The 144,179-nt window shown below is 49.8% G+C and overlaps 1 protein-coding gene and 1 non-coding gene across 2 annotated transcripts; both read right to left on the minus strand.

Annotated features, from left to right (window-relative positions):
* Positions 1-3,698: 3,698 nt before the first annotated feature.
* KIF26A (kinesin family member 26A) lies at positions 3,699-114,826 on the minus strand. Its single transcript, XM_038745980.1, has 17 exons — positions 114,785-114,826; positions 112,878-113,096; positions 78,105-78,284; positions 77,831-78,067; positions 63,198-63,358; positions 46,016-46,199; positions 27,523-27,738; positions 25,687-25,780; positions 24,947-25,209; positions 24,597-24,780; positions 23,700-23,859; positions 22,435-22,597; positions 17,563-20,335; positions 9,850-10,046; positions 9,386-9,406; positions 7,606-7,756; positions 3,699-5,049 (listed from the first exon to the last, which is right to left on the minus strand). Exons 1-17 carry the CDS (start codon positions 114,824-114,826, stop codon positions 4,886-4,888), a joined length of 5,409 nt encoding a protein of 1,802 aa, XP_038601908.1. The 3' UTR covers positions 3,699-4,885.
* Positions 56,200-56,336, minus strand: LOC119934265. The gene has a single exon (XR_005452894.1). It is a non-coding gene; the product is annotated as a small nucleolar RNA SNORA7 (small nucleolar RNA).
* Positions 114,827-144,179: the final 29,353 nt, after the last annotated feature.

Genomic DNA, 144,179 nt, shown 5'->3' on the forward strand with positions numbered 1-144,179 from the left:
CAAAACCCTACTGAGAGCTCACCTCCTCCAGGAGGCCTTCCCAGACTGAGCCCCCTCCTTCCTCTCCCCCTTCTCCCCCTCCCTGTCCTCCCTGCCTTACCTCCTTCCCTTCCCCACAGCACCTGTATATACGTATATATGTTTGTACATATTTATTACTCTATTTATTTATTTATTTATTTTACTTGTACATATTTATTCTATTTATTTTATTTGGTTTATATGTTTTGTTTTGTTCTCTGTCTCCCCCTTCTAGACTGTGAGCCCGCTGTTGGGTAGGGACCATCTCTATATGTTGCAAACGTGTACTTCCCAAGCGCTTAGTACAGTGCTCTGCACACAGTAAGCGCTCAATAAATGTGATTGAATGAATGACCCCACCTCTCTCCTCCCTCATCTCCAAACTCCTTGAGCAAGTTGTCTACACCAGCTGTCCCAACTTCTTTTCCTCCCATTCTCTCTTTGACCCCTTCCAATATGACTTCTGACCCCTTCACCCCACAGAAACCTTCATGCTGAATCCAATGGCCCCTACACTATCCTAATCCTCCTCGACCTCTCAGCTGCCTTCGACACTGTCAACCACCCCCTTCTCCTGGAAAAATTATCCAACCTCAGGTTCACTGGTATAGTCCTCTCCTGGCTCTCCTCCTATCTCTGCAGTCACTCATTCTCAGTGTCTTTCACGGCCTCCTCCTCTGCTTCCCACCCTCTAACTTTGGGAGTCCTTCAAGGCTCAGTTCTGGGGTCCCCTTCTATTCTCCATCTACACCCACTCCTTTGGAGAATTCATTCTCTCCTACGTCTTCAACTACCACTTCTATGTGGATGATTCCTTTATATACATCTCCAGCCCTGATATCTCATCTCTGCAGCCTCACGATTCTTCCTGCCTTCAGGACAACTCTACTTGGATGTCCTGCCAACATCTCAAATTTAACATGTCCAAAACAGAATTCCTCATCTTCCCACCCAGACCCTGTCCTCCTCATAACTTTTCTGTCAGTACAGATACCTTGCCCCCTCCTACCTTACCTCCCTGATTTCCTTGCCACCCTTGGACTTGCACCTTTTATTCATCCCTCCCTCAGTCCCACAGCACTTATGTACATATTTTTAATTTATTTATATTAATGACTATCTTCCCCTCTAAATTGCAAGCTCACTGTGGACAGGGAATGTGCCAACGAATTCTGTCATATTGTACTCTCCCAAGTGCTTAATAGTGCTCTGCACACAGTAAGTGCTCAATAAATATGATTGATTGATTGATTGCATAAAGATCTGGCCCTGCCACAAATGCCGCAAAGTCAACTTCTATTGATTGGTTGATTGATTGATTCTCACCATTGCTCCACTACCTGCCACAGTTAACAGCAACTGACATGAAGGAAAAAATCTCCAGTGGCTACCAATCTGCACATCAAGCAGAAACTCCTCACCCTGGGCTTCAAGGCTCTCCATCACCTCGCCCCCTCCTACCTCACCTCCCTTCTCTCCTTCTACAGCCCACCCCGCACCCTCCGCTCCTCTGCCGCTAATCTCCTCACCGTGCCTCGTTCTCGCCTGTCCCGCCATCGACCCCCGGTCCACGTCATCCCCCGGGCCTGGAATGCCCTCCCTCTGCCCATCCGCCAAGCTAGCTCTCTTCCTCCCTTCAAGGCCCTACTGAGAGCTCACCTACTCCAGGAGGCCTTCCCAGACTGAGCCCCTTCCTTCCTCTTCCCCTCGTCCCCCTCTCCATCCCCCCACATCTTACCTCCTTCCCTTCCCCACAGCACCTGTCTATATGTATATATGTTTGTACATATTTGTTACTCTATTTATTTTACTTGTACATATCTATTCTATTTATTTTATTTTGTTAGTATGTTTGGTTTTGTTCTCTGTCTCCCCCTTTTAGACTGTGAGCCCACTGTTGGGTAGGGACTGTCTCTATATGTTGCCAACTTGTACTTCCCAAGTGCTTAGTACAGTGCTCTGCACAAGTAAGCGCTCAATAAATATGATTGATGATGATGATGATGATGAATTACAAACTATAAGGTCCTGAAGTACAATGAAACTCCCGGAATCAGAGCAAATGATTCATCCCAACACACTACTTCTGGGCAGGATACATGAAGGATATGGATAACAGAAGGAGCCCCAAACGGCTGCTCTACGGTGTGCTGAAATAAAGGAATCATCAAAAGGGTGGATAGAAGAAATGCTAGAAAGACATAGGGGTGAAAAACAGAAGTGGCAGCTGGGAGACAGCAGCAGTGGCATCTGGGAGACAGCAGCAGCAGAAGACAGATCAGCCTGGTGTGCAGCAATCAGCAACGGGGTAGCTTTCTGGGAAAAGAGGCTTTGGGAAATCGTGATACTAAGAGGCACCATGTGAAACAGTTGTAACGGGGCAGCAACGGATCAGCTCTATAGCGCATAGTGCAGAAGGGACTGTCAGCCATACACTGGTTTCTCCATCTGGAGAGAAGCAGCGTGGCTCAGTAGGAAAGAGCACAGGTTTTGGAGTCAGAAGTCATGGGTTCATAACCCAGCTCCGCCAGTTGTCAGCTGTGTGACTTTGGGCAAGTCACTTAACTTCTCTGGGCCTCAGTTCCCTCATCTGTAAAATGGAGATTAAGACTGTGAGCCCCACGAGGGACAACCTGATCACCTTGTAACCACCCCAGCGCTTAGAACAGTGCTTTGAACATAGTAAGTGCTTAATAAATGCCATTATTATTATCTGGACTATAAGCTCATTGTGGACAGAGAATGTGCCTACCAATTCTATTGCATTGTACTCTCCCAGGGGCTCAGTAACTGCCACTTTTCTGCTGTGCAAACTTGGGCAAGTCATTTAACTTCTCTGGGCCTCAGTTACCTCATCTGTAAAATGTGGGTTAATACTGTGAGTCCCATGTGAGATAGGGACTCTGTCCAACCTGATTAGCTTGTGCTTAGAACAATGCTTGGCACATAATAAGTTCTTAACAAAGACTATTATTATTATTATTATTAAGTGCTCAATAAATACCATTGATTAATTGATTGCTCAACCAGACTCTGATACACTGATAAAATCTCACCATCAGCAATGCATTCATACACACATACAATCATGCACAAATGCGCTTAGTACAGTGCTCTGCACACAATAAGCACTCAATAAATACAATTAAATGAATGAATGAATATACACACATTCATATACACATGCATTCACCAGATTGGTGGGGATGAGGGCATACTTGGTCCAGTCTAGCCCACCAAGGTTCAGGCTAACTATCACCCTGGTCCATTCTGTTTCTGCCTTCCCTCTCCACCAGCCCTGGGGTCCAGAATACTGTGGCCCCAGCTCAGATGAAGCATACCAATAAAAGAAACACAATGAAGGGGAGCCAATGGGTTCAAAAAAGCCTGATCTGGAGGAGTTGGAGGTATGGGAGCCATGTTGGACAAGGTCATTGGGTGGAGAGATCTCACCTCTGGCCCGTTATCCATTCCGCTGACATCCTCGGCCACCCGACCAGACTGTAGCCCACCTCACCAACATGGTACTCTGGAGGCCTCTTTCTCCTCCTCTTCCTCCTCCTCCTCATCCCCCTGCCCCACTGAGCCACAGGAGAACAACGGCTAACAATAGATGAATCTTTTATTCACAGGTAAAACCTGGAGCAAGCCTTTATAATACACATTTATACAAAGGTTTCAGAAAAACCATATAAAGCGAGACGATCAGAAAATATGATTTGGTATATGCTTGTCCATCTCCTACTCAATGTCACAGAAGGATCTGTTTGGCAACAATGTATCAGCGGGGAGACTCTGCTAGGCTGCCCCCACCTTCAAAAAACACAACTCATGCAGCATGTCCAAGTGGAATCCTGAGGGTTTGTCTTCCTTAGAAAAACTGCAAAGAGACTGACTATTTCATCTGCAAAATTTTTAATGCAAATCCCGCCATGGCTGTGAAAACCTTAGAAAAATATGCAAGTCACGAAACGTTTGCAAAATTCTCTTCTCTCCTTTCCCCCTCCCGCAGCCCCTGTCTTTGCTCAGTGATTTTGGTACAAAATTTGAACATTGATTCTCGCAGCTGAAGGAGGTTCAGGACTAGACATCTGAAATACCAGGGGTGTGGGGAGTGAGAGTCCCTAAACCAAGGAGGAGAACAGTTTGTAGCCATCTCTATCAAAACCCAGAAAAGCAATCTTTATTTTGGTCTGGAAAAGGAAGAATATAAAAAAGCAGGCGGAACAGCAATCGGACTGAAAGTTCATAAAACACCTTCTCAGTAGATAAAATGTCCATAAAAATATCTCCACTCCTAACCAAAGACAACAGTTGTAATACAGTTTTAGTTCTGCTACATAAAACAGCTTCCTTATGAAACAAGAAGGCAAGTTCAGGTATGAAAACATAATTTAGTTATTGCTCTCGCTACAATGTTTTTACATATAGTCATAAATACACTATACAGTAGAAAATAGTTCGTAGGAATACATTTGACGGTCTGCTGGCTTTAATTCTAGCACCAAATACAAAAGGAAAATTTTTTAAAATCGAATGACTCTTAAAAGGCACTTTGATTGTGGCTGCTTCAATGTCCCCATCTGTTCTCAGATTCCCGGTGTCCTTCTGTCCGATGTAGCTCACCCATCCCCGTCCCCAACCCGCTGCTCAGTCCACTGGTCACCCACGTCCATTGAGAAACATTCCGACCTCCCGGTCCTCCAACGCCTCCCTCCTGCCCCATCGTTCCCAACTCATTTCTCTCCCAACTTCACGTCCAGCCTTCCCCTCTTGCACCTCCTCCTCCTCTTCCTCCTCTTCACAGAAACACCGGGGCTATGGAGCATTCCGCCCCTTCCCGTGTCCCGCATCCCAACCATCCTCAGACTTCCACCTCCTGGGCATCCACCATACCAATGTCAAAGCACGTGACGATCATGACGTGGGACTTGCACAAGTTCACGCACTGCTCCAGCTCCTCCGTCACGAGCTCCAGCGCCTCCAGATACTCTTGAGACTCCTTATCCAGGTCGGGGTCCACCTCGACTGAGAAGAATGCCAGGACAAGAGTTAATTATTAGTAAAAATAGTTAATAATAATTATTGTGGCATCTGGTAAGCACTTACTATGTGCCAAGCACAAGGTAATCAGGTCAGACACAGTCCTGTCCCACATGGGACTCCCATTTTTAATCCCCATTTTATAATAATAATGATAATGATGGCTTTTATTAAGCACTTACTATGTGCAAAGCACTGTTCTAAGAGCTGGGGTAGATACAAGATAATCAAGTTGTCCCACGTGGGGCTCACAGACTTAATCCCCATTTTCCAGATGAGGTAACTGAGGCATAGAGAAGTGAAGTGACTTGCGCAAAGTCACACAGCTGACAAGTGGTGGAGCTGGGATTTGAACCCACGACCTCTGACTCCAAAGCCTGGGCTCTTTCCACTGAGCCACGCTGCTTCTCAATAATAATGGCATTTATTAAGCGCTTACTATGTGCAAAGCACTGTTCTAAGCACTGGGGTGGTTGCAAGGTGATCAGGTTGTCCCATGGGGGGCTCATAGTCTTAATCCCCATTTTACAGATGAGGTAACTGAGGCATAGAGAAGTAAAGTGACTTGCCCAAAGTCACACAGCTGACAAGTGGTGGAGCTGGGATTTGAACCCACGACCTCTGACTCCAAAGCCTGGGCTCTTTCCACTGAGCCACGCTGCTTCTCAATAATAATGGCATTTATTAAGCGCTTACTATGTGCAAAGCAATGTTCTAAGCGCTGGGGAGGTTGCAAGGTGATCAGGTTGTCCCACGGGGGGCTCACAGTCTTAATCCCCATTTTACAGGTGAGGTAACTGAGGCACAGAGAAGTGAAGTGACTTGCCCAAAGTCACACAGCTGACAATTGGTGGAGCCGGGATTTGAACCCATGACCTCTGACTCCAAAGCCCGTGCTTTTTCCATTGAGCCACGAGGCACAGAGAATTCAAACGACTTGCCCAAGGTCACACAGCAAACATGTGGTAGAGCCGGGATTATAACCCACATCCTCTGACTTCCAGGCCCACTCTCTTTCCACTAGGCCACACTGCTTACCTGGAAAGGAGTTAAAAATGATAATAAAATCATAATAATAATAATTGTGCTATTTGTTAAGTGTTAACGAAGTGCCAAGCACCGTACTAAGTGCTCAAGTAGATGAAACATTATCAGTTCAAATACAGTCCCTGTCCCACACAGGGCTCACAGCCTAAGTAGGAGGGAGAACAGGTATTGAATCTCCATTTTACAGATGAGGGAAATGAGGCACAGAAAAGTTAAAAGGCTTGCCCAGTGTCACACAGCCAATAAGTGGCAGAACCGGGATTAGAATCCAGATCCTCTGGCTCACAGGCCTGTGCTCTTTCCAAGCACTTAATGCAACGTTCTGCTCGTAAGAGGTGCTCAATACTACTGATGGCTGGGTGGATTGATTGAGAAGGAGGTATTTGGATAATCGTCCACCTCTCCCACTGGCAAAAACCCCTGGGGGAGGGAGGGCAGTGCACGTGACCCCAGGACCTTCCAAGCTTTGTATTGTGGGGTGCTCCCAATTTCCATGGTGAATGCAGAGGCCCAGACTAGAACCTGTACCCTAGTTTTGGCCCCATGGCTTTGAAAGAATTGGGGTTCTTAGCGGAGGCTTCGGCCTCATTCCCAACCCCTGGGTGGGCCCACCCAGGGGTTGGGAGGCTAGGTCCTGATTCTGGGCCTTAACACCCCTCCCAGGACTACCCACCCCTTGATTCTTGCAGAAGAGGAGTTCGTGGTAAAGTGTGCCTGCTACTACCAGAAATACAGCCCGCGTAGTTTTGCGGGGTCTTTTGGCTTCTCCCCTGGCAGGAATGGAGCCTACCCAGTGGAGATATCTCAGTCCCTTTCCCATTCCCTTCAAGGCCCTACTGAGAGCTCACCTCCTCCAGGAGGCCTTCCCAGACTGAGCCCCCTCCTTCGTCTCCCCCTCCTCCCCCTCCCCATCCCTCCCGCCTTACCTCCTTCCCCTCCCCACAGCACCTGTATATATGTATATGTTTGTATGAATTTATTACTCTATTTATTTATTTTATTTGTGCATATTTATTCTATTTATTTTATTCTGTTAATATGTTTTGTTTTGTTCTCTGTCTCCCCCTTCTAGACTGTGAGCCCACTGTTGGGTAGGGACCGTCTCTATATGTTGCCAACTTGTACTTCCCAAGCGTTTAGTACAGTGCTTTGCACACAGTAAGCACTCAATAAATACGATTGATTGAATGAATGAATGAATTCTCCAATTTTGAGACTTTCCCACTCACACACTCTGGCCGCGAGGGTGGGGAGAGTTAGGGAGCAGCTTCCGGGCCAGGGAGGAGGTGGCCAGGGGCTCCTGGCTAATCTGATAGCTAGGGCTGCATCCTTCTTGGAGTGGGTTCCCATTGTCCTCCACATCCCAACCGATGATAGAATGGGAACGGGTGGGAGACTCCTTTCCAGGCCCCAGCCCTGCCTCCATCTGAGGGAAGTGGAAACAGGCCAGGCCAGAATTGGCAAGGGGCAGGGCAGGGAGTCAAAGACACTCACACTCCTTCTTCCACTTGTTGGGGTTGATCATCAGCCGGCCCTTGGTCTCCTCAAGTTCCTCCTTGAGGATGTCATGCTTGGCTTTCACTTCCCGGATCTTCTGCTGCCGCCTCTCCAGCAATTTCAGCTTTGTGTTGAAGTACAGCAGGCCCTGAGGAATGGCACAAAGGATGGCTTTAGAGGCCCGGGTCCACGACTAAACCAGGCGGCCCAACTGAAGTTGCTCTTCCCCTCATCCCTGTCATTCTGTTGGACTGCAGAGCTCCGGCTGACGTGGCCCTAGCGCGCTTGGTCCTCATGACCTGTTGGAAAACAAGTCATCCCAGGCGGAGGGAAATCTTTCCAGAGGTTGGCTCAAGGAATGGGAAGCCACTATTTCCTCGATCAGCAGAGAAAACCGCTCTAGCCCATGGGCTCGGGACCCAAAAAGAAATCAGGCAGAGGACCTATGTTCTACTCTATCTCTCCTTCCTCTTCTCTTCGTGTTTCCGGGTGGACCTTGGGGCTGGGATGGAGGGTGGGGGAATATATATATATATATATATATATATATATGTATGTATATGTGTGTGTGTGTGTGTGTGTGTGTGTGTGTGTGTGTGTGTGTGTGTTGTGGGGTGGGGGTAGATAGACAACCCTGACACTTAACCCAGGAAGGAGGGAAGTGGAAGAAGGAGCTGGGAGGAGGGGAACAGGGGTGCAAATTGGGGGATAGACTATTTCCTGGGGCTAGTGGGTTTCATAAAGCCCTAGCACACCTGTGTTCTTGACCTTGAAGGAAGGTTAAGGGTCAACTGTATTCAGCAACTTATCATGGGGAGATTTTTTTGGGCTATGACCCCCCCCCCCCCCCCACACACACACACACATTAGATTGTGTTATTGAGACTTTTTCCTCTTGGCTGGGTCATCACAACACTGTTAAGAAATATTTGGACAGTGTTAACAGCCATTGGAAAACGTTTAGTACATATTTAATATTCTTTTTATTTTGTTAATGATGTGCATATAGCTTTAATTCTATTTGTTCTGACGATTTTGACACCTGTCTACATGTTTTGTTTTGTTGTCTGTCTCCCCCTTCTAGACTGTGAGCCCGTTGTTGGGTAGGGACCGTCTCTATATGTTGCTGACTTGTACCTCTCAAGCGCTTAGTACAGTGCTCTGCACACAGTAAGCGCTCAATAAATACGAATTAATTAATTAATTAATTAATTAGACTCAGAGATCTCTCTGGATCCTGCTTGCCATGCTCCCTGCCAGGGCTCCTACCAACGACGTATACCAAGCAGGGCAGACTGCCCTCTGGCTCCCTGTGAGCAGGGACGCTGGACTGAGCCGACCATATCACAGCCAATCAATCAATCGTATTTATTGAGCACTTACTGTGTGCAGAGCACTGTACTAAGCGCTTGGGAAGTACAAGTTGGCAACATATAGAGACAGTCTCTACCCAACAGTGAGCTCACAGTCTAAAAGGGGGAGACAGAGAACAAAACCAAACATACTAACAAAATAAAATAGAATAGATATGTACAAGTAAAATAAATAAATAAATAAATAGAGTAATAGCCAGTGGGGTGAGGTGAGGTCGCTGCTCCTGGGAAGACCTGTGGGTATTTCTTGCCACCTCTCTTGACCAGTTGGGGCCTTGGGACCATCCTTGTCCCTGACCTCACCTCAACTCTCTTCCCATCTGCAACATTTCCCCTGGACCTTAACTCCTGCCAACAATCTACAAACCACCCCCAACCAGGAAAGGGAGGGGATGCAGGCTTACCTTCTCAACATCCTGGAAGGGCTAGAGGATAGGGAAAGGGACAGGGGATGCTCCATTAGAAGAAGGCACAGTCTTCATCCAAACAGAAGGGGGCTAGACCATTTCCCCCCACCCCCAACTCTGCACCACTAATGAAATCCTTGCCGGAATACCCGAGCCCATAACATCAAGAGTTATGGATCCTCCGCAGGGGAGAAATGACATAAAGTTGGACAGAGCTGGCCAGCATGGTGCTGTCCGTTCATAATGGACACATTGACATTCTCCGCTCCCGCCATCCGTCACGCTCAACCCGATTAATTGTGGACACTAATTATTTTCCTTCTCTCAGCTAAGGGCACTCCCCGACATAGGCGATTGTAAAATTAATAATAACAGTGCTTTAATTGCAATCGATTTCCCAAGAACCCACAGGGCCGGAGGGTGGAGTCAGGCAAATGGTCTGAAATTGTTGTCAAACAGACTCTGACCTCAGGCTCGTCCTGTCTGTGCCGTTGTAAGCGTTCCACGTCATCAATCTCATAGACCTTGATCTCAAATGGCTCTTTCAGAGTCCCTGGCAGAGGGGGTAGATCCACCCACTGGCCGGTGAGGCTCGGTTTCCTCCCCAAAGTGGCCGCATCGGGTAAGGGGGCGGGGATCAGCCTCCTCCTCTGGAGACCTTGAACGACACAATCAGAGTTTCACGTTACTTCATCCTGCTCATCTTGGAGCACATGCTTTAGTGTGGTATTTGCTAAGCGCTCTAGCCCTACGGCACTTATGTACGTATCTGTTTACTCTATGATTTCCCTTACCCATAATTTATTTTAATGCCTTTCTCCTCCTTTAGACTGTAAGCTCTGCGAAGGTATCTACCAACACCATTGTATTGTACTTTCCCAAGGGCCTAGTACAGTGCTCTTCACGCAACATAAGTGCTCAGTCTTGGAGTACATGCCTTTAGTGTGGTATTTTTTAAGCACTCCAGCCCTACAGCAATTATCTACATAACCGTTTCTACAATTTCCCCTACCCATAATTTATTTTAATGTCTGTCCCTCTGTGAAGACTGTAAGTTCGTCAAGGGCAAGGATCGCATCTACCAACTCCACCAAACTGTACTTTCCCAAGAGCTTAGTACACTGCTCGACACACAATAAGTGGTCAGTAAATACCAGGGATTGAAGATGTGCCAAGCACTGTGCTATATAGGGTCTGGGTTAGGTACAGTCATATCAGACACAGTCCCTTCCTCACTCTTTTTTAAGGTATTTATTAAATACTGACTATGTGCCAGGCACTGTAATAAGGACTGGGGTAAATACAAGATTATTTGGTTAGACATAGTCTTTATCCCTCACAGGGCTCACTGGCTTAATCCCCATTATTCAGATGAGGTAACTGAGGCCCGGAGAAGTGAAATGACTTGTCCAAGGTCACACAGCAGACAAGTGGTGGAGTCAGGATTAGAACCCAGTTCCTCTGACTCCCTCTGGCTCTTTTCACAAAGCCATGCAGCTTCTCCCAAAGGGCTCACAGACGAAGGGGGAGGGACAGCAGGTATAGAATCCCTAATTAATCAAGCAATGGTACTTACTGAATGTTTACTTTGTGCAGAGCATCGTACTAAGCACTTGAGAAACTAGAATACACCGGAATCAGTAAGTATGATCCTGGCCCACAAGTTTTCAATCTTCAGGAGCATACTCATTTGATAGAGGAGAAAGCTGAGACAGAGAGAACGTGAGAACCATTATGGTCTAGTGGGTAGAGAAGGGACCTGGGAATCAGGAGCACCTGGAGAGTTGTCTGCTTTGTGACCTTGGGCAAGTCATTCACTTCTCTGTGCCTCAGTTCCTTCATCTGTAAAATTGGGATTAAGACTGTGAGCCCCACGTGGGACAACTTGATTCCCTTGTAACCCCCCAGCACTTAGAACAGTGCTTTGTACATAGTAAGCACTTAAAAAATACCATCATTATTATTATTAGCTTGGGTCTACCCTGGTGCTTAGTATGGTGCTTGGCACAGAATAAGCACTTAACACTAGACTGTAAGCTCATCTCTAGACTGTAAGCCCATTACGGGCAGGGAGCGTATCTACTAGTTCTCTTGCATTGTACTCTCCCAAGCACTTAGAACGGTCCTCTGCACAGAGTAAACATTCAATAAATACCATTGCTTGGTGGAATGATTGAATTCATTGAATGATTAATTGATTGGCAAATACCTTTAAAAAAAAGTGATTTGCCCAAAGTCACTCAGTGGTGGAGCCGGGATTAGAAACCAGGTCTCTCGACTCTCAGTCCCTTCCATGCTCTTTCCACCAAGCCACACTGGGTCCTTTCTCACAGCCATGGCCCGTTCTTGGTATTCTGTCTGAGAAGCAGCATGGCTTAGTGGAAGGAGCACGGGCTTGGGAGTCAGAGGTCATGGGTTCTAATCCCGACTCTGCCGCTTCTCAGCTGTGTGACCTTGGGCAGGTCACTTAACTTCTCTGTGCCTCAGTCACCTCATCTGCAACATGGGGATGAAGACTGTGAGCCCCACATGGGACAACTTGATTACCTTGTATCTACCCCAGTGCTTAGAACAGTGCTTGGCACATAGTAAGAGCTTAACAAATACCAACATTATTATTATTATCATTATAATTATAATTATTATTATTCTGAATACAGAGGGCTGGGTTGGAGGCTGAATCTGTTTCTCTTGCCTGGCTAATGTTGTGGAAAGCGTCACACACCACAGGAAGCTTACCGAATCTGAGTTGATAATGATGACCCTCATGAAGAAGACCTGCAGGCCCGATCTTAACATGCCTCAGAAAATTTAATATATGCGTCCTGAATCCTTAAGGTGATGAAATTCTCTGAAGGCAGAGATGGCTTTAATGACTCAAAGCAGAGCCAGAGTGACCTTCCCTGATGAGATCCCTGTCTTGCCGGAGGACTCATTGGGGCCATCTGGTCCTAGCCCATCTCCAGCTCCGCTATTCTGGAAATGTGCTCCATGTCCCCACTTGCATTCCTGAGTTCAGGGTCATGGGGGAGCTTCCCTCACTGCCTTCCTGACTCTTTCCCGGCATGAAGGTCCAGGACCAGCCCAGCCACCAAAGAGTATGCAGGAGACACTGAGTCACCTCTACACCGTAAACTCCTTTTTTATGGTATTTTTTAAGCACTTGCTATGTACCACGCACTGTACTAAGCACAAGGGAATCAGGATGGACACAGTCCATGTCCCATATGAGTCTCATAGTCTTAATCCTGGTTTTACAGATGAGGTAACTGAGGCACAGAGAAGTGAACTGACTTGCCCAAAGTCACCCAGCAAATAAGTGACTGAGGCAGGGTTCAAATTCAAGTCCTTTTGACTCCAAGGCCCATGCTCTATCCACTAGGCCATGCTGCTTCTTTAACTCTTGCTGGGTAGAGAATGTATTTGCCAATTCTATTGCATTGTACTCTCCCAAGCGCTTACTACAGTGCTCTGCACATAGTAAGTGCTCAATACATACCACTGATTGATTGATTAATGAATTGATTCACCACCCCCTGGGTCAGCCCAAGCCAGAGAAGAAGAATGGCTTAGTGGAAAGAGCACAGGCCTGAGAGTCAGAGGACATGTGTTCTAATTCTGGCTCCGCCACTTGTCCGCTGTGTGACCTTGGGCAGGACACTTCACTTCTCTGTGCCTCAGTTCCTTCATCTGGAAAATGGGGATTTAGACTGTGAGCTCCCAGTGGGACAGCCTGATTACTTTGTATCTACTTAGAACAGTGCTTAGAACATTGCTTGGCACATAGTAAGCGCTTAACAAATTTGACCATCATCATCATCATCATCATCATCATCATCATCAGGACTCTGTCTCTGACAAGGTCACCAGGGTGCTTAGAGGAAACGTGTCCTGGTTGATCTCCCAGATGCCCACCCTCTCGACTAAGGATGGACCACCCAAAGCCCCAAACTCTACTCTTTCCAACCCAAGAATATTCCCTCTAGCAGCCTATTATGGATCTCTCAAACCTCTTGCAAACCTATAGTTTCAAGGCACCTTCCAAGGTTGAAGAGCTACGAGGATGGTCTTGAAACCTTGAGTCTATGGTAGAGTGTATGTGATGTGTCCCACCACTTCAGGGCGGGCCAAACCGTGGTGGACACTCACGGCTAACTTCATTCCTTGTTTCCTGCAGTGACGACTCACATCAATCCCAGTGCTACATAGACTGTGAGCCCCACAATAATAATAATGGCATTTGTTAAGCGCTTACTATGTGCCAAGCACCGTTCTAAGCACTGGGGTAGATACAAGGTAATCAGGCTGCCCTACATGGGGCTCGCAGTCTTAATCCCCATTTTACAGATGAGATAACTGAGGCACAGAGAAGTGAAGTGGCTTGCCCAAGGTCACACAGCAGACAAGTGGAAGAGCCAGGATTAGAACCCCTGTCCTCTAACTTCCAAGCCCGTGATCTTTCCACTAAGCCATGCTATGTGGGGCAGGGACTGTGTTAGACCTAATTAACTTGTACCTATTCCAGCATTTGACACACAGTAAGGGCTTAACAAATACCATCATCATTATTATTATTATAGTAAGTGCTTAACAAGTACCATAGAACAAACACTTAATGAGTCTGTTTATTGTTATATTGGACTCTCCCAAGCACTTAGTACAGTGCTCTGCACACAATAAGAGCTCAATAAATTCAATTGAATGAATGAATGAATATCATCCCTAAGCATCCGATCTCCCAACTAATGGACTCCAGGCTGACTGTGTAAACTGAGCTGCTTCATTGGCTTATTCCCTGACTTTCCTTCCCCCTCTTCCTCTCCGGCCATCCCAGGAGCGAGCAGGCTCCCTAGCCATAACTTCCTCTTAGCAAAGGTTAACAGATCCCATCTCCTCTCTCCAACCATCCTAGACCTCCAGGAGAGAGGATGTCCCCTGGAGAGATTGTGATTCTACCTAGAGGCAGAGGATGACTTCAATCATCACCATCAATGGCATTTAATGAGTGCTCACTGTGTGCAGAGCACTGTACTAAGAGCTTGGAGGAGCACAATACATCAGAATTGGTAGACTCTCCCTCTTCTAGACTGTGTCTCCCCCTTCTAGACTGTGAGCCCGTTGTTGGGTACGGACCGTCTCTATATGTTGCCGACTTGTACTTCCCAAGTGCTTAGTACAGTGCTCTGCACACAGTAAGTGCTCAATAGATATGATTGAATGAATGAATGAACACATTCCCTGCTCACAACAAACTTACAATCTAGACGGGTAGAAAGCCCCGTGACTATTGGGTTTGGAAAGCACTGACTTCTGACAGTCGAGACGATTGACTGATGGGTTGATGTGGGCTTCTGGCCACTGGGGAAAACCATTTTGGTGGCTAACCCTGGGCTTGGGATTGCGTGGTGGGGACCCCAACGTTGGGCCACCACTTCCTTGGGAAGAAAACACCTACAGTTTCTCTCTCTGGGAACCCACTACCATCAACTAGAATCATCGCATCTTCAAAGTCATCATCAAGCCGTGCTCCCCCTTGATAGACATCCCAGGAAAACCCAATCTCAAGATCCAGGAGAAAAGCTTCACTTCCTTGCCCCAGCTTCAACTTGAGGCAGAGGATGGGTCCTCTTGGATGTGTTTAAATACTCAGTGGGAAAAACTTGGATTCTCCCTGAAATGAGCTACTATGTCACTCTAAAAACAAAATACTTTGAGCACATTTGGTCTCTCTACCTGGGCCACAATTTAATAAAAAATGCAGTGAGGTTCCATTTCCTATACTCTTGCAAGAACACACTTTGTGCCTGCCAGGGTAGTTGAGAGCATGATTAAAGAAAGACATAATTCAGCGATAAGGGACTATCAGTGGGATGGGTTAAGTGCTTACTAGGTAGCAAACACTGTACTAAGCGCTTAGTACAGTGCTCTGGACACAGTAAGCGCTCAATAAATATGATTGATTGATTGATTGGTTACTAAGGGCTGGGGTAGATAAAAGATAATCAGGCCCGGCACAGTCCCTTTTCCACATCGAAGGAGGCAGGAGAACAAGTACTTCATCTTTATTTTACAGATGAGGGAATAATAATAATAATGGTATTTGTTAAGCGCTTACTATGTGCAAAGCACTGTTTTAAGTGCTGGGGAGGTTACAAGGTGATCAGGTTGTCCCACAAGGGGCTCATAGTTTTAATTCCCATTTTACAGGTGAAATAACTGAGGCACAGAGAAGTTAAGTGACTTGCCCGAAGTCACACAGCTGACAGTTGGTGGAGCCGGGATTTGAACCCATGACCTCTGACTCCAAAGCCCACACTCTTTCCACTGAGCCAAGCTGCTTCTCTGTAGGTTGGACATAGTCCCTGTCCCAGGTGAGACTCACAGTCTAAGTGGGAGGGCTGAGGGTGTGTAGACAGGGGCGTGGATGCAAGAAGGTTTGTTCCATCTGCCAAATTTGGGGCCCCGGGGCTTCGAGAAGCAGTGTGGCTCAGTGGAAAGAGCACGACGGGCTTGGGGGTCAGAGGTCATAGGTTCTAATCCCGGCTCCAGCACTTGTCAGCTGTGTGACTTTGGGCAAGTCACTTCACTTCCCGGTGCCTCAGTTACCTCATCTGTAAAATGGGGATTAAGACTGTGAGCCCCACGTGGGACAACCTGATCACCTTGTATCCTCCCCAGTGCTTAGAACAGTGCTTGGCACATAGTAAGCGCTTAACAAATGCCATCATCATCATTATTATCCCTTCTAGACTGTGAGCTCGTTGTTGGGTAGGGACCGTCTCTATATGTTGCTGACTTGTACTTCCCAAGCGCTTAGTACAGTGCTCTGCACACAGTAAGCACTCAATAAATACGATTGAATGAATGAATGAATGAATTTGCAGGGAAGCAGGAGATGGTATGTTTTGCTTTCCCTCCCACTTGTTTGTGATTTATTACCAGACTTAGTAATGCAGAGTGACCTGATGGAAAGAGCATGGGCCTTTGAGTCCTGGGGTCCACATTCGAATCCTGTCTCTGCCATTTGTCTGCTGTGTGGCCTTGGGCAAGCTGTGAGCCCCATATGGGACATGGACCGTATCTAACCTGATTAACTTGTATCTATTCCAATGCTTAACACAGAGCCTAGCACACAATAAAAGCTTAATAAATGATATAAAAAAATTCAGAAGATATTGAAATAATAATAATAATGGCATTTGTTAAGCGCTTACTATGTGCAAAGCACTTTTCTAAGTGCTGGGGAGGATACAAGGTGAAATGTCATCAGGCTCTCTCCCATCCACCACAGACTCCAGTGGTCACAACTGCTTCTCCTCCCCAGTCTCACACAGTTTCTGATATCCCTTTTCCCACAGTTTTGCCTTTGCTCCAGAAAGAGCAAGAAGCACTGTGCAAAGCATTTGCGAGAGTACAATAGCATTTGTGAGAGTACAATAGTGCCTAGAGCTTGAGTCTGCCTAGAGTCAGAAGGACCTGGGTTCTAATTCCAGCTCCGCCACTTGTCTATTACGTGACCTTCGGCATGTCACTTCTCTGACCCTCAGTTACCTCATCTGGAAAATGGGGATTAAGACTGAGAGCCCTTTGCTTGTATCCAGTGCATAGAATAGTACCAAGCACTTGGAGAAGCAGCGTGGCTCAGTGGAAAGAGCCCGGGCTTTGGAGTCAGATGTCATGAGTTCAAAGCCCGGCTCCGCCAATTGTCAGCTGTGTGACTCTGGGCAAGTCACTTCACTTCTCTGGGCCTCAGTTACCTCATCTATAAAATGGGGATAAAGACTGTGAGCCTCCCGTGGGACATTCTTATCACCTTGTAACCTCCCCAGTGCTTAGAACAGTGCTTTGCACAGAGTAAGCGCTTAATAAAATGCCATCATTACTATAATACCACTTTACAAATACCACGAGTGTTGTTATTATTATGATTGTTACTATTATTCGTGAGCTTACAGTCTAGAGGGATTCCACAAATACCTCAAAAACCCATATACTACAGTGCTAAGCACTTAGTACAGTGCTCTGCACACAGTAAGTGCTCAATAAATATGATTGAATGAATATAGGACTCGGAACTGTTTCTGGAGGGGAAAGGGAGCAGTGGAAGGGCAGGGGGGCATGGGATAGGTCAGCAGAGAGGGGGATAGGGGTGACGAGGGGAGGTGGGCTGGTACCTGTGGACCTCTTCTTAGGTGACTTGAGGCTGCGGACCCGTCCGGTGGAGGACAGGCTGCTCTCGCTCATGGAGTCATGGGCGGAAGAGGCGCTACCAGTGGTCTCGCTGTCCCGGATCATGCTCTCATAGCCACTACTGCCGCCGCTGTGATAGAAGAGCGCGGTCCTGCCCATGGCCGGGGGCAGCTCGCCGCTCAGCACGCTGCTGTTGTCACTGCCGTGCCCGCTGCTGTGGCGCTGCGGCCGGCGGGGCGCCGTGATCTTGCTGTAGGGCGAGGGCAGGGTGAGCTCACTCCTCCCGCCGGTACCTGAGGCCAGTTCGTTCACGCGGCTGTGGGCCGCCCTCAGGGCCTGCCTGGTGCCCATCACGGTGCCCCGGCCCGGCTTGCCACCACAGCCCTTCCCGCCCGGAGGCGCCCCGGGGCTCTTGCCCCCCGATGGCACTGGAGGCTTGGCCGCGGGTCCGAGGGTCCTGGCCCCACCGGTGGGAAGGCTACGGCTCTTGCCGCCGGCAGACGGTAACTTCGGGCCGGGCCGGGCCTGAGCAGGTCGGCCAGGGGCCGGGGGTGGCGGTGGTGGTGGGGCCGGCGGGGTGGGGGGCACTCCTAGCCGGGGCACAGACCGTCCGGCTCTCCCACCCCCATTGGCCCGGCCCCCGAGGGACAACAGGCTATCACAGCGTTCCAGGGCCGGGGTGGAGCCCCCGCCACGTGGTGGGAGGGCAGACTCACTCCGGCCCGTCCGCCCCTTCAAACTCGAAGTGGCCCTTGGGCCCTTGAGGTCACTGGCCCCAGCCCGGGGTCGCACATCAACCTCTTCCTCCACCCAGGGGCTGGGGGGCATCGACCGGGGGAGGTCAGCTCCCCCAGCCTTAGGCTCCAGGCTGGACTTGCGGACAGGTGGGGCTGGGGGTCCGGTCCCGCCGGGTCGCGGGAGGATGCTGGCCTTCTGGCGGCCGTTCTTCTTGGCCCCGGACCCCCGTGGGCTGCCGGCGGCTGAAGTGGCATCTACCTCTGTTCCGGATCCCCAGACCGGGCAGGTTCCCCGGTCCTGGAGAGGCCTGGCCCTCTGTCCATGTTGGAGGCTGGCCCCCAACCCCGCTGACCCCAGGTCCCCCACGGCGGCCCGGCCTGACATCTCACAGCCATCCACGACCCTCTGCGGCCCAGCAGAGACCAGCGGGAAGCAGGCCATCCGGCGGGTGCCACCCCCGCCTTCCCCCCGTGCCCTGAGGCCAGCTCCTGTGCCATCCCCAGAGTCATCCGCCCGAGCCAGCCACGGGTCCCCAAATGGGCCATCGGGGGAGGGGGGAGCCCTGCGCGGGAGGCTGCGGTGGAGGCTCCCACTGTGCGGGGGCCCACACACGATTCTCCCTGGGGTCCGCACGGGGGAAGATAGGGTTCTGGGCCCCTCTGCACCCAACTCGAGGGTGCACAGGCCGTGGTCATCTGTGGGAGAGCATTCCAGGGTCAGGGGACTGCCGGGCGGTCCCTGTGTGAGAGGCCCCTCGAGTGGGGGGCAGCCTGAGGACACCCAAGCCTCCCCCATGCCCCCCGGGCCGAGGCTGACGTCACTCAGCCAGGAGCTGATGGAGGAACGTCGGCTACTCCCGACCCCAACGGAGACCTCGATGCCCAGACTGGTCCCAGCGGTGGCCAGGGCAGCCTGCGCTGTGTAGGCGTCAAACTCGTCGTTGATACTGCTGATGATGCTGACCGGCCTGGAGCCCGAGGCCAGGGCCTGCAGGGAGCAGTCGCTGCTGAAGCTGATGAGGCTGGTGGGCCGGCGGCTGGACGCCAGACCTCGGATGGATAACTCCTCCACCAGGGTGAACACTAGCTCGTCCTCGCCATTCAGCTCCACCGGCTGCTGCAGCGTCACTGTGGTGGTCAAAATGTCCCGGTCCAGGCTCGTCCCACGCGGGCTACAGATGTCGACGGCCCCGGCCACAGGTGGCTCTCCTCCTGGTCCTCCCTCCTGCTGACCAAGAGGCTGCTGACTCATGCCCACAGGTGGGGTCCGGACCGGCCCACCACCACTGCCGTCGGCCTCCGGGGACGTGTCCTCGGGCAAGCCCGCTTCCCTCTGCGGAGGGGGCGGGGGGCCCGGGCCAGGCAGGGGTCCCCGCCCGCAGGACACTCTGTCCTTCACCCCTAGTTCCAGAACGATCAGACCCCCAGTCACCCCATTTTCCCCTGCCCCCTCCGGGCCGGCATCCACCTTCTTCCACTCTCCTTTGGACGGCGCCGACTCTGGGCCCCCACAGGTCCGGGGGGTGGCAGGGTGGGATCCGGGCCCCTTTTTGGGAGATGCTGTCCCGGCCCTCCTCCCGGCAGCCAGAGGAGAGGGTACGGACGTCTCTCCAGGCCCGGCGAACGCCGCCGGCTCCTCGCTGCCGTCGATGCACTCCAACCTCTCCTGCAGCTCGGCGAACGTGTTGCACTTGAAGTGGTCCCGGTCGGAGCGTGGCGGAGGCAGGGGGTCCCGGCTCCTCTTCCGGTTGAGCGAGGGGATGATGGGCACAAAGTCTGGAGGGCCCTCGTTGTCCGTGAGCTCGCGGTCGGACAGGGCCGCCCCACCGGGCCCCACGTAGATGACGGTGTCGCAGGATTGCTCGCTGCTGGAAGAGTAGTCTGGGTCGCCGGACAGGGTCAGCGCTGGGAGGCCGGGGTCCAGGGTCACCGCCCGAGTGTGGAAGGGCCTGAGGTGTGGGGGCCGGCGGACACGGCCTTCCTCACAGGAACTCTCCCCGCCCGAAGAGCTGGACGCCGACTGGAGAGACAAAAGCCAGGAGTTCTGGGGGGGGGGGGGTTTTGACCCAACCCAACTATGGGACAGGTTGCCCAAAGGGGCTTCCATCTGTCACCCTGCTGGGGGAATCCCCTCATCCACCCTGCTGCTGCTGACCTAGGCCCCTCAGAGAGGGCTCCTCTCCTATCCGCTGACTTCCAGCCTCATTTCTGCCACTAGCTTCTGGCTTCTCTCCTGCCCACTGTTTTTTGTATTTTTCTATGATATTCATTGATGATGATGATGATAATGGTATTTATTAAGCGCTTACTATGTTCCAAGCACTGTTCTAAGCGCTGGGGTAGATACAAGGTAATCATATTGTCCCACATGGGGCTCACAGTCTTAATCACCATTTTACAGATGAGGTAAGTGAGGCACAGAGAAGTTAAGTGACTTGCCCAAAGTCACACAGCAGACAAGTGGCAGAGGCGGGATTAGAACCCATGACATTTGACTCCCAAGCCTGGGCTCTTTCCACTGAACCATGCTGCTTCTCCTAAATTCTCCTAAAGTAAATTTGTTAAGCATTTACTGTGTGCCAGGCACTGTACTAAACGCTGGGGTAGACACAAGTTAATCAGGTTGGACACAGCCTTCATCCCATAAGGGACTCACAGTCTTCAAACCCAGCATGGCCCTAGTGGAAAGACTCCCTACAGGCCTGGGAGTCAGAAGATCTGGGTTCGAATCCCAGCTCTGCCACCTATCTGCTGGGTGACTTCGGGCAAGTCACTTCACCTCTCTGTGCCTCAGTTTCCTCATTTGTAAAATGAGGATTAAGACTGTGAGGACTGTGTTCAACTTGATTAGCTATACCTACCCCAGCTCTTAGTACAGTGTCTGGCATATAGTAAGCTCTTAACAAGTACCACAATTATCATCATTATTATTATTATTATCATTATTATTATTTTCACCTCTCTCCTGTCTACTGGCTTCTACCTCTCTGCTGAAAACTGGCTTCATTCCTGCTATTGACTTCTGGTTACTCTCCTGCTCACTAATTTCTGCCACTGGTTTCTACCCTCATTTTCTATCCATTTGCTTCCCCCTCTAACCTGATCACTGCCTTCCAGCCTCATTTCCTTCACTGGCTCCTGGCTTTTCTCCTGCTCATTGGCTTCCAGTCTCTTGTCCACAGCCTTCCAGCCTCTCTCCCATCCACAGCCTTCTAGCCTCTCTCTTAACCACCGCCTTCCAGCCTCAATGTCTTCCAGCCTCTCTTCCATCTCATTCCTGCCATGGCCACCCTCTGTTCCCTCTACAACCCAACTCTCTGGAGCCCTGCACTCCGCCCAGAAGAACCTTCTCTTCCTCTCAGTCTAACCCTCTGAACTCACCCATTCCCTGCCCATTGCTGATCCCCAGATGCCAGGACTGCCTCTCATCTCAAATCTACCAGACCACCTTCCTTCCTTAAAGCCCACCTCCTCCAGGATGTCTCCCTTCATTAAATTTCACCACCCTGGATCACATCATCCCAACATCCTCCTAAAACAATGACATTCTTATTGATCTATCTACCTTACTTATTCATTCCCCTATCCATTTTGCTTTCTTCTTACTATTTTAGTGGTATCCTTGTTCTTCTTCCTGCTCCTCCTATTGATAAATAATGTCCATCTGACTCCTTCCGTGTTAGATTGTAAACTCTTGGAGGGTATTTTTTTCCCTTTTATTTAAATCTCCCAAGCAACCAGCACAGATCTGCAGACAGTAGGCTTTTCAATACAGCAGTTCTGCACAAAGTAAGTGCTTAATGTGATTGAATAAATAATGCAGGGCCCTGCACCAATTAGTTGCTCAGTAAAATGCTCTGTATACAGGAGGCACCCAGTACAGTGTTATGCACATAGAAGGTACCCAATACAGTGCTACGCACGTACAAGCCAACCAGTAAATCACTTTGCATACAGAGAGCACTTAGGGCAGTGCTCTGCACACGGAAGGTGTCCAGCATAGTGTGAAACCTTTGGGGATGGGGAGATCCTCTGGTCCACACCAGCATCCTGGAACTGGCTCGTGATCATGTTCCCCACAGCCCCGAGACTCTAGGACCCCAACCCCGACACACCGACCTTGGATTTCTTCTTCCTGAGCCGGTGGATGCGCGAGGCGAGCTGTGCGGTGGTGAGGGTCTCGGCATAGAGGGCGGGGGAGTCAGAGAGGTGAGCGATCATGGTGGTCCGGCAGTTGATGTTTCCCAGAGACTCTCGCAGCAGCATCGTCAGCTTGTTGTCCCTGCGGGGGTGGCGGCAGCAGGAGCTGAGACCCTTCCTCAACACCTGCCCTTCCCTCGAACTCCCGGAGCCAACCCTTCAAGATCCTACCCCCAGGAGAGCCTGGGTTCCTCGAACGACCCCCGAGAGTTGAAGCCCTGACCCCACATCCTCTCGCCCCCCAGGTGCCCGGCTCCTGTGCCACCAGCCCAGGCACATCGGCGCGTGGTGGGGTAAATGGGTATGGTAGCGTGCTGTGGCGAGGAGCACAATCCCACACATAATTGCTTATCCACAATTACATGAAAAAACCCAACACATACCAGTACATATTTACTATTCTATTTATTTTGTTAATGATGTGCATCTAGCTTTATTTCTATTTACCGTGATGACACCTGTCCACATGTTTTGTTTTGTTGTCTGTCTCTCCCTTCCCCCTTCTAGACTGTGAGGCCGTTGTAGGGTAGGGACCGTTTCTATATGTTGCCAACTTGTACTTCCCAAGAGCTTAGTACAGTGCTCTGCACACAGTAAATGCTCAATAAATATGATTGAATGAATGAAAGTACACGGACACACGGGAACCCCCACAAACACATACACACCCTCTTCAACGGCAACCCACCCCACAATTTTTCAGCCAAGCAGAGGTCATGTTAATGTGGTGAGGCTCTGCTAAGACCTGACACCAGTAACTCTTGGGCTGGGGCCCTAGCCTGTAATAATAATAATCATAGCAATGATGGGACTTGTTAAGCGCTTACTTATGCCAAACATCGTTCTAAGCACTGGGGTAGATACAAGGTATTCAGGTTGGACACAGTCTCTGTCCCACATGGGGCTCACAGTCTTAATCTCCATTTTACAGATGAAGTAACTGAGGCCCAGAGATCATGCAGCAGATCTGTGGCAGAGTCGGGATTAGAACCTACGTCCTCTGACCCCCAGATCTATGCTCTTTCCACTAAGTCATGTTGTAGTAGTAATAGTATTCATTGTATGCTGAGCATGGTACTAAGCACCAGGAAAGAATACACCAGTGGAAATTAGACATGGTCCCTGGACCTTCTGAGCCAGGCTTCTGGCCGATTAACCAGGCAAGAGATAGCAATATCGCTTACTTGTATGGCACGTGTTTGGCCCCGACGATCAAGGCCAAGATGACGTTGCCCAGAGCGGACAGAGACAGGCACAGGGAGCCTCCAGGGTCTCGACTCTTGCTCAGCACTTTCTCACAGCTGCCCAGGTCGATGAGATGCAAGCGGCTGCGGCCCCCAGACACTGGAACCGAAAACACGGTCAAGAGCTAGCTCGCAAGCGCACGGTGGGGGTCAAAGATGCCACTATGAAGGAGCGCTGACAACCAAGTCAAAGGGCCTAAATATAGCAACAGGATATGATTGGAGCAGAATTCACCAGTGAGGCCTGCAGGGCAAACATGGCAAATCCCTGGCCGACGGGGAGAGGGACACCACAGGAGCTAGAGTGGGGATGCTTCAAGGAAGTCACAAGGAAGCACTTCTTTGCCCAGCTGTGGGTGAGCATATACACTCTGTACAGAAAGCAGTGCAACCAGAAATGCCAACAGAGTCTATTCAAATAGACAGAGGGATGAACAGTCCATGCTGGGTCCCAGGAAGGGGAGACATGGATGGAAAGGGGAGAGCTAGGGATATTGTGGGACCATGCTGGGTCACCAGAGGAGGAGAGTCAGGGTTGGAGAAGGGAGAGTTAGGGGTGTTGGTTGGCCCGTGCTGGGTCACTGGAGGGAGAGTTAGGGATGGAAAGGGAGAGTTATGGATGTGGGATGGTCCATGCTGGGTAATTGGAGGGAGATTTGGGGATGGAGAGGGGAATGTTACGGGTGTCAGATGGTGTATGAGGGTGGGTGTCCAAGAAAGCCACTAACAAAGTTTCTCCAAGCCCTCTCTGGTGTCCCTGTTGGAGACGGAGCCCTGGACTGGATGGGCCATGGGGATGATCCAGGAGGGGCCCCGCTCCCCCTACTATGCCCTTACTTCCTCCTTTGCTGTTTTTCTCCATGCGGTACTGATAGACGTGGAGGGTGAAGAGCATGTGAGAGTTCCTCCTGTCCTCCTCATCACAGTCCGGCCGGCTGGTGCTCCGGGCGGCCAGTGCAGCATCCAGGAACAGAGCAGCCTTCTCAGCCGTCGGGGCCCGGAGCTCACTTTGGTTTTGGAGCTGAAGTGAACGAGATGGCAAGGGTCATGTTTCAGGGGAGGGTGGTCCAGGGGGAGTGCTAATTATGGACCAGCAGGCTGGCTCCTTCAGGGCTCAGCCCCTGGGGTCCTGGGGCCATCAGACCCCCCACCCCCACGCCCGGGGTAGGGGAGGGGTGAGCATGTACCTGTGTCCCGCAAACGGGGTCCTCTCGGAGGTAGACCCCCGGGCACTGGCCGTCCTGCAGACTGCCACTGGCGACGTCCGCCAGCAAGTCCTTGAGGGTTTCGTCTTTGCCACTGATCTCCACGGCGGAGACGCGGATGGAGAAACGGGCCCCAGTCTTCTCCTTGCGCTCATGGGTCAGTTTGAAGAGCCAGGAGATGGCACAGGGCACTATACCCAGGGTCTGGGTAGAGGCGTCTCTCCCGAACATGGTGTAGGATTTACCTGTGGGGGCAAGGTCAGGGCTGGCAGTGGTCCTGGAGGGGTTAGGTGCTGCTGCCCTAGGGGTGCTGGGGGTATCCTCGAGCGAATGCCATCATAATGCAATCCAGGAAATCTCCAGCCAACCCTAGCTCATCCCCAACCCTGCACAGCCTTTCAACTCTTCCGTTCCAGCCCCCCAGCACCTCACCCCCCATAAGCCCCCTGAAATAGCCCTTCTGTGTTCCGTGATCCAACCCAAGGCTCCAGGACCACCCGTCATCCATGAGAGCGGTGAATCAAGGAGAATGTCTCCTTTTAGCTGCCCACTGTGGGTTTATCGTGCTGGGAGCCAGGGGCTTGGAATCCACCAGTCAATCAATAAATAGTAGTTATTGAATGCTTTCTATGTGCAGAGCGCTGTATTAAGCATGTGGGAAGAGTACAATAGAGAAATCCTGCCCCAATCAGACAACGCCTCGATACACCCTGGGAGCTCACCGAGCTTGACCTGGCCGAAGCAGAAGATGCAGCCGTCTGCCCCGTTCACGACAGATTGGATGACTTCGGCCACGGTCCCCGAGCACACCTCGGCCTGAAAGAGAGAAGTGGGATGTTCAGCTCTGCAACACTCTCTGGCTGGGGATCAGATGGGAAATCCAAGACCAGAGGAAGAACCCTGCAAGGCTTCTCATCCTCTTCATCACCAGGATTGACCAAGCATCTACCCAGTGCTGAGCACTGTACTGAACGCCTGTGTGTGCAGAGCATCAGTCAATCAAATGTATTCATTTAGCACAGACTGTGTACAAACCTCATCATCATCATCATCATCATCAATTGTATTTATTGAGCGCTTACTAAGCACCTGGGAGAGCATAATACAACAGAGTGGGTTGGCACGTTCCCTGGCCACAATGAGTTTACAGTCAAGAGGGGAAGACAAAGCATAGCAGTGGGTCCACTGAACTGTACTACACACTTCTAGACTGTGAGCACATTATGGGCAGGGATTTTCTCTCTTTGTTGCTGAATTGTACTTTCCAAGCACTTAGTACAGTGCTCTGAACACAGTAAGCGCTCAATAAATACATTTGAATGAATGTATGCCCACCACATGCAGAGTATTGAATTGCCCACTTGAAGAAGCTTGTCATGTCTGAGAGCCAAGCCCACACTGGATGCCGTTGGCATCACTGTTTTAATGAGTTTTAAGAGTGGCTCACATAAACTGGTCCCAGGAGTCCTAGTCTCTATCAGGAAAATTGCTTCTCAATCACCATCAGGCAAATATTCCCTTAAGAGCCCAGCATCAGCCCAGACCCTGCAAGGTGGACTGGTCCTCATGGGCAGAGCTCAGCCTCTTCCCTCAAGGGCCTTGCAGACCTCTAGGGAGGCAGTTGGAATAATAGTAATAATAATTATTATGGTATCTGTTGAGTGCTTACTATGAGCCAGGCACTGTACTAAGTGCTGACACAGTCTCTGTCCCACATGGGACTCACTGTCTCATTCCCCGTTTTACAGATGCGGCAACTGAGGCACAGAGAAGTGAAGTGACTTGCCCAAGGTCACACAGCAGACAAGGAGCCGGAATTACAACCATGACCTTCAGACTTCCAGGCCTATGGTCCATCCACTATGCCATGCTGCTCTGAGCTTGGAAAGGACCTGGGTGATTCCCTGGAACAGCCCTCACTGAGGACTTGAAGAACTGATATGTTAAAAAGCTTCTATTTCAGTCTCATTTCCCAGCTGAACAATGAGGGCAGACCATTGTGGGGGGGTCTCCTTCCAAAGCGTTCCTAGGGGTCTCCTAGGCCTCCCCAAAATTAACAAAGCTTCTAATGCCTGCCTGGTGTCCTATATGTACATCACCAGTCTTAATAGTAAGAGTGCCATAGTGCCTTGGGGGTCTCTTAAGCCAGTCCTATGACTTCCTGCCTCTCTACTTGCATGCAGGCCCTGGAGAAGTAGGCTTTCCAGGTCCGCTGACTTCCTGGGGCCTGACCAAAGAAGTACCTGAAAGGTTAAAGAACCAACCAACCAGTGATAATCCCTTGAGTCTATTTATCACCTGTTATTTAGCCAAAGTATTTCCCATTCATTACCTCAATCTGTCCTCACACCATCCTTAAGAGTCAGGAAAAGGCGGAGATTATTCTGCCCATTTTACAGATAGTGACCCCAAGCCCAGAAGGGCTAAATGTGACTCATTTGCCATGTTTTACCTCACACAGCCAGCCAATGGCAAAACAAGGTCTCAAAGCCAGGCCTCTTGGAGCCCAGCCCAGGTGGTGCCATTTTCCAGAGCTCAGAGGAGGGAGGCAGCAGTACCTGAGATGCATCCTGAGGAAACACAGCATCGAAGGCAAACATCTTTGGGACGGCAGTGGTGGCCGCGGTCCTCCGGGGTCCGGCTCCGGACGGCCCATTGGCCGCTGGCTCGGAGAGGGTGATCTGCTTCCGCCGAGGATCCACCTTCAGGAATGACATGGACTCGGACGAGTTGGCCGCTCCTTCAGAAGGGCAGATCCTCACCATCACCTTTACCTGGAAGAAATCCAGCTCAAAGTGGCATCACTGCTGGTGGCACCAGCCCCAGACCTCCCCGCCACCCTGGCTGATGGGATAATGATAATAATAATAATAATAATAATAATAATAATAATAATAATAGCATTTGTTACGTGCTCACTATGTGCAAAGCACTGTTCTAAGCACTGGGGGGATACAGGGTGATCAGGTTGTCCCACGTGGGGCTCACAGTCTTAATCCCCATTTTACAGATGAGGGAACTGAGGCACAGAGAAATTAAATGACTTGACCAAAGTCACACAGCTGACAATTGGTCAACGCCGGGATTTGAACCCACAGCCTCTGACTCCAAATCCCATGCCCTTTCCACTGAACCATGCTGCTCTCCGCCATGCACAAGCCCTGGGTTTCAGGAAGTGGGTGGGGAGAGGCATGAGGGTAGTAAGCCTCTGAACTGCCCTTGGGAGCAACAACCAAGAATTGGGCCCCCGGAATGGTGAAGAACTCTTTGTTTTTTGTTTTCATGATATTTGTTAAGTGCTTACTATGTGCCAGGCACTGCAGTAAGCACTGAGGTTGATATAAGCAAATCATGTTGGATACAGTCCCTGTCCCATGTGGGGCTCACAGTCCTAATCCCCATGTTACAGATGAGGTAACTGAGGCATAGAGAAGTGAAATGACTTGTCCATGAGTGTTCCAGCACGGGCTGTTCAACCATGGGTCCCTTCTCTAACTTTTTGCTCCTGTCCCTAGATTTCCCCTGACTACCTGTTTAAAAAGCAGCCTGGCTGTGACTGGGAACAGTCTGCCAAAGGGGGTAAGATTTAAAACCCAAAAACCCTCTTCCATCTGAACGTGGGTCTGCCTGTTGTTTTTAGCTGTCCCCACCTTTCAGAATCTGACCTCCCCTGACACCCACAAATTGGTACCAGGAGTTGAAGAAGCCAAATGCTACTGAGACACTCCCCTTTCCACACCTTCCCAAACACACCTGCTGATTGGAAAGCCCCATGGTGTAGCGAGAAACAGCATGACATAGTGGATACAGCACGAACCTGGGAGTCAAAAGGTCATGGGTTCTAATCCCAGCTCCGCTACTTGTCTAGTGTGTGACCTTGGGCAATTCACTCAACTTCTCTGGGCCTCAGTTATCTGAAAGTTTGAGACTGTGAGCTTCACTTGGGACAGGGTTTGTGTCCAACCGATTCGCTTGTATCCATCCTAGTGAATAGTGCAGTGCCTGGCACATAGTAAGCACTTATTACCATTATTATTATCATTATTATTATTATTATTATCCTCCACCGGCTCAGGCCAGCTGACGTATTTCAAAACCTCTCTTTAATATTCCTCTGAGGGCTCAGAATAGACACTGGTCTAAGGAGAGATGGAGCAGGCTGCCTGCTTTATCTATCAATCAATCAATCAATCATATTTATTGAGCACTTACTGTGTGCAGAGCACTGTACTAAGCACTTGGGAAGTACAAGTTGGCAACACACAGAGACGGTCCCTACCCAACAGTGGGCTCACAGTCTAGAAGGGGGAGACAGAGAACCAAACAAAACATATTAACAAAATAAAATAAATAGAATAGATATGTACAAGTAAAATAAATAAATAAATAGCACTTGCTTGTTAAGCACTTGCTATGTGCCAAACATTATTCTAAGTGCTGGGGTTAATCAGATTGTCCCACGTGGGGCTCAGTCTTAATCCCCATTTTCCACACGAGGCACAGAGAAGTTCAGTGACTTGCCCCAAGTCCCACAGCTGACAAGGGCAGAGGCAGGATTAGAACCCACAACCTCTGACTCTCAAGCCCATGCTCTTCCCACTAAGCCACACTGCTTCTCTTGGCCTGAAGGAGACAGGAGACAGTGAAGAAGTGAGAATAGGGACAGCATACGGCTTTGGCCTAGTTCATCTCTGAGACCCAAACAGAAGCTGATCCCATTGTGCCCTCTCCGATTACTTAAAACCATTGTTGAATAGGAGATTCAGAGTGGCTTAAAGGTGAAGGTGGTAGGTGTGTATGTATGAGTGAATACGGAATAAGGTGCTTTAAAGGAACCTCGCAATGGCGTTCGGGATCGGTGCTTATGGGCAAATCCCAACTACGGCAAACCCAAGGCCGACTATATGGGCCAGCCAAAAATTCCACTTTTTTGCTAGTATTTTGCGCTCCAGCACAGTGGAGCTCCCTGCTGCTGCCACCACCCAACCCCTTCTGTACCCAGCAGTCTTCACTCCCTGGGCCAGAGAGTCATATGATCAATCAATCAATCAATCAACGGCATTTATTGAGTGCTTACTGTGTGCCGAACACTCTACTAAGCAGTTGAGAGCATTCAATACAATAGACCTAGTAGACACATTCCCTGCCCATAAGCTCCGGAAGTCTGGAGGGAGAAACAGGCATTAAAATAAATTACGGATTTCTACATAAGTGCTGTGGGGCTGAGGGAGGAGAGAATATCAAGTTCTTAAAGGATATAGATCTAAGTGCATAGGGGCCCCAGGGTGGATTAGAGTGGGATGTGGGGAGGGCAGATAGCAGCAGAAGGGGCTTTGAGGGGGTTTGGAGGCAGAGACGGGGAAGAGGCTTGGAGAAGGTCTGAGGCGCTTCCCCACCCACACATCTATCCATCCTCCTTCTCTGCTGCAGCCTGCCCTACCCCAATCCAGCTTGGGTCCAGCTCCAAGCACAGACCCTGATTTGGAGCACAGAGGAGCTGGAAAGCAAAGGGTAACAGTGCAGAAGGAGCCAACATGGGGAGAGGGATGTAAAAAGAAAGGAAAGCCAGAACACTGAAAAAGGGAAGGAGGGGGAGCCCACTAGGAGCTTAAGTGTGTAACTAATATCTATTATTATTATTATTATTATTATTATCATTATGTGGTTGGGGGGGTGGAGGTTGAGGATAAGGGTGTGCTTGGCACCTCAACAGTGCTCTGCACATGGTAAAGAATTAATACTGCACTCCACACACATTAGGTCAATCAATCAATCAACCAATCGTATTTATTTAGTACTTACTGTGTGCACAGCACTGTACTAAGCGTTTGGGATAGTACAACGTAGCAGAGTTGGTAGATTCATTCCCTGCCCCTAACAAGCTTACTCACTAAATACTACTGATTGATTGATTGACTGATTGGGGAGAAGGTGGCAAGGCATGCACAACTTGTGGAAAGACATGTAGAGGATGGGTCAGGCTAAGTTTAGAGAGCAATACAAACAAAAATCACTCAATCATATTTATTGAGCGCTTACTATGTGCAGTGCACTGTACTAAGCTCTTGGGAGAACACAATACAACTGAGTTAGAAGACACATTCCTTGCCCACAATGAGCTTACAGTCTAGAGGTTGACTACAAAATTTCTAGACTGTGAGCCCGCGGTGGCGTAGGGACCATCTCTATATGTTGCCAACTTGTACTTCCCAAGTGCTTAGTACAGTGCTCTGCACACAGTAAGCGCTCAATAAATATTGAATATTAAATGAATGAATGAATGAATTCTGAGACTCCTTGAGGAGCAGAATTGGCTCTCTGACAAATAACTGGAAAAAACTAGTGGCCTTATAACAGCTCTTGCTGATCTCAAAGTCTTAAATAAGAGGACTGGAGCTTAGTTCATGGCTTGGCAGTCATTCATATTTATTGAGCACTTACTGTGAGTACAGCACTTACTGTGAGTAGAGCACTCTACTAAGCACTTGGGAGAGTACAATATAACCATATAACAGACACATTCCCTGCCTACAACGAGCTTAAGTGCTTAACTAATAATAATAATAATAATGGCATTTATTAAGCACTTACTATGTACAAAGCACTGTTCTAAGTGCTGATCAGGTTGTCCCACAGGGAGCTCACAGTTTTAATCCTCATTTTCCAGATGAGGTAACTGAGGCACAGAGAAGTAAAGTGACTTGCCCAAAGTCACACAGCAGACAAGTGGCAGACCCGGGATTTGAACCCATGACCTCTGACTCCAAAGCCCGTGCTCTTTCCACTGAGCCATGCTGCTTCTCTAATATAATATCTATATTATTATTATTATTATGCGGTGGTGGGGTGGGGGCTGGGGATGAGGGTGTGCTTGGCATCTCAACAGCCTCATGCAGAGCTGGAACTGAAGGGAATGAGAAATTTATTTTAGTTGGCAAAGACACTTCCTGCGCTTCTAATGTTCCTGTCTGTCCATCTCCCTCATGCCAGGTGGTCCCAGCCTTCTCCCCTCACCCTAGACATCAGCCGCCTCAGCCACCACCCCCACCCCCACGTCCTGGCCTCTGGCCCACAGAAAGGCGGCTGGGGAAGTGCGCGCTGGAGGAAATAAATGAACATTTCCTTTCCCATTCTATGGTCCCCGTGGGGACGGGCAGGGGGACACAAAACAATTTCCTGGCTTCCTCATTTTTCATTCCTTGGTGAGGGGAGGTCAGAGGAGGAAAGTGGCGGGAGGGGGCCAGTTGGGCAGCCCCTGCAGCACGGCTTCCTGAATAACCAGAGGGGCAGCTCAGGCCGATACCCCGACCCCGTCTAAAGCCTCTCCTCTGAGGGGAAACACAAGGTTCTCCCGCACAAACACTGGTTGTCCACATCTATTCACCGACTTCCTCTCAGTTAGCCTATTCTTCTCCCCTCTTGCTCCATCCAACATTTGATTATTCACGCTGATGGGGTGATGCGGCTAAGTTCAGGTAAGTGAAACCCCAGGTTAATACAAAACCCCCAGTTCAGCCTCTGGCTTCAACTTATGTACATATCTGTAATTGATTTATTTTTATCAATGTCTGTCTCCCCATCTTTAGACTGTAAGCTCGTTGTGGGCAGGGAATGTGTCTATTTATTGTTGTATGGTATGCTCCCAAGAGCTTAGTACAGTACTCTGCACATAGTTTGCACTCAGCAAATATGACTGAATAAATGCACCTTTTTCCCCACCTAGCCACCCTCCAGCCCAAAGAACCTTAAAGGGGGCAGTTTGTGGTTTCCATAGCTTCAGGTCACCAGCTTCAAGGTGACCCCTAGAATGGGCCCCAGAAGAAGGTGGGGGTCCAGAGGTGGTCGGGGAGAGTTGGTGGATAGGGGATCCAAGGGAGGGACACAGGTGGGATCTCCGGAGAGAGTTGGAGGCTGACTGCACTGAGCCACAGATCCTAGCCAGGATAATGCAAACTAACCAATCAGAGTGGTCTTCTCGCTCCCACCCAGACACACCTCCTCCCTCTCTCCACCCCACGGACCCCCAGCCTTGCCAATGCTGATCTTTCCAGAGACCCATTCGGGCTGCTGTCCAGGGTCAGCAATGTTTGTGAGAGGAAATCCTGTGGAGCTCAGGACTGCAGAAGGGAATGAAAAGATAACTACATCCTGGCAGAGAGACACAGAGAAAGGAACTAGCCAAGAGAGGCAGACCCAAGAGTCCGAGGGCTGGAAAGAATCAGCCATGGTCCCCAGGAGAAAAGAGCAGTGAAAGGGGCAGCTTTGCCACAGGGGCCTTATTTGATCTTTCTTCCCATGGGGAATCAATCGATCAATCAATAGTCACACTGAAATCAAACAAGGACCTAAGAGAAACCAGGCTGTGGTAGTAAAAGGGACATCAGCCCTTGAGGGATGTATTTGCCTTCCTCGTACCCCATCCTTGGAAGTACTCAGACCCACCTGGTCTAGGATTCTGTCTCTGACAGGGGCACCAGGACACTTGGAGGAAGCATGGGCAAGTTGTCCTCCTGAACCCACGCCCTCATGTTTAGAGATTGGACCATCCAACACCCTTAATTCTCCCCTCTCCATCCCTGACTCTCCTTCCAGTGACCCAGCATGGACCATCCAACACCCCCAACTCTCCCCCCTCCAACCATGACTCTCCCTCCAGTAATCCAACATGGACCACCCAACACCCCCAACTCTCCCCACTCCGTCTTTGACTCTCTCCAGTGACCCAGCATGCACCATTCAACATCCTTAATGTTCACCTCTCCAAACCTGACTCTCCTTCCAATGACTCAGGATGGACCATCCAGCACCCCCAACTCTCCCCCCTCCAACCATGACTCTCCTTCCAATGACTCAGGATGGACCATCCAGCACCCCCAACTCTCCCTCCTCCAACCATGACTCTCCCTCCAGTAGTCCAACATGGACCACCCAACACCCCCAACTCTCCCCACTCCATCCTTGACTCTCTCTCCAGTGACCCAGCATGCACCATTCAACATCCTTAATGTTCACCTCTCCAACCCTGACTCTCCTTCCAATGACTCAGGATGGACCATCCAGCACCCCCAACTCTCCCTCCTCCAACCATGACTCTCCTTCCAATGACTCAGGATGGACCATCCAGCACACGCAACTCTCCCTCCTCCAACCATGACTCTCCTTCCAATGACTCAGGATGGACCATCCAGCACCCCCAACTCTCCCTCCTCCAACCATGACTCTCCATCCAGTAGTCCAACATGGACCACCCAACACCCCCAACTCTCCCCACTCCATCCTTGACTCTCTCTCCAGTGACCCAGCATGCACCATTCAACATCCTTAATGTTCACCTCTCCAACCCTGACTCTCCTTCCAATGACTCAGGATGGACCATCCAGCACCCCAGACTCTGTGCGAAAGGATTCCCTGAGCTCCTGATCCAGCAGGGAGGAAGAACAATTTCCTTGGGTTGGTTGAATCTCAGGTCTGCTTCCCTCACCACTGGGCTGCAGCAGAGAACAGCAGTTCCCCAGCACCAGAGCAATGCAGGCCTCTGCCAGTGAGCAACACTGATTGGTTACCCCCCGTCCAATGTTGCCAGGGATGGGGACAGGAGGATCAGCAAGGGTCCAAGATCCCAGAGTGACACCAGTGGCCCTCTACTTGCCACCCCAAAGGCAGTGGGATGGACCCTGAACAGCCCGCCCCTCTCCCCTCCCTGAATTCAAAGCATCTGCACCTCCTCGGAGGAGGCAGATCATATGGCCTGGTCAGGCCTTCCCTGACTAAGCCTTTCTTTCCTCTTCTCCCACTCCCTTCTATGTCGCCCTGACTTGCTCCCTTTATTCATACCCCTTCCCAGCCCCACATCACTTATCTGTAATTTTATTTATTTTTATTAAGTTCTGTCTTCCCCTCCAGACTGCAAGCTCACTGTGGGCAGGGAATGTATCTGTTATATTGTTATGGTGTACTCTCCCAAGTGTTTAGTTCAGTGCTATGCACACTATGAGTGCTTAGGAAATATGATTGAGTTATGGGCTGACTGACTGGCTTGCTAGGTGTGGTGGTGATAGGGGAGACTACCAGGGCTATTCATGAGATGCTTGGCCAACGGAGCCAGGGCTTTAAGCAGAGCAGGAGGAGGATAGGCAGAGGGTCTGAATTTCTATCAGCTCCAGAAGGGAAAATGTGGTCACAGGTCAAGCCCCCAAATCCTGCTGTTTTCACCTTCTTCCAGAGCCCCGGGGTCCCGGCAGCACGGGGTCACCTGGCCAGGGACGGGTGGAAACTCACGCTGAGGACATGACAAGACCCATGAAAACCCACTTGGTCTGGCAGTGAGAAGCTCCTATCCAGTCTTCCACCCCTCACTGCCAAATTCCCCCTTTCCACTTCCCCTGGACATCTCCCCATTTTGCAGGGTGGGCTCTCAATGTCCCAACTTGGCCACAAAGTGAACAAGCTCAGAGCCAGCCTGCTGCCTGGATGGAACTGCAAGTGAGTAGCCTAAGACCATGATCGGATTACTTCCCGTGGTGGGAGCTCCTTCCATACCGCCCACAACACTTCCCCTGTCCTCACTCGGCACATGGCCAACAAGCCACACTGCCACACAAGCCGAAGGCCCCATCTCCCTCTGGAAGTGGCCCAAGCCCTTTTTTTTTCATTTTTTATAGTATTAGTTAAGTGCTTATATGTCAAACACTGTTTCAAACACTGGAGTAGATAAGAAGCATAGATAGTGCTCAGATACAGCTCTGTAGACAGAGTAGAGAGAACACAGGCCTGAGAGTCAGAAAGATGTGACGCTAATCCTGGCCCTGCCACTTATCTCCTGTTTAAATTTGGGCAAGTCACTTCACTTCTCTAGGCCTCAGTTACCTCATCTGTAAAATGAGGATTAAGAATGTGAGTCCTATGTGGGACTGGGACTGTGTCCAACCCGATTATCTTGTATCTATCCCAGTGCTTAGAACAGTGCCTGGCATACAGTAAGCATTTAACAAGTACCACAATTATTGGACAGTCCCTGTCCTGCACAGGGCTCACAGGGTGTCCACAATGAGGGAACTGAGGTACAGAGAAGTTAAGTGACTTGCCCAAAGTCACACAGCTGACAAGTGGCAGAGCCGGGATTTGAATCCATGACCTCTGACTCCAAAGCCCGTGCTCTTTCCACTGATCCACGCTGCTTAATGATGTGTATATAGCTATAATTCTATTTGTTCTGACGGTTTTGACACCTGTCTACTTGTTTTGTTTTGTTGTCTGTCTCCCCCTTCTAGATCGCGAGCCCTTTGTTGGGTAGGGACTGTCTCTATCTGTTGCCGAATTGTATTTCCCAAGCACTTAGTACAGCGCTCTGCACACAGTAAGCACTCAATAAATACAACTGAATGAATGAATGAGAGAGAACAAGAGAACAAAGGCACTAAGAAGTGAAGTGACTTCACAAGGTCACACAGCAGACAAGCGACAGAGCGACTAGGTCCTCTCACTCCCGGGTTCACCCTCTATCCACTAGGACAGGCTGCTTCACAGCTTGTTTTGGGCAGGGAATGTGTTTGTCTGTTGCTGTATTGTACTCTCCCAAGTGCTTAATACAGTGCTCTGCACACAATAAGCGCTCAATAAATATGATTGAATGAATGAATTGGGACCGCATCCTTCCTAAACAGGCCTTGGTTTGGGAGGAAGCAGTTCTCCATTCTCAGGAGCAGTCACCAAACAATTACATTTTAAAATGCAACACGGGAGGGAGACAGTGTGGCCTTTCTGGGTCATTTCCAGCCATCACTAAAATGTGAACCGAGACCCTGCTGGCCGGCAGCCTCTGGGCAATGAAAAGTTCTTCCCAGGGAGGAAGGGTTTCCAAGGCTCCAGTGGCTAGGAACCTGAAAGTTTTACAATATGATGGGATGAAATTCGTCTTTGTAGATTTTCTCTGATTTTCCATTATCTGTAAAGTGGGGATTAAGACTGTGAGCCCCATGTGGGACAGAGACGGTGTCCAACCTGATTAGCTTGTATCTACCCTAGCGCTTAGAAGAGTGCCTGGCACACAGTAAGCACTTAACAAATACCATAATTATTATTATTCTTATATTAGACCATAAGCTCATTATGAGCAGGGAACAAGTCTGCTAATTTGGTTGTATTGTAATAATAATAATAATGGATTTGTTAAGTTCTTATTTTGTACCAGGCACTGTACTAAGCACTACGGTGGATATAAGCAAATTGGGTTGGACACAGTCCCTGTCCTACGTGGGGCTCACAGCCTCAATCCCCATTTTACAGATGAGGTTACTGAGGCCCAGAGAAGTGAAGTGAGTTGCCCAAGGTCACAAAGCAGACAAGTGGTGGAGCCGGGATTAGAACCCACATCCTTCTGACTTCCAGGCCAGTCTATCTGCTCTGTCAGGCAGCTTCTCCAAATGCTTAATATAGCGCTCTGCACTCAGCAAGCTCTCAAAAAATGCCATTTTTTGATGGACTGGTTATGACCCATCAGGCAAGCCCTGACCGCCACAAGCAAACCACAAACACAGTGCAGATTTTAGTGTGGCCTAGAGAAGCAGCGGGGTCTACTGGCTAGAGCACAGGCCTGGGAATCAGAAGGACCCGGATTCTATCCCCAACTCTGCCACTTTTTTTTCTTTGATGGCATTTATTAAGCGCTTACTATGTGCAAAGCACTATTCTAAGCACTGGGGAGGTTACAAGGTGATCAGGTTGTACCACAGGGGGCTCACAGTCTTAATCCACATTTTACAGAGGAGGGAACTGAGGCACAGAGAAGTTAAGTGACTTGCCCAAAGTCACACAGCTGACAATTGGCGGAGCCAAGAGTTGAACCCATGACCTCTGACTCCAAAGTCCGTGCTCTTTCAATTGAGCCACGCTGCTTCTTGTCTGCTGTGTGAACTTGGGCAAGTCACTTCACTTCCCTGGACCTCAGTTACCTCATTTGTAAAATGGGGATTAAGACTGTGAGCCCCACGTGGGACAGGGACTGTGTCCAACCTTATTAGCTTGTATCTTCCCCAGCACTTAGTATGGTGCCTGGCACATAGTAAGCACTTAAATGCCACAGGGGACATATAAAATGTGGAAGTAAAAGTTTCAACAAATATGTACTCAAACACACATACACTCACCCACACAGGAACTCAGGTATAGCCCCATGTGAACATCTTCATACACCTCTAAATACAAGCCCATGATCTTAACTCTAAGTGAGCTAGGTGCTAAATGGGTGAGAAGTGCCTGTGTGTTAGCAGCTGAGAATGTCACAGTATAAGTGGCAGGGAGGAGGAAGTGCTTTTAAAAGAGTAAGCAAATTGATTTCAACAAGTTGGAGTGGGAGATGGGTTAGGGAAGAAGTGTATCATGGCAAGCTCCATGGAGGAGGTGGGATGTAAGCCCACTGTTGGGTAGGGACCGTCTCGATATGTTGCCAATTTGTACTTCCCAAGCACTTAGTACAGTGCTCTGCACACAGTAAGCGGTCAATAAATATGATTGAATGAACTGAATGAATGCACAATAATAATAATTATTATGGTACTTCTTAAGCACTTCCTATGTGCTAAGCACTGTAGTAACCACTGGGATAGATATCTGATAATCAGGTTGGACAATGATTTTGTCCCACATGGGGCTCATGTTCTTACACTTGGATCTTCAAAGCCTTACTGAGAGCTCACCTCCTCCAGGAGGCCTTCCCAGACTGAGCCCCCTCCTTTCTCTCCCCCTCTTCCCCCTCCCCATCCCCCCTGCCTTACCTCCTTCGCCCCCCCCACAGCACCTTTATATATGTATATATGTTTGTACATATTTATTACTCTATTTATTTATTTTATTTGTACATATTTATTCTATTTATTTTATTTTGTTAATATGTTTTTTTTTTTGTCTGTCTCCCCCTTCTAGACTGTGAGCCCGCTGTTGGGTAGGGACCGTCTCTATATGTTGCCAACTTGTACTTCCCAAGCGCTTAGTACAGTGCTCTGCACACAGAAAGCACTCAATAAATACGATTGAATGAATGAATAAATGAATATGTGCCCTATGGACATTTGATATTCGTCCCAACCCCACAGCTCTTAGGAACATAGTTGTAATTTATATATTAGAAATTACTTCTTCATATCCGTCTCCCCCTTTAGACTGTAAGCTCATTATGGGAAGGGAATGCATCTACTCATTCTGTTGCGTTGTACGCTCCCAAGTGCTTAGGACAGTGCTCTGCACATAGCGAGTGCTCGACGAATGCCACTGATTGATTGATAAGTGGAAGTAGGATTGCACCCCCATTTTACAGATGTGAAAACTGAGGCATGGAGTAGTTAAGTGACTCTCCCAAAGTCACACAGCAGACAAGCGGCAGAGCAGGGGATAGAACCCAGGTCCAACGACTCCCAGATCCATATTCGTTCCTCGAGAACACAGTATTTTCCTCCCCCTTCTAGACTGTGAGCCCGTTGTTAGGTAGGGACCGTCTCTATATGTTGCCGACTTGTTCTTCCCAAGTGTTTAGTACAGTGCTCTGCACACAGTAAGTGCTCAATAAATATGCTTGAATGAATGAATGAATATAATCATGCATCACACAGGCACATACTCACAAATGTGATTGCCTAAGTGCTCACAATAACCCTCTTCCACCTGCAAGCACGTGAAAAAGCACACCCACATTCACAACCATGAATGCACACACACACACATAAGTACATACACCCACCCGCTTAGGTACATATTCACCCCTCCAGGCACTCATCTGTAACACACACACACACACACACGTGTAAAAGCCTTTCCCCGAGGCTGGTTTGCTGGTTCAAATTCTCCCTAAGTGCTTCACTTCAATTGTTTCCTATAGGAGGATTTTGTCATTATAGCTGGAAAAATTGACAGGATCTTTGGAACAGACAAGCACTTAAAGTTGTTCCGGCAAGCGCTGCCATATTATAAAGAGAGCCCTGAATAGACCCCCAGAAAAAAATATTTTGCATAAAAAAGGTTTCCAATCGCACAGCGGAGTACTCGGGGAAAAGAAAAAAAAAAGAAAAAAGAAATTAGAATGCTATTCAGCAACCCCAGTGAAAGGGATGTCTTCTTTAATACCACAATATGATAAATTATCTTAAGTAGCACATTAATGTCAGAAATTGAGCATAATCTAACTTCTTTTCAGTGACAATATTAAATGGCTTTCAGACATCATTCCTACTATTCTGACATTAAATTTAATAACACCCAAGGAGACCAGGGAAAAAAAGATTCTGTTAAAAGAATCACACTCCACTGGCTCATTGCCTTTTAAGAGACATTCACCTAAATGGTTTGAACTCTGGTGTTTTCAACACACAGAAAGAGAAGGTCTATAATTTGTCACGTGATGATCGTGGAGAACGGGAAATTTCTTTCAATGCACAGTCTGGCGATGCAGGCTGTTTTGTGTCTAAGTGAGGAAAGTGATTGAAAATCATATTAAGATACCGGGCAAGATGAAAGTCTCCTCTTATAACTTTTCCTAGAATTTTCCCAACCAATATGTACATTTTTCCCTTCCAGCATATCTCCCCAGGATAACCTTCCCAGATTCCCCCCACACCCCTGATTCCAGTGCCTCCCAGTACATGGGCCTGGGAATCAGAGGACCTGGGTTCTGATTCTGGCTCCACCACCTGTCTTCTGTGACCTGTCACTTAACTTCTCCGTGCCGCAGTTCCTTCATCTGCAAAATAGGTATTCAATATCTGTTCTCCCTCCTACTTAGACCGTGAGCCCCTCGTGGGACCTGATGATCTTGTATCTACCCCGGAGCTTAATACAGTGCTTGGCACAAAGTGAGCATTTAACAATTATTTAATAAGCATCAAATAATTATCTAATACTATTAATAGTGTTGATAATTAACAATTAGTTATTATTATTAAATAGCAATGATAATCGTTATTGTTATTCAAGTTATCATTGCTATTCTTATTGTTATTAAGCCCTCAGCAGCCACCCCAGGACTGCATAACCATGATAAGTAAGCACTTAACAAATACCATCATCATGATTATTATTATTATCATAACGGTGGTATCAAGGGTCTCCTTATACATTCCGGTTTAGGGTTGCAGTGCGTCCCTCTTTACACTCATAACGATCCTCCACCCTTCTTGAGTGGTGTCGTCATAAATAACGTTGCCTCGGCAGCATCAAAACCATCTTCTGATCTCCTGGAGGTGGGGGTGTGACCTTCAGTGCCGTGAACACTCTAGCTCTGAGTCCATCTTAAATCATCATTCTTAGGGGCAACACGGAGACAGAGCTGTAAATTCAAGTCTCGAAGCGCGCGTAGTCACTCCGCGGGCCGGAGAGCACCCAGCTCGGCAATGTAAATTCTCAATGATAAATTGCCATCCTCTTTCCAGGGAGTTGACAGCCACGAAATAAATCCACATCTAGTCAACCTCAATGCTCCTCTCCCCAAAGACCATGAAGGACACCTGCTTCTCCGACCGTCCAGTCTCCCGACCTTCCGGTTTGACCTGGGCACATGGGTCAATCCCCTGCACCTATCCGTCTTTGCTGCCCGTGGGGCTGAGTGCGGTAAGTTAACATCCCAAACCTGCTACATCCCCACACACTTCACGTACCCAGACGATGCTAACCGCCGACCATTCTCGATTCCCCCCGCTCACGGAATTCATAATCCAAGTCCACCAATAATCCCCAAATCTCATGGCTGTCCCTAATTTCCACCTCCTCACTGACCTCTCTTACCCTCTCTGCTAACAAAGAGCAAATGTAAATATTCCCCGCCGCCTTCACCCTCAACTCTCGCTCACCCTCCAATGGCAGTGCCAAAATGAAGTGAGACGCATAGCATAGCAGGAAAGAGGAGGAGGATAAGAAACAGGTCTGAGTAATCTACAGTGAAAATAATCAGACCCTGAATAACCACAAGTTGGCTGCAGATGGTTTTTAAAGCCTCTTGACTGACATGTTTTTAACTCTTGGCTGAAGACTCTCACGGAATTACACTACATGAGCTTCCCAAAGAGTCATGTTCCCCAGGAAAGTATCTCTGGTTTATGGAATTTAATGCTGTTTTCACCGTCTGTTTTTTTTTTAAATGTAGATCGCGCATGACCTGATGGAAAAAGTGTAACGGAAAAATGTATCCAGAGGGGCAAAAGATGACTGATCAAGGGCCCCTCACTCCCTTCATGCCTTGAGAAATGATGAAAGAATGGTCAGTGATGGGGGTGGGGGGGGGGGAGGGAATCCTTTTTTTATGGTATTTGTTAAGTGCTTACTATGTGCCAGTCAGTGTTCTAAGCACTGGGGTAGAGACAAGCTAATTCATTCATTCAATTGTATTTATTGAGCGCTTACTGTGTGCAGAGCACTGTACTAAGCACTTGGGAAGTACAGGTTGGCAACATATAGAGACAAGCTAATTCATTCATTCAATCATATTTATTGAGCACTTACTGTTTGCAGAGCACTGTACTAAGCGCTTGGGAAGTACACGTTGGCAACATATAGAGACGGCCCCTAGCCAACAGTGGGCTCACAGTCTACAAGCTAATCAGGTTGGACACAGTCCATGTCCTACATGGGGGCTCCCAGTCAATCACCATTTTACAGATGAGGTAACTGAGGCAGAGAGAAAATAAGTGACTTGCCCGAGGTCACCTAGCAGACAAGTTAGCAGAGCAGGGATTAGAACTCAGGTCCTTCTGACTCCCAGGCGCAGGCTCTATCCACTAGGCCACACTGCTTCTCAGTCCTCAGAAGCTGCGTGGACCTTTTCACTATTCTATTCCCTCTAGACTGGAAACCCCTTTTGAGCAGGGTACATGTCTACCAATTCCTTTGTATTGTACTCTCCCAAGCACTTACTACAGTGCTCTACCTCCTGTGAACACTCAATAAATACCAAAACGAATCAATAAGACCACTGATTGATTGATATTTAGCTATCAATCTCCTGGGTCAGCTCCACAGTCCATCTAGCCCAGGACTTTGCCTCCCATGGGGGCACCAGGATGTACTGGTGACCTTCCTGGACACCCACCCTCTCATGCTCAAGGATGGGCTATCCAATCAGTTGATCGATAGAACTGACTGAGCACCTACTATGCGCAGAAAACTCTACTAAGCCCCATTCAACACCTCTAACGCTCCTCTCTCCATCCGTGACTTTCCCTCCAGCAACCCAGCACAGATCGGTTGTCTACTTATCTGACTTGCTCCCTTCATTCATTTCCCCCTCCCAGCCCCACAGCACTTATGCCTATACCTGCAATTTACTCATTTATATTAATGTCTGTCTCCCCCTCTAGACTGTAAGCTCATTGTGGACAGGGAATGTGTCTGTTCATTGTTATATTGCACTCTCCCAAGCCCTTAGTACAGTGCCCTACACACAGTAAGTACTGAATAAATACAACTGCCTGACTGGCTAGCTAAGCCCCTCCATTTCCAACTGGTCAACTTCCTTTGGGGATAGATTCCATGTGCTCACCCCATCACTGGGGGAAGATGTGCTTCCCCATGGCTTTGAGGTCTCCCTGCACTCTCCAAACTCACACATCAAACGAATTCAGAGTCCAGTCCCGAAGAAAGTTCGGAGCCAACAAGATCACATAGAGGGAGCCGCGTGAGTTAGGAATCCGAACGAGATTTTTCTGGTCATCTCCATCTGGCAGCAGGCCGTGAAACATGGAGCCTTTGATGTGCCCGTCAAACGCCAAATGGTTTCCACGTTCCTCCTTGGCGATGCCTCTCAGATCTGAGGAAGAAGGCTGGGTTCCGCAGAGAGCTCAGGCTGGGAGCCACATCCTCAGGGATGAGAAACGCCCGGGAAAACTACACGAACGTGGATGTGGGGCCCCAGCATTGGCACCCAGCCAACCGCAGGATGGGCACACGGCTGACTCAGGACCTTCAGAGAGGCGGGCTGGGGGGCCAGCCACGGGTGCAGATGTTGCTGGAGGGATTCCAAATCCCGAGCCAGGCCTCTGAGTGCTGGCCATGGTCCAGCCTGGTCTGCACATGGATCACCTGGGTCATCGCTGCCTGGAGTCGGTCAGTGGATTGTATTTATTGAACACTTACTGGGTAAAGAGCAGAGCACTAAGCACTTAAGAGAGTACAGAACAACAGAGTTGGTAAACACGTTCCCTGTCCACAAGGTCTAGAGCTGGAGGACGCACTGGGAAGAGGGGATCGAGGGACGAGGGATGCGTTTATGGCACGGCATCCCGCTGGACTTCCCCGTCCACCCGTCTGTCTGCCGGCCAGCCCTGACAGGCAAACGAGTCCCTTTCTGTTCTTCTGGCAGATTCCAGCATGAAATGACTTGCTCATCCTGACCACAAATCCAGAGCAGGTGGAGGGAGTGACCTCTCGGATTACTCAAACACATGAGCACCATCCACACGCTGGTTCTTCTCTGGAGAGCACCAAACAGCGCTTCTAACAAAGACCGCTTTTCTCCCACTGTAAGAGGGGTAGATTTCACTCCCCACATCACCACAGCCATCGGACATATTTCTACACTGTGAAGTCGTTGTGGGCAGGGAATATGTCTGCCAACTGTGTTGCATTCTACTCTTCCAAGCACTTAATACAGTACTCTGCACATAGTAAGCACTCAATAAACACCATTCATTCATTCATTCATTCAATCATATTTATTGAGCGCTTACTGTGTGCAGAACACTGGACTAAGCACTTGGGAAGTACATGTCGGCAACATATAGAGCCGATCCCTACCCAACAACAGGCTCACAGTTTAGAAGGGGGAGAGAGACAACATAACAAAACATGTAGACAGGTGTCAAAATCGTCAGAACAAATGGAATTAAAGCTATTTGCACAACATTAACAAAACCACTGATTAGTTGATTGCTTGATTATTAATCACCTACTGCATATAGAATACTCTATTGCTTAGAACAGTGCTTCACACATAGTAAATGCTTAACAAATGCCATCATCATTATTATTATTATTACTGGCTGTCTACCGTGTGCAGAGCATTGTACTGGACACCTATTGTGTGCACAGCACTATACTGGGTGCCTACTGGGTGCAAAGTACTGTACTGAGCACCTATTATCAACAGACTACTGGACTGAGGGTCTGCTGTGTGCCAAGTACTGTACTGGAAGCCTACAACGTGCAGAGCATTGTCCTGAGCACCTACTAGAGAAGCAGTGTGGCTCAGTAGAAAGAGCACGGGTTTGGGAGTCAGAGGTCATGGGTTCTAATCCCGGCCCACCCACGTCTGTTGTGTGACCTTGGGCAAGTCACCTAACTTCTCTGAGCCTCAGTTACCTCATCTGTAAAATGGGGATTAAGACTGTGAGCCCCACGTGGGACAACGTGATCACCTTGTATCCTCCCCAGAGCTTAGAATAGTGCTTCACATGTAGTAAGCACTTAACAAATGCCATCATCATCATTATTATTACTACTGGCAGAACAGGGTACTGGGTGCCTGCTGTGTGCAGGGAATGTGCCTACCAACTGAGTACTGAGTATGCTGTACTGAGTGCTTACTGGGTGCAAATCCCTGCTATGGGCTTGTAGGAGAATTCAAGTAACAAGTAGAGGACATTGTTCCTCCCCTGGGGGGTCTTACAATTTAATAGGGGAGACAGGCAGACACCACTTTTTTCCATATTTTGTATCCCATCCATATCGTACGCATACAGTCCGTAGCACCGAGATGATGGAAAATGAGTAAATAAATGGAAAAATCAGCCAATATACATCCGCGTGTTAAGATGGCTGTTGCGATGATTCTGGGGAGCTGGCACTCGGGCTTCCAAATCCTTCTGTCAAGAAGTGAGGGCAGTGGGGTAGGGGAAGACCGATCCCTCCCCTCCCACCCTGCTGTTTCCCTCTTCCCGCTGCCCTCCCATGCCCCTCTGTGTCCCGAGTGGGCCACTGAACCTGGGAGCTGGCCAGCCATACGCCCACCCGGCCTGGCCCCTGGTCTGGCCTCAGGGCCTACGTGGCAGCCGAGTCCACCCCCACGCCCCACGATACCTTTCCGATGCCCGGTGTGTCCTTCATCTTGGATACGGCCCTGAGCAGGCAGGGCGGAGCTGGAGGCGGGCAGAGCTGCAGGACACCACTGAAATTGGTGCCGTAGGCTGAGCTCTCCTGGGTTGGGGCCAGGGGTGGGGGGTACTTTTTCCGCTTCGAGGAAAGGTTGAGCTTCTGGGCCGCTCTGTGGGAATGAAGGTGGAGAGAGAGGACCCAGTTATGGAGGGTGGAGGAAAGTGATCCACCTCTGGAGCCGCTTGCCTCACAAACCCAACTGCTTCCCAGAATACAGTGCCGTAAGGGCCCCCCATCAAGTGCCACAGAGTGGGCGGGACAGGACAGGCTGCAGTGGTCAGGTGAGACCTCCACTTCTCCCCCGGCACAGCTTCCGGTTACATAGGAGAAGCACATGATCACTTCAGGATTTGGGGGTCACCAAAGGCATCAAAATGGCTTCTTACCAACCCCCAAATCAATCAGTAATCAATCGATCATATTTATTGAATGCTTCCTGCTTGGGAGAATACAACAGAGTTGGTAGAAATGTTCCCTGCCCACAGCGAACTTACAGTCTAGAGAGGGAGACAGACATTAACACAAACAAACAAATTATGGATATGTACATAGGTGCTGTGGGGCTGAAGGAGTCATAAAAAAAGGGAACAAATCCAAGTGCAAAGATCTGGTGGTGCTCAAAGTCAGCCCTTCCCCCTCATTCCTTCTTTTCTCTCCCTATCTCTCTCTTCCTCCCTCTTCCACCCCCACACCCAGTTTATTTCAACCTCAGTAAAAGCCCTTGAAGCGGAACAGCCCCCTCGAATTCTAGGACCCGAGCCAGGAACGGGACCCTCCCCTCTATTTCCAATCAAACCTCCCAGGTTGCACTTGTAGCTTGGACAGACAGCCCCCCGACCAGCGCTGAGCACAGCCCTGTCCGCCCTTAATAGAGGTTGTCCTTTATGGGACCCCGGGGATGCCTTCTCTCATCGCGTGGTGTCATAGCGGAGAATAAAACTAATGGATGGCGCGTTTAAGAGCACTCCGAGAGAGCGGAGGTGGGGGCCGGTCCCAGCGTGGGCCGCCACGCTGTTGGCAATCAGGTGGTGCCTAGTGCGGAGGGGCCACGGCAGGATTAGCAGTATTGCCTAGTGGGTAGAAAAGGGCCAGGGTGTCAGAAGGTCATGGGTTCTAATCCCAGCTCCACCACTTGTCTGCTGTGTGACCTTGGGCAAGTCACTTCACTTCTCCGTGCCTCGGTTACCTCATCTGTAAAATGGGGATTGAGACTGTGAGCCCCATGTGGGACAGGGACTGTGTTCAACCTGATTTATCTGTATGACCCCAGTGCCTAGCATAGAGAAAGCACTTAACGAATATCACAATTATTATTATTGCTATTATTATTATTACCACCCACCACACTACTGGGGTGCTCCCAGGACTTATGAGCATACCTGTAATTTATTTATTCATGTCTGTCTTCTGTGTAGACTGTAAACTAATTGTGGACAAGGAATGTGTCTTACATTGTTATATTGTATTCTCCCAAGCGTATAGTACCATGCTCTGCACACATTAAGTATTCAGTAAATATGACTGGATGACTGACTAATTCATTCATTCATTCAATCATATTTAATGAGCACTTACTGTGTGCAGAGCACTGTACTAAGCGCTTGGGAAGTACAAGTTGACTAATCTCAGAGCCCCAGAAGAAAATGAGGTCTGGGGGCAGAGGGCAGAGAAAGCCGCCAAGCCACACCACTCCCCCACTCCTCCTACTCCAAGACACCATCCCTGATTGCCAAGAGGCATTCCAATCCCATGTATGACCGTTCACTCTAGACTGTAAGCTTGCTGCAGGCAGCGAACTCATCTACCAACTCTGTTGTAATGTACTCTTCCAAGCATTTAGTACAGTGCGCTATACACAGTAAGCGCTAAAAAAATACCACTGATAGATTGATTCATCTTTTGGTTCTGTTTTTGCACACCGGCCCTTAGTAATTCTATCCATTGTGGGTTTGGCTCTGGATGCCTTCTCCCATTAGGCCATAAGCTCCTTAAAGACTTGGACTGCTTCTCTTATGCCTGTCCTATGCTCCCCAAGGACAATGCTCTACCCGCAATGGCACCCAAAACTCCTTCAATTCAGGGGTTGCACTAAGAAAAATTTGTCCTGTAGTAGCCACCATGTCCAACACTGCTCCCAACACATAGACACAGCTTTCTCTTCTGGCGCCTTGGTGCCCTGTAACCAGGCAGGCTCGTGCTGTTGAAAGAAATTCTCTCCTTCTACTGGAACCTTCTATATCTGGCAGAACTGAGTGGGCAGTGCTCCGTGCCTGAGAGATGCCCAGTTCAGAGCTCCCCCAAAGCCAGTTCCCCAACCTTCCAGGGAGCCTCCTGTCCTCCTCTGGCACTGTGCCCCCTCCCTCCCCACTTTAGCATCTCTATTTATTTTTACAGGGAGCTGCAGCGAGCCCAAAATCCTCTGGGCGCTTATCTCAGAGCTGAAAATTTTCCCTAGGTGGAGGATAGGGAGGGGGTACAGCTCACCCTTTCCATTGTTCAGGACTTTCCCAAAGGAACCCATCCTATGGGAGGGGAGGGAGAGAGGGGCCCTGTCAGTGATGACGGGAGGGCAGCAGACCCCACCCCAACCAACTCCTCAGGAAACAAACAGCCATCAGCAAATGTCATGTCTTCACGATGCTCCCAGGGCCAGTGCTTTGCACATAGTAAGCGCTTAATAAATGTCATTATTATTATCCCCAGGCCCCGTGGGCATCCCACAGTAGGGAGCAACCCAGGGCCATCTCTGGACTCTGTAGGCAACCCGCTGGTAGGAGTGGCCTGGGGTCATCCCCGGCCCCTGTGGGAATCCCGCAGAGGGGAGGAGACAAGGGCCATCTCCTGGCACCTTGGGCATCCCACAGGTAGGAGCAAACCAAGGCCATCCTTGGGCCCCGTGGGTATACCACAGGGAGGAGTGGTCCTGGGCCATCCAAGTGCCCGTGGGCATCCCACAGTGGGGAGCAGCCCAGGGCCATCTTTAGGCACCATGGGGCATCCTACAGTGGGAAGCAGCCCAGGGCCTTCTCCAGGAGGCCTTCCCTGACCAAGCCCTCCTTTGCTCTTCTCCCACTCCCTTTTGTGTCACCCTGACTTGCTCATTCATCCCCCCTACCAGTCACACAGCACTTATGTCCATACCTGTAATTTATTTCTTTACATTAATGCTTACCACCCCCTTTAGACTGTAAGCTTGTTGTGGGCAGGAAATGTGTCTGTTTATTGTTGTATTGTACTCACCCAAGCTCTCAGTACAGTGCTCTGCACACAGTAAGCATTCAATAAATATCATTGACTGACTGACTGAGAGGAAAGGCTCTGCCTTGCCCCCTTCTCCTCACAGACTTGTATTTATTAAGCACTTACTACGATCCAAGCACTTTTCTAAGCACTGGAGTAGATACAATATAACCGTGTTGGACACAGTCCCTGTCCCACATAGGGCTCACAATCTTAATCTCCGTTTACAGACGAGGTAACAGGTTCAGAGAAGTGAAGTGACTTGCTCAAAGTCTACAGTAGACAAGTGACAGACCAGATATTAGAACTTGGGCAAGTCACTTCACTTCTCTGGGCCTCAGTTACCTCATCTGTAAAATGGGAATTAAGACTGTGAACCCCATGGGGGGACTGTGTCCAACCCAATTTGCTTGTACTCACCTGAGCACTTAGTACGGTGTCTGGCACATAGTAAGCACTTAACTAATACTGTTATTAATATTAATAGTATTATTATTATTAAGCACTTTGATACTCAGCCCAGCCCCACGGTACTTGTGTAAAAATCCTTATATTCTACTATTTTAATATCTGTCTCCCCTTGCAGACTGCAAATTCCTAGTGGGCAGGGGAACATGACTTCCAACATTTTTGAATTGTACTTTCCCAAGCACTTAATACAGTGTTCTGCACACAGTAAGTTCTCAATTAACACCATTGATTGATCTTCTTCTGACGCTCACCTCACTGTCAATGTCAGTCAATCATATTTATTGAGTGCTTACTGTGTGCAGAGCACTCTCCTAAGTGCTTGGTAGAATACAGTGTAACAGTAAACAGACATATTTCCTGCCCACAAGGAGCTTAGAGTGTAGGGGGGAAGTAGGCGATTAATATAAATAACTAAATTGGAGATATGTACACAGGTGCTGTGGGGCTGGGAGGGAGTGATGAATAAAGGGAGCAAGTCGGGGCGATGCCGAACGGAGTGAGAAGAAGAAAGGAGGGCTTAGTCAGGGAAGGCCTCTTGGAGGAGACATGCCTTCAATATGGCTTTGAAGCAGGGGAGAGTAATTGTCTGTTGCATATGAGGAGGGAGGGATATTTCAGGTCAGAGGCAAGACATTGGCGAGAGGTTGGCAACGAAACAGATGATATCAAGATACAGTGAGGAGGCTAGCATTAGAGTAGCGAAGTGTGCAGGCTGGGTTGTAGTAGGAGACTACTGAGGTGAGGTAGGAGGGGGCCAAAGTGATTGAGTGGTGAATAATAATAATAATAATAATAATGACATTTATTAAGCGCTTACTATGTGCATTGCATTGTTCTAAGTGCTGGGGAGGTAACAAGGTGATCAGGTTGTCCCACGGGGGCTCACAGTCTTAATCCCCATTTTACAGATGAGGTAACTGAGGCACAGAGAATCAATCAATCAATCAATCAATTGCATTTATTGAGCGCTTACTGTGTGCAGAGCACTGTACTAAGCGCTTAAGAGAAGTTAAGTGGCTTGCCCAAAGTCACACAGCTGACAACTGGCAGAGCCGGGATTTGAACCCATGACCTCTGACTCCAAAGCCCGGGCTCTTTCCACTGAGCCACAGGCAAAGTCATCCATGGTTTGGCTGTTTAGCCCACCTGTGACATCCCAATAGATCAGCCCCATGGTCCACTCAGTCCAGGATTCTGCTTTCGGTTAGACCCTTGAAGAAACTGTGTGCTGGTTTCCTTCCCAGACACCCACCCTCATAGTTCAGGGTGGACCAGCCAACCACCCTGACTCTCCCCCTCCAGTGACACCACATGGAGGCCTGTCCATGGTTCCACGACCCTCTGGAAACTGCTAGTGTTTTGGGCTTGACAGATTCCTGCGGGTACAGCTTTCTCGTGCTTATCCCCTGCTTGGGGAAGAAGGTCGTGGGTTCAAATCCTGGCTCTGCCACTTGTCAGCTCTGTGACTTTGGGCAGTCTCTTCACTGGGCCTCAGTTCCCTCATCTGTAAAATGGGGATTAAGACTGTGAGCCCCCCGTGGGACAACCTGATCACCTTGTAACCTCCCCGGCACTTAGAACAGTGCTTCGCACATAGTAAGCACTTAATAAATGCCATCCAAAAAAAAGTGTTTCCTTGGTTTTGATTTTAACTTGCCATCTTTCTGCTATAGCGGGTGCCTTTCACACTGGTGGGGTGAGGTTTGGAAAAACAATTCCATGTTCACCCTGGGCACCCCCTTCATGGATCTATAAACTCCAATTTTGCTTCCTTTCTCAGGCCATCTTTCCTGACTTCAGAGTCCTAGTCCTTTCAGTCCATACTTTTACATCTCTCTGATCATCTTGATTTCCCTCTACTGTCCCATATCTGCCCAATAATAGAAAGAATCAGTACCTGTTAAATGCTTACTATGTTCCAGGCACTGTGCTAAGCACTGGGGTAGAAACAATACAATCAGAGCAATCCCAGTCCTACAATGGGCAATGTAGCTCATGGTCTAAGGTGAAGGGAGAATAGCAATTAAATTTCCATTTTACAGATGAGGAAACTACAACACATGGAGGTTAAGAGACTTTCCTAAGGTCACACAACAGCCGAATTCATTCATTCATTCATTCAATTATTCATTTATTGAGCACTAACTATTCATTCAATCATATTTATTGAGCATTTACTGTGTGCAGAGCACTGTACTAAGCACTTGGAAAGTACAATTTAGCAACAGAGACAATTCCTGCCCACACCAGGCTTAAAGTCTAGAAGGGGGGAAGCAGACATCAAAACAACTAAACAGGCAAATGGAACAGTTGGGATTAGAACCCAGGTCTTCTGACACCCAGGCCTGTGTACTCTTCACTGGACCATTCTTATTAATTCAATCTTATTTATTGAGCGCTTACTGTATGCAGAGCATCTCCATTGATTCATTTGTAACTCAAATAAACCAAACAGAATCACATCTTCCTAAATATACAGTATCCGGGCAACTAAACTCTCTTCCTCATGGACTCATCTTCGAGTTCTACGAACAGTTATTCCCCGGCCCCTCACAGGGCTAAAGGAAATTAAGCAACAGGTCCTATAGGCCTCAGATCGTATGTCCAAAAGGCAATTCAATCTACAATACTCAGTCTCTGCTTAGAATTTCCTCCCTGGTTAGTTTGTTTTCATAGGATTCTGGAGGGTCAGAGGGGAGAAATCTGAGGAGAAGCAGAATCAGCAATAATGTCTGAGTAATGGAGGAACTCTTTTTTCTTTTTATGGTATTCCTTTTTCTTTTACGGTATTTGTTAAGCGTCTACGATATATTCTAGACTCTGATCCCGTTTCTAGACTGTGAGCCTGTTGTTGGGTAGGAACTGTCTCTATATGTTGCTGACTTGTACTTCCCAAGCGCTTAGTACAGTGTTCTGCACACAGTAAGCACTCAATAAATATGAATGAATGAATGAATATATCAGGCATTGCTCTAAGCACTGGGATAGATATAAGTTAATCAAGTCGCACTCAGTCCCTGTCCCGCATGGGGATCGTAGTCTAATTCTGACGTCAACTTTTGAACTCTTAAAGCTTTTTTTTTGGATGGTATTTGTTAAGTGCTTTTTATATGCCATGCACTGTTCTAAACACTGGAGTAGATACAAAATAATGGTCAAATTCATTGTTCTGCACAGAATATACCCAATGTGGCACTCTGAACACAGTAGGTGCTCATTATAGTATTACCCATGCAGTAAATGCCTCATACAATGTCCTGCACTCGGGAGGCACATGGTACGGTGCTCTGTTTGCAGTAGACACCTAGTAATAATAATAATAATAACAATTTTGGTATTTGTTAAGCATTTACTATGTGCCAAGCACTGTTCTAAGAGCTGGGTAGACACAAGGTAAACAAGGTGTCACACATGGAGCTCACAGTCTTAATCTCCATTTTCCAGATGAGGTAACTGAGGCACAGAGAAGTTAAGTGACTTGCCCAAAGTCACACAGCTGACAAGTGGAAGAGCCGGAATTAGAATCCACAACCTCTGACTCCCAAGCCCATGCCCTTTCCACCGAGCCATGCTGCTGTTTGTATGCTGTGGTATCCAATACAGTGGAATTGGTGATAATGATGATGATGATACTAATAGAAAATGATGTCATGCCCCCATAGCAGCAATAATTTCCATAAGATCAATAATTTCAGCTACTAGAAATCCAGGAGAAGGAGAAACCAACAGACTCAGGCTCCCAAGCTTTTAAACGCAAAGCTCACTTACCAATTCCTTCAGAGGAAACTATTTTGCCCTTCCCCTCCCCTCACCCCCACCTCCAAAAACAGCTCTGTGTTCTTGAAAAGTGTAATTTCACAGGCAGTTAAGATTTAATGGATAAAGGTGTTTAATTATGTTAAAGAGATATATAACAAGGAGCCTTCCAATCTGCTGGGTCAATGATCTGCAAACACAACATTTCCTAATTGGGCTTTGTAATAGATCTAATAGACCAGAACCACTCTTCTACCTCAGGATCCTCTGGGTCCCCCCAGACACCCTATGTGTACAGGCGTGCATGCACACACAAACAAACACACTGTACTCCAAAGATCCTATCAGAGTCAGCCCACTGACCCAAATCATTCTGGGAGGGGAGGGAGAGGCTGGGTAATTTTCTTGGGTTTCACAAATTCCTAGTCCAGACTGCATTTATCACTGAGTGGTTGGAAAATTCTCCCTTACAACAGATTCCCTGGTATAGAAAGGCTTAAGCATTTAGAGTCAAGATAAACTGGAGGACTCCACAGTACACCATTTCTCATCAAAATTACAAAAGCCTGGATTGGTTTAATGCCCTGCATTTTATTATAGTCTAAACATTATATTTCTGCATTTTTCAAAGACGCTAATGGAGGAATTCCATCTCAACCTCCCACTCCTTCAACAAGAAGCTTTCAATGACCCAGCCATATTGTGGTTGTTGTCTTTTGCTGTCTAGTCGTGTCTGACCCATAGCGATGCCGTGGGCACATCTCTCCCAGAATGCCCCACCTCTATCTGCAATCGTTCTGGTAGTGTGACCATAGTTTTATTGGTAAAAATAAGGAAGTGGTTTGCCATTGCCTCTTTCCATGCAGTAAACGAGTCTCTGCCCTCGACTCTCTCCCATGCTGCTGCTGCCCAGCACAGATGAGTTTTGACTTGCAGCAGATTGCCTGCCACTTACTAGACACTGCCCAAGCTAGGAATGGAATGGACAGCCCTCTGCTTGACTCTCCCTCCTGTAGCCAAGACTGGTAGAGTACTGGAAACTCTCCCGGTGTGACCCTGAGAAGGCTAGCCATATTGTCAGAAAGTACTAATTACAGCTAGCTCCTCCCCAACACACTCCAGCGGGGATCTGCAAATGGGACACCAGGACCTCCTGGTTAGGGACAGACCTCCTAACACCCTTAACTCTCCCCTCTCCATTCCTGACTCTCCCTCCAGTGACCCAGCACGGACCACCCAACACCCCTAACTTTCCTTTCTCCATCCCTGATTTTCCCTCCAGTGGCCTGGCACGGAGAGCTTTTCCTCTGGTTTTATGGGGTGGGTGCATCTGTGATCCACCATGAGGAACTGCCTGTGTTTGTAGACCCTTAGAGGGTGGGGCCTGTCTTCCTTGGGAGCTAATTCAATCCAGGAGGGAGTGCAGGAAATGCCATTTCATGTCACGGCTGCTGCTTTAGATTACCACTGGGGTTGGGGAGGGAGTGGGGGTGGGAGAGTTTGGGGCAGGGGAGGGGGGTGGGGCAGGACTAGAATTCACATTTTGCAACTTTGGCTTTTCAGTTTGGGTTTCAGACATGGAGAGAAGAACGACATGCATTTTTCCAGTACTTTTCCTCTCCCGAGTGGTTTCCCATCAAAATATCTCACTCTGCCTGCCTAGCTTTTCTGGAAGACAGGGAGAAGCAGGTTTTGGTGAAGGTAAAGGTATTCATTGAGCACCCATTCGGTGCAATGCACTGCACTAAGCGCTTGGAAAAGTATAATAGAAGTACAAAACACGTTCCCTGTCCACAAAGAGCTTACCCATTAATGGAATGGGGAAGACAAAAATATTTACAAATAGTGGAATCAGAATAATTAAATGTACAGTTGATTTTGTATATAGACATATACAAAATCTATATGCATATCTATATACATATATTAGCCACACAAGTGCTGAGAAAGGATAGCAAGGAATATATAAGTGCTAATGTTTCCCTCAGTAGACTATAAGCTTGATGAGGGCAGGGCTCTTGTCCAACAATTCCATTGTACTCTCCCAAGAGCTTAGTACAGTTCATTCATTCATTCATTCATTCAATCAATCGTATTTATTGAGCACTTACTGTGTGCAGAGCACTGTACTAAGTGCTTGGAAAGTACAATTCGACAACAGAGATAGTCCCTACCCAACAACGGGCTCACAGTCTAGAAGGGGGAGGCAGACAACAATGTAACAACGTAAATGCTCACTAGAACTATGACTGTAGTCCCTCTAGACTGTAAACTCACTGTGGGTAGGGAACACATATATCATCTCTGCTGCATCGTACTCTCCCAAGAGCTTAGCATAGTGCTCTGCACACAGTAAGTACTCAATAAATACCATTGATTGGTTGATCCTCAGGATGAGCAACTGTAGGACACCCTTATTTTGCCTTATGCTGTCGAGTCATTTCCAACCAATAGAGACTCCGTGGACTCATCTGTCCCAGAATGCCCCACCTCCATCTGCAATCGTTCTGGTAGTGTATCCATTGAGTTTTCTTGGTAAAAATATAGAATTGGCATACCATTGCCTCCTTCTGCGCTTTAAACTTGAGTTTCCATCCTCAACTCTCTCCTATGCCACTGCTGCCCAGTACAGGTGAGTTTTGAATTGTAGCAGATTGCTTTCCACTCGCTAGCCACCGCCCAAGCTAGGAATGGAATCAGTATGCCTCTACTTAACTCTCCCTCCCATAGCCGAGACTGGTAGAGTACTGGAAACTCTCCAGGTGCCATCCAGGAAATTATACTTCTCCCCGGGGAAGGGTGCCGGTCTCTGTTCTAAGCAGAAATTCCCCCTAATATGAAGACTTTTCCCCAAAACTGTCCACAGAAGACTGACTGTAGGTGAACCAAGTGGCCGGAAAGAGGGAGAGGACAGGATTCTGTGAGTCCACAAGGCCAGACACAAGTCATTCTGCAGTAACTGGCCGTGACTGGCTCTTCTCTCTCCCAGCCTGCCTCCTGATACAGCATGGGGGCTGAATTTAAAACCACATTCCTGAGAGGCAGAGGGTCCCAAGCAAAGAGGAGGAGACATGGAAAGAATGCTTCCCTTGGAGGTGAAGAGCAGAGCAGGTCTCCACGTGGCAGAGGAGGAGGTGGTTAGGGACAGACGGTCCAACACCCCTAAATCTACCCTCTCCATCCTTGACTCTCCCCCCCGGTGACCCTGAAGGGAACATCCAACACCCCTAACTCTCCCCTCTCCATCCCTGACTCTCCCTTCAGTGACCCAGCATGGACTGTACATCCCATGGGTCTATCTAAACCCATCTTGAGCCTCTAACAGACCTGATGTCTCTCTGCACTGCCTGGGATCTTTACCAAGGAGATGTCATTATGTGGGAGGCTTAACATAATAGACGTCACTCAGCACCCGATCCTCTATCTGGAGAGATCTCTCAACCCAGACAGTCCAGGTGACTAAAACCAGTGAGGCCCTGAGAAACTGGCTATTCCTCTCCCCCAAGAGGTGCCATAAAAGGAGGCCACGCGACCAGCTGTTGGGACCGTCTCCTGGCATTCCCAGCCTGGGGGCAGAGGGCATGATGATCTCAGGGGTCTTTCAGGGGCTTGGAATCAAACACCAGAAACTGCCAATGGGAGTTGGCAACGGAGAACAGCAGCCTGGCGTGAGCCAAAAACGGAGTTTGAGAAACGTGCCAATGGCCTGAGGGAGAAGAGAGTTGTTTCCAAGAGAACTTGGCCCACCCGAGTAACATTCAATATGTGTGCCTCCGTGCAGACACACGAGTGTGCGTGTGACACACATGTGGAAGTTCACTGAATTCCAGGCAGGCCAAGGAGCACGGTTTAATAGACTTTAACAAAGGAGAGGGGCCGCCTGCTGCCAAGGCGATCTCTGTAGTGGAATATATTCTCTCCTGGAATTTGCATCACTGTCACCCCGCACTCCTGATTTTAGGTTGATGCTTTTAACACTCGTTTCTATGGTTACTTTCCAAGGTCAGACCACATTAGCTCTGAGAGACAAAAGGCAGCCGCACGGTGTCCTGTGTGGTATTAAATCATTTATGAAACTCAAGACGCTGCCGAGGAAAAGCCCCCAGCCTCCCTTCCTTACGGCGACCTCTGCTCGGCCCCTCCTCCTGCCAGAATTTGAAAAGGCAGAAACCCAGCGGGGCCTTGGCGGAAGCACGGGCTCTCTGCCAATTGGCCAGACCCGGGGCTGGAAGCAGCCCGGGCTTTCCAAGCTCTGGATGCCCTCCTCCCCGCACCACACCACACCCCACCCCCTCCCAGCCAGGAGGAAGCCCCTTCCAAAACAGGAAGTGGATTAAGTGAGTCACCGGTACCACCCGATGTCGCTCCCGACCCGACCCCGGTATACCAACCACCACCAAAAAGAGGTCCGGGGGGCACCCGCCAGGCTCTGGTAGCCGGCGGGCAAGCTCACAGCTGGGCGGGGGCGCATTGGCGCTAATCGAGGCCTGTGATGCGCGGAGCGGAAAACTCTCCCGTCATTTAGCGGTCCTGCTAATGCCACCCAGCTTGGCTGCTCTTTCATTAGCTCATTCCACAGTTCCAATGCCCTGAGCGAATGCTTAGGCACAACCCAATCAAGGCGAGCAGCTGATAAGGTGCTCTGCTCTTCCTGCCCCCGATAAGAGGTCCGCTCTGACTGGAACCCTAATTTATGGTCCATCTAATGGCCAAATGCTTATCGGTGGTCATCAGGTGTCTGTAATAGGAGAGTGACCTGCCGTTTATATGTGCCATTACTGCTCATTAGTGGTAATTGCATTCCATAAGCCCCAACTCTCATTCACTCAGATATTAAAAATATGATTCACTGCCCAGATCCGCCCCGTCCTCCATCGTTATCAGACAGCCGATTTAGAGCCACAACTCACAAAGGCCAGTAAAAATCGCGGGATCCCAGGCCTGGGTGGGTCATCGGGAGGTCATCCTGTCCGGCCCCCTGCCTGTATAGCGTACTGCAGCCAATTCATCCGGAAGGATGGCAGTCTCCTCTGCATCAGCCTCCAGAAAAAGAGGTAGCCCTAACCTCTCTTGGCCTCAAGCCATTTCCCCTAAGGAAGACTATCTGGCTTAAACTGGCTCTCCAACCCACCAGCACAGCTCTCTGAGCCCCTAGCCCCTGCCTTCCCATGATGGCATTCCTGTTCAACCATATCTGTGGATTTTATGGACGCTGGGGTATTGGAGGGAAGGGAAAGTCATAGAAATGGGCTAATCTGGCTGAAACGACCTCAGCCTACTGCTAATTTCGTGGACAGGGAATGGGTCTGTTTGTTGTTATATTGTACTCTCCCAAGAGCTTGGTACACTAAATGCGATTGAATGAATGAATGAATGAATGAATGGGGTGTCAACCTCATCTCCCCCTCCCCTGTAAGACGTCAAGGGGCCCCCTGACAAGACCTCCCTAGTTCTCCCACCAGCAGTCCTCAGAGCCCCACTGCCCAGGGCCACTCAGTAAAGACTCCCAGCATGCTAGATAATAATAATAATAATAATAATAATGGCATTTATTAAGCACTTACTATGTGCAAAGCACTGTTCTAAGCACTGGGGAGGTTACAAGGTGATCAGGTTGTCCCACAGGGGGCTCACAGTCTTCATCCCCATTTTACAGATGAGGGAACTGAGGCCCAGAGAGGTGAAGTGACTTGCCCAAAGTCACACAGCTGACAATTGGCGGAGCAGGGATTTGAACCCATGAACTCTGACTCCAAAGCCCGGGCTCTTTCCACTGAGCCAAGCTGCTACTAGCAACGCCTCAGTTCAGTTGAAGAATAAAGAATACCCAAAGCTCTGCTAAGCAGACCCCAGGGAAGGGAGCCAGCCCCTAGAGAGCCTCTCAGGACCCCACAGGCCTGGGAGAGTCAAGGGGTGAGGTCACTGGACGAGGCCCTCCAACCTCACTCACCCATCAGAGCCCGGGACTGCAATACAAAGCCAGACAACGAGGCAGAGATACAGCACATTGGACCCAAACAACAGGGGAAGCTGAGAGGCCCTGACTCTTCACTAACCCAACCAGAGACTCTGCCTCACCATATTTACTATTCTATTTATTTTGTTAATGATGTGCATTTAGCTTTAATTCTATTTGTTCTGACGACTTGACACCTGTCCACATGTTTTGTTTTGTTGTCTGTCTCCCTCTTGTAGACTGCGAGCCCGTTGTTGGGTAGGGACCATCCTATATGTAGCCGACTTGTACTTCCCAAGCGCTCAGTACAGTTCTCTGCACACAGTAAGTGCTCAATAAATACAATTGAATGAATGAATGAATGAAAGAATGAATCCAAGAGACTATCGTGCCCTGCCTCCCACCACCCTGATGGGAAGGACAAAAATATCCACTAGTATGAAAACCTCGGGAAAACAGGTGCTGCTTGTAGCGGGTCGTGTGACTTTAGCTGTGCCCTGGACCCTGAGTTATGAGGAGCTTGAAATTGTGCTCCTTTAGCCATAACACCCTGTTGATTATATGCTTATTTTGTGTATTTGTCAGTACTGTGTTTTTTGATTTCATCATTCCTGATGTGTCTGTCTCCAGTTCCTTCTCTTCACTCATACTCTTAGATTGTGAGCCTCCCGAGAAACAGGGACCATGTCTAATTCCCCCCTGTGTATTATCTCCCAGCACTCAGTACAGTGCTCTACACACATTAAGTGCTTAATAAATACCATTACTATGATAATATATAACTACTCTGCCCAGAATTTCAGCCCCACATTTCCCTGTCTCTCCCCACTGAGCAGTCCACCTCTTCTCCTACTACGGAAGCTATTTTGACATCACTGTCTAGTATTCATTCATTCAATCGTATTTATTGAGCGCATACTGTGTGCAGAGCACTGTACTAAGCGCTTAGGAAATACAAGTCGGCAACATATAGAGACAGTCCCTACCCAACAATGGGCTCACAGTCTACTGAAACCCCCAACAGGAAGTGAGTGAGGAGGTCCATGGGAAAAGCTACCTTACAGGGGCCAAGCAGGTCAGTCCTGATGCCAACAAACTACGGTCAATCACTCACCCATTGGGCTGGCTCCCTTCCCTGGGGTTTGCTTAGCAGAGCTTTGGGTATTCTTTTTTCTTCGGCTGAACTGAGGCGTTGCTAGTAGGGGTCCTCCCAACAGCTAGCTCTCTGGGAGTCTTTAATGAGTGTTCAATCACTCAGCCTCTCTGCGCCCCTGAATGGAGTTGAGTTTTTTTCATGGTATTTGTTTATAATGGTATTTATTCAGCTCATACAGTGTGTCACCCACTCTTCTAAGTCTTGGGGTAGGTACTGTTGTAAGTGCAGGCATAGATACAAGTTAATCAGGATGGACATAGTCCCTGTCCCTCATGAGAAGCAGCGTGGCTCAGTGGAAAGAGCACGGGCTTTGGAGTCAGACGTCATGGGTTCAAATCCCGCCTCCACCAACTGTCAGCTGTGTGACTTTGGGCAAGTCACTTAACTTCTCTGGGCCTCAGTTACCTCATCTGCAAAATGGGGATTAAGTGTGAGCCCCCCCATGGGACAACCTGATCACCTTGTAACCTCCCCAGCGCTTAGAATCGTGCTTTGCACATAGTAAGCGCTTAACAAATACCATTATTATTATTATTATTATTATGAGACGCACAGTCTAAGCAGGAGAAAGACCAGGTATTAAATCCCCATTTTGCAGATGAGAAAAGTAAGGTACAGAGGAGTGAAGTGACTTTCCCAATGTCACAGAGCACACACGTGGTGGAGCCAGGTTTAGAAACCAGGTCCTCTGGCTCCCAAGCCCATGCTCTTCCCACTAGGTCATAGTGCTTCTCCTGAATGGGATCAGGAGAACCCCTGTGAGCATCTCAGATTCCAGGCCCTACCAATGTCCACAAAACAGGATCACTGATAACTACCCCCTCTCCCTTGTAACCTCCGGAAGTGAACACGCCCTCTCTAGGGGAATTATCAGATTCCCGCAGCGCATGGAGCCTCCAGGCCAGACAACACCATCCTTCCGATGACTCCCGGCAGATGGTTTATAATAAGAGATGCCCATAATTACAATCTCTACTCGAGACATCTTTCCTGAGCCGAGGCCAGGGTAAGGCCTTGCCAAGTGTTGGAGAAGAGAGCACCCAGCCAGTCAGTCTCTTACCCAGTGGTTTTGCCACATGTAGGTGGATTCTGACCCGGGCACTCAAAGCTGGGGGCTGAGGGCACTGGGCTCTGGATTGTCCTCATTAGCCTCCGTTTTTTTGTGTTGTCTGGTTGTTTATTTTTTTAGCATTTGTTAGTGACGCAGCATGGCTTAGTGGATAGAACACAGGCCTGGGAGTCTGAAGGACCTGGGTTCTAATCCAAGCTCCACCACATGTCTGCATTGTGACCTTAGGAAAGCCACTTCACTTCTCTGGGCCACAGTTACCTCATCTGTAAAATGGGGATTAAGAGTGTGAGTCCAATGTGGGACAGGAACTGTTGCCCAACCTGATGAACCCATGCTTACCCCAGTGTTTAGATCAGTGCTTGGCACAAAGTACTTAACAAGTACCATAATTAGCACTTTCTATGTGCCAGACACTGTACTAAGCAACGGGGTAGATACAAGCTAATTAGGTGAGATGAGATAACTGAGGACAGAGAAGTGAAGCGACTTGCCCAAGGTGACACAGCAGACAAGTGGTGGAGCCAGGACTAGAACCTCTACTGGATGAAGGGATTCAGCTCAGATAGTCGATCAATTAATCAATCAATCAATCAATCCGCAGCATCTCTAGGGATAGTCATTCCCCTGCCCTCCCAGCTGCCTTCCCACTGGGTGCTCTAGGGCTCAGGGTTCTTTGGGAAGCTCCACCAGTGGAATGTGTCTGCTATATTGTTATTCCCTCGATCGTATTTATTGATTGTTTACTGTGTACAAAGCATCGTACAAAGTGCTTGGGAGAGTACAATATAACAACAAACAGACACATTCCTACCCACAGCGAGCTCATAGTCCAAAGGGGAGACAGACATTAATGTAAATAAATACATACATAAATAAATTACAGGTATATACGGATATATATGTAATATAATAATAATAATGATGGTACTTGTTAAGCGCTTACTATGTGCAAAGCACTGTTCTAAGCGCCAGGGAGGTTATGTATTGTACTACATTGTGTTGTGTTGTGCTATATTGTGTTAATGTAAAAAGCAGTTACTACAGTACTCTGCACAAAATAAGCCTAAATAAGCGTGGCTTAGTGGAAAGAGCACGGGCTTGGGAGTCAGAGGTCATGGGTTCCAATCCCGGCTCCGCCACTGGACAGCTGTGTGACTTTGGGCAAGTTGTTTAACTTCCCTGTGCCTCAGTTCCCTCACCTGTAAAATGGGGATTAAGATTGTGAGCCCCATGTGGGACAACCTGATCACCTTGTATCTACCCCAGCGCTTAGAACAGTGCTTGGCACATAGTAAGAGCTTAACAAATACTAACATTATTATTATTATACAATTGACTGACTGGCTGACTGAGATGGTTGTCCTGAAGCTCCCCCACACATGAGCTGGCTCTCCCTAGCTCTGGCTGTCCCTAGCTCCCCACAAACCACAGCACAGTCGAGGGGCCTCCTCCGTACCTGATGAAGAACGAGGCCGCGGCCGAGGCCCCCGGGGACGAGGGCACCATCAGGGCCTGCGAGTTCAAGGCAGCGCAGGATCCATTGTGGTCGCAGGGGCGCGGTCCAGAGGGCGCTTGGCCCTGGGGACCATTTCGGTCCCTCTCCGCTGAAGCATCGGCCTAGGAGGAGAACAAAGCATCCGTCAGCCTGCCACGCATGCTCCACATGGACACGACCCTCGTGGACAAGGCCCCACGTGGACACAGACCTACACACACTCCAGAGATGGACCCACACGAGCTCCAGACACAACCCCAAATGGATGCAGACCCACACATGCTATAGACACATATAAATATATGTCTGTATATATAACTGAGGACAGAGAAGTGAAGCGACTTGCCTAAGGTGACACAGCAGACAAGTGGTGGAGTCAAGACTAGAACCTCTACTGGAAGAAAGAAATATATATACATATATATATTTCTTTCTTCCATATATATACATATATATATATATATATATATATATATATATATATTTCTTTCTTCCAGTAGAGGTTCTAGTCTTGGCTCCACCACTTGTCTGCTGTGTCACCTTAGGCAGATATATATATATATATATTTATATATTTATTTCTTCCAGATATATATATATATATATATACCCATATATATATACATATATATATATATATATATCTTAAGAGCATGAGCCCTATATATATATATATATATATATATATATATATATATATATATATATATATAATCCTGCCTCCACCACCTGTGTGACTTTGGTCAAGTCACTTCACTTCTCTGGGCCTCAGTTCCCTCATCTGTAAAATGGGGATTAAAAACTGTTAGCCCCACATGGGGCAACCTGATCACCTTGTATCCCCCCAGCGCTTAGAACAATGCTTCACACATAGTAAGCACTTAATAAATGCCATTATTATTATTATTATTATTATTATATATACATGCTATAAGAAGCAGCATGGTGTAGTGGATAGAGCATGGCCCTGGGAGTCAGAAGGTCATGGGTTCTAATCCTGACCCAGCCACTTGTCTGCCATGTGACCTTGGGCAAGTCACTTCATGTCTCTGTGCCTCAGTTCCCCCATCTATAAAATGGGGATTAATAATAATAATGATGATGGTATTTGCTAAGCACTTACTATGTGCCAAGCACTGTTCTAAGCACTGGGGTAGACACAGGGTAATCAGGTCATCCCACGTGGGGCTCACACTTTTAATTCCCATTTTACAGATGAGGTCACTGAGGCACAGAGAAGTTAAGTGACTTGCCAAGGTCACACAGCAGACATGTGGCAGAGGCGGGATTAGAACCCACATCCTCTGACACCCAAGCCCATGCTCTTTACACCAAGCCACACTGCTTCTCTGTGAGCCCTATGTGGGACAGGGACTGTGTCCCACCTGATTATCTTGTTTCTACCCCAGTGCTTAGAAGAGTGCCTGGCACCTAGTAAGCGCTTAACAAATACCATTATAATAATAATAATTATTATTATTATAGACATGGACACACAGGGACACAAGGACTTACATGGACACAGACCCACATATGCTCCAGACCTGCACCCACATGGACACTGACCCATATATTCTCCTGACACAGACCCAGACATGCTCCAGACACAGGCCCATATGGACACAGACCCACACCCTCTCCAGACCCGGACACACATGGACACGGACCCAGACATGTTCCAGACCTGGACCCACAAGAATATGGACAGCGTGGCTAAGTGGAAAGAGCACGGGCTTAGGAGTCAGAGGTCATGGGTTCTAATCCTGGCTCCACCACTTATCGGCTGTGTGATTTGGGGTAAGTCACTTCACTTCTCTGTGCCTCAGTTACCTCATCTGTAAAATGGGGATTAAGATTGTGAGCCCAAAGTGGGACAACCTGATCACCTTGTGTCCCCCCAGTGCTTGGAACTGTGCTTTGCACATAGTAAGCGCTTAACAAATACCATTATCATTATTATTATTATTATTATGGACATACATCTTCCAGCACAGTCCCACACATACTTCAGACACTGGTTCACTTGGGCACAGACCTAAACCTGCTCTAGACACACACACACACACACACACACACATTCATTCAATAATATTTATTGAGCATTTACTGTGTGCAAAACACCGTACTAAGCACTTGTGAGAGCAATAATAACTATAATAATTATGGTACTTGTTAAGCGCTTACTTTGTGCCAAGCACTGTTCTAAGCACTGGGGTAGATACAAGGTAATTAGGTTGTCCCATGTGGGGGCTCACGGTCTTATTCCCCATTTTACAGATGAGGTAACTGAGGCATAGAGAAGTGAAGCAGCTTGCCCAAGGTCACACAGCAGACAAGGGGCGGCGCCGGGATTATATACCCACGTTCACTGATTCCTCTTTCCACTCAGCCATACAGCTTCTCTCTCTCATACACACAAACACACAAACACACACACACACACACACACTCACACCACCCCACCTAGAATCAAAAAAACGTTCAGGCCTCACCCCCACCTCCCAGCATCAAGGCAATGACACCATCAGGGCCCATAGGTCGGGAAGTTGTGGCTGGTTTGGCTGGCACCAGGGTAACAGGCTACAAGAAGCAGGATTGTTAAGAGCTCTGGAACAGGCTATGAAGAACTGGGGACCCCTATGAGCAGCCCCCCGGTTTCCAGAGCTGTGCCAATGCTGGTGCTCACTGACATTCAGCCATCTCTGGCACTTCTGGATATGTCAAAGCCCATGTTCCATTCAACTGCAGAACAGGAAGGACTCAATTCAAATTTCATACTGATGTCGTCTCCCCCTCTAGTCTGTAATCTCATTATGAGAAGGGAACCGATCTGCTAATTATGTTGCTTTGTACTCTCCCAAGCGCTTAGGACAGTGATCTGCACATAGTCAGAGCTCAATAAGTACCACTGATTGATTGACTGAACTAGTCATTCATTCATTCAATCGTATTTATTGAGCGCTTACTGTGTGCACAGCACTGTACTAAGCACTTAGGAAGTACAGGTTGGCAACATATAGAGAGAGTCCTTACCCAACAGTGGGCTCACAGTCTATAAGGGGGAGAAAGAGAACAAAACAAAACATATTAACAAAATAAAATAAATAGAATATGTTCAAGTAAAATAAATAAATAAAGAGTAATAAATACGTACAAACATATATACATACGTACAGGTGTTGTGGGGAAGGGAAGGAGGTAAGGCGGGGGGGATGGAGGGGGGACGAGGGGGAGAGGATGGAGGGGGCTCAGTCTGGGAAGGTCTCCTGGAGGAGGAAAGCTCTTAGTAGGGCCTTGAAGGGAGGAAGAGAGCTAGCTTGGCGGATGTGGGGACGGAGGGCATTCCAGGCCAGGGGGATGACGTGGGCCGGGGGTCGATGGCAGGACAGGTGAGAACAAGGCAGGGTGAGGAGGTGAGTGGAAGAGGAGCGGAGGGTGCGGGCTGGGCTGGAGAAGGAGAGAAGGGAGGTGAGGTAGGAGGGGGCGAGGTGATGGACAGCCTTGAAGCCAAGGGTGAGGAGTTTCTGCCTGATGCGCAGGTTGATAGGTAGCCACTGGAGATTTCCTGCCATAGTTTTGCAGTTATCTGTGCATTGAGACTTTTTCCTCCTGCTCCCACTGGAGCGCCTCTCCCATTATCTTGCCTGCTCCTTGAGGGCAGAGAGCTTGCCCATTGCTTCTACCGTACCTTACCAAGAGCTTAGTACAGTTCCCACCACGGCAGCTAGCCCATCTAGCAGTTCGTGTGGCCCTCCCTGAAGTGCTCAGATACTCAATGAACACCAGTGAATGGGCGGGGGTGAACAGCCCATTACAACCCTGAAAGTCATTCCTCACTGGCCACTCTGTTTCTAAAGAAATAAATCTCTGTCTTGAGGGTGAACTGCAAGCACTTAGTACAGTGTCAAGTGCTTAAAGAAGTAGCATGGCCCACTGGCAAGAGCACAGGTTGGGAGTCAGGAGATGTGGGTTCTAAACCCAGCTCCACCACTTGTCTGCTATGTTGGGGAAGTTATTTCATTTCTCTGTGCCTCAGTTACCTCATCTGTAAAATGGGGTTTAAGACTGTGGGCCCCATGTGGGACAGAGACTGTCCAAACTGATTACCTTGTACCTACCCCAGTGCTTAGAACAGTGCTTGGCACATAGTAAGCACTTAACAAATGCCAAGATTACCATTATTAGCAGTACTACCGTGCTTTGCACACAGTAAGCACTCAATAAGTACTTTTGAATGAATGAATGAACAATACGATTTCGATTCACCCTTTTTTCCCTCCCTTAGAGAAGCACCGTGGCTCAGTGGAAAAAGCCTGGGCTTGGGAGTCAGAGGTCATGGGTTCTAATCCTGCCTCTGCCACTTGTCAGCTGTGTGACTTTGGGCAAGTCACTTCACTTCTCAGTGCCTCAGTTACCTCATCTGTGAAACGGGGATTAAGATTCTGAGCCCCATGAGAGTTGGACAGGGACTATGTCCAACCTAATTAATTTTACCTACCCCAGCACTTAGAACATGGTGGGGCATATAGTAAGTGCTTAACAAGTATAAAAAAAAAAAACCTTGTGTTAGAACACCAAGCTGCTCCAGAGCTCCAAGCCGGCCGCCGCCTGAAATACTACCTTGACATTTCCAGCTAATTAGCTAAAATAAATTCAAGCCAGGGAGACAGACAAGTAATGAAGCCCAGATGCATGTGAAAGTTCCCCTGGATGCTTGCAAACTTCCAGACCTGCCCGGCAGCCCTATATCTCAGTCTTCTGTACTGCCCCCATTGGACCCCTCCCTGCCGCACAGGGGCCATGGGACTCGTGACCACAGAAATGTGACTGAGAGAAATGTGAGCGGGCCTGCCTCGCTCGGGGAGGAGGGGCGTGAGAGAGAAAGGAGCGGGCATAGCGTTTCCTGGAGGCATGTTGTTCTCCGAGGTGTTCTTCCCGATTGCCCGCTCCTACTGAACGCAGGCCAAAAGGCAACACCACCTCCAAGAAGGACCTCGCCTTGCACCTTTCTGTCACAGAGAACTTTGGTCTTCGTGGTGGTTGCACCCATCTGCCGAGCCAGATTTCATTCCAATGGGGGTTGGGCAGGGGGAGCGAAGGGATTATAGCAGCTCCTCTTTCACACTGATGGGAGACATTCCCAGCGCAAAGGCCCAGGCCCACCCCATGCTTTGCACATAGTAAGCACTTAATAAATGCCATCATTATTATTACTATTACAACCTCTCCTCCACTCAGGCCAGCCTACACTCTGACTCCTGGAGTGACTTTTCGGAATGCCGATCGCACACACCTCTCTCCTCCTAGGAAACCTCCAAAGGTTGCCCATCTTCCTCAGTGACAAACAAAACTCCCAACCATGAGCTTTGGTGCCTTTCACGAGCTGGCACCATCTTGCCATTCATCTCCCTCCACTCACCCACCTGTGCTCTTCATTTCTCCCTAATTCAGACAGCCCTCACTCTCCATAATCCTTGCTCCTGTCCCTTGCTCTGGTCCTGCCTCTGCCTGGAATGTCCCCCAGCTCACATCCCTCCCACCTACAAAGCCCTCCTGAAAACCCACCTCCTTCTGGTGGTCTTCCCAGATTAATTCCCTCCCCCATTCCCAGCCATCCTTAGGACTTGCATTTCTATCCATCAACAAATTCTATTCATTTTTCTAGCAATTAATTTTTCCATACCCTTGCTGATACCAGTCATACCTGTATTTTCTCTCATGAAGGTATGTGATGTGTCTGACTTTCCCTTTCAATTGTAAGTCCCTTGAGGGAAGAGATTGAGTCTTTTTCTGAACTTGGGCACAGTCCAGCGCTCTGCATTCATTCAATCGCATTTACTGAGCAGTTACTGTGCTCAAAGCACTGTACCAAGTGCTTGGGAGAGCTTTGGAACAGACAAATTCCCTGCCCACAACGAGCTTACAGTGGGCACCCATTACAGTCCTGATCTGGGCCCTTCTCCAGCACACTGGACCACATGCTCAGGAGAGCAGCATCCATTGACTGGTTTACAGTGATCCTCCAGGGTATCTCCCACAGCTGCTGACCAAGGTCAGGCCCACTGGCAGACCACCAGGACACCCTGAGGGAAGGGAACATGTCTACCAACTCTGTTGTACTGTACTCTCTCAAGTGCTTAGTACAATTCTCTGCACAAAGTAAGTGCTCAATACATGTCATTGATGATGATGATGACCCAGGTGAGAGATCCAGCCAGGATATCAGAGTGGTCGGGGTCAGGGAAGGGGAGCCCCCATCAGATCCTCCCTTACAGAGAATGGCACAGGTGACCTTCTGTCCAAGCTGACCGCACAGCTGCCTGCAACTGGGTTTTGCTTGCAGAGGGTGGGGTTTTTTGCCCCCTCTTCCCCACCCTAATGAAAGAAGGTGCAATGAAGCAGGGCAGATGGAATTCATTTCAGACCTGGGGGGAGAGGCAGGAATGGGGTAGCCTGGCCTAGTGGATGGAGCATGGACCTGGAAGTGAGAAGGATCTGGTTTCTAATCCCAGCTCTGCCACTTGTCTGCTGTGTAGCCTTGGGCAAGTCACTTAACATCTCTGTAACTCAGTTCCCCCATCTGTAGAATGGGGATTAAGATTGTGAGGCCTATGAAGGACAGGGACTGTGTCCAACGAGCCCACTGTTGGGTAGGGACTGTCTCTATATGTTGCCAACTTGTATTTCCCAAGCGCTTAGTACAGTGCTCTGCACACAGTAAGTGCTCAATAAATATGATTGATTGATTGATTGATTGATCATGCACTTACCCCAACACTTAGAGTGGTGCTTGGTACATAGTAAGCACTTAATGAATACCATCGTTGTTATCATTATTATTATTATTATTATCATCACTCCCATCCAGACCCCACCTTTGATGTGATCTCGCTGGACTCTCCCCAGACAGCGTTGCCTCCCCACCACAACAGGGGAGCTCACCGCAAACCGGCAAGGAACTAATGGCAGAGAGTAGGAGGACGGGGAATGCTATTAGAGGCTGGAGCTGAAGGCCACTTAAGTGGTCAGGGTAATCAACAGTGAACCAGGCAGTCAGCCGGCTCTGCAGAGAGGGACCGGAGATAGCAAAATTGAGAGTGCAACCCAGAGCCCCCCACGCAGCCCCAGACCTGGGGGAAGGGGAGGGGGTGGTGGGTGAGGAGAGCCACTAGCAAAGGGAGAGAAGGGGAAGGGGAATGGAGGGAGGCTAGACACAGATGCAGGAAGGGGATTCAGAGAGGTATCAGACATGTTTCCAGAGGCAGAAGCTAAAATGGAGAAATGACTCTGGTTCTTTGTCGGGAGGGTGGACAGAAAACAGGCAAGGGCAGGGATGGTGGGAAACGGGCATTCTGGAAAGAGGAAAGATTGACTACTGGGGAGGAGAGATTGCTGGGGGCCAAGGAATCCAAAAAATAGGAGAGTAGCAGGCCCGGAGCAATGCCCTGCCCTGGTAAACCTCACAGGCCAGCTGGCTGGCTCAGGATCCCATCTTTGACAGGGACAGGCGGGCATGTGGGCTCCATAATTCCCCGGGGCCAGGCCCGGCCAGGGGTATCAGCTAAAGCCCTTGTTGGCCACGGGGTCCGAAGGGGTCAGATCTGCCAATTCAAAATGAATCCTGGGTGGGGGCAAGCTCCCCAGGAGCCAGCAGGGTCCAGCTCGCCCACCCTAGATCTCGCTCTGCATCCCATGACTGTGGGTGGAGGGCTAGCGCCAGCTCTAGGTAGTAGTCCCCAAGTCAGGTAATAATAATAATAATAATGATGGTATTTGTTAAGCACTTACTATGTGCAAAGCACTGTTTTAAGAGCTGGGGAGGTTACAAGGTGATCAGGTTGTCCCACGGGGCTCACAGTTTTAATCCCCATTTTACAGATGAGGTAACTGAGGCACAGAGAAGTTGTGACTTGCTCAAAGTCACACAGCTGATAGTTGGCAGAGCTGGGATTTGAACCCATGACCTCTGGCTCCAAAGCCCATGCTCTTTCCACTGAGCCATGCTGCTTCTCCAGATTCATTCATTCATTCAATCGTATTTATTGAGCGCTTATTGTGTGCAGAGCACTGTATTAAGTGATTGGGAAGTACAAGTTGGCAATATATAGAGACAGTCCCTACCTAACAACGGGCTCACAGTCTAGAAGGTGGAGACAGACAAGAAAACAAAACGTGGATAGGTGTCAAGTCATCAGAATAAATAGAAGTAAAGCTAGATGCACATCATTAACAAAATAAATAGAATAGTAAATATGTACTAGTAAAATAAATACAGTAATAAATCTGTACAAACATATATACAGGTGCAGTGGGGAGGGGAAGGAGGTAGGGCTGGGGGGATGGGGAGGAGGAGAGGAAAATGGGGCTTAGTCTGGGAAGGCCTCCTGGAGGAGGTAAGCTCTCAGTAGGGCTTTGAAGGGAGGAAGAGAGCTAGCTTGGCGGATGTGCGGAGGGAGGGCATTCCAGGAGAGGGGGAGAACGTGGGCCGGGGGTTGATGGGCGAGACAGGTGAGAACAAGGTACAGTGAGGAGGTTAGCAGCAGAGGAGTGGAGGGTGCGGGCTGGGCTGGAGAAGGAGAGAAGGGAGGTGAGGTAGGAGGGGGCGAGGTGATGGACAGCCTTGAAGCCCAGGGTGAGGAGTTTTTTCTTGATGCATAGGTTGACTGGTAGCCACTGGAGATTTTTGAGGAGGGGAGTAACATGCCCAGAGCATTTTTACACGAAGATGATCCGGGCAGCAGCATGAAGTATAGACTGAAGTGGGGAGAAACAGGAGGATGGTAACAGATGACAGGGCTCCTCAGGCATCCTGTGGTCAGTTGGGGGGAAGTCCACATTCCCCATCCTACCCCCAGAGTGGCCCAGCGCACAGAGAAGCACAGGGCAAGGCTCAAGCTAAGACAACAGGTTACCCCGTGGCCTGACCTGACAGGACCACATGTCATCACCCTCAAGGTGGGATCGGGGAGGGGCTGGAGTCACAGGCCACAAAGGAATCTCACCTTCCACTTCTGGCGTAGTATCCCAGCATGGTGGCCAGCTTTGAGTGCAGGTGGGGGATTGAAAGAGGGCAGGGACTTCAAGGGGACAGGGATGAGACAAGAGGGACAGACACTGACTCTTCCCCACTTCTAAGCCTTATTGAAGGCACATCTTCTCCAAGAGGCCTTCCCTGACTTTCCTCTTCTCCCACTCCCTTCTGTGTTGCCCTGACTTGCTCTCTTTATTCATCCCCAGCCCCACAGCACTTATGTCTATATCTGTAAATTATTCATTTATTTATACTAACGTCTGTCTCCCCTTCTAGACTGTAAGTTCATTGTGGGCAGGGAATGTGTCTGTTCAACGTTGTAGTGTACTCTCTCAAGTGCTTCTGCACATCATAAGCGCTCAATAAATAAGATTGATTGACTGACTGACTGAGGGGAAAGGTTTCCCCTTATCCCTTCTCCCCACAGGCCATCAGATCCACCCAGGCCCCAGCTGAGATGGTACACTGCTCCTCTGGCACCAACTTGCTGCCAGGCCGCAGCCATAGAGCTTGGCTTCTCTGCCCTGTGGGCTCCAAAGACTTGCCCCCTCCCCGGAGAAGTGATTTCAAGTAGATGTTGAAGTATTGGGGTGGACATGGCTGCTGGGGCAGCATTATGAGGGCTCCTCGCAGTCACGAGTACAACCTGCCTCTGGCTGCCAATGGTGCCAATATCCACGCAGAGAAGCAGTGTGGCCTAGTGGAAAGAGCACGGACATGGGAGTCGTAGGACGTGGATTCTAATCCCAGCTCTGCCACATGTCAGCTGTGTGACTTTGGGCAAGTCACTTAACTTCTCTGTGCCTCAGTTACCTCATCTGTAAAATTCATTCATTCATTCAATTGTATTTATTGAGCGCTTACTGTGTGCAGAGCACTGTACTAAGCGCTTGGGAAGTACAAATCTGTAACACATAGAGACGGTCCCTACCCAACAACGGGCTAACAATCTAAAATGGGGATTAAGACTGTGAGCCCCACAGGGGACCTGATTACTTTGTATCTACCCCAGTGCTTAGAACAGTGCTTGGCACATAGTAAGCGCTTAACAAATACCATCATCATCTGTACAAGTCTAAGACCCACAGGAGTCCAGCAGCGGCCAACCGGCATCAGATACATCAGGTATCTTTCACAGCTTCCATCCCTCCCTGTTTCTGACCAACATTTGGGCATCCACGGATCAGGATTCCACAGCCGCTTCCGAGTGGCACCCCAGCATGAATTCTTTCAACCCCAGGACCATGGGCCTGGGAGTCAGAAGGACTTGGGTTCTAATCCCAGCTCTGCCACTTGTCTGCTGTGCAACCTTGGGCAAGTCACTTCACTTCTCTGTGCCTCAAGAACCTCATCTGTAAGACTGTGAGCCCCGCCATGGGCAGGGAGTGTGACCAACCTTATTAGCTTAACCCAGCACTGATTTGATTAACCTAGCATTTAGTACAGTGTCTGGCACATAGTAAGCACCAAATACCGTTAAAAATTGTCACAACTTCTCTGTGCCTCAGTTGCCTCATCTGTAAGATGGGGATTAAGACGGTGATCCCCTCCTGGGACAAGGACTGTGTCCAACTTGATTAATTTGTATATGCCTCAGCACTTAGTATAGTGTATGGCTCAGGGTAAGGACTTAACAAATACCCTGAAAAAAAAAGCCTAATTTCTTTCAATCCTTGGGCCAGAGGGCTTCTCAGCCCGAAGCTGGAATGCAGGGAGGAGCAGGAGTTAACTTATATACACATCTCTAATTTATTTATTTCTATTAATGCCTTAACTCCCCCCCTAGACTGTAAGCTCACTCTGGGCAAGAAATGTGTCTGTTCATTGCTATACCATGCTCTCCCAAGCACTTAGTACAGTGTTCTACACACAGTAAGCACTCAATAAATATGATTTAATGAATGAATTAATGAGTCCCAAACAAACCCACTGAAGGCCAGATGAAGAATGCGACGGGTTCTTACCCGCAGGCACTCAGGAAGCATCAGTTAAGACTGTGAGCCCCATATGGGACAAGGAGTGTGTCCAACCTGACTTGCCGACTTGTACTTCCCAAGCACTTAGTACAGTGTTCTGCACACAGTAAGTGCTCAATAAGTACGATTGAATGAATGAATTAGTACAGTGCTCTGCACACAGTTAGCACTCCATAAATACGATGGAATTCATTCATTCATTCCATCATATTTATTGAGTGCTTACTGTGTGCAGAGCACTGTACTAAGCACTTGGGAAGTACAAGTTGGCAGCATATAGAGACGGTCCCTACCCAACAGTGGGCTCACAGTCTAGAAGGGGGAGACAGAGAACAAAACAAAACATATTAACAAAATAAAATAAACAGAATAAATATGTACAAGTAAAATAAATAGAGTAATAAATATGTACAATCATATATACATATATACAGGTGCTGTGGGGAGGGGAAGGAGGTAAGGCGGGGGATGGGGAGGGGCAATGAATGAATCAGCGAGAACGAAGTCTTCCCACCCTAGATGTGACGGCACAAATCAGACGAACCCGGGGATACGTCAGTAGGAGCCAGTAGCAGGAATGGAAACTGAATGATGATGATGATGATGATGGTATTTGTTAAGCACTTACTATGTTCAAAGCACTGTTCTAAGAATCCAATCACCCTCCCTGACCAGATATCTGGGATCAGGCTGGACCCTCAAAAACTTCCCCAGCAAAGAAGGGAGGAGCCCAGGAAAAACCACCTTCTCCCGAGCACATAGAAAGCAACGTGAACTCTCCTCGTGTGACCCTTCCAGGCAAGGCTAACCCCTACAGGCTGTCCAGCCACCCCCCAGCCCCCAGCATTCTTGCGAATGCCCCAAGTTTGGGATCAGGTCTGGCCGGGGCCGCCTCCGGTCTGTGACTCCCTCTAAAATCTCGTTAGTGCTGCTTTACGGTTCCAGGCCTTCCTCTAATTATCGATCGCCAGGCCCGCCAGGAAATTACCTCATCTCAGCCCTACAGTTCTATTTCTAATCATCTCATCATTGATTGCCGAGGCTGTTCTCTAATTATAAATCCATTACCGGCCCAGCCCCGAAACCAGATCAATAGTGCCCAGGAGATGGGGGGACAGGAACTAAGTGTCCACGCTTAATATCATCTTGGCAGCAGTGGTTTTGGGGTCTGCCCCAGTTGGGGGGGTGGGGAGAGGGGGGTGGCAAGTGGCTGCTGTGGAACTGTTGGGTAGGGACTGTCCCTATATGTTGCTGATTCATACTTCCCAAGCACTTAGTACATGATCTGCACACAGTAAGCACTCAATAAATATGACTGACTGACTGACTGAATGAAGGAATGGAACTCCCATTTCCCAGGAAACAAGTCAATCCGTGACCCCTGCTCCACCCAAAGCTGTCTCCAAGTGGTCCAGCAGAGCCCAGTCTTCCTCCCAGAACTCGGGGCTGGGGAACAAGTGAGTCTTTCCGTATATGGTGTTCCAAGCTATGCCCAAGACCCCCAGCCTGTCCTGGATGGGGCAGATCCCGAGCCACAACTGGCCACTCCCTTCCTTCTAGAAGCCAGGTGGTGGTGGCAGACAGGCAGACCACCCAAGACCCTTTGCAGGTTCTCCAGGGGTTGGGGCTGAGTACCCCCAGAGACCTCTAGACTGTAAGTTTGTCCTCTAGGCTGTAAGCTTATTGTGAGCAGGGAATGTGTCTATTGCTATATCGTATTCTCCCAAGTCCTTAGTACAGTGCTCTGCACATAGTAAGTGCTCAATAAATCTGTTTGAATGAATGAATGAATGAATAAATGCCCTCTGGAAGCCTCATTCCAGGGCCCAATGCGGAAGCTTCGGGCTGGGCATGGAGGAGCCCGGCCGCCTTCCTTCCCCACAACCAGGCCCACCCACGCTGCCCAGAGTCTAGAGACCTGCTGAGCCAGGGATGCTGGGGACTAGTGACCAAACGGTTTCCTCTGCCACCACGTCCTTGCCACCACTGGGGCACAGGGCTGGCCGCCGTGGGCTCTGGGTCAGTTGCCACTGCCAGTACACTCTCTGTGGGACATCCTAAACCACACTATCAGTCCCAAGAATCGGTCGGTGTCTGTTCTGTGTTTCCAGAAGTCCATGGAGCCTGAGATGTCTTGGTTGGAGGAACCAAGCAGAGTCTGACCTGCACCATGGTTGGCTGGCTGCACCCCTGGCTGGGGGTGAGCAGTGGCCAGGGAAGCTGACCAGCTTCACCTGAGACACCTTAGAGCTGTTTGAGCTCTTCCCTCCTCCTCCAAAGTGTTCTCCCTAAAATGCCAACCTAGCCCTACCTCTGACCTCCCTCAACCTCAGAATCTTCTTGGCACCCCAGCATGGCAGAAGCTCTCTAACACTGCCCACATGCTGAGCATAAGCCCACAAAGTGAGTCAGAGAGGAAAGTGTTATTGGGGTGAACTCAGGCAACGGTGACATCAGCCAGTTTCTTCTTAAAGGGAGAAATGGGAATGATTTTGCCTCATTCTGCTCAGGCATGCCGAGCACGGGCAAGTTGTCTCCCAAGGGGTCTTACCTTTGCCACTTCCACTTGAGAACTCAGTAAGACCATCATACCCTTAACAATGCCAACCGGGTCAGCCCTGTAGCCCATCCAGCCCAGACCTCTGTCTCCGCAACAGCACCAGGACACAAGGAAGAGCCACGTGCTTGTTGTCCTCCTGGACACCCATCCTCATGGTCAGGGATAGACCATCCAACACCTCTAACTTGCTCTCTAACTCCTTAATTCTTATTCCAAATTTACCTAATCCCTTCCACTTGTTAAGTAATCATTTATTGCGCCCCTACCATGTACTGTAAAAGTAAAGGGCATGGTAATAATAATACTAATAATGTTGGCATTTGTTAAGTGCTTTCTAAGAGCCAAGCACTGTTCTAAGCGCTGGGGGGATACACGGTAATCAAGGTTGTCCCACGTGGGGCTCACAGTCTTAATCCCTGTTTTAAGTATGAGGGAACTGAGGCACAGAGAAGTGAAGCGACTTGCCCAAAGTCACACAGCTGACAAGTGGCGGAGCCGGGATTAGGACCCATGATCTCTGACTCCCAAGCCCGTGCTCTTTCCACTGAGCCACACTGTGATCCCTGCTCTCAAGGAGCCTACAATCTTCATGAATCTTCTAACATTAATAACTCCTCCCTCCAATAAGTCACCATGGGGGCTCTCATCCAGTCAATGAATAGTACTGATTGAGCACTATACTGATAGTATTATTGAGTACTGACAGGCCATTAGGACATTTTCACCCTACTTGACGTTGATAATGGCCCACACCTTGTCCTTTCCATCCTGACAGTTTCCTCATCTGTAAAATAGGATTTGATACCCGGTCTCCCTCCTCTTTAGACTGAGAGTCTGACTTGAACAGGGACTGTGTCTGACCTGATTATCTTGAATCTCCCCCAGCCCTGGGTGTAGTACTAGGTGCCTGGTAAGCACTTAACAAATATCATCATTTTTCATTGTAATTTTAATAATTTCCCCTCTGGTGGGGAGTTTCCAGATGGAGCCCCTCCTCCCCCCCCACCACCAAGATACCCAGACTTACTAGACATGCAGCAGGGAGGAAGCCGTTGGACCTCGACAGGCTCCACATGCCCTCTAGGTACTGCTGGGCTTGGATCGTCACCGAACTCAGCGCATCCCCAAGTCCGCCGGTCCCTACGGTCACCTGCACGCTGGGACCGGGGAACGCCCCAGGCCCCGCCGCCCACGTGCCGCCCTTGTGCCTCTCCGGCCCGGTGAGGAGCCTTCCAGCCTGGCCTGACGGCAGGGCTGGGGCCCGCTGTGAGGGGGGCGGTGGGTGGCACTCCGCTCTGAACGGCCGTTCGGCTTCCGGGGCCGCCCGGGGAGGGGCCCTGGATGGTCCGAATGGCCTCCTGCTTCAGCTGGTTCAGGTGAGCCGCACATACGTCGCAGCGGGTCTCGCCCTCTGGCCTCGTCTCCTGCAGGGCTCCGGCCATGTGAACTTTGTCCAGAATCAAAGCGGATAATCTGGGATCCTGGGAGAAATGGACAAAGAGAGGCAGAGAGAGACAGTGAGTGAGAGAGAAAGCCACGTTGAGTGCTACTTGGACAACTCCCACTGCCTCCCAGCCCTACTCTCCATCCCAAGTCGGTGAGTAAGGGGGCCGCTGTTCAGCGGTGGGCCTCGGGTCACCCCCCGCTTTCTGCCCATCTCCTTCATCTTACCATTACCTGCTCAAAGGAAAGCTCCTTGTAGCATCGATTTCATCCCACATTTCCAGGTGTCCCCAGCATGGCGTCCTGCACCCAGCAGGCAGCCGATGCAGTGAAAATGGCCTCATGAAGCCCCCAGTCCTGTTTGCCCAGGGCAGAGCCTGCAAATCCCATCATTAATTTCCCACCCAGCACCCCTTGACCTGTCACCCCTCAGTTTCCAGCCGGGAACCCTGACTAGGACCAATCAGGTCTCTGGCCAGCTCCCTCCTAGACTCCAGGCGGGGATTAGGGGAAAAGTCAAATCCATCCCTGAATAAATCTATGCTCCCCAAAATCTTGCCAGCAGACAAAGCTGGCCCACCCCGAATGGGCTTCCGTGATTAGAAGCTTCAGGAAAGTGCCCAGAGCGGAGGAAGGCTCGTTTGCTTCACAGGATAAAACAGAAACAGCTTTTCCGATGCCAAACTCCCGCCTTTAATGAGGCAGGAGAAATAACTTTGCTGGATCCTCAGCAGCTGGCTGGAACCCAGAAGTCTGGACTGCTCGGCAGACGGCTCTAGGGTTTGAGGCCGCTCTCTCCGAAACTGATATCAACCGTCTCTAGAGTCAGGTCAAGCTCACTCTGCTGTCCTCTCTCCCAACCCCTGTCCGCGTGTCTCATCTAGCACATGCCTCCGCCTAAGCCCCCCATGGTTCATGAGGCCAGAGGCTGTGTTACGGAAGTAGGAAATAGCTAGATTAGCACAACCTTCTCCTTCTTCCACCCTTCCTTCCACCCGAATATAACTCCGGCATGACTGCTGACAGCTTGGCCCTGAAGTAGGGCGAGCTCCGGACACTGATTTTTCAGAGTTCAAGCAACGTGGCCTAATGGATAGAGCAGGAGCCTGGGAGTCAGAAGGACTTGGATTCTAATCCCGGCTCCACCACTTCTCTGCTTTGTGACTTTGGGCAATTCACTTAATTTCTCTGGGCCTCAGTTACCTCATCTATAAAATGAGGATTAAGATTCTGACCCCCAGGTGGGACAGGGACTGAAACTAACCTGATTACCTTGTATTTACCCCAGCATTCAGTACAGTGCCTGGCATACAGTAAGCACTTAACAAATACCACAATTATTATTATTGTTATTATCAGACACATATATGGACAAAACCTGGCATGATTGTTCAGCGTAGAAACAGGATGGCCTAGTGAAAAGATTATGGGTCTGGGTGTCAGGACACCTGGGTTCTAAGCTTATCTCTGCCACTTGCCTTCTGGGTGACTTGGGGCAAATCAAGGAACCTTCTGGGCCTCAGTTTCCTCTTCTATTAAACAAAGATTCAATACCAGTTCTCTCTCCCCTTTTGACTATGAGCTGCCCCTGGGATGAGGACTGTGATGATCTTGTATCTACCCCAGCTTTTAGAGCAGTGCTTGGCACAAGAGTAAATGCTTCACAAACAGAACTAGTATTATTAGCCCTTGCAACAGACGGGAAGTGACTCCGACCCATGGTGAAAACACTTAAAATCTGGAATTCCCAACCTTGAAAAACTCTAAAGCAAAAAAGCCTGTTGGGATGAAAGACAAGGTCTGGTTTGGCTTCTGCTCATACGGTAATTGCTTCAATGCTGTGTATTAGTAAACTGATTTATTAACACTCATGAAAGGCCTCTGGATTTTCTCCTGGTTTCGCTCTCTTTATGGGATTTGAGGTCTCAGTAAATCGGCCTTTGAAGTTAACCAGGACGTACGTACGGTCCTGATTAAATACCACCACCCCCCCAACCCCAAGCCCTCTGAACAATGAGAACAGTTCAGAGAGGAGACTCCAGAACTAACAGCACATGGCTCTCACCTGCTCCGAGCCCTGTCCTTAAGAGAAAACACCGACGATGCTAACGGCTGAGCAGAAAAGGGGATGCCCACGAGAGAGCTACAAATGTTCCACCGTTGACCCGGCGGCCCCGATTTCTCGCCCCGAAGCATCACACGAAACGGGTCAGTGAGCTTTCCGCGGGGCAGCGGCCCCGGGTCGGAGTTCAGCTCCGGAAAAACGAAACGATTCAGAAAATAGGCTGGGTAAGCACAGATGTTCCCTGAGGAAGGTTGAAATTTTCCTCTCTGGTGGTGGAAAGGGATCCCTGCAGGCTGCATTCTCATTGTCCGCGAGCAGCTGAAATAAGTTTTTCAAACTGTTTCTCTGGTCCTTTGCTGCTCCTGTTCCCCGTCCCCCGGCTGAGGCCAGCTGTGAGCTTAGATTGCTTTTTACTTTTTCCACTTAGTGGGAGAAAAACACCTAGCTAATGGGTGGGCGTGAAGTGGAAAGGAAATACGGAAATAGGCGGCCGGCTCTGCTAAAAACATCCAACGCTACTTGAAAGAGAGCCCAGCCTCTTCCTCTGCGAGAGGATCCAGTGTGACCCTATTGTTGTTGCTGGGGCCGCCACCTTCCTGGTCCCGGGAGCTTGGGCCTCCCCACCGTTTCACGCCGGGAAGGAGGCCGAGGCCAGGACCCAGCAGAGCTAAACGCCTCCAGCTGAGGTCATGGGGACTCTCCACTCACTCCAAGATCACTGGACATAAGGTGCCAGTGCAGGGGACAAATGGAGGTGGGGGGGACTGCTACAGGATGAGCTTTGGACCATAAAAAGAGAAGCAGCATGGCTTAATGGATAAAGCACTGGCCTGAGAGTCAGAAGGACCTAGGTTTTAATTCTTGCTCTGCCACGTGCCTGCTGTGTGACCTTGGGCAAGTCACTTATCTTCTCTGGGCCTCAGTTACCTCATCTGTAAAGTGAGGATTATGAGTGGGAGTCCCATGTGGGACAGGGACTGTGTCCAACCTGATTAACTTGAATCTATCCCAGCTTTGAGAACAGTGCTTGGCACATAGTAAATGCTTAACAAGTACCATTATCATTATTATTATTCTTATAATAAAAAAACTGTTCTAGTGGATGAGTGAGCTCACACAGGAGGTGCGGGCTTTAGCCTCTCCACAAAATAGGCACTCAGTTCAGCATTCTGCACACAATAGGCATCCAAGACATTGCCCTGCATTCAATGGGCAAAGTCACTCAGTACAGCACTCTGCATTCAACAAGCACCCTGTACAGAACTCTGCTCACAATAGGCACCCTGTGGAGCCCTCTGCACACAGTAAGCACCCAATACTTTTTGCTCAGCCCACAGCTAGTGTTCAATAAATACTACCGATTAGTTGAATGGCCAAAAAGACAAGGGTGATGATGATGATTATGGTATTTGTTAAGTGCTTACTATGTGCCAAGCACTGTTCTAAGCACTGGATGCAACTGCCCAGTCTTTCCCCACCAAGAGCATGAAAAAAACATCTTTTTCTGGGTTTACCCTGTCTGGAGCCATCTTCAATTCAGCCTCTAGGACCCCAAGCTGCTCACAGCCCTGACCGAAGAGTGCTCCCAGACCAAAATCTGGGTCCCTCAGCCCACGTATGTCGCATCATGGAAAGTGGCAACCCAGCCACCGTGGCTATCCAACTGTCACCCAGGCAAGGCCAAATCAGGAGAATCCTCCCGAGTTTGGATCTGCCTTTATCCCGCTCCTCAAACACAGCACTAACCAAACCCAGCCCGGCGGGGTCACCGGCACTTTCTGAAAGTCAGGTCAGTTCCATCCCTGGCTTGGAGGCTCCAGGTTGCAAGCTCAGTTTGTCGACATGTCCAGGCAGGGGCCTCTCCCACCTCCGGCCTCTTGCACACGCCCTCCCAAGGCCGGGAACTCCCTCCCCTTTCAAATCCACCGGACCCCAGCTCTGCCCATCTTCAAAGCCCTCTTGAAATCTCACCTCCAAGAGGCAAAACCAATTTTCTTCTCCCTAGATCACACCATCTCAAATATGGTCTTCTGCTTCCCCAGCCCGCCCCCGCCAGCACTTTGTATCCCTCTTTTTCCATACTCTGCTATAAAAACACTTCTTTATTCACTTGCCCATTTTAACACGGCTTTCCTCCCTTAGACAGAAATTTTGTGTCAGTCCTAGTGTAAGATCCTTGAGGTAAGAAGTGGTGTCCTCTACCTCCATCACACTCTCCTGAGTGCTTAGTCCAGTGCTCTGCACCCAGGAGGCACTCAATAAATACTATACTGACAGAGTGATGGATTTCAATTCTACCCAAAAACTTGCTCTCTGCCAATAAAAGGCTGAGGTCAAGGGTCCCCATGTGTCCCTCTGTTTTCCTCCACCTGCCCCCGATCTCTCTTCGATTATGTGGGTGTCACCCTACCAGCTTGCCAAGCTCTCTGCTCCCCCATCAAAGAACTCTCTCCAAGTGGATGGCCGGAAGGAGGACAGAGCGCTCTGTTAGAGAAACAGCGTGGATGGTAGAACAACAAAGGTATAATCCTTAAACCTTACCTGCAGCTATTAGTGCTGAAAGCCCAGGAGAGCCCAGCAGGCAGGACAGAGGAATAGCCATCTGGAATCTCACTCGGGAAGCCGCCCTCCCCCACCCATGCAACCCTATCCTTCCGAGGAGAATCGATACCCCGGGTGTGAACAAATGATGAAAGCCAAATTGCCAACCCAAGCCCCTTTCTTCCTCACTAATGACCTGCAGGCCTGGTTAGCCCCCTCTCTCAGCCCAGCCACTCCCTGCCCCTTCAACTCCCACACTCAACACGGCCCACCTTCCACCCCTCACCGAACCCCAAACACGCTTGGCGATCACCTCGATGACCTCTCCCCTTAGCCGGGGCCCATGACAACCCGCCAGTGCCTAGCACCTCCTCTGCCAACTCGTTCTGAAAGAAACTTTCACCCTGTGGAGGAATCAATGTTAACGATGTCAGGGCCTGTCTTGCCGGCTGCGTCGGGCTGAGCTGCTTACAAATTCACTTTTATTTTACACGACAGTGAGAGATATCGGCCGTCGGTTTTCATGCCGGTAGCCCTTTTGAAGGGCAATGCCGATTAACAACCAGATGCATGGAGAGGAAGGGAAACGGGGCGGAGTTTGGGATCCAACAGAAACAGCATCCAGGCAGGGTTCCTGGAGCGAAAGCCAGATGTGAGAAAGTTTATTGTCATAACTTGGCCATATGTACCATGGAGATGACCTCACAAATAAGACCGTGAATTAGGTGTCTCTCCGCCAGCGGCGTTATAACCACCCCCTACGTCATCCCCTTTGCTGAACAGCCAAATAAATTCTTTTAGTTTTCTCGCAAGATGCGTCAGAACCCAATTCAGCAGTGGCCAGAGGGGTTTCTTCCCCCACCCCTGAATTGAGTTCCTTTGCCGGGTACACCCCCATGCTAAGACTTCTAAGCTACAAGCCTCTTAGAGAATGAGTCAATGCCAGTGTTCTTAGCATGCTTTATAGAGGCAGTGGAGCCTAGCGGAGAAAGCAAGGGCTGGGCCACGGCAGACTTAGCCTTTCATCCCTGCCCTGCCACAAGTCTGCCGTGTGACCTCAGGAGAGTCACTCGACCCCTTCAGGCCTCAGTTTTCTCTGCTGTGAAATGGGGAAAATGAGACCCACTTCATCCTGCCTCAGGGATGATGGAAGGGTAAAACACGAAAACTGATGGGAAAGGCCTTTGGGTCGATCGATCAATCAGTTTGGTCAATAACAGCTCTCAGCAGACACGTGGTGCTATTATTAATAAATCCAATTTAGGAATGATGTACAGAGACCAAGCAAGAGAGGGGAATTTTTTCAGAGAGAAATGCTTCACGGCTGACATAATTTCTCTTCCTTCTTCAAATTGTGCCCAAAATGGAAGCTTGGAAAAGTATGAGGAAGGCACGGCCCATGCTTAAGCCATGGTTCAAAGGAAACTTCCCCCACGATCTCCTATGGGTATCGCCACCCCAAAATCATCTTTGAGCAGTGCTGAGTGGGGGCCGGGCCCTGGGGGAAGCCTGAAATACCCCCACCCTCACCCCTCGGGGGGCAGCGGGGGACACATTCCCTAAAGCCAGCTGTTGGGTGCTCAGAGATTCTGAGCCCTGAAATGAACTTGATTTCATTCCATTTCCTGTTCTTTTTTCTTTTAGGAATTCAAACCAGGCCCTGCAAAGCAAAAGCCATGTCTGCCTGTTGTAAAGATGAGTCACAGCGCGGGCCTGCTCCAAATGATCGATAGGAAGGCCAAGAAACCCGGACTAGCTTCTTCCCAGCCTCCACCCGCCAACCCTCTCAGCTCCTATCAATTCCCATTTCCTCTCCCAGCCCACCCCCCTCCCCGCCGACACCGGTCCGACAACCACCGGCTGGCTTGCGACTTCCGGCCTTTCTCAAGGAGCGGAGAAGTTGTTGGCTTGAGGAGATGCGGGCTGGGAGCTCAGCCTCTATGGCTCAGGAGGTCAGGGGTCGTCCTACCAGCCACGTAGAAGGTGGCAGAGGTGGCCGCGGGCACCGTGCAGGATCACAGCCCAACCAGGATGGAAGCCCCCAGAACAGTCATGTGAAAATCAGAATCCACAGGTTGAAACCTAGTAATTACCACAGCGGCGAAATATGACTTTTAATTTCCTTGTTTACGAGCTAATTGAACAGATATTTTACTTGCACTTGGAAAAGGTTTTTCTTAATTTGATTCAATTTAGGGGACTGGAGGCATTCTCTGGGCCCCCACAGCGCCAGGGGTTCTGGTTTAATGCCGAGTTTACGTCGCGGGAAAGCTTTTGTTGAAAAATAATGGTTTCACGTATTCAGGTTTATTGCTTGCATTCAGCAATCTTCTCTTTCTCACCTCCAGGGCCTTCCTCTTGGCATGAATGAGACAGTGCTGGGTGCAGACATATTCTCATGATGGTGTGGTGACAGGGGTCAGCTCTGTGGGAGAGATGGGGTCAGTGCCCCGGGGAGTCCAGTTGTGGGGGCAACAGGGCCAGTGTCCCCTTGAATTTCCAGCTATGTTGTGGGGGTGGGAGGGGTGGGGAATAAATAGAAGCCAGTGTCACCTTGGTTTCCAGCTGTGGGGGAGATGGGGCCAGTGTCCCTTGGGATTTTCAGTGGTGGCATGGGGGGTGGGGTCAATGTCTCCCTCGAATATCCATCTTAGGGTGGGGGGCATGGGAGCCGGTAGAGAAGCGGCATGGCTCTGTGGAAAGAGCACGGGCTTTGGAGTCAGGGATCATGGGTTCAAATCCCCGCTCCGCCACTTGTCAGCTGTGTGACTTTGGGCAAGTCACTTAACTTCTCTGGGCCTCAGTTACCTCATCTGTAAAACGGGGATGAAGACTGTGAGCCCCATGTGGGACAATCTGATCACCTTGTAACCTCCCCAGCACTTAGAACAGTGCTGCACAACGTAAGCACTTAATAAATGCCATTATTACTATTAATACCCAGATTACCAGTTGTGGAGCTTTGGAGCTGGGGCCCTCTGGTTTCCAGCTGTGAGGGTGACATCATTGTTGCCTCCACATCTGTCAGGACTAGACTCCCAGCCTCCCTCAACCTGGGTGCAATTCACTGCACTAAGCGTTTGAAGTGCTCAAAACAAAGGGACATATTCCCTTCCCATGAGGAGTTGGCACAGGGTCTGAGCTCCATGAGAGACAAGGATTGTATCCAACCTGATTATATTGTATCAACCCCAGTGCTTAGTAGAGAGCATGGCACAAAGTGCTTAACCAATACCACAATTATTTATTATTATTACATCTGTTTCCCAGTACCTGACCCCTCATAGGCCATCGAGAAATGTCAACTGAAAGCAATGACATCGCTTCCCTCTCAGCCAGCCACGGGAAGACCCTCCTGCCCCCTCCTGCTACACACATATACCACGAGGGAGACCCTTCTCTACAGTGTACGGTAGTTAAATTGTTCCCTCCCAGGCCCAGGGCAGTAGACAAGTGTAGACAGTGTTATTCTTTGGTCTGTCTTCAACCCTGGGGCCCAGGCTGACAACTGGTCTGTGTGTATGTGTATATGTGTGTCTGTGTGTTTAGATTTGGGAGGTTCGAGAATGGACTTAAAATGGAAATCTTCCCACTCGCAGAGAATGTTGGAGCTTCTGATGGTTAGCTCATGGGGGTCAATAAATCACCCAAATGCCAGCACGCTGAGTACCTTGTTATTAGTTCATGTCTGACTGCCATGGTGAAGCAGTTATGTGCCAGATAGTGCAAATACCTGCAGCCAATCCCAAACCAACATCAGGATTTAGCTAAACACCACTTCCCCTCTTGGCTGGAGCTTCCCTACACCTCCATTCCGAACCGTGAACGGGACCCACCATTTGAATAAACCTAGGGATGTTTAATAGCCAGTTTGTATGGGCACGGAGTGAAGAGGTTTTGTGCCATAAAAGCTAGAAGGCTTTACTAGCCAGCCCGCCACCATCCTGGCCATCCGGAGAAGGCAGAAAGGTGACCTCAGGGATTATCAGGGTCCTAGTTGTCCCTGACCAGGCCCCCCAGATGGGGTAATCTGAAAAGTATGATGTAAACTGATGCAAACTCTGAATGCAGTACTCTTGCATTCAAAATCGTGCCTATTTATTGTGGAAGGCCGTGATTCAAAACAGTAGTTTGCAGAGACAAGGAACGGGACAGGGGTAGCGGTGGGACTGGGAGTGGGGCAGGTTCTGGGACAGGGAGCAGGAGGCTGGGGTCAAGGGCTGGGGCAGAGGGTGGGAGCGGGGAGTAGGGGCAGGGAACAGGAGACCAGAGCAGATGGTGAGAATGGGAAGTTGGGGAAGGGGACAGGGGGCTGGGGTGGGATTTGGGTGTCATCACTGCACATGGACTCTGGGTTGCCATCGCACCAGATTCAGGCATACTTGCCAAGAGTTGGGGCAAGACCTGCAGAAACCTGGCAGCTATGGGGTGAGGAGAGTGGGGCCCTCCCTTGCCCTGCCCTGCCCTGTTCTCCTGGGCTCTTCCCAGCTGGGCCCACTGTGGCCCTCCCTGGCCTTGTCTGACCCTTTAAAACCCCTCCCTGCCTGGCCCGCTCTGGCCCAGCTCTGTCCTGCCCGCACACTTCATTTCTCTAGTGCTAGCGTTCTCACTGTACCTCAATCTCATCTATCTCACCGCTGACCTCTCACGCATGCCCTACCTCTGTCCTTGAATGCCCTCCTTCTCAAATCTGAAGATTACTCTCCTGGCACATCTCCTCCAGGAGGTCTTCCCTAAGCCCTCCTTTCCTCTTCTCCCACTCTCTTCTGCGCTGCCCTGACTTTTTCCCTTTATTCATCACCCCCATCCAGCCCTACAGCACTTATGTACATATCTGTAATTTATTTATTTATATTAATGTGTCTCCTGCTCTATACTGAAAGCTCATTATGGGCAGGGAATGTGTCTGTTTATTCATTCATTAAATTGTTTTTATTGAGCGCTTACTGTGTGCAGAGCACTGTACTAAGAGCTTGGAAAGTACAATTCGGCAACAAATAGAGACAATCCCTGCCCAACAATGGGCCCACAGTCTGTTAATTGTTATAACGTACTCTCCCAAGCACTTACTGCAGTGCTCTGCACACAGTAAGCACTCAATAAATGTGACTACCTGAGTAACAGACTGTCCTGTCCTACCTGGCCCTGCCTGACTCTTCACAACCCTGCCTTCCTTGGCCCTGCCTGGCCCCACTCTGTCTGACCCTCCCCTCCCTGAGATCAATCCAACAGAACCATGAGATCAGAGGAGCCCAGCCAGGCTGGTGGTAGCCCCTGCCTGCCCCTTCCCTCAGGTCAAGGCTATGTGCCAGGCACTGTACTAAGCACTGGGCTGAATAGCAGAAAATCAGGTTGGACTCAGTCCTTGTCCCAGTGGGGCTCCCAATCTCAATCCCCATTTTACAGATGAGGCAACTGAGGCACAAAGAAGTGAAGAGACTTGCCACACAACAGACAAGTAGCAGAGCAGGGATTAGAACCTATATGACCTTCTGACTCCCACATCTGTGCTATAACCACTACACCAAGAGTGGCGCACCCCACCTCGTCCTGGCACTGCCCTTACCAACTCCGGGCACGGCTGCCACATTCCTGGGCAAAGCTGAAGCAGGGGGACCCCCACCCTGTAGGCTGTGCTGCTCGCCACTAGCCCCACTGGAGTGACCCAGCACAGCCCAGGCCCCTCTGTAAGACAATGGAGGTTGGGGTTCTAATCCCACATGGAAACAGGAACCAAATTCCTCCTCAAGGGCTTCAACTTCCCAAGAGGAGCAACGGCTGATGCTGCCACCAGTACAGGCCATGAAACACCTGCATGGGTTCCCTACTCCTCCTCTTTCTCACTTCTCCTCTCCTCCCCTCACCTCACCCCAACTCCCCTCCTTTGCCCCATCTCTCCCTTCTTCCATCTCCCATCTCCCCTCACACCCATATCTCCTCTCTTGTCACTCTCATCTCTGCTTTCCCTTTTTGCTTCCATCTCCCTTCTCCCCTTGCTCCCATATTTCCCCTTGCCCCATCTCCCCTTTTCCTTCTCCTCCATCTCCCTTCACCCCATCTCCCGTCTCCCCTCTCCTCACCCCCATCTCATTCTCCCCTCTCCCCCTCTTCATCTTTCCACAATCTCCCTTTGCCCCATATCCCTTCTCCTCCACCTCCCCTCTCCCCACCCTGCCACCTCCCCACTTTAGCCAGTCTCCACAACGGGTCCCTTTGTGCAGGACCCCGGCCATCCTTGAGGCCATGGCCATGGCTGGGGCATAGCCGGCTTTGAGAGCCTGCAGGAGCTGCCCCCGGCCTCACTCTCCCAGCCCATCACGCCACTCCTGATGCCCACACCCGCCTGTGCCAGACACAGCCCCCACAGCAGGGTGCATCCCCACAACAAGCTCATTGAGGAAACTCCCGCAAGAGACAAAGGCCCCCTGTCCACTGGGGCAGTCCCTGACTAGGGGTAAAGCAAATGGACCCTTAAATCCAGGGGACTGGGCTAGCTCCTAGGACCCAAGCTGTTTCCTACACAGCAGCACTCAGCTTCCCTGGAATAGCACCCTCAGACTCTTTCCGCAACAATGAATCCAGAGAGGCCTACAGGGCTCAGCCTCTCACTAAGGCAATGGCAAACCTGCCAGCCCATAGGAAAGCAGGAAACTCGGGCCAAGCTTCATTGCACTAAGATCTGACATCCAGGGCTGAACCACAAGATTCATTCATTTATTCATTCATTCAATCATATTTATTGAGCGCTTACTGTGTGCAGAGAACTGTACTAAGTGCTTGGGAAGTACACGTTGGCAACCTATAGAGATGGTCCCTACCCAACAACGGGCTCACAGTCTAGAAAGGGGAGACAGACAACAAAACAAAACATGTGGACAGGTGTCAAGTCATCAGAATAAATAGAAGTATAGCTAGATGCACATCATTAACAAAATAAATAGAATAGTAAATATGTACAAGTAAAATAAATAGAGTAATAAATCTATACAAACATATATACAGGTGCTGAGGGGAGGGGAAGGAGGTAGGGCCGGGGGGGATGGGGAGGAGGAGAGGAAAAGGGGGGCTCAGTCTGGGAAGGCCTCCTGGAGGAGGTGAGCTCTCAGTAGGGCTTTGAAGGGAGGAAGAGAGTTAGCTTGGCGGATGTGCGGAGGGAGGGCATTCCAGGCCAGGGGGAGGATGTGGGCCAGGGGTTGACGGCGGGACAGGCGAGAACAAGGCACAGTGAGGAGGTTAGTGGCAGAGGAGCGGAGGGTGCCCATAATTATTATAGTAATCACAATAATTGTAGTATTTGTAAAGAGCTTACTATGTGCCAAGCACTGTACTAGGCCCTGGGGTAGATGGAAGATCAGCAGGTTGGACCCAGGCCCTAGTCCCCTGTAGGGCTCACAGTATTGGCTGGGCTGGGAGGCAGGGTTTCTGGGAATGAGATTCCAGGGGTGGGGCTCCAGAGGTCGGAACTTGGGAAGCGGAAGGGGCTTGGAAGGGTTGGGAGCAGGAGGAAAGCTTGGGGAAAGGGAGGAAAAGAGGAGGAGAAAGTGGAGTGGAGGAAAGGAATTGAGTAGGGCGGGAGGAGACCAGAGAAGTCGCCATCATTTCGCTCGACTTAATAAATCGTATTAAGTGCTTACTGTGTGCAGAACAGTATACTAAGCATTTGGGAGGGTACAATATAACTGACTTGGTAAACACATTCCTTGCCCATTATTGCTCCTCTTCCCCTGGCCCCAGAGTCCCATGAGGACGAGCCAGCCAACTGGCAATGGAGTCAGGCTCTGGAACCACTGCAGGAGCATGAACCCTGTGGGGCTCAGCACCGTCCTGGCACCACTTCCCAACCCGACCCCCCAGCCTATGCCTGGAACCGGAACCTGGGACCTCCCGCCGCTGGCTGCTTTTTCCCACACAGAAGCAACATTTTTCTTATAAGCAGCATGTGCTCAGTCAACACCAGATCCGGTCTGATGCTGATTCCCAATCCAGGATACATGGCTGTTCAGCCTGGCCAGAGCAGCCAGAAAAAGGCAGTGACACTATCACAGGCTGAGCTTCAAGGCCCCTGGATGCCTAATAGCAATGCTTTTCCAAGTGGCGATGTCCTCCTCCGCCACAAACAATGATCAAACTAAGCATCCCCATCTTCCAAGTCCTCCTGAAACCCACCTGCAACTCCCAGCTGTATTTGGTATTGTCGACCACCCCCTTCTCCAGGAAACATTATCCAACCTCGGCTTCACTGACACTGTCCTCTCCTGGTTTTCCTCCTATCTCTCTAGCTGCTCATTCTCAGTCTCTATCACGGGCTCCTCTGCCTCCCATTCTCTAACTGTGGGAGTTCCTCAAGGCTTAATTCTGGGTCCCCTTCTATCCACTCTCTTGGAGAACTTATTCACTCCCATGGCCTCAACAACCACCTCTATGAGGATGATTCCCAAACCTACATCTCCAGCCCTGATCTTTCTCCCTCTGTAGTCTTGCATTTCCTCCTGCCTTCAAGACATCTCGACTAGTATGTCTTGCCATCACCTCAAACTTAACATATCCAAAATGGAAATCCTTATCTTCCCACCCAAATTGTGTCCACCCCTGAATGCCTGTCTCCCCTTCTAGACTGTGAGCTCATGGTGGGCAGAGAATGTTTCTACCAACTGTGGTATCGTACTCTCCCAAGTGTTTAGTACAACACTCTGCACACAGTAAGTACTCAATAAATATGATTAAGTGGTTATTTCTCACCTCAACCTGGCAATCAGGGACTAGAAGGCTCTGCAGCTGTCCCTTGCAATGAACCACTTCTCTTAAACCTGCTTCCTCTGAATTTCATCTTGGTTAACTGGGGAAAGGGCCAAACTCCTTTAAAGTCCAGGCTTTTACAGCAAGATCTCAGCCCCAGAGGCCTTCCCGCCTTTGAGTGAAACCGAGAGCCTCCCAACACCACTAGACACTGAGAATAAGCTCCCAGAATTCCCAGCCACCCCCTATTCATGCCAGCATTGGCGTGGGCCACCACTGAGAAGCTTCCTTCCCATCAATCAATCCTATTCATTAAACAGTTTACTGGGTGCAGAACACTGTACTAAGCGCTTGGAAGCATTCAATACATCAGAGTTGGTAGACAAGTTCCCTGCCCACAATAAGGTCACTGGATTGAGCCAGAAATGTTTTTGCACCCCATGGCATCGTAAGAGGGTGCCTTCAAGGCTCTCCACCAACTCCCTCCTTCTTACTTATCTGCTCTCTTCACCCACCTCTCCCCACTTCTCTCTCTTCACTCCTCCCAAACTCACCTTCTCCCTGTGCTTCACTCTCACCTCCCCTTGTTTCCCACTAGTCTTCACACCTTTCCCTTGCCTTCAACTTTCTGACCTGTCAAAACCGCTATTCCACACCTCTCCCTTTCTTCCAAACCCTTCTGAAATCTCACGTCCTCCAGGAAACCTTCCCTGATTAATCCCCACCTTACCAGTTCAGTGCATCCCATCAGCCAATCTTAGTTCTCATGTATATAGGGATCTATGTCCATGTTCACTCATGGATTCATCGACTTATCCTCTCATCCTCCTGCTATCCACAATTGTAACTTTGTTCCTGTTCCCTATTCGTAAAAAAGCTGGGTCTCCCTGTCTCATCCATTAATATTAGAAGGTCCTCAAAAGCAGAAATAATAATAATAATGGTATTTGCAAAGTAATTACTATGTAACAAGCACTTTACCAAGCACTGGAGTAGATACAAGATCATCATGTCCCACATGGGGTTCACACTCTAAGTAGGAGAGAGAATAGGAATTAAATACCCATTTTATAGATGAAGAAACTGAGATATAGAGAAGTTAAGTGGCTTGTCCAAGGTCACACAGCAGACAAGTGATGGAGTCGGGATTAGAACCCAGGTCTTCCGACTCCTGGGCCTTATGTTCTTTCCAGTAGGCTATGCAGGAACCATGCCTTCCACTTCTCTATTCTCCCAAGGACTTAACACAGTGCTCTGCGGCCAGTAGGTGTTCAATAAATACTATCAAATTGAAAAAAGACAAAAAGGAGTGGGTTTTGATGTCATCTACCATAACATCTGGGCAGTTCAGTGAGTCTTCTCCAGCACAAATCCCGAAGGGAACCCTGGCGAGTCCTGCACCTCTGCTTCTCTTGAGTGTGAATCAGATTCCCTGAAACTTTCCCCTCTAACTTTGAAGCTGGCCGCCAACTTGCTGATCACCTCATTTAACATGGATTGTTTTTCTCTGCGCGTGCTCGAACAAGTCTGATTTTTCCTGCAGATAACCACAGCTGAGACACCTTTGTTTATTGGTGTGTTTTGAGAGCATAAAAATCTCTGGGGTCTAGGAGGTAGACACCTCCCTGTATGATCACCTTCAGGGGACGTGGGAAATATCACTGGCTCACCAACTCACCTAGGGGGATTAACCTGCAGCCATTAAGGATGCAATAAAGACTGCAGTAAAGGGCTTCCCTTCCACAGAGTACATAAAACAAGCCCAAACACAAAATATATCTGCCCGGCATGATGTGCCATTAGGCAAAAGTGTGGAGAAATGGGAGGAGAGAGAGGAAAAAGAGGAAAAGAAGGAGGAGAAGGAAAAGGAGGAGGAAGAGTGGAGAAGTGGATGAAAAGGAGAAAAGGGATGAGGAAGAGGAGGAGGAGGAAGAGAAGAGGAGGAGGAGAAGAGGGAGGAGGATGTGGAGGAGGAAGAAAGGAGGAGGAAAAGGGGGCAAAGAAAGAGGAGATTGGCATTATGTAAGCAAACTTGAAAATGAATTCCTACCAGGAATGAGACCTGCTTGGTTTCAGAGAATCCAGTCAGAGCCAAGAGGCTGCCAGTTTTCCTCAGGGAAGATTCCCCTTGGCTCAGATTACTACCAATTCTCAGGAACAGCACTCTGGTTAGTCTAGCAATGAGGCAAAGCCTCAATCTGGCTTCACTGGTGCTTAGACGGGTCACCCCTATTGATGATGATGGCATTTTATTAAGCACTTATTATGTGCAAAGCACTGTTCTAAGCACTGGGGAGGTTACAAGGTGGTCAGATTGTCCCATGGGGGGGCTCACAGTCTTAATCCCCATTTTACAGATGAGGTAACTGAGGCACAGAGAAGTTCAGTGACTTGCCCAAAGTCACACAGCTGACAATTGGCAGAGCCGGGATTTGAACCCATAACCACTGACTCCAAAGCCCGTGCTCTTTCCACTGAGCAACACTGCTTCTCTTTTCCTTCACCACTCTCCCAGCTCTGGGATCTGGATCCAGGGTCAGAAAGAAACTGGGCCCGTTCTAGAGGAAAACAGGCTATAGGATGAAAATAATTCATTGGGGAATCGTCAATTTGACTCCCAGCAAGGAGGCTGATGCAGTAATCCAGGAGGGATAGGATGAGTGACTGTCTTAACGTACAACAATTTGGATGAAGAGGAAAAGGCAGATTTTAGCAATGTTGTAAAGGAGGGACTGACAGGATTTAGTGGTGGGATAATGCCAAGGTTATAGTCTTGTGAGACAGGAAGGATGGTGGTGCCATCTACAGTGATGGGAAAGTCAGGGAAAGGAGAGGGTTTGGGTGGGGAGATTAGGAATTCAGTTTTGGACATGGTAAGTTTGAGGTGATGGGAGGGCATCCAAGTAGAGATGAAAGACAAGATGAAATGTGAGACTGCAGAGAGGGAGAGAGATCAGAACTGCAGATGTAGATTTGGGTATCATTCATTCACTCAATCATATTTATTGAGCACTTACTGTGTGCAGAGCACTCTACTAAGCACTTGGGAAGTACAATTGCATAGAGGTGGTAATTGAAGCCATGGGAGTGAATGAGTTCTCCAAGGGAATGGGTGTAGATGGAGAATAGAAGGAGAACAAGAACTGAACCTTGAGGGACCCCCACAGTCAGGGGGTGGGAGGCAGAGGAGTAGCCTGTGAAGGAGACTGAAAATGAATGGCCTCACCTTGAGACCAGACCTATTTTTTATGGTATTTGTTAAACGCTCACTATGAACCAAACACTGTATTAAGCGCTGAGGTAGATTCAAGCTTATCAGGTTGATAAATCCATGTCCCTCATGGGGCTCAAAGTCTTAATTCCCATTTTACAGATTAGGTAATTGAGGCACAGAGAAATTGAGTGACTTGTCCAGGGTCACACAGCAGATAAGTGGAAAAGCCAGGTTTAGAACCCAGGTCCTTCTGATTTCCAGGCCCAATTTAATAATAATAATAATTTTGGTATTTGTTAAGTATTTACTATGTGCCAAGCACTGTTGTAAGTGCTGGGGGAGATACCAGGTGATCAGGATGTCCCACATGGGGCTGACAGTCTTAATCCCCATTTTTCAGATGAGGTAACTGAGGCACAGAGACGTTAAGTGACTTGCCCAAAGTCACACAGCTGATAAGTGGAAGAGCTGGGATTAGAACCCATGACCTCTGACTCCAAAGCCCGGGCTCTTTCCACCACACTGCTTCTCTAGCACCCCCACCACACACACACACACACACTCTCTCTCTCTCTCTCTCTCTCTCTCTCTCTCTCTCTCTCTCTCTCTCTCTCTCTCTCTCTCTCTCTCTCTCTATCTCTCTCACTCTACGGTCACCCAACAGGCACCTCTGCTCTTTCTTGGAGTCTAACCTGGATCCCCTTTATTGCTCCTTTTCAGCCTCTCATTCTGGACCCTGGGGAGATGGGGTGCTCAGCAGTTACCCTGTTCCAGAGAACAACCCTTCAAAGACTAAGTTAATCCCCCAAACCCTCAAAGGGGACAGTGAGCAATATCTGAGGAAGGGAGGCTGGGTTGCCCATCAACCCAGATAACCTTAACCTAAAAATCCAAGAGGACTTTTGTCCACCTCTAATTCGGTGAGTACCAGAAGACTCTGACAGCCTCTACCAGCTTCCTTAAGAACCAGAAGGGCCAATATCGATGAGGCAGAAACACACACAGGAGTTCCTATGAGACCTGGGTTCTAATCCCAGGTCTGCCACTGGCCTGCTGGGTGACTTTAGGCAAGTCACTTAACCTCTCTGTGCCTCAGTATTCTCATCTGTAAAATGGGGATTCAGTCCCTGCCCACCCTCCCCCTTAGACTGTAAGGCCCCTATGAGACAGGGAGGATGCCTGATGTGACTGCATGATATCAATCCCAGCACTTGGCACATGGTAGGTGCTTGCATAAATTTCGCAATTATTATTTACTAGTCACCCCACAATTTGGCTGCAGGCCTGCAGTAGGCCCTCACCAAATTCCTTAGCTTAGAGGAGACAGGGAAACATTCTTCAGACCCCAGGGTGGACCCCTGTTCCCCTCTGACCTTCCCCTTACAGAATCTGGACATCAGTGGGGTGAGTCAGATGGGGTGTTTGGCTAGTCCATGGAAGACACTCTACAAATCAGACCTTGAGTGACCTTTCCTCTTAGCAAAGCCTTTTCTCTCCTTCCCCCACCACCACCAGGCTGCAGCTAAAGATCCACACCTAAGGACTCGGGAATAACAGTGACTTTGGCCAAGGTCAGCGGCCCAAGGAGGAAGGCAGCCGGAGAGAGAGGTTAACCTGGACAGGCAGGAGACTGTTCGGAGATTTATTCCCGATGACCCCTATGGTGCTGAGATCCCAGAGGTGTGTGTGATTCTGACTGATAGATCCTGGCTGCAGTCTTTGAGTCTGTCTTTTGTCATCCAAATCTTCACAGTGTCTTTGCTCAAGCAAAGCAGCCCCTCTCCCAGTTGTTGCCCGCCAGTCTGGTCTGTCTCCTGCAGCCGTCTCCAACATCCAGCCTGATCTGTCTCCTGCAATGGTCTCCAACAGATCACAAGCACCTCCAAAGTAGTTTGATATCTTTGATTTCCTCCGTGGGTCTCCCATGTGTCCAGTCCAGCCCTCTAGTCGGTGAGCAGGAGACATGATAGACCCCACCCCGGTACAATTGGCATCAATGCTGATAGTTTTGGAACCATGAGCCACTTAGCCTGTGCGGTCACACGATTCCTCTGTAAGAAGTAGCCTTGTTTTGTTTTGTCTTGTAATAATGTCTGTCTCCCCAACTTCTAGACTGTGAGCCCGTTGTGGGCAGGGACTGTCTCTATTTGTTGCTGAATTGTACTTTCCAAGCACTTAGTACAGTGCTTTGCACATAGTAAGCACTCAATAAATACAATTGAATGAATGAATGAATGAATGAATGAACGGTCTGATTCTGGCTGTAGTCTCCCACCAGCCCACTGCTGTGTCACAATGTTTGAGGCTAGGTCTTACGGAGTCTTTATATTGCTTATTCTGCCATAACAATAATAGAAATTATGGTTCTTGTTTTTTGTTTTTTTTTTATGCTATGCGTTATGTTCTTACTAAATGTTAGGCACTGTTCTAAACATTGGGGTAGATAAGAGTTAATCAGGTCAGACAGAATTCCTGTCCCAAGTGGGGCTCACAGTCTAAGTACAAAGGAGAAGAGGTATTGAATTCCCATTTTACAGTTGAGAAAACAGGCATGGAGAAGTGACTTGACCAAGGTGACACAGCAAGCAAGCAAGAGTCAGAGCCGGGATTAGAACCCACTCCTCTGACTTCCAGGCCCTGGGTTTTTTCTTGAGGATGCATTGCTTCCCTTTTTCAGCGCTTACTATGTGTCAAGCACTTTTCTAATAATAATAATAATAATAGCATTTATTAAAAGCTTACAATGTGCAAAGCACTGTTCTAAGCACTGGTGGTTACAAGGTGATCAGGTGGTCCCACAGGGGGCTCACAGTCTTCATCTCCATTTTACAGATGAGGTAACTGAGGCATAGAGAAGCTGAGTGACTTGCCCAAAGTCTCACAGCTGACAATTGGTGGAGCTAGGATTTGAACCCATGACCTCTGACTCCAAAGCCCATGCTCTTTCCACTGAGCCACACTGCTTCTCTAAGCACTGAGATAGATGCGAGATAATTAGAATGGCACAGTCCGTCTCACAGGGCTCACAGTCTAAGCAGGAGGTAGTAGGATTTAATCCCAGTTTTACATATAAGGAAACTGAGGCACAGAGAAGTTAAGTGACTTACCCAAGATCATACAGCCAACCTGTGGTGGAGCTGCCATTAGAACTCAAGTCCTCTAACTCCCAGGCCCTTGTTCTTTCCACTAATCAATCAATCGTATTTATTGAGCGCTTACTGTGTGCACTAGGTCACGCTGCTTCCAAGCTGCCCTCCCAGATTACTGTGACCCTTGCAGATCCCCAGGCAGCAGCTGCTCAAGTATCCTGCTGCTCCCATCCTCTACCCCAACCCCTCCAGGAGTGGGAAGTATCTGGGTTACATCCCCAAGGGAGAAGCAGAGCTCCTTGGGCTCCATGGTGCTATCCTTTGAACTTTGCTAATCTCACCTTCCCTCCGCAAATGAAATCTCTCAGAGAAGCTGAGCAGCGTTCCCCGATGATGGAAAGGTGAGGAATGGAGGAAAACCCTCCGATAGCCTCTTTCCATCCTGAGAAAAGCAAATGTCCCACCTGAAGCACCTCCCAGGAATGGGAATGGGAAAACCCAAGCGAGCAACAGTAGCAGAAACCATGAGCCAGGCTGAGGAAGATTCTAGAGTGCAGGTTCCTCGGTGGATGGGGAACTCCTTGAAGGCAAGGAATATGACTACCAACTCTGTTATACTGTACTCTCCCAAGCCTCTCCCAAGTACAGTGGTTGATGCTGTAAGCAGTCAATAAATAGTATTGATTGATTGGTGGTCTCGTCTAAGGACTTAATATGGTGCTCTGCGCCCAACCCAGTTGGTTTTGGATGAACACCCCTGATAGCCTTCATGTGTGGGAACCTTGTCAAGGGAGTCAGCCATGCTGGAAAGGAGTGGTTCCCCCTAAACGTCTACTGGTGTGGTGATGCATTTGATCTCAGCCAGTCTGCGTTTCCACTTCCCTGGAGGAGGACCAAAGAGGGAAATTCCAACCTGCCTCCCCAGATTTCAATCAAATATTTTGCCAGAGACTGTGAGTCCCTTGAGGGCCAGGGATCACGTCTAAATCCCACCATTGAATGCTTTCCCAGCGATTAGTACAATGCTCTGCACTTAGAAATGACTTAATAAATTATCTTCTTGCAAAAAGAAAGAACCAGACTTCCTAATCTTGATAGACGATCACACTGCATCTTTCCCCCATGACACCACCCTCCCAACCCCACAGTTTGGTTGACCCTCGAGTCCCTGAGGAACCACAAAACTCCTGTTCTCTGGGAAGGCTCACCCCATTCCCTGACCATCCTCCCAGGCCGACGGGCACAGAGAATTCTGGGACTGGAAAGTCATCTGATCTAACCCCTGCCTCCAGGCTGGACCCCACCTAACCCAACCCAGACTGTTGAGACACCTTTCAGTTTTCTCCCTGTGGATGGAGGCACCAATCTTTTGTGTGTGCATGCACACACACACACACACACACCACTAACACACTAATCACTGCCTTCTTCCCCTCCCCCCAAAAATCTATGGTTCAGAGAAACTGAAGCCCCAGTCTTCCTCTCCAAGGAATCTCAATTCAACCGGCAAAAGGAGGGAAAGGATCCATATGAGATCACTCAGGCCAGGCTGTGTCCATCTTTCCCCACTTTTTCCAGGAGTCCCGCTCTAGCAGTCCGTGTCACGGGGCGGGAGAGGATGGCGTCCCAACTCTGGAGAATTTTTAAACACCCATTCCCGGGACAGAGGAAACTTGAACAGAATGCCACCTCTTGAAAACAACCAAGGCAGCACCCAAGCTGCCCTCATCCTCCCTTGGGAAACTAAGGAGTGAATGGCTTCCTTAATGGGACTGGAGTTTTGGACCTCTGAGCACGCCATGAAGTACCCCAGGGATTCCAGTCCCTCTGGCTGAACAGTCAGTCAGTCAATCAATGGCATTTATTCAACACTTAGTGTGTGCAGAGCACTGTACAAAGCACTTAGTAGAGTACAATACTACAGCATTAGTAGGCATGTTACCTGGTTACCTGCCCACAGTGAGCTTATAGTCTATCCATCCCCCAGTGTATGAGGAGGAGGCCTTCTGGTGACCCTTTTCCTTCCCAAGTCCCTTCTGAGGCCTCCCGGTGACACTTTTCCTTCCCAAGTCCCTTCCAATTTCTTTCCCAAGTGCATAGTAGAGTGCTCTGCACACAGTATGCGCCCAACAAATACCACTGATGGATTCCCTCTCTCACCTTCAGATGGGGAAAACACAGGCACAAAGAGGGAAAGCCACTTGCCCAATGTCACTAAGCCAGGTGGCAGCCAAGGCAGGGTGAGAACCCAGCTCCCTCAACTCCCAGCCCCACAGTGGTTCTTTCCCCTGGCGGGCACCACCAACACCCAACCCCAATGTTCTCCCAAACTCAACCTCCCGACCCCCACCCAGATTGCAGCAGGCAGGCTCACAGAGAGACACCTGTTCACCGTGACCCTGAACCGGGAGGCAAACTAGTCTCATGGGGCCCGTCGCCCCCACACCCTCTTCCAAGCCTAATCCAGGAGAAGAAGTCTAACCACATCAATCGGCCTTGCGCAAGGAGCTGCCTCCAAAGGCAGGCGGAGTTTATTTAACAAAAAAATATCCACCGGGCAACTGGCACAGGGAAAGCGGCTCACCAAGGCCTCCGTACACTCCCAGTCTGGAAAGCCGGGGGCCCATAATCATTCCGGTGGGAATTAACAAAGGAAGCCGAGTGGGCCTTATCTCTGCTGCAGGAGAAGCTAATTTGCCTAACCAGTTCATTAACTCCCCGGAGATCTGGCAATTACCCGCAAGAGCCCTGGGGACTCTCCAGAGGAATCCACGCGGTGGAGAGTGGGGAGGGGTAGACGGGGGCGACAGCCAGTGTGCAACCGATTTTTGAAAGGTCTCCCACCTAACGTCCCTCCACATCTGCCTTGTCCACTGTACCGAAAAACCCAGTGAGGTCCCAGGCAGTAGGGGAGAGGGAGGATAGATGGGAGGCATCGGCCCATATAAGAATAATAACCGTGGTATTTGTTAAGTGCCTACTATCCCAGGTGCTGTACGAAGCATTGGGTTAGAGACAAGCAAGTCGGGTTGGACGCAGTCCCTGTCCCACATGGGCTCACAGTCTTAATCTCCATTTTACAAATGAAGGAACTGAGGCACAGAGAAGTTAAGTGACTTGCCCATGGTCACACAACAGACAAATGGCATAGCTGGGATTAGAACCCAGGTCCTTCTGACCCTCAGGCCAGTGTTCTATCCACTAGAGCTCAGTGCTTCCCTTACGCCCAGTGGGGCACCTTGTCCAAGAGTGGGAATCTGCCAATGGAGGGAGAGGTTGGCAGGGTCGAAGTTCTGATAGCCCCCCAAGCCACGACTCTAGACTGTGAGCTCACTGGGCAGGGAATGTGTCTGTTGGTTGTTGTATTATACTCTCCCAAGCACTAAGTACACAGTAAGCACTCAATAGATGCGATTGAATCGAATGAATGAATGGACCTGCCCTGGCCTTGGTCCTAACCCAGACAGCCCGTGCGGGCCGGATTCCCTCGTCTGGGAGAAGTGAAGCCTGGCTGTCCTGAGTATCTCTTGGGAATGAAACATGAGGCACAAGGGAAGGCCCAGTGCAGACACCCCAGGAGGAGCTTGACTGAGAAGCCACATAGTTCAGTGGAAAGAGCACGGGCTTGGGAGTTGGAGGTCATGGGTTCTAACTTCTCTGTGCCTCAGTTACCTCATCTATAAAATGGGAATTAAGACTGTGAGCTTCACATGGGACAACCTGATTACCTTGTATCCCCCCCAGTGCTTAGAACAGTGCTTGGCACATAGTGAGCGCTCAACAACTACCATCATTATCATTATTATTATTATTATTCTCCCCTTTGAACCCAAGAGAAGATAGAACTGGGCTCTCTCCCCCCGCCTCCTCCATACTCCCTCCACCCTGGGTGTTGTATCAGGGTCTCATCCCCAGTACCACAAGGCTAGAGCCCAAAGTCTGGTGGGGCCTGGGAGAGGGGAGGGATGGGGCTAGGGAACACGGAGGAGGGAGGAGATAGCCCCATCTCTCCCCTTTCCCTGCACCCTCCTCACAGCCCCTGAGGAGAGGAAGCACTGAACTCTTCTCCACAAGGATAAAGCCCTGGGTTTGGCTGGGAAAGAGTCCAGTGGGCCTTGGAAGCAATAACTTGCTCATTCACTCAAGACAAGTGGTAGTAGTAGTAGCAGCAGCGGAAGCACTGCTGGGGTGGGGAGGAGCAGTGCAAAAGGCTGCAGGATCCAATCCCGGAACCACACTGCACCTCCTCCAGTGTCGAGCAGACGTAGAATCTGATTAAAAGGCGGGTCTGATTTACATCCTGTGTTTATGTCACGTCTTCAAATGGGGTCTAGAGAGGGGGTGAACCTCTCTCCAGTTGGACAGGGGTTCAAATACCCGCAAGGGCAGTGACACCTCACAAAGGGCCTGGGGATAGAATCGTGTCAAGAAAGAGCTTTTGAATAGGATCTGATTTGGAAAAAGGAAGCTCCGGCACCTCAGGAAAAATCATCCAGAGTAAACTTAAGGGTAGTATACAGGAGGCTGGAGAGGCAGGGGAATAATAATGATGGTATTTGTTAAGCGCTTACTATGTGCAAAGCACTGTTCTAAGCACTGGAAAAGATGCAAGGTGATCAGGTTGTCCCACATGGGGCTCACAGTCTTAATCTCCATTTTACAGATGAGGTAACTGAAGACCAGAGAAGTGAAGTAACTTGCCCAAAGTCACATAGCTGATCATTGGCGGAACTGGGATTAGAACCCATGACCTCTGACTCCCAAGTCCGAGCTCTTTCCACTGAGAAACACTGCTTACCCTGGGTCAGTGCCGGGGGGAGGCTGGGGAGCAAAAGAATGCACAGAGGGAAGCCACAGGGCCAGCCAGCCCCACTCCGGACATGGAGAAAGGAGCTATCAGAGGTGGCCAGGCCGGGGACACTGTGTGCAAACTTGGCTGCTGCATCACAGCGAGGACACGTAGAGGTGTAGAAGACCTAGGATAGGGCAGCTGGAATAAACAGGGGGACAGAGCAGCTCCATCTGACTAAAGATGAAAAGGGTGAAGACCCTGCAATCTGTAGAGATGCAGGCTGAGAGAGGACAGGATTGGAGTTTTCAGAATCAGGAAGGGTATGGACAGGGAGAACACGGAATTGCTGTTACCCAAATCCCATCCCACCATCTCAAGGGGTACCCTTCGGATCTGGAGACAGGCAGGTTCACAATAGAAGCAAGGTAACATTCCTCCCCCAGCTAAGGGGAAAGACATAGACTCTGTACCCACAGGAAGCTGTGCAGCCGGAAACAACGGCAAGTCCCAGAGCGGGTTGGAAAGACCAATGGATGAGTGATCCAAAGCTGAGTCCCAGGAGGGAGAGTCAGGGATTAAGAGGGGAGAGCTAGGGGTGTTGGATGGTCCACAATGGGTCACTGGAAGACAGCTGGGGTTGGAGAGGGGAGAGCTAGGGGTGTTGAATGGCCCATGCTGGGTCACTAGAAGAGAGTCGAGGATGGAGAGGGGACAGATGGTATGTCGGATGGTCCGTGCTGGGTCACTGGAGGGAGAGTCAGGGATGGAGAAAGGAGAGTTAGAGGTGTTGGATGGTCTATGCCGGGCCACTGGAGGGAGAATCAGAATTGGAGAGGAGAGAGTTCAGGACGTTGGATGGTCCATCCCTAACCATGAGGGCAGGTGTCTAGGAGAGCAACCAGCACCCAGTTTCTCCAAGTATCCTGGAGCCTCTATAGGCGACAGAGACCTAGATCGGTCAGCCCATAAGGCTGACTTATGTTGGTGCTGTGCCTGGTCATATGCCTAAAGGTAATTCGGGGTCCCACCCCCAGATACTCCAGATCATGCAGAAAAGAGGGAAAAGAACAAGTCTGGAGAAAGGCAACCCAAAAGCAGCTCAAACCCTTTTAGATATCAAACTAAGAGATATCCAGAAATTAAGGAAATTCAAAAAAGGAATGCCAAGAGGTTGAATCAAGAGAGGGCTGCTTTCTGAGGAATGATTAAGGTCCCTGAATATGTATGGTTTGACTGAATGGGGTACTGAAAAGTGGTTTAAGACGGGGAAGGATTAGGGCTATACAATGAGCTCAAGCGATCGGGGTGACAGGAAGAAAATAAAAATTAGCGCTGAAACCTAAGGAAACGTTTCCTGTAGGTATCTAATGAGCTGGATGGGATGGCTCTCGGATTTGCCAGGTCGCCTTTCAACGGAAGCTGTGGCTAATCTGAGCACTGCGAAAACGAACCCATTCTTGGCTTGCACACTCCCCCTGAATAACCGGCCCCAGCTCCGCCCGGAGTCGAGGAATCAGGTTTCAATTTTCCCAGCGTCGTCGCTGGATAGCGTAAAATCCCCCAACAATGTTAGCAGAAGATTTGCTAGGAGCGAAATGAAAATTGATCATTTTCTCACTGTTGGCTGCCGCTCTAATCAATTCAGCACAGGTATTGACATATGGTAATGCCGGTGCCGTCTGAGAAATACAGATCAGATTACCAAATTCAAAGGGCTCACTCTAAAAGGCTGATCCGAAGCCATGATTCACAAGAACTGGGGACATTTACACACACTTCATCTCTTGATGTTGGCAGATCAAGAGAGATTCTGCCTTGAGCATTATTCAGTTGGGCACAGAAAGTCTCAATCCCGAGAGGGGAGGGAGGCCAGAGGGAGGTGAGTGAACAAAAAGAGTTAGCCTCCTGTTGGTGTGAAAACCGAGGCCAGTCACACCACTGGATGGACAACCAGCTTCCCCCAAAAGCCTTTCCTGCTCCACCACTGGCCTGCTGGGTGGCCTTAGGCAAGTCATTTCACTACTCTGTGCCTCAGTTTCCTCATCTGCAAAATGGAGATTCAAACCTGTTTTCCCTTCCTCTTAGATTGGGAGCTCGGCATAGGTCAGGGACTGTGTCTGACCTTATTATCTTGTATCTACCCCAGCGCTTAGTACAGTGCTTAGCACAGAGTAAGCAACTTGACAAATGCCACAGCTGTTATTACCATCAGTATTATTATTCCTGTTTTACTCCTTATTTCGACTGTGAGTCCCAGGTGGGATGGTGTCTGACCTAATTGTCTTGAATCTAGCCCAGCGCTTAGTACGGTGCTTAGCATACAGTAAGCACTTAACAAATACCACAAGTCCGAAACCTGGTTGTCAGTTCCAAGCGCTGGGCTGGTCAAAGAGGGAGCATTCACCATTTTGGGGGTTCTGATCTCTGGTTACCCCAGGGAATGGGGTACATTCCAGGACGATGGAACTTAAAGAGCGACCAAGGAATAATGATGATCCCCAAATCACTCCCAAGCCCTTCCGCTTCCCCGCTCCCCCTCCCACCCCACCATCAGCCCCAGGAGTTTTGGATGGAAATGAAAATGCTATGCTAGTGTACCAAAGCCTCTGAGCCCTGACACAAGCTGGGGAAAAGAACTTCAGATCTCAGAGATCTGGCTCTTAATCCCAGATTGGCCACCTCCCTCCCGTGTGACCTCAGGCAAGTCAGTTAACCTTTCTGAACTTCAGTGTTCTCCTCTGTAAAATGGGGAGAAGTCTCTGCCCCTTACTCCCAGAGAGGGCGCAAGGACCAACTGTGATAAGTGGTGGGAAGGCGCTCCAGAAAATAGTCAAAAGGCCACATAGACTAGATTGAATTCTTACTCAAATTCCACAGAGCCATGTCCACTGAGTCTCCGCGGGACCTCTCAGCAGCCGTTTCCCAGGGAGGGGAGATGATTACCCCCACGCTGGGAACCCGGGAGCCCACCCCAAGCCTCACTTCTGGGGAGGGGAGATGGCTGTCCCCAAGCTGGGAACCCGGATCCCACCCCAAGCCCCGCTCCGGGAGTGATCCGGCCCAGTGACAGAGATTGAGAACCTGGCACAGGCTTCTGTGGTTTGCGTGTCTACACAAATATTTTCCTTCCTAAAACAAAACAAAAAGCGTCTGACATAAGCATTTCTCCCCCACCGCCCTACCTGCTCCTTCCTGAAACCATGGTGGTGGCGGGAGAAGGGGTGGCTGGGGAGGGCGGGGAGGGAAGGCAGGGGGGTGCCCGGCCCTCCCCATAGCCTTGCCTGTGCGTGGAGGCCCCGAGGCTCAGCAGGAAGGAATTCAGGCAGGGACTTACAGAAAGCCAAAGCTGGGAAAGGGAGAATTTTAATTAAATTGTCTCTGGGCGTCCTTCTGGAGGGGAGGGAATCTCCTGTGCGTGGGCTGCGTCTTCAGCTCCAGATTATCTGGAAGTATGGAACTGCTAGTCCCAACACAGACGCCCAGAGCCAAGAGCTGATGGTGGGGCAGGGAGGCACCCAGAGGGGCTTCAGGAGGCCAACCAGTCCAGCCCCCTGCCTCCAGGCTGGTAAGCAACTAACTCTCCCAGGGACCAGTGGGCAAAGATTTCTTAAAAGGAGGCACCACACCCTTCCTCAACCACCTATTCCATGGTTTGATTAACCCCTCTTCCACCCCCCACTCCAACAGACAGTCAGGTAGTCCTTCCTTACGTCTAACTGAAGTACCTCCTGCGGTGGTTGAAACTCATTTCCCCTTTGTCAGATCTGTCTAAAAGCTTCTTGGCAACCAGGAGAGAGAATGGAGAGGGTGGAGTTTCTGTCTCCAGAGATCTTCAAGGAATTATCTAGCACTTACGCATTTTCTCAATTCATATTAATTTACAAGTAACTATTTAGCATCCATGTTTGTGCTTTTAATAACAATGTTTTAGACTGAAAGTTCTTTGAGGGCCACAACCATGTCTCTTATTCCAATTATCTATTTATTATCTATTTTGATGCTACTGATACCTGTCTACTTGTTTTGTTTTGTTGTCCGTTTCCCCCTTCTAGACAGTGAGCCCGTTTGTTGGGTCGGGATTGTCTCTATCTGTTGCCGAATTTTACTTCCAAGCGATTAGTACAGTGCTGTGCACACAGTAAGCGCTCAATAAATACAATTGAATGAATGAATGAATTCCAATGTAATCCCCCAAATGTTTAGTTCAGTACTCTATAAGACACCATGTCTCCTTCTCTAATGTATTCAAGTGCTTGTGAAAATAATAATGACAATAATAATGGTGGTATTTGTTAAGCCTTGCTATGTGCCAAGAACTGTACTAAGTCCTAGGATAGATATAAGATCATCAGGTGGGACAAAGTTCCCAGTCTAAGGGAGGGAGGGAGAACAGGCATTGAATTCCCATTTTACAGGTAAGAAAACTGAGGAAGTTAAGTGACTTGCCCAAGGTCACCCAACCCATAAGTGAGAGTGCAGGGATCAAAACTCAGGTCTTCCGACTCCAAGGCCCAAGCTCTTTCCACTAGACCACACTGTTTCTTTCTGCACCCAGAGAAAGCCCTATACCCAGCAGGAGCTCAGTACGCACTACTTATTGCTGCACACAGTAAGTGTTCCACGTATACTACCAATTAATTGATCAACTGATTGATTGACCAACCTCCAACCTGCCCAGGGAGTGGGGAGGGGGTCAAGCATTCTCCTGCAAAATGGCAGGGTACCGGACAGACCAGAATCAAGGGCCTCTGGCATCCTTCTTAATGCTGGGAGTTCATTTCAAGATTGGTTCAGAGCACACATTGGTATGATAAAGCCCGAACGTTACATACAGTCCCTGAAGCTGGCCTGGACCCACCTTAGCCTGCCCTTTCCTGCCCAGCAGGCCCACTCCTGCTCCAAGCCAAAATGCCACTGCATTTCTAGACTGTGAGCCCACTGTTAGGTAGGGAACCTCTCTATATGTTGCCAGCTTGTACTTCCCAAGCACTTAGTACAGTGTTCTGCACACAGTAAGCGCTCAATAAATACGATTGAATGAATGAATTTGCACTCGCCACATCCCTGTGGGGCACAGCACCATCAAACCCAAGGGCGGGCACACAAATCCATGTCCACAGAAAGCTGTGCAACTGGAAACACCAGCAGGTCCCAGAGGGGTGGGGGTAAATTCATGGATGAGCTTGTCTATGCTGGGTCAGAGTTACGGATGTTATGGGCATGGCTGTTGTGGGTGTTTGACGGTGCATCCTGGGTCCATGGAGGGAGAGTCAGCGATGGAGAGGGGAAAGTTTGGGGGGGGTTGGATGTTCCAGATTAGGTAAGTGGAGGAACAGTAAGGGATGGAGAGGAGAGAGTTAGGGGTGTTGGATGGTCCTTCCTGGGCCACTGGAGGGAGAGTCAGGGATAGAGAGGGTAGAGTTAGGGGTACAGTATGGTCCATCCTTAACCATAAAGGTGCGTTTCCAAGAGGACAACCAGCATACAGTTCCTTTGAGCATTCTGGGGTAACTGTCTGAGACAGTATCCTGGGCTGGATGGACTGTGGGGCTGGCCAGAATGGTGTTATCTTCACAGGAAAATTTCCTCAGGTTCATTTAGCACCCACAGAGTCAGGCTGATGCTGGGGCCTTGTTTTATTTCCACAGAGCCCAGTTTCTACCAGGAGGCCTTCTGGTGCTGGGGAAAGGCAGGGACAGCAAACGGATCAAGGAAGAACAACCCAAACCACTTCACAGACTCCCTTGGTCTGCAAACTCCCTCTAAGGGTGCAAAGGAGTGAGTAAAGGACGTACCATTAGGCTAGATGTCGACCGTTCCTCGATAACTGGGGTCAGAACAGGGGCCTTGCCTCCCTCCCTCCGTCTGTGCAAGGTCTCAGGCAGGGGAGGGGGAGGGGAAGTGGCCACATTCCATGATCTCCCCCTGGGGGAACTGGGATCAGATACTCCTCAGGGCAGGAGACTACCCAGACAGGCACTCACACACACTCACTCACTCACATCAGCTTCCCCTGTGACAGCCAGACAGAAACAACGTCCTGCCACTGTCTGCTCTGGCGTCCAGCTGGCAGTCGCCCCACCTTCCCGCCTCACCCCACCAGACTCCCAACCTCCCTTCACCGGGACCACCTTGAAGCCAAGTCCCGGGGGGCTGGCGCTCCCCATCCCTCTGCGGCCGGCCCTCTTGCCCCTCCACCGGGCTGTGCCTCGCTCCCTCAATCGGCAAAGCCCCAAGGCTCAAAATGCCCACGGCTCAGGACCAGGAGGAATTGGGCAGGGCCCCGGGGGAACCGGGGTGGAAAGGATGGGATCGGAGGGTCTGGGGGCAGAGGGGCGACTCAATCTCACCCAATATGACCAACAGGCTTCTCCTGTCTGGGCTTTCATCATGGGCAACAAGGCCTCTGCCGGGAGCATACGATCAGCCTTCCCAGACCACTGGCTCCCGCTCTGAGACAGTGCTGCTTCGGAAAAGCCCCACTGACCCCAGACGTCTAACAGGGAGCTGGAGAGTGCAAGCAGTTACCTTGTCAGAGACCACCAGGCCCGAGGGACACACCCCCAATCCTCCACCTCAGCCCCACGGCCCATGTGGCCCGGGACTCGGTCTCAGACGGGCGGTAGCCAGCTGCTCAGAGGAATGGCATGCCCTCCTGGACACCCATTCTCATAGTCAAGGATGGACCATCCAACATGTTCAACTCCCCTCTCTGCCCCTAGTTTAATAACTGTGGTATTTGTTAAACCAGGCACTATACTAAGCGCTAGGGTGTATTCATTCAATCGTATTTATTGAGCCCTTACTGTGTGCAGAGCACTGTACTAAGTGCTTGGGAAGTACAAGTAGGCAAGCCAGGATGGACACAGTCCTTGTCCCATATGGGGCGCACAGTTTTAACCCCCACTTTACAGATGAGGTAACTGAGGCTCAGAGAAGTGAAGTGACTTGCCCAAGGCCACACAGCAGACAAGTGGTGGAGCCGGGATTAGAACCCATGACGTTCCAACTCCCAAGCCTGTGCTCTATCCACTACACCATGCTGTTTATAGTCTTCCCTCTACCTCACTGGTCCATGGGAATGGAACACCCTCTTCTTACCCCACCTTCTCCTCGGGACCCAAAGGGGAGTGACCTGTAGACACTGCCCCCTCCCACCCCACGGCTGGTGACCCAGATCCCAGGAGTGGAGATGAGACTGGAAGCTGAGGCCTCTCCCCAGCCTCAGGCCCGGATGGATCTCCAGCGAAGGCCTCTCCGGAAAAGCGCCTGGGGGTTTTGGTTTGTTTGTTTTAAATACACAAAACCTCCTGTTCAAAGACTCGGTGACTAACCAGAGCCGCCAGTGGGAAATGCTAGTGTGGAGTCACTCAGCGGCAGCTAGCCCACCCCGTTCCCACCACCACGCAGGAGTAGTGGCAGCATTTATTGAGCACCTTTTTCGATCGATTAAACAATTGTAATTTTTTTATTAGGTGCTTAGTGTGCAAAACACTGTACTAAGTGCTTGGGAGCGTACCTTTAGTTGGGGTGCACCATACTACGCACTTGGGAAGTACACTTTAACAAAGGGACACATTCTGTGCCTATAAGGAACTTACATTGTAATGGTGGAAACAACAGAAAAATATTTACAACATCTTCAAAATAAATACATTGAGCAGACTTAGACATAATAATAACAATAATAATAATGGCATTAATTAAGCGCTTACTATGTGCAAAGCACTGTTCTAAGCACTGGGGAGGTTACAAGGAGATCAGGTTGTCCCACAGGTGCCTCACAGTCTTAATCCCCATTTTACAGATGAGGTAACTGAGGCACATTGAAGTTAAGTGACTTGCCCAAAGTCACACAGCTGACAATCGGCAGAGTCAGGATTTGAACCCATGACATCTAACTCCAAAGCCTGTGCTCTTTCCACTGAGTCACACTGCTTCTCTAATGTGAGACATGTGAGTGTTAGGGAGGGTGGAAACAAGTTCATTGATTCTAGAACTGGCTGAGGGATAATCTAGCTCAGGATGCTTTACTCGGACACACACACACTCCCTGCAGCCCTGTGCACTGAGAAGCAGTGTGGCCTAGTGGATAGAGCACAGGGCTGGGAGTCAGAAGGACCTGGCTTCCAGTCCCAGCTCTGCCACTTGTCTGCTGTGTGACCTTGGGCAAGTCACCTCACTTCTCTGGGCCTCAGTGACCTCATCTCTAAAATGGAGATTAAGACTGTGAACCCCAGGGAGGACAGAGACTGTGTTCAACCTGAGTAGCTTGAATCTACCCCAGTGCTTAGTACAGTGCATGGCACACAGTAAGCACTTAACATAGACCATTAAAAAAAATTAAAAGGTGAGAGGCCAGAGGCAGCTTTGCCTTGCCATGGTTCTCCTACCAGAGTTTGCTTCTTTGCAGTGCTGGCAAGGCAGGGCTCAAAGTAAATCCTCTCCCACCATGCTGAGCCAGCTGGAACACCTACCCCAGCTCCCCCACCCCCACCCTGACACCTCCACTGCCCCTCTAGAAATCAATCATTGGTATTTAATGAGCACTTACTATGTGCAGAGCACTATACTACACACTTTGGAGAGTATAATACAACAGAGTTGGCAAATACGTTCCCTGCTCACAACGAGCTAGCTGGTCAAGACTGTTCCCACCAGGGCAGTTCCCTGTTTACCCATTTAAAGGGTCCCGGAGGGACTCAGTTTACCCACTCTGCAGACCTTATCGAAGAGAGTGTCCCTCTCACCTAGTTCAGCTCTTTCCAAACTGAGCATCCAGCCACCTTCCTCACCCAAGGATCCACTCAACCCCGCCCCCAGCTACGCCAAGATGCAGATCCCCTCTAGATGCTTGGAGACGTCAGCTCCTTATTCATCCATTCATTCAATCGTATTTATTGAGCGCTTACTGTGTGCAGGGCACTGTACTAAGCACTTGGGAAGTACAAGTTGATGTGTACTGCTTGCACCTGGAGCAGCTGTCAATCACTCCATCAATCGGTGGCGTTTATTGAACGTTTACTGTGCACAGAGCACTGGACTAAGTGCTGGACAAAGGGAAATTCAGACTTGCATTTGCAGTGCCCTGGCATCCGTGACCGGTGCCCAGGCAGGCCACCTCCATGTGGTTTCACACACATACACACCCCTCCCTCAGTCCACACAATGCAGCCCTGGGACTATATTTAGATTCAATGGGAACCGTTCCACCTTCCAGGAACCCCTTCACTGAGAATGGAGGCCCGGCAGGGCTTGGCTTCCTCTGTGAAGCCCCGTGGTGGCGAGGCCCTCATAAACAGTCGGCCCTCGCATTGTTCGTGCTGGACAATATGCAGCTCCCAGGGACCGGGTTGGGCCCCAGTTCCTGGCCAGCCAGCCCTGAGGGGTGGCCCGCTGGGCAGGGGGGCACTGAGGCAGGTCACCAGCCTGGAAGGGAGGACCAGGAATATGCAAGCACTTGCTCCGGCTTGTGGATGGGGGGTAGGAAGCTGGCACCGGCCCTACTAGGGTGGGAGCAGACCCAGGCCCAGGAGACAGCTGTGGCCAGCGGGGAGAGGGAGCCCACTTCCCCATATTGCTGGGGGCTGGGGGAACCACAAGTGCTCAGGTATGGCAGACCCTGACCAGAAGGGCACCCCAAAAACTCGGGGTTCCCCTCCCACACCCAGGGGGTCCAGATGTAGGGGGTCAAAGGAGCCCAGCTTTCCAGACCAACCAGCTCCCCACCCCCTGGAGAGCCCAGGTATCCCCTTGCAGGCAAAATCCAGTCCTGTCCTCCCTTGCTCCCGGGCCGGCTCAGACCAAGCCAGGGAAGTCAAGTGTGAAGCAGCGTGGCTTAGCAGAAAGAGGACGGGCTTGGGAGTCTGACGTCACGGGTTCTAATCCACCACTTTGGACAAGTCTCTTAACATCTCTGTGCCTCAGTTACCTCATCTTAATGGGGATTAAGACTGTGAGCCCCACGTGGGCCAACCTGATTATCTTGTAGCTACCCCAGCGCTCGGAACAGTGCTCGGCACATAGTAAGCGCTTAATACCATCGTTATTGTTATTAGAGTGCTTAGTACAATGCCAGGCACAGAGTAAGCGCTTAACAAATACCTATTATCAAGTGCAATTGGCAGGGAGGGCAAAGGGGTCGGAGGCGGGGCCTTCAGCGTCCGGGGAGGGTCCCAATCCCGCCGGACTCACCAGGAGGGGCGTCCCGGGCCCGCTGACCAGCTTCCAGGCTTGTCTCTTGAGCTCGGTGAGCTTGGTGTGGCAGTGGTGGCACCAGCCTCCTCTCCCGGCCTGCTCGCAGTGGGCAGGCTCGCTGCCCTGGCCGGCCCCTGGCCCGGCGCCCTCGGGGGCGGGCCGGCTACCGCACCGCTCCTCGCCCGGGCCCGTCCTGCCGGGGCCGCCCTCGGCCACCTGTGGGGACACATGGGGACACGGTCTTTTAGACTGTGAGCCCACTGGTGGGTAGGGACTGTCTCTAGATGTTGCCAACTTGGACTTCCCAAGCGCTTAGTACAGTGCTCTGCACACAGTAAGCGCACACAGTATGCGCTCAATAAATACGATTGATGATGATGATGGGACGGGGGGCACAGCCTCCCATCCTCCCCCAGACCGCCTACTTCGGGGAACGGGGAGGACTCGCCTACCGAAACCCACTCCCCAAATCCGACGTCCAACGCCCTCCCACGTCCCAAACGGTCCATCTTCAAGCGCTTAGTACAGTGCTCTGCACACTGTAAGCGCTCAATAAATACGATTGATGACGATGATCTTCTCCCCGCAGACTTTCCGGTCCCCCCCATAAAGTGAACCCAGCCCTCCCCAGAGCCCTCCAGAGGGTCTCCCCCTTTTAGACTGTGAGCCCACTGTTGGGTAGGGACTGTCTCTATATGTTGCCAACTTGGACTTCCCAAGCGCTTAGTCCAGTGCTCTGCACATCGTAAGCGCTCAATAAATACGATTGATTGATTGATGATTGATTGATCTCCCAACCACCCCCACCCCCGAGGGTGACCCTGGGTATAGGACCCCCCACCCCACCCCTTTACTCCAGCCCTCCCACCACCCAAGCAAACTTTCCGGTACTCCCAAAGCGAACCCCAACCTCCCCCCCTCCCCGAACCCCATAGGGTCTCCCAACCTCCCTCCGACCCCCAAGGGTGACCCGGGATATAGGACCTCCCCCCTGCCCCCCTTACCCCATCCCTCCCACCCCGGTCCCCCCAACTTTCCGGTCCCCCCAACGCGAACCCCAACCTCCCCCGCGCCCCAGAGGGTCTCCCAACCTCCCCCCCACCCCCAATGGAGACCCGGGGTATAGGCCCCCTACTCCCCTCCACCGCCCTCCCACCCCCCGCATTCATTCATTCAATCGTATTTATTGGGCGCCTACTGTGTGCGGAGCACTGTACTAAGCGCTTCAAACACCTTCCGGTCCCCCCCAAAGCGAACCCCAACCCCTCCTGAACCCCAGAGGGTCTCCCAACCTCCACCCCCAATGGTGACCCGGGGTATAGGACCCCCGTCCCCCTCCCACCAGCCCCCCACTCATCATCATCATCATCATCAATCATATTTACTGAGCACTTACTATGTGCAGAGCACTGTACTACGCGCTTGGGAAGTACAAATTGGCAACACTCATCATCATCATCATCATCATCAATCGTATTTACTGAGCGCTTACTATGTGCAGAGCACTGTACCAAGCGCTTGGGAAGTACAAATTGGCAACATATAGAGACAGTCCCGACCCAACAGCGGGCTCACGGTCTAAAAGGGGGAGACAGAGAACAAAACCAAACATACTAACGAAATAAAATAAATAGAATAGATATGTGCAAGTAAAATAAATGAACAGAGTAATAAATATGTATAAACACTCCCTCTCCCACCCCCCCTTAGACCTTCCGTTGCCCCCAAAGCGAACCCCAACTCCCCCCCCAGCCCCATAGGGTCTCCCAACCTCCCCCCCCACCCCCAAGGGTGACACACACACACCCCCACCCCAGGTTGAGGGTCCTCACCCCAATGAGCCTCTTCTCTCCCATCCCGGCTCAGCCCCCCGCCCCGAGCCCACCGCGAGGGGAGCGTTATACCGGGGGTCGCGCTACGGCCAGGGGGCCGCCCCGGCCGGCCATGGCGGGGCCCGGGTCCCGCAGCCCCTGCCCCTGCCCGTCCGGGCGCTGCGACTGCTGCGACGCCCGCCGGCCCCAGCTCCGGGAACAAACTTTCAGGGGCGGCATGGGGCGGGGCGGCCAGCAGGGGGCGTGGTAACGGGGGCGTGCTTACAATGGGGCCGGGCCTATAGGGGACGGTGTTGGAACGGGCGGGGCCAGAAGGGGGCGTGCTCTGCTCTGATGATCATCATCGATCGTATTCATTGAGCGCTTACTAGGTGCAGAGCACTGTACTAAGCGCTTGGGAAGTACAAATTGGCAACATAATGATGATGATGATGATAATAACGACGGCATTTATTAAGCGCTTACTATGTGCAAAGCGCTGTCCTAAGCGCTGGGGGGGATACAAGGTGATCAAGTTTGCCCCACCGGGGGCTCGCGGTCTTCATCCCCGTTTTACAGATGAGGGAACTGAGGCCCGGAGCAGTGAAGTGACTTGCCCAAAGTCACACAGCTGACAAGCGGCAGAGCTGGGATGATGATGATGGCATTTATTAAGCGCTTACTGTGTGCGAAGCACTGTTCTAAGCGCGGGGGAGGTGACGAGGTGATCGGGTTGTCTGTCTCTATGTGTTGCCAACTTGTACTTCCCAAGCGCTCAGTACAGTGCTCTGCACACAGTAAGCCCGGGCTCTCTCCACTGAGCTGTGCACTGAGCGTGTTCAGAATGGGGCCGGGCCTATAGGAGACGGAGCACTGTTCTAAGCGCTGGGGAGGTTACAAGGTGATCAGGTTGTCTGTCTCTATATGTTGCCAACTTGTACTTCCCAAGCGCTTAGTACAGTGCTCTAAACACAGTAAGCCCTCCAAAGCCCGGGCTCTTTCCACTGAGCTGTGGACTGAGCGTGTTCAGGATGGGTCCGGGCCTATAGGAAACGGAGCACTGTTCTAAGCGCTGGGGAGGTTACAAGGTGATCAGGTTGTCTGTCTCTATATGTTGCCAACTTGTACTTCCCAAGCGCTTAGTACAGTGCTCTGCACACAATAAGCGCTCAATAAATATGATTGAATGAATGACTCCAAAGCCCGGGCTCTTTCCACTGAGCTGTGGACTGAGCGTGCTCAGAATGGGGCCGGGCCTATAGGAGACGCAGCACTGTTCTAAGCGCTGGGGAGGTTACAAGGTGATCAGGTTGTCCCACGGGGGGCTCACAGTCTTCATTCCCATTTTACAGATGAGGGAACTGAGGCCCAGAGAAGTGAAGTGACTCGCCCAAAGTCACACATCTGAGAAGTGGCGGAGCCGGGGTTTGAACCCATGACCTCTGACGCCAAAGCCCGGGCTCTTTCCACTGAGCTGTGGACTGAGCGTGCTCAGAATGGGGCCGGGCCTATAGGAAATGGAGCACTGTTCTAAGCACTGGGGAAGTTTCAAGGTGATCAGGTTGTCCCATGGGGGGCTCACAGTCTTCATCCCCATTGTACAGATGAGGTCACTGAGGCCCAGAGAAGTGAAGTGAGCCCCTCCTTCCTCTCCCCCTACTCTACTACTCTATTTATTTATTTTACTTGTACATATTTATTCTATTTATTTTATTTTGTTAATATGTTTTGTTTTGTTGTCTGCCTCCCCCCTCTAGACTGTGAGCCCGCTGTTGGGTAGGGACCGTCTCTATATGTTGCCAACTTGTACTTCCCAAGCGCTTAGTACAGTGCTCTGCACACAGTAAGCGCTCAATAAATACGATTGAGTGAATGGATGAATGGTCTGCGAAGGGGGCGTGGCCTGTGGGGGGCGTGGCCTGTAGGGGGCGGTGTCTTCAGGGGGCGTGGCCTGCAGGGGGCTGGCTATTCCTTTTGCTGCCTCTTGGGGGCGCGGAAACCGATAATAATACTAATGATGGCATTTATTAAGCACTTACTATGTGCCAAGCACTGTTCTAAGCACTGGGGAGGTTACAAGGTGATCAGGTTGTCCCACGGGGGGCTTGCAGTCTTCATCCCCATTTTACAGATGAGGGAACTGTGGCCCAGAGAAGTGAAGTGACTTGCCCAAAGTCACCCAGCTGACAAGTGGCGGAGCCAGGATTTGAACCCATGACCTCTGACTCCAAAGCCCGGGCTCTTTCCAGTGAGCCAAGCTGCTTCTCTTGCCCTGGCCAGGCTGGCACTGCCCACGGGGAGTTTGGGTAGAGGGTGTCCGGAGAATGGGGGTGGAGGGGTGGGGGGGTCCAGAACCTTGGGGCTGCAGGGTGGAAGAGGGAGGGGGTGTGTGTCTCTGTGTGTGTGTGTGTGTGTGTGTGTGTGAAAAATCTCCAGTGGCTACCAATCAATCTGCGCATCAGGCAGAAACTCCTCCCCCTGGGCTTCAAGGCTGTCCATCCCCTCGCCCCCTCCTACCTCACCTCCCTTCTCTCCTTCTACTGCCCAGCCCGCACCCTCCGCTCCTCCGCCGCTAATCTCCTCACCGTACCTCGCTCTTGCCTGTCCCGCCGTTGACCCCCGGCCTGCGTCCTTCCCCCGGCCTGGAATGCCGTCCCTCCGCACATCTGCCAAGCTAGCTCTCTTCCTCCCTTCAAGGCCCTACTGAGAGCTCACCTCCTCCAGGAGGCCTTCCCAGACTGAGCCCCCTTTTTCCTTTCCTCCTCCACATCCCTCCCGCCCTAATTCCTTCCCCTCCTCACAGCACCTGTATATATGTTTGTACAGATTTATTACTCTATTTTACTTGTACATATTTACTATTTATTTTGTTAATGATGTGCATATAGCTATAATTTTATTTGTTCTGACAGTTTTGACACCTGTCTCCTTGTTTTGTTTTGTTGTCTGTCTCCCCCTTCTAGACTGTGAGCCCGTTGTCGGGTAGGGACCGTCTCTATATGTTGCCAACTTGGACTTCCCAAGCGCTTAGTACAGTGCTGTGCACAGAGTAAATGCTCAATAAATACGATTGAATGAATGTGTGTTAAGCACTTAGTCCAGTGCTCTGCACACAGTAAGCGCTCAATAAATGCAATTGAATGAATGAATGAATGTGTGTGTGTGTGTGTATGTGCGTGTGTGTGTGTCAAAGAGAGAGACAGGGCCATGTCTCTGTGTGTCACTGTAGGTGTCATTGTGTAGGTAAGCCCCCCACCATCCCTCCTTGTTGTGTCTGGGTTTGCTCTGTGAGTTACTGTGGGTGTCATTGTGTAGATGTGTGCTCCAAGTTGTGTCTGGATTTGCTTCGTGTGCTACTGTGGGTGTCGTTCATTCATTCATTCATTCAGTCAGTCATATTTATTGAGCGTTCACTGTGTGCAGACCACTGGACTAAGTGCTTGGGAAGTACAAATCAGCAACAGATAGAGACAGTCCCTACCCAACAACGGGAGGTGCATCCCCCTTGGCATGTCCAGGTTTGTTCTGCATGTTACCGTGGGTGTCATTGTGTAGGGATGGGCCCCGTGTCATGTCTGGGTTTGCTCTGTGTGTTACTGTGGATGTCATTACAGCACTCAGAACAGTGCTCAGCGCTTAGAACAGTGTTCGGCACATAGTAAGCACTTAATAAATGCCACTATTATTATTATTATGTAGGTGTGGGCCCCTTGTAGTGTCTGGGTTTGCTCTGTGTGTTACTGTGGGTGTCATTAGTTGTGCATGCCCCAAGTTGTGTTTGGGTTTGCTCTGGGTGTTACTGTGGGTGTCATTATGTAGGTATGGGCCCCTTGTAGTTTCTTGTTTGGCTCTGTGTTACTGTGGGTGTCCGTGCTTGGCATATAGTAAGTGCTTAACAAATACTATAATAATAATAATTATTATTGTGTAGGTGTGGGCCCCTTATCGATTCTGGTTTTGCTCTGTGTGTGTTACTGTCGGTGTCAGTGCTTGGCACATAGTAAGCGCTTAACAAATACCATCATAATAACAATAATAATTACTATTATTGTGTAGGTGTGAGCCCCTTGTCACGTCTGGGTTAGTAGGGGCGGGCCACTGGGTCGGGCATCCCTGTGGATACTTAATAATGATAACAATAATAATAATGGCATTTATTAAGCGCTTACTATGTGCAAAGCACTGTTCTAAGCACTGGGGAGGTTGCAAGGTGATCAAGGTTGTCCCACAGGGGGTTCACAGTCTTAATCCACATTTTACAGATGAGGGAACTGAGGCCCAGAGAAGTGAGACGACTTGCCCAAAGTCACACAGGTGACAATTGGCGGAGCCAGGATTTGAACCCATGACCTTTGACTACTCTGAGCCATGCTGCTTCTCTACTTGTATACCCGTGTGTCCCAGTGCTTGTGTGTGTCGGCTGGGGTTCTCTGGGGGGCTGTGCGTCCCTGGGTGTGTCGCTGAGTGTCTCTGTCTGGGCCTGGATAGTCCTGCTGGGGCATCGGTGGGTTTGGGTTGGGATTGTGGGATTGTCGGGGGTGGAAAGCAGCGTGGCTCAGTGGAAAGAGCCCGGGCTTTTGAGTCAGAGGTCATGGGTTCAAATTCTGGCTCCGCCAGTTGTCAGCTGTGTGACTTTGGTCAAGTCACTTCACTTCCCTGGGCCTCAGTTCCCTCACCTTTAAAACTGGGAATAAACACTGGGAGCCCCCCGTGGGACAACCTGATCACCTTGTAACCTCCCCAGCGCTTAGAACAGTGCTTAATAAATGCCATTTTTATTATCTTCTAGACTGTGAGCCCGTTGCTGGGTAGGGACCGTCTCTATCCGTTGCCAACTTGTACTTCCCAAGCGCTTAGTACAGTGCTCTGCACCCAGTAAGCGCTCAATAAATAGGATTGAATAAATGAATGAATGAATGAATTGTGGGTGCCAGGGTCTATGTCAACTGGGGTGCGGGTAGGGTGAGGAGGGGGAAGGGTCTCTTTCATGACCCCCTTCCTCTGGGGGGGGGGGGGCGGGGGAGCGGTTTGGACTCCCCCCAGGCCCGAGGCCTCCCCTCCCCAGCCCGTCCCCGTTCCCGGAGCGCCATCTGCCGGCCGAGCTCAGCGCCGCACCCACTCAGAGCCACACTGTCACACTGACACACTGACACACTGACTCCCTCCAGCCCCTGGCCCACACCGCGCCCTCTCTCCCTCGCTCTGCCGCTCTCCCAAGCGCCTAGTCCGCTGCTCTGCACACAGTAAGCGCTCAATAAATGCGACTGAATGAATTCACACATGCACACACACACACAGAGCTCCACACCCACCCAGAGACACACTGACACACTGACACACTGACACACTCCGGGCCCGTGCGCACACACCACCCCCCCACTCTTACCGCGCCCTCTCTCCCTCGCTGTGCCGCTCTCTCATTCACACATGCACACACACCCAGAGCTTCACACCCACCCAATGACACACTGACACACTGCAGCCTCACGCCCACACCCCACCGCTTCTACCACTCCCTCTCTCCCTCGCTCTGCCACTCTCTCATTCACACATGCACACACACACAGAGCTCCACACCCACCCAGAGGCACACTGACACACTGACACACTCCAGGCTGGCGCACCCACCAGCTCTACCTTCCTCTCACTCACACACATGTACACACACACACACACACACACACACACACACACACACATACACGCCCTTGACCCGGAAAGAGCACCCAAAGTTGACTTCCCGCACTGGCACAGACCCATCCTTGGGCTCTCCCTCAGAGTCCCCTGTTTGAACACCCACCCACCCACACACACACACACACACACACACAAAGCCTGTTGTGGGCAGGGATTGTCTTTACTTGTTGCTGAATTGTAATTCCCAAGCTCTGCACACAGTAGGCGCTCAATAAATTCGATTGAATGAATGAATGAATGAATGAATGAAAACACACACACACACACACACACACACACACACAGCCTGTTGTGGGAAGGGATTGTCTTTACTTGTTGCTGAATTGTAATTCCCAAGCGCTTAGAACAGGGCTCTGCACACAGTAGGCGCTCAATAAATACAATTGAATGAATGAATGAATACACACACAGACACACACACACACACGCACACACACACACACAGAGACCCTGTTGTAGGCAGGGATTGTCTTTGTTGCTGAATTGTACTTCCCAAGCGCTTAGAACAGTGCTCTGCACCGAGTAGGCGCTCAATAAATACGATTGAATGAATGAATGAATGAATGAATACACACACAGACACACAGACAGACACAGACAGACACACGCACAGACACACACACACACAGAGACAGACGCACACAGACACAGAGGCAGACGCCCCCAAGGCCGGAGCAGCAGGAGGTTTCTGTGTGTTGCGGGTTTTAGTGGTGTGCCCCGGTGTAAGGCCGCAGACTTTGGGCGGACAGAGCGCTGCCCCCGGGGGCCGGCCGGCCGGACGGCCCCTGACGGCGGGAGGGAGGGAGGTAAAGTTGTGTTTGGGATGGTTTTTCTCTTGAACCAAGTCAGACGGGCCCGGCGGGCCGGGTGCGGCTTTGCCGGCTGGAACCGAGGGCTGGGAGAGACAGGGGGGTGGTCCCCATCACAACTGCGCCCCGGGCAGAGAGAGCTCTCTCTACCCAACCACCACTGACTGCCCGCCCGGACTCTACCCTGCCCCCACCTAGGAGAATATGGGACCTGCCTCCTCCTCCTTCTCTTCCTCCTCTTCTAGTCTTCCTTCTCCTCCTCCTCCTCCCCCTCCTCCTCTTCTTCCTCCTCCTCTATCTCCTCCTCTTCCTTCTCTTCGTCCTCTTCTTTCTTCTCTTCATCTTTTTCCTCCTCCTCTTCCTTCTCTTCGTCCTCTTCTTTCTTCTCTTCATCTTTCTCCTCCTCCTCTTTCACCTCCTCTTCCTCCTCCTCCTCCATCTCTCCTCCTCATCTTCTTCTTCTTTCTTCTCTTCATCTTCCTCCTCCTCCTCTTCATCTTTCTCCTCTCCTTCTCATCCTCTTCTTCTTTCTTTTATCTTCTTCCTCCTCCTCTTCATCCTTTTTTCTTCTCTTCATCTTCTTCCTCTTCCTCCTCCTCCTTTTCTTTCTTCTCTTCATCTTCCTCCTCCTCCTTCTCATCCTCTTTTTTCTTCTCTTCATCTTCTTCCTCCTCCTCCTCCTTCTTTCCCTCCTCCTCTACTCCTCATCCTCTTCTTTCTTCTCTTCATCTTCCTCCTCCTCTTCTTCGTCCTCTTTTTTCTTCTCTTCATCTTCTTCTTCCTCCTCCTCCTCCTCTCCTCCTCATCCTCTTCTTTCTTCTCTTCATCTTCCTCCTCCTTCTCTTCTACCTCTTCTTCCTCGTCCTCCTCCTCTTCTTCTCCTCACCCTCTTCTTTCTTCTCTTCATCTTCCTCCTCTTCCACAACCTCTTCCTCCTCCTCCTCCTCCTCATCCTCCTCTTCTTCTTTCTTCTCATCCTCCTCCTCCTCCTCCTCCTCCCCTCTTTCTCTCTCCACCTGATGCGCCCCTCTCCCCGCTTAGAGCACAGACCCCCCCACTCCTGATCCCAACCTAACTTTGGTGGCTTTCCACTCCCGGCACCTTCCCATCCACTGCCTCCCCCCGGACCCCTCTGCAACCCCTCCGCCCCCTCCCCAAATAAAGGACTCGGGGGTGGGGGTAGGGGGAATGGGGGTGCCCGGGGCGGGGGAGAAAGTCCGCTAGGGAGCTTGCAGCTCCTAGGAGGAAAGAGGCTGGTTCCCCGCGGAGTAGGAGTATCTCGGTATAACGCGGGCGGGAGGCGGCCTCTGGACGGCTCCCGGTGCTGAAGGAAGAGCGGATTGGGGAGGGAAAGGCTGGAGGGCCCCTGGCTGGGCGGGAATAATAAAAATAATGATGCTATTTGTTAAGCGCTTACTATGTGCAAAGCGCTGTTCTAAGCGCTGGGAAGCTCTCCACCCCTCCCCATCTTCCCGAACCCAACTTTCCCGGGGCGTTGCGAGAGGGGCGAAGACCCACCCGGGTGCCCACCGGGGCAGCGCCCCTTCCCCCTGGTTTGAGGGTGCGGGGGGGGGGGGGGTCCCGGAGGGCGAGGAGGGGGGATCCCCTGGCAGTGCCCACTGGAGGGGTCCCCGGGGGGCGGGGGGCGCCCGGTGCCCTACCTTGGCTCTCCGCCTTAGGAGGTGGCTGGTGAACCCCAGGATGATGTCCGAGTCCAGGCACAGCGCCCCGAGATCCAGCAGGCTGGGAGGGGTCCTGGGACCCCCGGAGGGGGGCTCGGCCGGCTTGGGCAGCGCCATGGTGCCCGGGGACGGCGCGGGTCCGGGTGGCGAGGGCGGAGGCGGTCCCCGGTGCCAGCCTGGGGGGGGCGGGCACCCCCCGCCCCCAAACCTCCAGAGCCCCCTCCCTCCCCTCCCACCCCCACCCCCCGAGCCCGTCGCCCCTCCGGGCTCCGCAGAGCGCTTAGCTCCTCCGCCGCGCTCCGCTCCGCGCCCTGCGCCCCCCTTCTCCTCCCCCTCCCCTTTCCCCCTCCCCCTTTCCTTCCCCTCCCCCTCCTCTCCCTCCTGCGGGGGGCGGAGGGAGGGGCTGTGGCTCAGGATGGGCGAGGAGGAGGGGGGAGACCCTCGGATAGCCCCCTTCCTCTCCCTCCCGATCCCCCCTGCTCCAGGATTTCTGGACGAGGCGAGAAGGTCGCGGAGCTGAGGGGAATGGGGGTCCCAGGAGTCCCCCCCACCCCAAATCCCCGGGGTCAGGATCCTCCCTGCTCCAGGATTTCTGGACGAGGCGAGAAGGTCGTGGAGCTGCGGGGCTGGGGGTCCCAGGAGTCCCCCCACCCCAAATCCCCGGGGTCAGGATCCTCCCTGCTCCAGGATTTCTGGACGAGGCGAGAAGGTCGTGGAGCTGTGGGGCTGGGGGTCCCAGGAGTCCCCCCACCCCAAATCCCCGGGGTCAGGATCCTCCCTGCTCCAGGATTTCTGGACGAGGAGAGAAGGTCGTGGAGCTGCGGGGCTGGGGGTCCCGGGAGTCCCCCCACCCCAAATCCCCGGGGTCAGGATCCTCCCTGCTCCAGGATTTCTGGACGAGGAGAGAAGGTCGTGGAGCTGCGGGGCTGGGGGTCCCGGGAGTCCCCCCACCCCAAATCTCCGGGGTCAGGATCCTCCCTGCTCCAGGATTTCTGGACGAGGCGAGAAGGTCACGGAGCTGCGGGGCTGGGGGTCCTAGGAGTCCCCCCATCCCAAAACCCCGGGATCAGGATCCCCTCTTGCTCCAGGATTTCTGGACGAGGCGAGAAGGTCGTGGAGCTGAGGGGCTGGGGGCCCCAGGAGTCCCCCCACCCCAAATCCCCGGGGTCAGGATCCTCCCTGCTCCAGGATTTCTGGACGAGGCGAGAAGGTCGCGGGGCTGCGGGCCTGGGGGTCCCGGGAGTCCCCCTCCCCAAACCCCAGGGTCAGGAAAGACCCCCACCAGCTCCTCTCCCTCTTCTTCCCTTCCGCTCCCTTCCCCTTGCCCATCTTGGGTCTGGATGGATCCTGGGTGGGGACAGAGCCCTCCCACCCCACCTCCCCCACCAAGGGATCCCCAAAGAGAAGACGTTTCCCAAGTAGGGGAGGGGGGTCCCGGGTCCTACCAGGGGGCGAGCAGCTTTGGAGGCTGGGGCTTGGCCATCTCTTTATGTTGCCAATTTGTACTTCCAAAGCGCCTAGTACAGTGTTCTGCACACAGTAAGCGCTCAATAAATACGATTGAGTGAATGAATCTCTCCCCCGAAAGAGGCTGAGCCCCTTCAGGGGGAGTTGGCCGGGAGGGACAGGAGGATGGAAGAGGAGAGAGGGGGCTCCAAGCACCATTCTGCTCCGGGCTGTCTGCTCTCAATCTCTGAGCAGTTCCTAAACTGGCCTGCGCCACTGGCTGACCCCCCTGTGAGGTCTACCCAGCCTCTCCCTGACCCTCACTCCCTCTCCTCCGCCCCTAAACCACCCCCAAACCCGGCCCAGGGCTCTCACAAACCGGGAAAAATGGAGAGGGAGAGAGAGCTCTTTCCCCAGAAAGCACAATAGCACACCCCATAACATGGAAGGCTTTTTGTGTTTTACTTTTATCATCTTCGTTAAGCACTTACCGTGTGCTAGGCTCTGTAATAAGCGCTGGGATAGATACAGGCTAATCAAGTGGGACAGAGTCCATGTCCCGCATGGGGCTCACAATTTTAACCTCCATTTTATGGATGAGATCACTGAAGCACAGAGAAGTTAAACAACTCGGCCAAGGTCACACAGTGGACCAGTGGCGGAGCAGAGAGTCACCATAAACTTGCAGGGACTGTGAGTCCCAGCAGCTCTCGGGGATGCCTCTATATTCAGCAGGAGTAGTCTGATCCCCTCCTCCTCCCCATCCCCCCCTCCAACACCCTGGAAGTGAGGGTTGGGGGGAAGCCACCCCCCACCCCCCACCAGGGACTCAGTTTGGGTGAGAGACAACCTGGACTTCAACTTCATTCATTCATTCAATTGTATTTATCGAGCACTTACTGTGTGCAGAGCATTATAGTAAGTGCTTGGGAAAGTACAATCCAGCAGTAATAATAATTATCGTGTTTATTAAGTGCTTACTATGTGCCAAACACTGCTCTAAGCCCTGGGGTAGATACAAGGTAATCAGGTTGTCCCACGTGGGGCTCACAGTCTTAATCCCCATTTTACAGATGAGGTAACTGAGGCACGGAGAAGTTAAGTGGCTTGCCCAAGGTCGCACAGCAGACAGGTGGCAGAGGCAGGATTAAAACCCACAACCTCTGACTCCCAAGCCCGTGCTCTTTCCACTAAGCCATGCTGCTTCTCTAAGTAAACAGTAAACAGTGACATTCTCTGCCTAAACTTATCTCACAGTCTGGGGGGGCAGGGGAGGAGGGAGAGATACATCAGCACAAATAAATAAAATTACGAATATATTCATAAGTACTGTGGGGCTGGGATGGGGGGAAGCAAAGGAAGCAAGTCAGTATGATGTAGAAGGGAGTGGGAGACGAGGAAAAATGGGGCTTAGTCTGGGAAGGCCCCTTGGAGGAGACATGCTTTCAATAAGGCTTTGAAAGAGGGGAGAGTCATTGCCAGATTTTAGGAGGGAGGGCGTTCCTGGTCAGAGGCAGGATGTGAGCCAAGGGTCGGCGGTGAGACAGGAGAATTGGAGGCACAGTGAGAAGGTTAGCGGCACCAGAGGAGCAAAGTGTGCAGGCTGGGTTGCAGAAGGAGAGAAGCGAGGTGAGGTAGGAGGGGGCATGGTGATGGAGCGCTTTAAAGCCAATGGTGAGGAGTTTTTGTTTGCTATGGAGCTGGATGGGCATTCACTGGAGATTTTTGAGAAGGGGGATGACATGTTCTGCAGAGTTCTGTGGCTGGGGATTGGAGGGTAGGGATAGAGAGAGAAAGAGAGAGAGAGAAGAGATGGGACTCTGCCCTTGAGGGGCTAACAATCAGATGGAAGACACACACAGACAAACGTACAAACACACACACACACACACACACATGCACACGAGACACAGACTCACATTTTGCTGAACACTAGGATGAAAGGCAAAAGAATATGGGATTGCCAGTCGGATGTGGGGAAAACAGGACAAAACCTAATACATTACTAAAAGTCATCCATAATAATAATAACTGTGGTATTTGTTAAGCACTTACTATGCGTCAAGAACTGTTTTAAGCACTGGGGTAGATACAAGGTAATCCGGTTGGACACAATCCCTGTCCCACATGGGACTCAAAGCCTTAATCCCTGTTTTATACATGAGGTAACTGAGGCAAAGAGCAGTGAAGTAACTTGCCCAATGTCACACAGCAGACATATGGCGAAGCTGGGATTAGAACCCATGTCCATAAAAGGACACACCCAGCATGGGTGACAGAACATGCATTAAAGATGCATAAATAGTAGTAATAGTAACATTTATTGAGCACCTCCTGAGGGCAGTGCACAGTGCTAAGCACTTAGGAAACTGTAACAGCAGTACAAGACACTTTCCCTGCCCCTAAGGAGCATCCACTCTAAAGGAGGAGACAGACATAGAGACATTACAAATGGTGGAATAAGAGTAAATCATCAAGTGTGCCAAAGGAATGCCCATGCATACAGGCACAAGTGCTGAGGATGGGTATAAGCAAATATGTAAGTGCTACAAGTAGCATGCGGGTATATCCTAATCAAAGTAGCACGGGCTCAGTAGTCAGAGGACCTGAGTTTTAATCACAGCTCTGCCATTTGCCTTATCTTCTTGTCTTCTTGTCTCCTTGTCTTGTCTTCTTGTCTCCTTGTCTTCCCTCCCAAACCCTGCCCTCTCCCTGACTTTCCCATCTCTGTTGACAGCACTACCATCCTTCCCATCTCACAAGCCCACAACCTTGGTGTCATCCTCGACTCTGCTCTCTCATTCATCCCTCACATCCAAGCCGTCACCAAAACCTGCCGGTCTCAGCTCCGCAACATTGCCAAGATCCGCCCTTTCCTCTCCATCCAAACCGCTACCCTGCTCGTTCAAGCTCTCATCCTATCCCATCTGGACTACTGTATCAGCCTTCTCTCTGATCTCCCATCCTCCCCACTTCAATCCATACTTTACGCCGCTGCCCAGATTGTCTTTGTCCATAAATGCTCTGGGCATGTTACTCCCCTCCTCAAAAATCTCCAGTGGCTACCAATCAATCTGCGCATCAGGCAGAAACTCCTCACCCTGGGCTTCAAGGCTGTCCATCCCCTCGCCCCCTCCTACCTCACCTCCCTTGTCTCCTTCTCCAGCCCAACCCGCACCCTCCGCTCCCGCCACTAATCTCCTCACCGTGCCCCGTTCTCGCCTGTCCCGCCATCGACCCCCGGCCCACGTCATCCCCCGGGCCTGGAATGCCCTCCCTCTGCCCATCCGCCAAGCTAGCTGTCTTCCTCCCTTCAAGGCCCTACTGAGAGCTCACCTCCTCCAGGAGGCCTTCCCACACTGAGCCCCTTCCTTCCTCTCTCCCTCGTTCCCCTCTCCATCCCCCCCATCTTACCTCCTTCCCTTCCCCACAGCACCTGTATATATGTATATATGTTTGTACAAATTTATTACTCTATTTATTTATTTTACTTGTACATATCTAGTCTATTTTATTTTGTTAGTATGTTTGGTTTTGTTCTCTGTCTCCCCCTTTTAGACTGTGAGCCCACTGTTGGGTAGGGACTGTCTCTATATGTTGCCAACTTGTACTTCCCAAGCGCTTAGTACAGTGCTCTGCACACAGTAAGCACTCAATAAATACGATTGATAGACTGATTGATTTGCCTGCTGTGTGACATTGGGAAAGTCACTTAGCTTCTTTGGGCCTCAGCTCCTTCACCTGTAAAATGGAGATAAAATACCTGTTCTCCCTTCTACTTAGACTGTGGACCCCATATGGGACAGGGACTCTATGCAACCTGCATATACTCGAGCAACTTCAATGATCAGTAAAGTGCTTGGAACATGATAAGTATTTACCAAAATTATTATTATTATTATTAGTGTTTTGAAGTTAGGGAGGGCGGAAGGTAAGGAAACTAACAAACATTTGATGTGAAGATGTATCAAAATCCTTGGGTTCCTGGAAAAATTATCCTGCCCATTGTCAAAGGAGTGAAGGGAGAGGGGTTGTGGACAGAGAAGCTGGCAGACAAGGTTGCTCTTTGCCCCTGGTTCATGATGGAGTTGATGTTGTATGTCTGTGCAAGCAAATTAAGTGAAGAACTAGGGCAACTGCAGGATGGAGTGACTAAGGACCAGCTATTGGGCATTGTGTTTTGTTTTTTGTCTGAATTCTCCCCATCTCCTCGGGTCTGAGTGACTGGATAACTGTGCTCCACTCTGCTTTCCTCTGCCTGGGTTGTCAACCTCAAAATCCTTCTTGGGCCTTTGGCAGTGACCCACAAAGGGAATGCACCCTGGGAGTTTTGTACCATTTAATTTAGGTCTTAGGTCTCCAAATCCACATTCTTGATCTCATCTATCTCGCCACCAACTTCTCACCTACGTCCTGCTTCTGGCTTGGAAAGCCCTCCCTCCTCATATCTGACAGACAATTACTCTCCCCCACTTCAAAGTGTTCCTGAGGGGACATCTCCTCCAAGAGGCCTTTCCTGACTAAGCCCTCTCTTCCTCTTCTCCCACTCCCTTCTGTATCACTCTGACTTGTTCCCTGTATTCCCCCCCCAGCCCCACAGCACTTATGTACATATCCGTAATTTATTTATTTATATTAATGTCTGTCTCCTCCTCTAGACTGTGATTGCTGGCAAGGAATGTGTCTGTTTATTGTTATATTGTATTCTCCCAAGTGCTTGGTATAGAGCTCTGCACACACTTAATGCTCAATAAATATGCTTGATTGATTGATCACTCCCTGCTCTGCACCAGTCAGGAATAGTTGAGTGCCCACTGGGTGTGATTCCCAGTATTTGGGAAAGAATAACAGAGTGACTCTCTGCTTAGAAGGAGTTTACACCCCATCTCTTCTTCTCCTCCACTTCTTCCCCTAACCCTTCCCTCAGAGATCAGCCACACTTCTGTAGCCCCTGCCCAAAGTTTCAGGACCCTCCTCGTTTTCCCAGTCCCCTTTTCCCAAGTAAACACAAGCTCAGATATTCAGGTAGTGATGATAATAATAATAATAATGTTGTTGTGGTCAGGGAATGTTTCTACCAACTCTGTTATATTGTACTCTCCCCAGCTCTGCACACGGTAAGCTCAAAAAATATGATCAATTGATTGACAGTGACTACAGAACTTGTTAAATGCTTGCTATGTGCCAAGCAATGTACTAAGGACTGTGGAAATAATAATAATAATAATAATAATAATAATAATAATAATAATAATAATAATAATGGCATTTGTTAAGCGCTTACTATGTGCAAAGCACTGTTCTAAGCGCTGGGGGGATACAAGGTGATCAGGTTGTCCCACGAGGGGCTCACAGTATTAACTCCCCATTTTACAGATGAGGTAACTGAGGCCCAGAGAAGTTAAGTGACTTGCCCAAAGTCACACAGCTGACATTCGGCAGAGTAGGGATTTGAACTCATGACCTCTGACTCCAAAGCCCATGCTCTTTCCACTGAGCCACGCTGCTTCTCTTGTGGTAGATACTTTGTCGTAGACACAAAGCAATCAGGTGAGACAGTCCCTATCCCACATGGGGCTCACAGATTAACGGAGAGGGGAAACAAGTATTTCATCCCCATTTTACAGATGAGCAAACTGAGGCACAGGAAATGTAAGCATCTTGCCCAAGATCACGAAGCGGGCAAATGGCAGATCCATGATTAGAAACCAAGTCCTCTGGCTCCTAGGCTGATGTTCTTTCCACTAAGCCACTCATACTCACACAAACGTGCACACACCGTGACATTCCCTGAGGCCTCCTCAACCCCCATCCCCATCTCCTTTGGCATAGATCCACTCCTCCCCCAGCTCTTCCTCCACCACCAGCCTCCCACTCCTCCCACCCTCTCCCCTCAAAGACCTTCTTGAGATGGAAAAACTCTTAGAGGTCATCTGACCCATCCTGCACCGCCTCTAGATAAAACTGAACTTGGCTCTTCCAAATCTCTAGCTTCTCCAATCATACTAATGATCCCTCCAGAACAGACTCCAGATCTCTGACTCCAAAGCCCATGCTCTTTCCACTGAGCCACACTGCTTCTCTTGCAGTAGAACACTTTGTCCTCTGGTGCCCTTAGTCTAACCCATGCCCCTCCCATCGTGGTCTGAGCCCATCCCCTGTAGCTTTTAGAGAAGCAGCGTGGCTTAGTGGAAAGAGCCTGGGCTTGGAAGTCAGAGATCATGGATTCTAATCCTGGCTCCGCCACTTACCAGCTGTGTGACTTTGGACAAGTCACTTCACTTCTCTGTGCTTCAGTTCCTGCATTTGTAAAATGGGGATTAAGTCTGTGAGCCCCACGTAGGACAACCTGATTACCTTGTATCTATCCCAGTGCTTAGAACAGTGCTCGGCACATTGTAAGTGTTTAACAAATACCATCATTATTTAGCTTTGACCCAGTAGGGAAGACTCACTGGAGCCGAGGAGCTGGCGAGGGGCAGCTCTCTGAGGCCTGACTGAGCTCCTGGGTGTCCAGCAGCAGGTCAAGGGCAAATGGAGGTGGGAATGGCCCCAATCAATCAATCGTATTTATTGAGTGCTTACTGTGTGCAGAGCACTGTACTAAGCGCTTGGGAAGTACAAGTCGGCAACACATAGAGACAGTCCCTACTCAACATCATCATCATCATCAATCATATTTATTGAGCGCTTACTATGTGCAGAGCACTGTACTAAGTGCTTGGGAAGTACAAATTGGCAACATATAGAGACAGTCCCTACCCAACAGTGGGCTCACAGTCTAAAAGGGGGAGACAGAGAACAAAACCAAACATACTAACAAAATAAAATAAATAGAATAGCTATGTACAAGTAAAATAAATAAATAAATAAATAAATAAATAAATAAATAGATAGAGTAATAAATATGTACATACATATATACAGGTGCTGTGGGGAAGGGAAGGGGGTAAGATGGGGGAGATGGAGAGGGGGACGAGGGGGAGAGAAAGGAAGGGGCTCAGTCTGAAAAGGCCTCCTGGAAGAGGTGAGCTCTCAGTAGGGCCTTGAAGGGAGGAAGAGAGCTAGCTTGGCGGATGGGCAGAGGGAGGGCATTCCAGGCCCGGGGGATGACGTGGGCCGGGGGTCGATGGTGGGACAGGCGAGAACGAGGCACGGTGAGGAGATTAGCGGCGGAGGAGCGGAGGGTGTGGGGTGGGCTGTAGAAGGAGAGAAGAGAGGTGAGGTAGGAGGAGGCGAGGTGATGGACAGCCTTGAAGCCCAAGGTGAGGAGTTTCTGCCTGATGCACAGATCGATTGGTAGCCACTGGAGATTTTTGAGGAGGTGGGTGGCAGGCCCCAGGGGTGGCCTGTCAGCCTGTCTGGGCCTTGGCTGGAGGAGAGTGTGCCGGCAGTAAACCGAGTGTCCATCCTCATAGACTGAAGATAAAGTCAATTTTTCTTGGCCCAGCTGAAGGCCAATGGGAGCATCCCCAGCGTTGGCTTCATAAACCTATAATCTCCTTTCAGCAGGATCTGGGCTCCAGATAACCAGGTGCCATGCCCCTCCCCTGGGCCCTCCTACCTACTCTGAACCCCCCAGTTCCCCCAGCCTCCCTCTCCCTTCCACCCTATCTGGCTTGGGATCACCATCTCAGACACGACCTGAGGAGCACTCTGACTCTTCCCATGTCCCCGCCCCACTGTGACCCCTGAGTGTTTCTCAGGGTGACCACACCTGCTCCTTGCCACCCCCAGACCCTTACACACAGTGGGGAGGGAAGGGGGAGGGAAGCCCTGCTAATCTCGCCGATTCCCCCGGGGAGGGGCAGTGGGGGAGATAAGAGGGGGACCTATGATGCCAGGCCAGGGAATGGAGGATCTATCAATCAATCAATCAGTCATATTTACTAAGCACTTCTTGTGTGCCGAGCACTGTACTACGCACTTGGGAGAGTACAATATTACAGAGTTGGTAGATGTGTTCCCTGCCCACAAGAAGTTTACAGACTAGAGCACCAGCCTGGGAGTCAAAAGGTCAAGGGTTCTAATCCCGGCTCCGCCACTTGTGTGCTGTGCAGCTTTGGGCAAATCTCTTCACTTCTCTGTGTCTCAGTTACCCCATCTGTAAAATGGGGATTAAGACTGTGAGCCCCAAGCAGGACAGGGACTGTGTTCAACCCAATTTCCTTGTATCCACTCCAGCACTTGGTACAGTGCCTGGAACATAGTAAGCGCTTAACAGATACCATAATTATTACGATCATGACTAGGGGGGAAACAGACATTAATATAAGTAAATTATGGATATGTACATAAGTGTTACGGGGCTGAGGAAGGGGTGAATAAAGGGTGCTTACTCTGGTAAGCGCTTAAATACCAGAATTATTATAATTATTATTATTATAGTTGAGTTCAATAAATGCCACTGACTGATTGATTGATTGGTTGTGGTTTATGAGGTTTACTCTTGTCGACCCTCTCTCAACCAGACAGCCTTGCTGCCTCACCAGTAACTCTACCAGCTCCCCTCAATCAATCAATCAATAGTATTTATTGCATGTTTACTATATGCAGGGTTAAAGCTCTTGGGAGAGTACAACAGAATTAGCAGACATGTTCCCTGCCCAAAAGGATGATAATAATAATAATAATAACAATAATAATAATTGCGGTATTTGTTAAACACTTACTGTGTGCCAGGCACTCTACCAAGGGCTTGGGTGGATACAAGCAAAATGGGTTGGACACGGTCCCTGTCCCACACGGAACTCACAGTCTTAATCCTCATTTTATAGATGAAATAACCGAGGCCTAGAGAAGTGAAGTGATTTGCCCAAGGCTGCACAACAGACAAGTAGCAGAGCCAGGATTAGAACCCAAGACCTTCTGACTCTCAGGTGTCAGCTCCACTGCAGCCAGGACAGAAGCAGAAATGGAACCCAAAATGTAGAACATGGGAAAGGCTGTGGCTATGGTTGGTGCTCTGAGCTGTGAGGAGCCGGAACCTCTGTTCCTCTAGCTACAACGCACAACTATTTATTTTATCTTATGCATTTGATCTGGTCCATTACATTGTTTTTGTGATTTTATGGCTTAATTTCTCCTTATGTATCTGTCGCAGGCCCCTTCCCTCTTATTTTTAGACTGTAAGCTCCTTGAGGTCCAGGGGCTGTGTGATTAATTTCCATCCATAAATTCTCTCAGCAGTTAGTACAGTGCTATGCATTCTAGACTGTGAGCCTGTTTCTAGACTGTGAGCCCACTGTTGGGTAGGGACCATCTCTGTATGTTGCCAACTTGTACTCCCAAGTGCTTAGTACAGTGCTCTGCACACAGTAAGCGCTCAATAAATATGATTGAATGAATGAATGAATGCTTTGCAGACAGTAATTGCTTAATGGACAGTATTGCTTCTAGCCGTAGAATGAAAGAGCCAGGAAAATGTGAGGTAGAGACAGAAGCCAGAGTGAGAGAGAAAGAAAGGGAGAGTTGGGCATAGTATAGACAGAGGCATACAGAGGCACAGACAGAATGAGAGAGATTTCCTGCCTACTAGGAGGGTGAATCCCCTCTCAGGGTCACACCTGGAGAGTTTTCAGTCCTCTACCAGTCTCAACGATGGGTAGGAGTCAAGCAGAGGCCTACCCATTCCATTCCTAGCTTAGCCAGTGGCTATCTAGTGGAAGGCAATCTGCTACAAGTCAAAAGTCATCCATGCAGGGCAGCAGCAGCTGGGGAGAGTCGAGGGTGGAGACTTGAGTTTACTGCGTGGAAGGAGGCGATGGTAAACCACTTCCATATTTTTACCAAGAAAACTGTATGGATACACTACCAGAATGATTGTAGATGGACAGCGGGGTGTTCTAGGAGAGATGTATCCATGGTGTCGCTATGGGTTGGAAACGACTCGACGGCATAAGACAAGACGAGGAGCGTGAAGCCTCTCAATCTGGCATTTCTTTGGTCTAAGAATGATGCTCACACCTTGTGCTCCCTTGTGCCCCAACCCTTTTACCCAGGGAAGATGTTGCGGGGGGGGGGGGGGGGGGGCAAGGAAGGGAGGGGGGCAACAGAAGAAGGAGAGATGAAGGGAGAGAGGCCGGGAATAAAAAGGTAGTCTATGCTAAACCCACACATTTTAACTTCCACTCCCAATTCCAAAACAAAATCATAGCAGCCCCATCCCAGCCAGAGACACTTCTTTCAGTTCTGGGCCTTTTCCCACCCCTTCTCCCCAGCCCCCGGCCAAGTTCTGAACCCATCCACACCACAGGGCCTCAGCTTTCCAGCTTCAAAATCAAACCAGCAAACCAGACATGGAGAATAGTGACAGAAACCCACAGAGTTCGATGCAGTAATGACAGAGACACTCGAAGATAACGCTATAGAAACCCACAGAGGCCGCTGTAGAAGCAGAGTGCTAGGGAGAGAAACTTTTAGTGACAGAGACATACGTAGAAGCATTCAGAGACACGTGGATGGGGAATGACAGAGACACAAAAAGAAACTCTCATAGCCAGTCACAGTAACAGAAGGTCTTTGTGGGCACAGAATGTTCTACCAACTCCTTTGTATTGTACTCTCCCAAGGGATCAGTATTGCATTCTGTGTACAGTAAATGCTCAATAAATAAGATTGATTGACTGATGGGTTGAAGGATGGGGGCAGGGACACAGAGATGATGACAGAGACCCACAGGAACAGAGACACACGAGTCACAGAAAGAGAGACACACATAGAAACTCCAGAAATACTGATCAGAGATCCCCGGACTCCCTGAGAGAGAGAGAGAGGCTAAAATGGGGACTGAAACCCAGAGGCAGCAAGGTAAAGATAGACACACCGAGAAACACAGAGATTGAGACACTGATAGAAAGACATGTAAAGACACTAAGAGACCCAGATTAGAAAGGAATCAGTCAATCAGCCAATCAGCCAATCAGTGGTATTTATTCATTCATGCATTCAATCATATTTATTGAGCACTTACTGTGTGCAGAGCACTGTACTAAGCACTTGGAAAGTACAATTCAGCAATAGAGACAACCCCTGTCCACACCGGGCTTACAGTTTAGAAGGGGGGAGACTGACATCAAAACACGTAAGAAGGCATCAATACAAATAAATAGAATTCTAGACCTGGGGTAGATACAAGGTAAGCAGGTTATCCCACATGGGGCTCACAGTCTTAATCCCCATTTTACAGATGAGGGAACTGAGGCACAGAGAAATTAAGAGACTCGCCCAAGGTCACACAGCAGACAAGTGGCGGAGCTGGGATTAGAACCCATGACCTCTGACTCCCAAGCCCAGGCTCTTTCCACTAAGCCATGCTGAGGGGGACTGTGTGGCAGAGGTCACAGAGAGACCCCCCCACCTGCCCCCAACCCGAGGTTGAGGATTTGGGGGAGAAGAAGGAATGTGGGACAATCCCTTGAGACTGTAAACTCGTGAGATGGGAATGCATCTGTGGGTTGTTCTACTGTCCTCTCCGGGGAGGGGAGGGGAGGAGAGGGGAGGGGAGGGAAGGGAAGGGAAGGGAAGGGAAGGGAAGGGAAGGGAAGGACCCCTGGAGGTTCAGCACATCTGCCGGCTCCTTGGTGGATGGGCTGGGCTCCAGACAACCACTTCCTATCCCTCTGTTCTCCCCTCCCTCTCCACCTCCCACAGCCTCCCCAAGAGCTGAGATCCCTGCCTGCACCCTGGCCGGGCCCGGGGAGGGAAGATGGGAAGTACCCTAGCAGATAGTCTATGGGCTGGGAGTCAGAAAGTCTTGGGTTCTAATCCCACCTTGGCCACTTGTCTGCTGTGTGACCTTGGATAAGTCACTTCACTCCTCTGGGCCTCAGTTACCTCCTCTGTAAAATGGGGATTGAGACCCTGAGCCCCACGTGGGACAGAGACTCTGTCCAACCTGATTTGCTTGTAACAATAATAATAATAGTGGCATTTGTTAAGTGCTTACTGTGTGCCAAGCACAGCTCTAAGCACTGGGGGAGATACAAAGTAATCAGGTTGTCCCACATTCATTCATTCATTCAATTGTATTTATTGAGTGCTTACTGTGTGCAGAGCACTATACTAAGCGCTTGGGAAGTACAAGTTGGCAACATATAGGGACGGTCCCTACCCAACAACGGGCTCACAGTCTAGAATGGGGCTTACAGTCTTAATCCCCATTTTACAGATGAGGTAACTGAGGCACGGAGAAGTTAAATGACTTGCCCAAAGTCACACAGCTGACAAGTGGCGGAGTCAGGATTAGAACCCATGACCTCTGACTCCCAAGCCCATGCTCTTTCCACTGCGCCACGCTGTACAGTGCCTGGCACATAATAAGTGCTCATGAAATTTCATAATTATGATTATTATTAGGTAGATCATGCTCTTAAGGGCCTCGGGATCCTGAGGGGCAGCCCCTTCCTCCTCTACCCTGTCCACATCTTGGGAGGAGAGAGGGAGAGGCGGGTGGGGTGAAGATTACCTCATCCCCCTCGTCCCCCTCTCCATCCCCCCATCTTACCCCCTTCCCTTCCCCACAGCACCTGTATATATGTATATATGTTTGTACATATTTATTACTCTATTTATTTATTTATTTTACTTGTACATATCTATTCTATTTATTTTATTTTGTTAGTGTGTTTGGTTTTGTTCTCTGTCTCCCCCTTTTAGACTGTGAGCCCACTGTTGGGTAGGGACTGTCTCTATATGTTGCCAATTTGTACTTCCCAAGCGCTTAGCACAGTGCTCTGCACATAGTAAGCACTCAATAAATACAATTGATGATGATGATGATGAGAAAAGGATAAGGCTGGGATGAGATGGAAGAGCTGGCAAAAAAGGCTGAGGAGAAGAAGTCAGGGAAAATTACAACAGTGAAACAACTGTCAGGTAATGTTTTCAGGAGTATGGAGTGGAAATCAAGAGTCGGAGGGGAATTAGGCAGAGTAGAATCTGTTAGCTTTGACAAAAAGGGGATCTTTGATGATGGTTGTAGCGAGTAATCTCAGTAGGACCTGTGGTATTTGTTAAGCGTTTGCTATGTGTCAAGCACTGTACCAAGCGCTGGGATAGATATAAGATCATCCTGTCCCAAATGGGGTTCACAGTCTAAGTAGGAGGGAAAACAGGTATTGAATCACCACTTTGCAGATGAGGGAACTGAGGCACAGAGAAGTTAAATGACTTGCCCAAGATCACATAGCAGATAAAACTATCGTACTTGCTAAGCTAAACTATGTGTCAAGCACTGTTCTAAATGCTGGGGTAGATACAAGTTAAATCAGGTTGGAGACAGTCCCTGTCCACATGGGACTCACAGTCTAAATCCCCATTTTACAGAAGAGGCAACTGAGGCACAAAGAAATTATGTGACTTGCTCACAGTCACACAGCAGACAAGTCACGGAGTCAGGATTAGAACCCAGCTCCTTCTGACTCCCAGGGCTGTTCCCTATCCACTAGGACGTGCTGCTCCTCAATGGAGTGAAGAAGATGGAGAGCAGATTGCAGAGGATGAAGAAGGAAGTTGGAGGAGAAAAGGTGGCAGTAGCAGGGGAAATCAACCCCTTTAGATGACTTAGGGGGGAGATCTCTAAGGATCATGGATCTCTATGGATCCACTCTATGGATCAGAGAGTGGATGAGTGTCTGGGAGGGCATTAATGAAGTTCTGGGAGTCAGAAGGTCATGGGTTCTAATCCCAGCTCCACCACTTGTCTGCTGTGTGGTCTTGGACAAGTCACTTCATTTCTCTGTGTATCACTTACCTCATCTGTAAAATGGGGATTGAGACTGTGAACCCCATGTGGGACATGTCCAATGTAATTTGCTTATATCCACCCGAGCGCTTAGTACAGTGCCTGGTACATAGAGAGTACTTTACAAATACCATAATTATTAATTATTCATATTTAGGAGGGAGCTAAAGGTCTGGAATAATTGGTGGGGCCCTTGGGGATGGGAATGATGGAGGGAGGATTAATGTTTTCGAATGCAAGAGAAGGCAAAGTTATAGCAGGTGAATTTGAACTGACTGAAAACAACTTGGTTCCTGGATTTAATAATAATAATAATAATAATAATAGTATTTGATAAGTGCTTACTATGTGCCAAGCACTCTTCTAAGTGCTGGGGTAGATACAAGGTAAGCAGGTTGTCCCACGTGGGGCTCACAGTCTTAATCCCCATTTTACAGATGAGGTAACTGGGGCACAGAGAAGTGAAGTGACTTACCCGAAGTCACACAGCTGGTAAGTGGTGAAACCAGGATTAGAACCCATGACTTCTGACTCCGAAGCCCGTGCTCTTTCCACTAAACCCCGCTGCTTACTAACAGTATTCTGCGGCACAAGCGCAAGAGCTGAGGAAACATGATATGGAGGTGATCCAAGGCTGGAGGTTAGCAGTGCATTATTGCCAGGGACAGTGGAGCCAAACAAATGAATTTGGAGGAGAGGGTGATGTTGATGGCCTGAATGCGTGCTTTGGGGTAGGGAAGTTTCCATCACAATAATAATAATAACTGTGGTATTTGTTAAGTACTTACTATGTGCCAGGCACTGAACTAAGTTCTGGAGTAAATACAAGCACATCAGGTTGTCCCACATATAACTCATAGTCATAATCTCCCTTTTACAGATGAGATAAGTGAGACACAGAGAAATGAAGTGACTTGCCCAAGGCTACGCAGCAGACAAGTGGCAGATCAGGGATTAGAACCCAGGTCCTTCTGACTCCCAGCCTATTCTCTATCCACTAAACCAGGCTAATAGCCTGGGAAAAGTGGAAGGAACCTAAAGTCATGGGGTTCCCACTTTGGAACTAACCTGGAAAATAAATCTGGTTAATTCAACCCTAAAACAGCAACCTGGCCTCACTTATCTAGGTAGCAAAGGTTGAAACATCTCCTTCTTGCCTAAACTATCTGGACAATCTGCCACTCCAGATACTAATATGTTAGTTGCAAACCCCAGGGGACCTGAATTGGGAGAGAGTGGGAGTGGGAGGAAATCCAGATTAAATACAAATAGCCCAGGTTGTTCTGCTGAGTTTCTGTCCACCTGGCAATTCCCTTCCCTAAATGTCCCTGGAGCTCGCATTATTCCACCAATTTGTCTCAGCCTCCTTGTTACTCTGGAGTCTTTTCAGGTGGAGAGCAACAGCCTGAAAGAGCTCAGGACCAGATTTTTTCATTTAAAAAACATTTTTACTTTCCCTCCAACCTGATTTCCTCTAGACCACAGGCTAACATCTTTCAATCAATCAGTGGCATCCACTGAGCACTTTCTATGTGTTGAGCACTGTATTAACCATTTGGGAGAGTATAATACAGCAGAATTAGCAGAATAGGGAATCGGTGTTAATCTGCAAGACTGGCTTTTTGGTTTGGCATTTGTAATGTGTCAGACCCTGTCCTAAACTGTAGGTTAGGTCCAAGATTGCAGGTCAGACACATTCCATGCCCCACATGGGGTTCGAAGTCTTAATCCCTACTTCACAGGTGAGATAACTGAAACATAGAGAAGTAAAAGTGACTTGCCCAAGGTCACCAGCAGACATAATAATAATAATAATGGCATTTGTTAAGCGCTTACTATGTGCAAAGCACTGTTCTAAGTGCAGACATGTGGCAGAACTTGCCCTTGTATGGATTCTGCCCCAGGGCCCACAGGATGGACAGTGGCTGCCTAAACCTTAGGCCAGTGGTAATGGTGGTGGCCCAAAGATGGGAGCCCTTTGGTCCATGTGGAATAATGGTCAGGACCTGGTCCCAGTTTTTGGAAAGTGTATTCAAGGATTAGTACCCTAGTCTGCAGCTTATGGGACAAAACCAGCACAAGTCAAAGTGAATTTCTGAGCAGCGACTGCAACCCAGCACAGGCCAGGGAGATCTTGAACCTCAAGATACCCAGGATGAAGCCAGGGCCAGGATACTGCTCTCTGATCTAATCAATCAGTCATATTTATTGGGCACTTATTGTGTTCAGAACACTGTATTAAGCACTTGGGATAGTACAATGCAACAATAGACCAGACACACTCCCTGCCAACAACAATAATGATGGCATTTATTAAGCACTTACTATGTGCAAAGCACTGTCCTAAGCACTGGAGAGGTTACAAGGTGATCAGGTTGTCCCACAGTGGGCTCACAGTCTTCATCCCCATTTTATAGATGAGATAAGTGAAGCACAGAGAAGTTTAGTGACTTGCCCAAAGTCACCCAGCTAACAAGAGGCAGAGCCAGGATTTGAACCCATGACCTATAACTTCAAAACCCGTGCTCTTTCCACTGAGCCACGCTGCTTCTCGTGACCTTACAATCTAGATCTACTCACTTACCTACCGCTCCTGGCCTTCCGGAGCTCAGGCTGGGAGTGGTGGCACAGCTTCCTCTTGTACCCTGATGTCAGGCTTAGACTCCAGGACCCTCAGCATGGAGACAAGCAGTATTCCCTGATGCCTGCTGTGCCCAGGATTCATTCATTCATTCATTCAATCGTATTTATAATAATAATAATAATAATAATGGCATTTGTTAAGCACTTACTATGTGCAAAGCACTGTCCTAAGCGCAGGGTGGATAAAAGGTGATCACGTTGTCCCTCGTGGGGCTCACAGTCTTAATCCCCATTTTACATATGAGGTAACTGAGGCTTAGAGAATTTAAGTGACTTGCCCAAGCTCACACAGCAGACAAGTGGCAGAGCTGGGATTAGAACCCATGACCTAGAACTCTCCCCCTCCTCCCTCTCTCCATCCCCCCGGCCTTACCTCCTTCCCTTCCCCACAGCACCTGTATATATGTATATATGTTTGTACATATTTATTACTCTATTTATCTTGTACATATCTATTCTATTTATTTTATTTTGTTAATATGTTTGGTTTTGTTCTCTTTCTCCCCTTTCTAGACTGTGAGCCCACTATTGGGTAGGGACCGTCTCTATATGTTGCCAACTTGTACTTCCCAAACGCTTAGTACAGTGCTCTGCACACAGTAAGTGTTCAATAAATACGATTGATTGATTGATTGATTGACCTCTGACTCCCAAGCCCGTGCTCTCTCCACTGAGCTACGCTGCTTCTCTGAGCACTTACTGAGCACTTTATTGAGCACTTACTGTGGGCAGAGCTCTGCACTAAGTGCTTGGGAGAGTACAATACAACAATAAACAGTCACATTCCCTACCCACAATAAGCTTACAGTCCAGAGGGAGGAAAACACCAGCATTATTTTCTTTTTTCTTTTTTTATCCTCCCTGGCTGCTGGCAGGATGATGGTCCCTGCCAGTTGCCAACCCTGGCAAGAAGCAGCGTGGCCTAGTGGGTAGAGCACCTGCCTGGGAGTCCCATTTATTTTACTTGTACATATCTATTCTATTTATTTTATTTTGTTAATATGTTTGGTTTTGTTCTCTGTCTCCCCCTTCTTGACTGTGAGCCCACTGTTGGGTAGGGACTGTCTCTATACGTTGCCAACTTGTACTTGCCAAGCGCTTAGTACAGTGCTCTGCACACAGTAAGCGCTCAATAAATACGATTGATTGATTGATTACCTCCTTCCCTTCCCCACAGCACCTGTATATATGTTTGTACATAATTATTACTCTATTTATTTTACTCGTACATATCTATTCTATTTATTTCATTTTGTTAATAAGTTTGGTTTTGTTGTCTGTCTCCCCCTTCTAGACTGTGAGCCCACTGTTGGGTAGGGACTGTCTCTATACGTTGCCAACTTGTACTTCCCAAGCGCTTAGCACAGTGCTCTGCACACAGTAAGCGCTCAATAAATACGATTGATTGATTGATTACCTCCTTCCCTTCCCCACAGCACCTGTATATATGTTTGTACATATTTATTACTCTATTTATTTTACTTGTACATATCTATTCTATTTATTTCATTTCATTAATATGTTTGGTTTTGTTGTCTGTCTCCCCCTTCTAGACTGTGAGCCCACTGTTGGGTAGGGACTGCCTCTATATGTTGCCAACTTGGACTTCCCAAGCGCTTAGTCCAGTGCTCTGCACACAGTAAGCGCTCAATAAATACGATTGATTGATTGATTGATAAGCACCTGGGTTCTAATCCCTGCTCCGCCACTTGTCTGCTGTGTGACCTTGGGCAAATCGCTTCACTTCTCTGGGCTTCTGTGACCTCACCTGTAAATGGGGATTAAGACGGTGAGTCCCATGTGTCCAACCTGGTTACCTTGTATCCACCGTAGCGCTTAGAACGGTGTCTGGCACGTAGTAAACGCTTAAAAAATAGCAGGAGAAAAAGACATCTACGCTACTGCAAGGGCTGCTCATTAAGCCAAGTCCGCCGCCACCACCCGATGGCCGGCAGGTGGCGCTCCTCGGCCAGAATCTGCTCCGGTGACAAAAAACCCGGCAACGTGGCTTCATCATCATGATAATGTTGGTATTTGTTAATCAATCAATCAATCAATCAATCGTATTTATTGAGCGCTTACTGCGCGCAGAGCACTGTACTAAGCGCTTGGGAAGTACAAGCTGGCAACATATAGAGACGGTCCCTACCCAACGGTGGGCTCACGGTCTAGAAGGGGGGAGGCAGAGAACAAAACCAAACATACTAACAAAATAAAATAAATAGAATAGATAGGTACAAGTAAAATAAATAGAGTAATAAATATGTACAAACATATATACATTAAGCGCTTACTATGTGCCAAGCACTGCTCTGAGCACTGGGGTAGATACAAGGTTATCAGCTTGTCCCACGTGGGGCTCACAGTCTTCATCCCCCATTTTACCGATGAGGGAACTGAGGCACAGAGAAGTTAAGTGACTTGCCGAAGGTCACACAGCTGACAACTGGCGGAGCTGGGATTCGAACCCACGACCTCTGACTCCCAAGCCCGGGCTCTCTCCAGTAAGCCACGCTGCTTCATCAGTGCGGCCCAAAGAACGCGCCTCTCTCTTGCTGAACGGGGTTCATTCATTCATTCATTCAATCGTATTTATTGGACACTTACTGTGTGCAGGGCACTGTACTAAGTGCTTGGGAAGTACAAGTCGGCAACATATGGAGACGGTCCCTACCCAACAACGGGCTCACAGTCTAGAAGGGGGAGAAAGACAACAAAACAAAACATGTAGACAGGTGTCCATATCACTCTTTTACGGATCTTTCTTGAGCTCAGATAATAATGAGGACATTTATTAAGTGTTTACTATGTGCAAAGCACTGTACTAAGTGCTGGGGTGGATACAAGGTGATCAGGTTGTCCCACGTGGGGCTCACAGTCTTAATCCCCATTTTACAGATGAGGTAACTGAGGCCCAGAGAAGTTAAGTGACTTGCCCAAGGTCACGCAGCAGACATGTGTCGGAGCTGGGATTTGAACCCATGACCTCTGACTCCAAAGCCTGTGCTCTTACCACTGAGCCATGCTGCTTCAGATCTAAACTATCCAGACCTTGTGGGAGCCAAAGTAGACTCCTCTTTTTCTCATGTATTCATTTATTTACATTTCTGCTTTTATTCATCTATAGAGAACATATATTCATATATTTTAAAAGTAAATGAATACTGATGTTTCTGAAGTATATGCAGTTAGTTCATTTATATTGATGTCTGTCTCCCCCTATAATAATAATAATAATAATAGTATTTGTTAAGCACTTACTATGTGCCAAGCACTGTTGTAAGCGCTGGGGTAGATACAAGGTTGTCCGACGTGGGGCTCACAGTCTCAATCCCCATTTTCCAGATGAAGTAACTGAGGCACGGAGAAGTTCAGTGACTTGTCCAAAGTCACACAGCTGACAAGTGGCGGAGCTGGGATTTGAACCCACGACCTCTGACTCCCAAGCCTGTGCTCTTTCCACTGAT

This window comes from Tachyglossus aculeatus, chromosome 1 (assembly GCF_015852505.1).
Source record: "Tachyglossus aculeatus isolate mTacAcu1 chromosome 1, mTacAcu1.pri, whole genome shotgun sequence".
Lineage (NCBI taxonomy): Eukaryota > Metazoa > Chordata > Mammalia > Monotremata > Tachyglossidae > Tachyglossus > Tachyglossus aculeatus.

What these genes read in the sequence shown, in the direction of transcription:
- KIF26A (XM_038745980.1), bottom strand. Translation starts at nt 114,826, where the DNA reads ATGGCCGGCCGGGGCGGCCCCCTGGCCGTAGCGCGACCCCCG. An exon ending in AGGACGAGCCTGAGGTCAGA is followed by an intron (nt 9,407 to 9,849) that starts GTCTGTTTGACA and finishes CCTATCCTCTAG; the next exon opens with CCCTTCCAGGATGTTGAGAA. An exon ending in CCTTCCAGGATGTTGAGAAG is followed by an intron (nt 7,757 to 9,385) that starts GTAAGCCTGCAT and finishes GCCATTCCTCAG; the next exon opens with GGCCTGCTGTACTTCAACAC.